This window comes from Callithrix jacchus, chromosome 12, assembly GCF_049354715.1.
Source record: "Callithrix jacchus isolate 240 chromosome 12, calJac240_pri, whole genome shotgun sequence".
Taxonomy (NCBI): Eukaryota; Metazoa; Chordata; class Mammalia; order Primates; family Cebidae; genus Callithrix; species Callithrix jacchus.
In genome coordinates this window covers 39,591,085-39,706,063 of record NC_133513.1, presented here as the reverse complement: position 1 = coordinate 39,706,063, position 114,979 = coordinate 39,591,085, and the positions used below count along the sequence as shown (strand labels likewise).

Here is a 114,979-nt window from a genome sequence, read left to right as displayed (position 1 = left end):
GGCCACACTACTATTAGAAAAAGATGCTAAGTCTTCCTTAGAGGTTAGAGAACAGAGTTGTAATTTTTTTCCCATCCAAGTTTACAGGCCCCATGTCCAGGTCCCTACCCTGGAGGAGGCTTGGTAGTCACCCAGGCTCAGCCAGCACACTCAGGGCCACATGCTCCTGTTCTCCGTTATACCTATACATTGCCACAATGCTTAGCTGTTCAGCCACCAACTCAGGCATGCAGGAAATGTGGCTTTTAAAATATAAATCAACTTAATGACAGGTCTTGAGCCCCCCACCCAACTGAGATGGCAGAAATTGAGCTCTTTTCATTCTTGGGCTCCCTCAGTCAAATCCCTAACAGTAGCAGCCAATACTGTGAGCACTTGCTACTGTGCCCGATGTCACCTTAGCAGGATTTCCTCGTAGGAATCACAAGTCTTTCCATCCACATTCCAGCTGTTACAGGTATCTCTAAATATCTATTCCACTTATCACCACGTCGAGATGGTGGTAGCTATTTCATCTGCTGCCAGATCTTGCTATTTGCTGTGTGGATAAAGAAGCATGTATATTTCTATATCGCAGGTTTAACAAAAATCTTGCCCCAGTTAATGGGAACAGGTGTAAGAAAAATATTTCACTTTTCTCTAAGAGTACAAGCTGTCCAAGTCCACACAGCAGTGACTTTGAGAGCCGGACTCAGAACCCAGGCCCTCAGCTGGCAGTCTACGCCCTTCTGGCTGCATCTGCCCTCCGTGCACAGGCACCACCCACTGCCAAGGTCCACCCAGAGCAGTCCAATTGCCCTGTGCCACAGGTGCCTCCTGGGTCTTTCTGCATGGCTGCTGTAGCCCCTTCTGAGTTTCTCATAAATAATGAACATGAGTGGAGAAGGCTGGTCATGAGAGAAGTAACTGGCTTCATTTGGGTGCCTTAAAGTTCCATCCATCCACACTTTACTTATTTCATGAAATTACAATCAGTCTCCACCTGCACCAAGAAACATACTCTCTTATTTATCCTGGAATATGTGGAGTTTCTTTCTAATTTTACACCAGTTTTAATGGGAACATGTATAACAAAAATATTTCACATTTCTCTAAGTGTACTGAAAGAAAATGCCAGTGCAGACTCCACAATCTGTAGACGGTGGCTGGGGACAGCCGAGCTACATTCAGGCCAGGCCCAGGGCTTCCAGCCACACCGGGCAGTTCCATTTTCATGTGAAATCACTAAGCTTCAAATGTCAGGAACTGATTTTAAAACACTTTTGCACGGGATGAGTCAACCTAAACACCAGCGTGAACTTCCGCTCCCTAACACCTGTTGAAACATTCTTGGAGGCTCAACCTGTGCCACATACTCTCAGGAGAGGAAGCGTCTGCAGCCACTTTCGCAGCCTCCGAGTGTGGAAAATGCAGTCTGCTCCCTGCTTAGACAGGCAGAGGCCCAAAACGCCCCGTAAGCTAGAATCTCATGAGATGCCCTGGCACCCAGCCTAGGCACCTCGGTGAGATGGTTGTGTGTCTTTTCAATGTGGCACAATGCACCCAGAAGAACGGGTGCCCCACCCTATGTTCCAGGAATGAACGCCCAGTTCTGACGGTGTGGCTGCTCCTCTCACTGGTGTGAGATGGCTTGTACTGGCTGGAGAGCTGTAAGGGCAAGGCCCAGAGCACCTGGCCTAGCACCTGACACAGCGCAGGCTCCGTGCTGGGTTTGTTGAATGAAGAAGTCAATTCACCCCATCTACTCTGGAGGCTGAGGCAGGAGAATTGCTTCAACATGGGAGGCAGACATTGCAGTGAACCAAGATCGTGACACTGCACTCCAGCCTGGGCGACAAGAGTGAAACTCTATCTCAAAAAAAAAAAAACAAAGAAGTCAATTCACTTTAATTCACTTTCTTATCTCATGCCCAGCCAGCCCAGCCTCCAGCCTACCTGGCAGGAATATTTTCCAGGTCATCTGGGTGAGGAGGGTCACTGCACTGCCAATCAGAAGAGAATGAGCCCCACTCCAGCAGCTCTCAGGTCCTGCCCCTCACTCAGGTACGCAGCCTCCTCCAAGGCCACCAAGCCTGGGACTCTTCTGTCCTTAATACTGCACCCTCAGGACCAGCCAGGAAGCTCACGGGACTCATGCCTCAGTGAATGCCTTTAGTGCAAGTCACAAGAAACTACCAAACTCCATCATTATGCAAGATTTTTTAAAATTTAAAGATAAGGAGGATTCAACACACATTTTGTTTATTGGCCTTACATAGAACCGTGCACCTACCAGTTAGAAAATGACCATTTTTTTCAACATGCATGCAATATTTAGTCCCCAAAATGGTCATACACTGGGCCATAATATAAGTCTCAAAAATTTCAAAGAAGAGGTGACATATAGACCGTATTTTCTTATCACAATGTAATTGAATCAAATGACAGTAACAAAAATACATAATATAAATTTCTATCAGTTTGGAAATTTAAAAACATTTCTAAGTAACTCATAGATCAAAGAAAAAATTATAGTGAAAAGTAAAAATAGCTGGAACTTAATAATGAAAATGCTGCACATCCGATTGTGTAGAATGCAAGCCAGGTAGTATTTAAAAGGAAATGTATATGTAAATACTTAGAAAAGAAGAACTGAAAAAGGAATGAGATAAACAACCAGTTTGAGAAGTTTAAAAAAGAGCCCAGAAAAAAGGCAGAAGAAAGGAAGCAATAAATATGAGAGCACAAATGAATGAACCAGAAAGCAAAGATACAATAGGGAGGATTAACGCATCTCAAATGTTTCTTCTGAAAAAACTAATAATATGAAAAACTCCTCACAGAATGGGTTAAGGTAAAAGAAGAGGAGACAAAAATAAATAATATTAAAAATAAATAAGTCCAAAAAGGTAGCAATGATGGCTTTATTAGCAATGTTATGCCAATTAATTTGAACACTTTGATGACATGAACACAATCTCAGGAAGATAGAACTTACTGGAATGAACTTGACAAAAACAGCAAGACAGAAGGGTCCTGATGCCTTTCAAAAAATTGAATCAAATAGTTAAAAATCTTGCCACAAAGAAAATATTCAAAACCATTTTACATATTTTTACAGACATTTTAGAAACTTTAAAGACTAGAAAATTACAATATTAACAAACTAGTTCAGATAACAGAAATAAAATGAATATTCTCTGATTCATTATGTGAGGCTAGCATAATCTTTTCACCAAAACCAGGCAAGAAGAGAGCGAGAAAGTAAGAGTATATTCCAATCTCACTCAAATATAGTCCAAAATCCTTTTAAACAAATCAAATGTGGCCCAAAACAGGATAAGCTATTATGACCAAGTCATTCACCACTTTAATGGATTAAAACAGAAAATAAGTTAAATTAGCTTAATAGATACAATAAAGGGTTTGATAAAATCCATCATCCATTCACGATAAAAACTCCTAATAAACTAGAAATAGATAAAAACTTCTTAATCTAATGAAAAGATGCCTGCCAAAATATAGCAGCAAGTGTCATGATTATGGTATACCACAGAGGCAGTGTCTTTACAATTAGGAATAAGATACCCTTTATCACTATTTCTATTCAAAATGGTCTAAGGTCTAGTTAGTGCAACTTTTTTAACAAAAGCAATACAAAGAATGAGCACTGGGAAGGAAGAAATATCTATATTCTTAGTTGATATGTTTGTCTACACAGAAAGCCTCTAAGACTCAGAGATTAATTGTTAAAAGAATAATATGGCTGAATACAAGGTCAATATTTTTAAAAATAAATTTAATTTCTATATATCAGTAATGAATAGAAAACATATGATTAAAAAATATAAAATTACACAACCACTATTCCACAATGTATACGTATTGCAAAATAACATGTACCTGAATAATACCTTCAATTTTGTTAATGAATAAGTAGTACATAAAAACTAATAATAATTAGACCAGAATCACCAAAAATTCTCTCTCTCTTTCTATATACATGCATTTTTAAGGAATATCATAAATATATAACACATTTATTTTATATGTATGAATAATGAATCTAACAAAACTTGCTCCAGACGCATGAAGAACACATTAGTGCACAGCACTAAAGAGGATCTAAGCAAACAAAAAGTGTGTCAGTGTGGACAGGAAAACTCAAAAATCCTTAAGTTGTGGACTTTTCTCAAACTAATCTGTGGTGTCAATACTGTCGTTTACTCAACTTCATTAGTAGTCAGAGAAGTGAAAATCAAGACTACAGTAAGACACCATTTTACACTTTCATGTTGGCAATAATAAAAATCTTGGATAATATTAAACTTAAGTGAGAATGTGAAAAAATATGGTATAACATCAGCAATTTTCTATTGTTTGGTAAAGTTGAGGATTTGTGTATCATGTGATTCAACAGTACCCCTTCTGAACATATGCCCAGGGACTCTCTCACACACGTACATTCAGAGACATAGAAAAGGACATTCATAGAGCATAATTGGTAACAGCCAACAGACCTTGGAGGAACCATGAAATCCATCAATAGGAAATGGATAAATAATTTGTGATACATTTTTATAGTAGAATAGTATAGAGCTATAAAATGAATAAGTGACAGCAACCTAAGACAATTTGGATAAGTCTTAGAAACATATTGTATGAAAAATCAAATTGTGAAAGAGGATAAACAGAATGATGTTAATTTCATAAAGCACAGAACCAAGCAAAGCTATACGATAAAGAACCTAGAGATACATATATATTCTTCATTAAACAGTATTTTTTAAAATCTAGAAAATGTTAAACACAACATTCAGGAGAGGTTTATCTCTCAGAGCAACGCAGAGGGAGGAGACAGGAAGGAACACACGGTAACTTGCAAAGGTAATAATCTGGTTCTTTAATCATGAGGTAAGTGTATGCGTACTTGTTTTGTTAGTAGGAAGGTCAGACTCTGAGTTTTTCCTGAAGTCCTCATTTATGTCCACTATCTTAGTACAATTATAATAGTATCCCCTTTCACTCTCAAAGGTTTGGCAAAGGTCCTTATTCAAAACCTACATATATTATGAAGAATTTGATGTTTATTAAAGATTGCATAATTAAGAAGTAAGTAAAACAAATATTAATGCCAGCAAGGTTGTGTTGACAGACATTTCAATGGTTTCATTCATTCTAGCAATTAGCAATTCTAGCTTTAAAAATTTACCCCAATTTTGACCCATTAATTCTACTTTAAGGGACATAGTTCAAGGAAATAATTGAACAAAAATATATGAATGGATATGTAAGGATGCTCACTACCAAATTATTTGAAATTGAAGTCAAAACAACAAGTAAAAGACAGGAAACAACCTAAATTGGCACACATCTGACACAATGGTAAGCAGGCAGGAGGGCGTTCACCAGGAAATGAGAGTTCCTCTCTCATCACCACCTCGCCTGACTTTCGATAAGCAAATGGGTGTGGATACCTGCTTCCAGGGAAAGAAGAAAGCTGGAGGTTGGAAGTAGATATGGTCAGTGGTTGCAGCCCATTTGTCCAAGAACTTTTGCAATTAAAGAACAGTGTGACCTTGTGTATTAGTTCATTCTCATGCTACTGATAAAGACATACCTGAGACTGGTTAATTTACAAAGGGAAGAGGTTTAATTGACTCACAGTTCAGTATGGCTGGGGAGGTCTCAGGAAACTTACAATCATGGCAGAAGGGGAAGCAAACATTCTTCTTCACATGGCAGCAGCAACGATAAATGCACAGTGAAGGTGGGGAAAACTTCTGATAAAAACATCAGATCTTATGAAAATTCACTATCACGAGAACAGCATGGAGGCAACTGACCCCATGATTCAATTGCCTCCCACTGGGTCCCTCCCATCACACCTGGGGATTATGGGAACTACAATTCAAGATGAGATTTGGGTGGGGACACAGCCAAACCGTATCACCTTGGTCCATAGTTAGCAGAAGATACGAGTTAAAATAAGAATATTTGTGAATTTAGAGGAAGTCTAGAGGGAATCTTACACATAAATATGACCCAATTTTACCATAAATATGTATACATGTGTTTTTAATACTCTTTCCTGATTATAAAAATTCTATCTTAGCTTTTACATACACATGCCTTCATTTCTTTTCCTATCTCTGTATGGCTAGACACACTTCTGTTGCTGACCCAAGAATGATTCTAAATTTTCCCAAATATACCTAGGTCATGGTAAAATGTATAAAGCCCATTAAGGTACTAATGTAAATCTCACTATTAATCAATCTTGAAACAATGAAACCACCAAAACCCAAGGGCAACTTTCCATTTTTTTCCAGTGCCCCATGGAGCCAAGGAGCTAGTGATCCACTGAATGGACTTTGGGGAAGTCATAGACCAAGGCCATGTTTGAAAATACAAAGGGTTAAAGCTCAGGAAACCTGTCCCAGGAGCTCCTGGCCAAGGAAACTGAGGCATGGCTTTTTGTGAGCCCAACTCAAAGGGAGGCTGGAGGACAGAGCAGCTCTTTCAGGCTGGGCATCCTATTTCATCATACTTGGCCACCTGAAGGCTCTGTGAAATTAGGAAACTGTGGTCCATACAGTATTTTCCTCACTGTTGAAAAAGACCATATCTCTTAGAACATTGTAAAAGTTTGCATTTATTGAATTTGAAGAACAGCAAAAAACCCAAGCTACCGAGGGCCTGATATCTGGGCATCTCACATAGTGCAGGAAACGTCTTTGAGAACACTACTAAATATTGGAGGTCACACACCTTCACCTCATTTTCTCAGGAGTAACTAACATGTTCCTTGGCTTCTCTGTCTAGGTAATGAGCCTCAAGTCAATGACAAATTCTCAATTTGTATGGGATTCATCTCTCAAATCATAAGAGTTAAGTATAGACAACAATTTCCTTTGTATTAAAATGTGTCATCTTGTGCTCGCTTCGGCAGCACATATACTAAAATTGGAACGATACAGAGAAGATTAGCATGGCCCCTGCACAAGGATGACATGCAAATTCGTGAAGCGTTCCATATTTTTTAAATGGCAAAAACAAAACATGATTTTGTGCAATTAACAAAGCTACTGCAAGAAAAATAAAACATTTCTTGGCAAGAAAAAAAATGTGTCATCTTATAGGTAAAAAGTCTGAAAATAAACTGACATGAAAAATCTTTTCTTACCTACACAATCTCAAAGACCTATCTACTCAGTTAAAAGTCACAGCAGGATATATTGTTTACTAAGTAGTAAGACTTGGGATGAAAAAGAAGAAACAAATTTTTGAGACAGAAACAGTCTTGGGTTAAGCAAAGCTTTTAAGAAAGAAATTCAGAGTCAGCTGTAAGGTGGTGATTAACAGCATAGACTTAGGGGCCAGATAATTTTGACCCTAGACCTAACCTATGTCTTTGTTTTTTTCATTTGTAAAACAGAAATGAAAATTTACTCATAGGGTTTTCATGAGAATGAAGTGAATTGATAGTCCTGAACACTGACTAACACATAGTAAATTTAAGTGTGTCTTGTCTATGCTATTGTTGTTTTTTGTAATATTGATTTACAAAAACAAGCTCAATTTTGAGTGACCTATACGATGAATGCTACAAATCTATAGTGGTAGATATAAGGGATGACTTAAATAAATGTATATTTATCTCAGGTTCCTAAATAGACAGGCATAGGGTCCCTGGTAGACCAACACAGAGCTTCTCTCTGAGAAGTGAGAAAAATGAATGAAGCCCTAAGATGTAAACTGAAAACCGTGAGAAACCCTAGAGGAGACAGAGGCAGCTGGGTTTCAGTGTGCACAGCAGGAATTGGCAGGCAGGAGCAGAAGAAGCCTGGGCACCCTGCACCAGGTTCAGGCTGGTGGGAAGCCCTTTACTTGGCCTACTCTCACCCCTCTTGCCTGGATGAAGCCAAAGAATAGTGGGGCAGCCCAATGCCAGGTGGAGGTGATGCATTCACAACAGGAAGACACCAGAGTGGAGGGGACCAATACCAACAGGTGAATGCTGACTGACCAGTCCCTGACCCTTTTCTGACACTGCCTCCACCTTACTACACTCTCAGGGAACGCATGTACACAGCATTGCTGCCAAGAAATAATAACTGAGGGCAGGGCCACATGGAGTTTCTGAGCAGCCCCATAAGAAGAGATAAACTTTAAGGCTTAGGGCGTGGGCTTAGGTGTCCAAATAAGGAGTGTCTGAACCCAGATCCTAAAACCAGAGGAATGTCATTTAACATGTTCTCAACTCCCTAAACAAGGCACCAGCGGAGCCAGGACAGTGCCGGTCCTCCAGCACGGGTCACCAACCAGCGTGGCCGACAGTCCTATAATAACGTGAGTTCACACAGAAGGGAATGGGGCGTCTGAATTGAAAAGTGAAAAACTAATGATTAGAGTTAATGGAACCGGGAGTAAAACAAATAATTTAACATAAGCCCACAAAAAATACGCAGGGATAAGAGAGTCTGTTGAAAACATTGAGCAGGAATGAGCAGTTATAAAAAGGAATTAAAATAGAGTCACTGAGTATGAATGTATGTAAATAAGGAATACAATGGAGGAGATAAAAGAAAGAATATAGCAGAAAATTCATTACTGAGTTCTTTAGGTTTTCCTGAAATCTCTCAGAAAATGACAGAAATAAGAATAAGAGAATGGAAAGAATAAAATAAATATGAAGAAGCTTGGAGTAAAAGTGTCAACATTGAAATACACGGAGAATTGGAAAAAGAGAAAAAAATTAAGACAGGGAAGGAACATTTTAAAAAATAATAAATTGGATTTCTCAGAAATAAAGATTAAAGATTTCAAATAGAAATGGCTCAAGAAATATTAAAAAGGATCTATAAGGAGAAAAACCATCTATGTGTCAAAATTTATTATTATTAAAATCTATTACTAAAATTTAATAACATCACAGAAAAAAATATTCTAAGACTTATAAGAGAGAAAATAAACATCACTGACAAATGAAAATAAATCAGACTACACCAAGTATCTCAACTGAAACAATGGATGTGTCCATAAAATGGAGAGTTGAAGTAAAAGAACTTAAAACCAAAAATTTTATATCCAGCCAAACTCTCATTTAAAATCAAAGGTAAAATAAAAATATTCTCAGTCATACAAAATGTCAGAGTTTCTTTGAAAGGACTCAGAAGAAATACTTTTGCAGAAAAGATAATTAAAGAAGGCAAAGAAAGATACTAAAAGTTAGTGTTAAAACAAAAACAAAAATTGCGAGTCTATTACCCAAATGTGGAATCATCAAACAAATGGACAAAGTTCATATTTCTTAATAAAATCCCTTTTTCTCCATTTTCGTTTCTCCACTGTTTTGACTTTTAAAATAATGATGGACATACATGTACACATATTTTAAGAATTAAAATTCTGTATGATATTAATATGGAGGCGGAGATAGGAGACTGGGAGAATGTCAGATGGAAGTTAACTTATGTTAACAAAATTACCTTATTCCAGGAAAGACATAGATATTGATAAACCCAAGAAATTAATGGGGAGAAAAACATCAGCGTGGATTATGATAGGCTGGGGATAAACATCAGAGTCATAAAAATGGGCTGCTTAAGTTTTAAATAAACAAAAGAAAACTCAGCCTGTCTAATGAAACCTAAGAACAGAGAAAAAGAACAAATGACAAAAAGCATAGTAAATGGAAAAAGTAAAAACACTACAAAAACAAATTATGAAATATCACAAAATAAGTAAAATAAATATGACTGAAAATAATATTTTGTGACTTTGGAGTAGATAAACAATTACTTAGTAAGATCTAAAATACATAACAAAGAAAACTGATAAATTGCACCTCATTAAAATTAAGAAATTTTGTGCATCAAAAACATTATTAAGAATAAAACTACAACCTAGAGTGGGAGAAGGCATTTATAATACATGTATTTAACCCAGGCCTCATTCTAGAATATATATATATATATATAGGGAGAATATAGCAAATATTCCCTGGAGTCAATAAAACAAGACAAGCAACTCAATAGAAAAATGAGCAGAAGACTTAAGAAGTCACTTCACACACGTCGTACACACACACACAAACACAAACACAAAGACATCCAAATGACCAAAAAACATATGAAGGTGAGCTCAATTCCATTTGTTAGCAGGGAAATGCAAATTAAAATTATAATCTGATGTGGCTGTACATCTACCAGAATAGCTAAAAGGATAAAAACCGAAAATTCCAAATGTTTGTGAAAATATCAAGCAAACAGATCCCTCATATACTGCTAGTAGGAGGGTAAATCGGTACAATCACTAAAATATTTTGCAATATCCATGAAGGTTAAATACACACACACACACACACACACACGCTCAGACCCACCAACTCCACTTCTATTTATATACCCAAGAGAAACACGTGCGTATGTATATTCACCAGAAGAAATGTACTAGAATGTTTATAGCCCAAACAGAAACAGCAAAAATCTGGAAATCATCACAATGCCCAATAATTAAGTAGGTAAACAAATTGTACATTTACACCATAGAATTCTATATAATAATAAATGGGCACAACCACATCTTAGATGGGTCTTACTAATATAATTCTGTATAAGCAAAATAAATCAGATATGTTATGTAAACTACAAAAGCAGTTTGAATTAATTTCTGCACTGAAAAGCCAGGATAGGGTTTCTGCTGGGATGGGAGTGACTGAGGGGAAGCACAGGGGGTCTGGGGTGCTGGTAATGAACTGGGAGCTCTACACACAGTGTACTCTTCTGTGAAAATTCTTCTGATATGTACATTCATATCAGAATGTATATATACATTCCCTGCATGGATATTGAATATACATCCCTGCGTGTGTACTGAACTTCAATAAATATTGAAGAATGTAAAGGGGGACACCTCACTAATCATAAAACTATTAAAAATGTATAAAACAACTTATATGAAAATTTGTAAAATGCCCCAGTCTGTTGTCCATGTGTTGTTAAACAAAGATATATTTTTTAAAGACGTTCAAAAAAGATGACAACAAGGGGCAAAAAATGTAACAGATACATATAAAAAGCAAAGTGGCAATTTTAATATGGAATAAAACACAATTTAAGGTGACATCACATGAGGAGGAAAGATGAATATTACACAAACTGAATATTATATATATGAATATTATGCATACATAAGTAAAGAAATATAATGATCAGGCACATGTAAGCACCTAAAAAATAGTCTCAAAATACATAAAGCAACAACTGAAAGAAGCACAGGGAGAAATAAACAGGACTACCTGGAGAATGTTATATATCTATTGTTGAAACTGAAAGATCAAGTAGACAAAATAAGCAGGAGTTAGACAATTTGAATAACACTAAAAATAAGGTCATACTAATGCATTTATACTCAGCAGAGAGAATACAAGTTTTATGACACATCATTTCCTCTTAGACCTCATTGGCAAGAACTTTGTCATATGACTGTACCTAACTGCAAAGAGGCTGGGAAATGTTATCTTTCATTCACATGTCCTACATACAGCTGAGAGATTTATTACTAAGGTAAAAGAGGAGAGGAGAAAGGAGACCCACAACAGAAATTATTAACAAAACATTGGTTATTTACAAAGACTAACACAATGGACATCTGGACATCTAGCAAGACTTACAAGGGGGAAAGAAAAAAATAATATATAAATCAATAAGATTCGTATGTAACAAACCTGCACATCCTGCACATGTACCCCAGAACTTCACATCTATATCTATATATAGATATAGATAAAGCAGCAAATCATTCTTACACAAACTTTTACAGTAAAAAAAATGAAACCAATTCAACTCATTTTAATAAAAGCTCATATCAGCTGGGTGTCAAAACCAGGTAAGAGAAGAACAAAGATACTCAAGTATGACTATATACATTTTATATAAAGTATTAAACAATAAAATTCTACCACATATTTAAGAAAACTAATAAACTATACCAAAGTAAGTTTTATTCAGAAAATTCAAGAATGGTTTTAAGCCAGAAAGTCAATCAATGTAATTCACTAAATCTGTAGATCAAAGGCAAAAAATTATATGATTATTTGAATAGATGCAGAAAGTACATTTAATAAAGTTCAAAACCTGCTTATTGCTTTCAAAAACAAAAAGAGTTCTTGATATTGAAAAAGAAGAAACAAAATTGCCATTACTTCCAGATGAAGCAATTCTCTAATAGAAATCTCGACAGTATTAATATACAATTATAAAAACTAATAAAGAAGCTAAGCCAGATATTTGAACACAAAGCAACCATATAAAGCAATAGCTTTCTTTTATAGCATCAAAAGTAAATTCAAAAATATTTCAAATATTAAGGCACCATGCTCAATAGTAACATAAATTTTATACCATCTGGAAATTTAATGAAGATTGCACAAGTTATTTATGGAGACATATATCTCCAACGAATAACATTAAAGAAGACCTAAATAAATGCAAAGAACATCACATTTATGTAAGGAACAATTTAACACTCTAAAGATAGAAATGCATAAATTCAATATAAGGACAATAAGAATTCCAGGTGAATTTTTAGGAGCTTCATAGGCTGATTTTAAACCTTATATAGATAAACACAAGTCAAAGAATAGCTAAGAAGATTTTTTTTAAAAAAAGGAGGCTGAGTGTGGAGTATAGATGAAGTTGTTGGCGGAGGGGACCTTGCCCTGCTAGATGCTAACCCCTACTAAGTGATGGTGAGAATAATGAGATGATGATGATGATGATGATTCTTTTGTACAGTCATGTATTCTTTTCAGTGCTCTTCATTCCTTCCCACATCTTGAAACTTCCATCTGCGATCATTTTCCTTCTTCTTCGAAGAGTACCTTTGTATATTTTTCAATGTGCATCTAAAGCAGACAAATTCTGTTTATTTCCAGAAAAGCCTATATCACTTCCATTTACATGGGAGTTTTTTGCTAGATATCACCAGAATTAAACAGAGGCAATAATTTCTCTTTATCACTTTTAAAATATTGCTTTATTGCCTTTTTTTGTTTAAAAGTCATCTATCTGCAGTAGAAGTCCCAGGTATTAAGTAGTCTAACTGCATATATATCCAAAGGATTATAAATTGTTCTATTATAAGGTCACATGCACACAAATGTTCATTGCAACACTGTTTACAATAGCAGACTTGGAACCAACACAAATGCCCATCAACGATAGACTGGACAGGGAAAATGTGGCACATACACACCATGGAATATTATGCAGCCATAAATATGATGAGCTACTCAGGAGGCTGAGGCAGGAGAATTGCCTGAACCCAGGAGGCCGAGGTTGCGGTGAGCCGAGATTGCGCCATTTCACTCCAGCCTGGGTAACGAGCGAAACTCCGTCTCAAAAAAATGATGAGTTCATGTCTTTCATAGGGACATGGATGAATCTGGAAACCATTATTCTCAGCAAACTGACACAAGAACAGAAAATCAAACACTGCATGTTCTCACTCATAGGTGGGTGTTGAACAATGAGAACACATGGACACAGGAGGGGAACATCACACACTGGGGTCTGTGGTGGGGGAACTAGGGGAGGGACAGCAGGGGCGGCAGAGTTGGGAAGGGATAACATGGAGAGAATGTCAGATATAGATGATGGGGAGGAAGGCAGCAAGCCACATTGCCATGTATGTACCTATGTAACAATCTTGCATGTTCTTCACATGTACCCCAAAAGCTAAAATGCAATAAAATATATATATTTTAAAAAATAGTAACCAGAGTAGAAGGGGTGTAGAGTACATATATATTTTTTAATTTAATGATTTTCATTAATATATGATATTTGCACATATTGATGGGGTACATGTAATGTTTTGTTACAAACACACACTGTGTAATGATCAAAAAAAGATTACAAAATGTAGAACTAATTTAAGAAAAGGAACATAGAATTTGGTTCAAAAATGAGTATTTATTTAGAATGAGAGAAGAAATCACAAAAAATCACAAATTTGTAAAAAGCTAAAAATAACACTAATATTTAAAAAAGACAAAATAATATTTATTAATTAACTGCCTGAAAAGACTAGAATACATTTTCCTCCATTTTCTTGTACATATTCTTTTGTGTGTCTTCATATAACTATCATTTATAAAGAGTTAGGAATTTATTTTTTGTTACTGATTCTGGAATTTATTTTATTATTTTATTTTGTTTTGTTTTGTTACTTTTTTTTTTTTTATTTATTATTTTATTTTATTTTGTTACTGTTCTTCTGGAATTAATTTTTTGTTAGTGCTTGTTTATAGAAGTTTCTTTAGTGCCAGTCTTACTGGCAACGTAGAAAAAAGTTTGATTGTTTCCAAAACTGGGGAAACCCTTACCAAGTTTCTCTCATATATTAGATATAAGATGTGGAAGAATTTTTTATTGAGTAGATTCTGCTTCTGTATGTACCAAATCTTGTGTGTGTTTGTTCTTTTGCTTGTTTTTCTCTACTATCCACATACTTCCACTGCCAACCACTACAAGGCACATGCAGACTTAGATGCAACCTTCGACCTTATACCTCTGGGTAGTGCTGAGAACCGTTTCTAAACCATGATGATATATGTAAAAGTAACCACGAACCACACAATTATATCCCATTGAACCAAAACTAAATAAATCCCCAGCTCACCTTCACCTCTGCCTGATTCCAAAACACCTAGAACTCCTCTAACACCACCCATCACACTGATTCGTACATGAAGGGAAACTTGGAATGGAAAAGGAATGGTCTTAACAGTTAAGAGTTAAAAGTTCTTGCTAGCAAATTTTATAATAGCTTTGACCATGTAAGCAAGTGCCCGAGAAGTTCCCATGTAAGTGAAGAACACTGAAGTTTAAGCCCCATTACCACCACCAAAATATATCTCTGGCACCCTGTCTTGCTTTTGCTCCTCAGTAGATTATTTTTCTTCTTTTTCTGTCTACCTTTAATCTCTTTCTTTGTCTTTCATTTTCACCAATTTTACTCTGAAGTGCCTAAGTATAATTTTTCTTTTGATTTATCCTGCTTGGAGTTTTCAGGACTTCTTAAATGTGTAACTTGAGTTTGTTTTCTTGTTGTTGTTGTTAGTTAAAGAAAATTCTCAGCCATTGTCTCCTAAAATATTGTTTGTGTTTGATTCTGTCCTCTCCTTTTGGTACTCTAGAATTTTCACTTGATGGAAACTTATCACTAAAATGATTTTCTTAATCCTTTTTTATGCCTTCCAATTCTCCATCAATGTTCACAATTTTATCTTTTATTTCCTTGAACAAAGTAAGCATAGTTCTTCCAAAGTATATATTATGGTAGCCCTATTTCCTGAATCAGCTATGGATCTGCTTTTATTGTCCATTGTTTCTCTTCTTTTTTGTGTGTTATGTTGTGTGTATGTGTGTTTGTGTGTTCTCAAACACACCATAGAAAATTCTGTGTCTTCTCTATGCCTGGTCATCATTTTTTAATGAATCTCTGGCATTATAAATAAAAAATTATAAAATTATTTTAACCCTGGGACAATGTTATCTTCCTTCAAATGGATTCATGTTGTTTTTGACAGTCTTTTATGCTAGGTTTCCCTAGCAAAACTGCAACCCCTAAATCCAGTTTCAGAGATTACAATGAATTAAAGCTGATTTCATACTTTGCAAGAACCAGTTTGCTTCTGGTTGACCATTCTGGGGCTTAGTCCTTCTGCCTCCTCACCCAAAGCTGGAAGGGTTTCCAGGGTTCCTCTTCCTTGGAGGGTTCTGAGTTCTAGCCCTCAAAGCTATTTGCAGCTTTAACCACTTCTCAGCTTCTCAGCCACCTCTTGTGGAATCGAAAGATGCCTCTAGAAGAAAAAAATGTTTAAAGTCCAGGTTCATTTTTCAGTTTTACCTCCTGACCTTATTCTCACCATTCTTCACTGCCTTGTTAATCTCTCTGCTGCCTTCAAACAGATGTTTTAAAATATATGTTTTGTCTATGTCTTCTAGGCATTCTTAACAGGAAGCATTAAGGTCTGAATTATGTAGCCTATACTCTTGGAAGTCCAAGTCCCCCAAAACCAAACTTGTTTCAGTATACTATGATACTTGTAACTATGGTGACACTTTCAAAGCCCTCTATTCAAAGAGATGAAATACCTCAAACAGATGGAATTACTAACCAGCTGCAGACTACTGAAAAAAAATCTGCTTCTCTATATTAGTGTGGAGTGATCACACATTCAACTTTTCTAGTACAGAAATACAGACAACATCCCTAAGCAATCTTCTGGTGGTAAGACCATCTCTAACACATAGAAAAATAAGCTAAGATTCTCAAAGCCAAGCAAAGTTCTAAATGCATATCCACAGCTAAGCTCCTCATCCAAGGCTTTGCCCCACTCCTCCTGTGTGCAATGCTTCTGCTCCCGAGATCCCAGACTCTGAGCATCTGCCCAGTGTCAGTCTGTCCCCACCCATCCTAGATGTGCTTACATAAGGGGATCTCAGTCCACGTGCTTTCTCTCTCTCCTTGAGCTTCCTCTCCACCTGTTGGTTGCAGCTAAGGATATATACATTTAATTAATTAAGCTTTACTTCCAACTGGTAAATAGTGGGAGAAGTGTCAGATTTACATGGTGGATAAATAACGTGGGATTTCCCAAGAGACTCCGTCCTGGTGAAAGAGGGTAACTGTAATTTTCAGCTGTGAGTAATTGTACATAATATAATCCTAAATGATTTTTCTTCTGTAATTTCATTAGAGTTTAGAAATTTAATTAGATTTTGAATCACTCTGAAATAAAGTAGCAAAACACCGAGAGACTGAGAGCAGTGGTTATTTTGTCCTTTGAGGCCACATTCTTGGTCTCAAATTGGCATGTCTTCATTAGGAGGAAGTTTGCAGAACTTCTTGATATATTATTGTCTTTCAGAATGGACTCTGAATAGGTCTTCGGAGAGCATTAGAAGAGTACACAATTATTATGCACGCTCTTCTTGAGGTTTAAGATCATCTGCCTTGCATATACTTAATAAAAATATGTCTCTAAAGTTGTTTAAGAAACTGTGGAGATAGGAAAGATGTTCCTTGAATGCCCCAATGCTGTTCCTGGATTATTAGCAACTACCTGTACATTATGATGCAGTGAGGGGCTGTTTGCTTAACTTTAATGATTATGTAAGGTTTATGGTTATTTTTATTGCTACAACATATGAACTGTCATGGTGGCTGTAATTAGAGGCAAGCTAAAGTGTTACTGTTACTGTCCTCTGGGACCAGAAGGGAACGACTTCCTTCTTATCAACTTTGCCTCTGTGCAAAAGTTGGCACCAAAAAAAAAAAACAGAATGAACTGTTCTTACCTCAAAATAGGTTATAACAGGAAAAATAAAAATAAAAAAAACATTAAAACTTCAGACCAACAGCTTGCACCTAATGGAGCTGCAAAACAAACAAACCAACAAAAAACAGTCTTCTGTCCTCTGAATACAGTCTTCTGTCCTCTGAATTGTTTGCCTTTGTTTAATTCTCTGAAGGGCTATTGCCCAGATCTTTTCCAAAGACCACCCAAGTGGCATGGGGATGGCAGAAATGTCATCCAGCACGGTGCTGCTGCCTCTACCAAGGCATCTCCCCTACATTCCAGGCAGGAGGCTAAGAAACTCAGGACTGATTGGGATGTATGGAGAAAAGAGCTCAGAGGCTCAGGCAGCCTGGACAGCAGATCCTGGGCTACAGAGAAAAAAGACAGAAGCAGCAGGAGATGAAATAGGTCAGACAATCCAACTACATGGTCCGTGGGGTGGATAGGAAGCTGAAGACACAGGTATAAACTCAGCAGAACTGAGTGTCCTGTGGCCTGGATATGAGGACCCATGCTGGGCAGCAGGCAAGAGGAGAGGGATTCTGGAAAAAGAAGTGTGGTGAGAGGTGCTCCTGGGAATACTGGGATTAGGGAATGGGAACCTGGCCTTAGGGGGAGCCCAACCACAGGAGACTCCACAACAAGAAAGACATGGCTCATGGCACATGTCTCCGCCCACCCCACACATCATGCTGTATTATCATCCACCTTCTCCTCTGGACCGAGAGTTCTCCAAGGAGCAGGAAGGTGTCTAATTCATTTTTGTTTCTGCTGCACACACAGCAGTACCTGGTATACAGCAGGGACTCAATAACTGTTGAATGAATGAATGAATCAGAAAATAGCAATGAGAAGCCAAAGCCTATGCTGCAAGATGGAATCTGAGGGAGGCTTGTGGACAGTCACACTGTAAACTGGAACTTTCCTTGGGAAGGCCAGATGGTAGTTTTCAACAAAAGTTTTAAAAACAACTGTGCTATTTGATATGTGAACTGTATTTCTGTAGGTCTTTTTTAAACAAATAATCTCAAATATGGAAAATAACCCTTCGTACAAACATCCTTACAAATAGTGAAAAATCAGAAATAATCCAGATGTTCAAAGAGGAGCATTCAAACTCACTTGACAGGATATAGAGCAACTAATAAAGTAATTTTTACAAAGTAATAACATGGAGAAGCCCATTTGGGGGGAAGACAGTATACAAAATTTGTTTACACAGCATGCTCACAAAAATACATGGGGAAGAAAAAGATTGTAATGAAATATAATAAAATGACAATAATAGCTGTATCTGGGCTATATGCCTAGGAGAGAATCAATGTCTCCTTCTCTCAATTTTTCAAACTTTTATTAACACCACAGCAGTGGTCTCACTTCCTCCTCCTCTTCTTTTTTTTTTTTTTTTGAGACAGAGTTTCGCTCTTGTTACCCAGGCTGGAGTGCAATGGCGCGATCTCGGCTCATTGCAACCTCTGCCTCCTGGGTTCAGGTGATTCTCCTGCCTCAGCCTCCTGAGTAGCTGGGATTACAGGCACGCGCCACCATGCCCAGCTAATATTTTGTATTTTTAGTAGAGACGGGGTTTAACCATGTGGACCAGGATGGTCTCGATCTCTTGATCTCGTGATTCACCCACCTCGGCCTCCCAAAGTGCTGGGATTACAGGCGTGAGCCACCACACCCGGCCCCCCCCCCCCTCCTCCTCCTCCTCCTCCTCCTCCTCTTCTTCTTCTTTTTAAATGGAGTATCACTCTTTTACCAGGCTGGAGTGCAAGTAGTATGATGTCGGCTCACTGCAACCTCCACCTCCCAGGTTCAAGTGATTCTCCTGCCTCAGCCTCCTGAGTAGCTAGGACAACAGGCACCCACAACCAAGTCCAGCTAATTTTTGTATTTTTAGTAGAGACAGGGTTTCACCATGTAGTCCAGAATGTTCTCCATCTCTTGACCTCATGATCTGCTCGCCTCTTGACCTTGTGATCTGGCCTCCCAAAGTGCTGGATTAAGTGGTCCCACTTCTAAAAGAGTCCTCAGCCCAGTCCAGCTCAGTCACCACTCACCTCCCCTGGCAGGATCTAACATCTGGTGGGTCAGATGGCCCAAGGTGGGGCTTTTCCAGGAGAACCATCCCTGGGTTCAGCCCTGTAGTGACTTCTGCCTATAGAAACCTAAATCCAGCCTGGGGGGAAATGTGCAGCAGCTCTAAGTCATGGAGCTGCACTAAGATCCATGTATTTGTCCCTTGCTTTCGAAATGTTATTTCATTTTATTTTATACAAATCACTGCAGCTCCCATTTGTGCCAAACTTCTGCCTTAGGTCCCAATCGGAACAATTATCTTCCACGTATCTGCATCCTCTGTCATTTCCAGCGGAATTTAGTCCTATTACATCCTGCTCTGAGCTTTGCCTGCTTCTGAGCAGTTGGAAAGAGCTTTCTCAAGGGTCAAACGTCGTCCCCTAGCACGGCCTTTGTGGTACGAGCATGGCTTTATCCTTTGCTCTCCCCAGATCACCTGCAATCTAAGCTGTGGGGCCCCTTCTCGGTCATCATCACTGCGAGGAGCCGAGAGACACAAGCAGCTCGTGCTGGGGGAGCTGATGCACAGAACAAGCTCTTGAGTCGATCATGAGCTCTAATTAAAGTTGGGGGTGGGAGGGATGCTAAGGGAGGATGCAGAGCCCAGGATCAAAAATAGACAGGCAGGAGAGAGCAAGCTGTGTTTGCTTAGTAGAGGAGCAGCTGTTGAAAGAAACAGAGGATGCTTAGCTCTGTCCTAAGCTAATGGGGCTGAGATTCTAGAGGGTTCCTGGGCTTTGGAGCAGAGAATTATGGCTTTAGGTCCTGGCTGTATTCCTTACCAGGTGTGCCTAGGAGCAGGACTCATGGTGGCCTTTGGCAGGGTTCTTAGTTCATGGTTAGGACCTCCATCCAGAAGCCTGCCTGCCTGGGTCTCAGACTGTGTGTCACCTTGGGCCTGTCACATGACTTCCCTTGCCCTCAGTTTCTTCATCTATAGATTCAGAATAATGAGAACAGTAAGATCTGCCTGGCAACAAGTGAGCAGGCACCTGTAAAGTGGCAGGGCCCGTGTGTGCCACTGGTGGAGTGTTTGCTATTGGATCCAGGACAGCATCTGGCACACACAGGACCACCTCACCCTGACCGTCTCAGCCTCAGTTCTTCCTGACTTCCTGGCTGCATCAGAAGCAGACTTTGTCTGTGGTTCTGTCCTACTGGGTCCTCCTGGCCCCAAATCCAGCTGCCCCTGCTCTCAGATTCTCATGTGGAGTGGCTCCAGCTCCATGCTGGCCCTCCTGGAGCTGTCTGGCCTAGTTCTCATCTCTTTTACTCCTAAGCCTCTCACCAGGCAAAAAAAAAAAAAAAAAAAAAAATGGGTTTCATGGACCCCGTGCACCAGGGCTGGCTAAGCCTGGGCACTAACAGCCTTCTCTCCAAACACAGACAACGGAATGCTGATGAGAGACCCTGAGTCCCAACAACTCGGCACCCTCACCTGGCCTTACCTCCCTGCCACCCCACTCCTCAGCCCTGCAGTCAGACAGCATACAGGGCTTACAGACTGCATGGGAGCAGAGCACCCTCAGTGGTCCTTCTTCTGTTCCCTCCATCTCTCCCATCCTTGCCCCCAGTGCTAGCACAGCAGGCACTCAGTGGGCAGGACACAACCCGCTACTCCACTGCATCCTGCCCCATGCAGCCGCTGAGCCAGGTAAGGTGTGGAATCCAGGATTATGGACCCCAAGAAAGAGCCATGATGAAGCCAGGGCCCTTCCTGCTAGAGCTGCTGGAGTGGAATCCAGCAGCCTCTGCCTCCTTCCCAATGCTTTCACAGGAACAAACAGGGAATTCCTCATTCTTCAGAACCTGGGTTCCATCTCAAAAAAAAAAAAAACAATAAAAAACCAAAAAAGGTGAATGCTGTCTAGTAAAAGCCCATTTTGTCTGCTGAGCCCCCAAATGGTTTGGATGTGAATTCTGGGGAGAAGAATTTGAAGTCCCTGTGTTATCTGTGCAGATGGGAGGTGGGAGGAGAAGAAAGAGAGAAGTGAGGAGCTAACGGGACATCAGTGGAGAAAGGCCAAGAATGAGCTTTGTGTAAGGCACATGGAGGAAACTGTTGAAAAAGAGGAATCAAATAAGCAATTTAAGTTGTTTGCACTGCGGCATTCCATCTGATCTCCTCAGACTCCCTCTCAACCATGTTTGCATGTGTTTTGTGGCTTTCAGAGTAGGGACTAAGTTTGACGCCTGCATCAGTGCAATGCACAGAGACACCTCCTTGCCCCTCATCCAGCCAAAAGAAATTAGGACCTCAAGGCAGAAGTGGTCAAGAAAATGCAAGCTCCTGGGAAATCAGAATCCGGAATCATGCAAGGTTTTCATGGCAGGGGGTTGGGGTGAGCCATCTGCACAGAACTCCTGGAGCAATGAGCTCCTCTTCCCTGCACAGCCCAGCTGAAGTCCTTCTAGTAATGCCAGGAGGCATCAGCTGAAGATATGAGGGATGGGGTTGGAAGGGCTGTGAAGTTGGTCTAGGTTAACACAACAGGACCTAGAATCCAAATCTGGGCACATCTTCCTCCAAAACCTGAGTTTTTCACACCACCACCATGCTCCAAAGCAAAAACATAATTAACAAAGTCAGTGAAGGGGTTAACCTATCAATAACACCTGTCTCCTGGATAGTTCAAGAAGGGCAATTGCCCTGGAATGGAGCATTATTACCATGTTGTATTTCCAAGCATGCTGGTAACAATTTGGCCACTTGGAGTGGCTCTTCAAGTTCCCTGAAATAGCTCTGGATGTCTCCTCTATTAATTGCTAGAGGGGAAAATGAGAGCTGTAGTGTCTGGTGAATGAAACTGAAGTCAAATGGCTGCCAAGACTATTAGTGCTGAGACAGTGAGGAGCACACACCTCTGCCCCCATGATCTTGTTTGGACTAAGCAGAATCCCCTTTCTTTTGAAGCGTGTCACCAACCTGCCCAAAAAGCTGGCTCAGAGGCTGCGTCTCTCCTCTTGTGCTGCACACACAGGCCAGAGCTAGGAGTCACTCGGCTGGCACCCAGACCCACAGAGACCCCAGCCGCTCCAGTGGGAACCATTTTCCCTTTAGGCTCCCTGCACGCTGCATGACCTGTCACTATCCACGTTCACCTGCCCCACTTACAGCCTGTGCTCTGCAGGCAGGGACAAGGCTGCTCACTTAGTCAACACAACAGATAACAGGTACAGAGAGCTGCCATTCCGGACACTGTTCTAGTGACTTTTAAATATTAACTCATTTGCTCCTCAAAGGAAAAAAAAAAAGAAAGAAAAAAAACTCAAGAAGTAGTGCCAAATATGAGCTGGCACTGTTAGTACTACCCATTTTAGAGGTGAGAAACAGAGGAATTGCTGCATGACCCTCCTTAGGTCACACAGCTCATAGGGGAGAGGATGGCAGAGCTGGGATGTAAACCCAGGTGATTTGATTTGGAAGGTAGATCTTAACCACTATTGTAGAATATCGTATCAATAGCAGTGGATGGCGCCAAGTCGGATACCTTCTCCAACACTCTGAGCATGGTGATGATCTGGAAAAACACTTCTCAACCCCAATCACCTATTCCGTTCAGGTTTTCAGGTTACTGTGACACCGTGCCATAGACTGGATGGCTTACAAGCAGACATTGATTCCTCACAGTTCTGGAGACTGGAAGGCTCAGATCAAGGCATCAGCAGGTTCAGTGTCTGATGAGGCTTTGCTCTCTGATTCATAGATGGCACCTTCTAGCTGTGTCTTCACATGGTAGAATTGAAGGGGGAAGAGGTCCCTCTGAGGCTTCTTCTATAAGGGCACTCATTCCATTCAGAAGGCTCCACCTTCATGACCTAGTCACCTTCTGAAGGTCCCACCTCCTAATACTATTACCTTGGGGGTAAGATTTCAACATATGAATTTGGAGAGACACACACATTCAGACCATAGCACCAAACCATTCCAATTCTGATGAACCTGTTTACAGTCTGAACTGGAACCCAAGAAGCAAGGGGGAAGGGAGTGGGGGGGACATGAGATCTAAGATCATTAGAGGGCCTGTCAGGACTGGTCAGCACTCATCCAAAAGATCCAGAGGCCTCAGGTGCCATTGTCCATCCTTCACCCTGACTCTAGCTCAAGTTTCCAATCTCTAACATAGGAAAGAAGGATGACTCAGAAGAAGGTTAACTGGAACAGAATAAATACTAAGAAAACCACAGCTATGCACATCAAAGTAAATCTGTGGTAAATCAAAGACAAATAGAAAAGATTTAAAGAAGCTAAAGAGGGGAAAATGTTAGATTACCTTAAGGGTCCAACAGTAAGATCAAACATAGACTTACCCATAAAAATAATGGAAGCCAGGGGGTAATGGAATCACATCTTCAAAGTCCTGAAGGAAAATCAACTACAGACCCAGAATTCCATATCCAGCAAAAATAACAGTAAAATAAAGGTATTTTCAGGCAAAGAGAATTTATAACCAGCAGGCTGACAACCAAGGGAAATACTGGAAGGTCTTCTTTTGACAGAGGAAAATGATTTCAGATAGGAGCAGAGAGACACACAAAAAAGAATAATGAGCATCAGTAAGAGGAAATATGTGAGTAAACATAAATAACTCTTGACTGTGTAAAGCAATGATAATGATGCCTTGTGGGATTTAAATAGGTGTAGAATTGAAAGGCATGAAAACAAAAGCACATAAGGCAGATGGGTAAATGAAATTGAAGAATAACATCCTTACATTGTATGGGAAGTGGTAAAAATATCAGTCTACATTACATGTTAATAAGTCAGTGGTGCCTTTTGCAATCTCCAGGATAACTATTAAAATTAGTAAAATAATACATAAGAAACTTGGGAATAAAGGGGAAAGAATGGAAGAATTAAAAATAATAATCATCCCAAGGAAGCAGGAAAGGAGAGAAAAACAATAACATGGAACAGGCAGAAATAGAAAAGAGTGACAAAGGGGTAATTATAAATGTAAACATCTGAATATTCAGTAAGTTTAAACATAATACATATTGCAACAAAAGACGTAGATTGTTAGACTAAGGGAAAAACTGCTTATAAAAGATGCACTTTGGATGGTTCAGAACAGTTTAAAATAAAATGATGAAAAAGACACAGAGGAACTCCAAATGCATAGTAAGTGAAAGAAGCCAGTCTGCAAATGCTACATACTGTATTATTCCAACTATATGACATCTGGGAAAGGAAAACTATGGAAACTGTAAAAAGACCAGTGATTTTCAGGGGTTAGGGAGAAGGAGGGATAAATAGGCAGAGCACAGAGAATTTCAAGAATTTTTAGGGCAGTGGAACTGTCCTTAGTGATACTATGATGGTGCATACATGACATTATATATTTATCAAAACCCACCAAAGGTAAAACACCAAGAGTGAACCCTAATGTAAACAATGGATGCAGGATAATAATAATGTATCGTTGTAGTCTGTCATTGGTAACAAATGTGTAATTTGTTTTTGACAATTATAACAAATGCACAATGTGTTGTTGATAATTGTAATAAATACACCACGGTGGCGATGTTGGAAATGCATGAGTGCAGGAAAGGGTGTGTGTGAAATCTCTGTATCTTCCTCTCAATTTTGCTTTGAACCTAAAATTGCTATAAAAATAAATAAATAAATAAATAAAGCTTATTTTTTTAATGGGAAATGATCTGTCAGGCAAACATGAAGTAAAATGAAAGTTGAAGTGATATTAATAAAAGACTTTGAGTCAAGAAGCATTATTAGAAACAAAAAGGGACATTTTATAACAAGAAAACTTACACCAGAAAGATAAAATAATACTAAAATTTTACATTTAACAACATGGCCTCAAAAAATGTACAAGATTAATTGACAAATCTAAAAGGGAAATAGGCAAATCCACCCTGGCTGGAGTGCAGGTGCGCGATGACGGCACACTTTGCAGCCTCTTGGCCTCCCTGGGCTCAGGTGACTCCTCCTGTCTCAGCGCCCCGCGGGTAACTAAGACAGAGGAGATACTGAGTTCTTACCTTTGTTCACTTCCACTTGTTTATTGCTATTATCATTTGTTATTTGTTATTATGTTTACTGTTGGTGTATTAGCTTATTTATTTTGAGATGGGGTCAACTTTTTGGGCTCAAGCCATCCTACTGTCCCCCACGAACCCTCCAGAAGCTGAGACTACAGGCATGTGCTACCATAATGGTTAACATTTGTATTTTTTAATGTTTTATGTGTTATGTGTTATGTGTGTGTGTGTGTGTGTGTGTGTGTGTGTGTGTGTCTGTGTCTGTGTAGTAGCAATGGGGTTCTGGGTTCCGCCATGTTGCTCAGGCTGGTCTTGAACCTCCTCTGTTGTTTTTCTAGCCCTATTTTCAGTTTGTTTCTACAGTACTTACTTAGAGGGAGTTTCTGTTGTTTTACTTCTTGGTTCTCTCTCTCTCTCTTATTTTCCTGCGCTCCTTTCTGCACCTGAAGTTTGAAACATCTTCCTCAGTAAGTGGCAAAACAAGCAGATCATGAAACTCAGTAAGAAAAGAGAAGATTGAACAACAAAGGTTTTGAAAAATGACCCAATTGGCTAATATAGAATATGTCACCCAGTATTTCAGGACTGTTACCAACGTAGGCTTGATGGGAGGAGAGAAGGGAGTGTTTATAAGAAGGACGTTTGTCTTGAGAAAGGCACCAAGCTCAGGGAAACTGCTAGGAGGGATCTGGGAGCTGACACCCAGACCTTACTCTCTCCCCTCCCAGGGCTCCCCATTGGCCAAGTCCAAATGAAAACCACTGATACATTCCCTACACTTCAGCCTCCCTGGGCAGAGAGTAGTGGAGAAGGGTGAGCAAGACACCTGGGGTGGGAGCAAAGGAAAGATACCCAGCACCGGTGTGCAAAAAGGAAACCTTTTCTACAACTCAATGTAATTTTTGATTCCCTACCCATCCTATCTTGGATACATACTTAATTGATTCATTTTCCTATAAACTTAGTATTTGTATGATTTCTCATCACTTAAGACTTAAAACTCATTCATATCAGGATTTTTCCCTTTTCAGGAATTCTTCCCTTTTCATGGTTTCTCATTGCTCCAGGGATTGATGCTAAACTCTGAAGTTTATAAGGCAACAGAGGAGAGAAAAGGAGGAAGATGCCCTTTTCTTAGTTTCCATCTCTATCAGGTCTCTATCAGAGACCTGATAGAGATGGCCTCATGCTTTAAATAGGACTCATCCCACTTGGTCCATGGCAAAGTGTATGGTGGCCTCATGCTTTAAATAGGACTCATTTCACTTGGTCCATGGCAAAGACAGTGTATGGTGGTGCTCCCTTTGGTGATGGCTTCTCTCATCTGTAGGCCCAGGTAGCCCCCTGGGGATATCAGACTACTGACTCATAGCCATATCTCCAGCCAGGTCCTAGTAGAAATTGTCCCCGCTGCAAGACTCTATGTGTATTCCCTCATCTCAGCCACTAGACCCTGTTTAGACCCATTGCAATGGGTCTCTACTAACTCCTTGGTCCCAGTAGGCATACCTTAAAAAATTGTGATGTCCTACAAAGCCTTGGGAAACTATGGGGTGTACTGGGAAAGGGGACTATCCCTAACTCTGTAATAGCTAGGTATGCCCCTCCACCCCTCCTCTCTGTGGTCCCAGGACACCACAGTAGCTGTCACTATCTTGCTGCTGGGCTACAATGCAGGAAGTGTGGTACAAGTCCTCTCTACTCTCCATCCTGAACTTTATCAGGGGATGCGGACAGTGGAGCGTCCCCAACATGCCCTGACTGATTCCACTCCAAACTCCTCCTCACCTCAGTTTGGAGGGTCTTTGCAGACCCATGTGGAGAGAAAGGGGAGAGCCAGAGACCGGATTGCATCTCCTTTCAAGGATTTCCCAGCATGCACTCATACAGTAGCACTTGGATCCAGAATCCGGCCTCTGTGTTCTCTGGTCCAATGCAGTAAGCCCCACTGCAGTTCAGGACAACCCCCTACCATGGACACAGTACAAAAGAAAAGGACACTGATAAGTATTTCATGAATCCCCTTCACAGTGCCTTGGCTCATGTGAACAGTCAGTCCCACCTCTTGCACCCTCAATCTCACCCCCACTCACCTTCTGACGGTTTCAATTTCTTCTGCCACCTTTTTCTCTCTTACCTCGTCAGCCTCTCCCCTATGCTGGATCACTCAGCAGCACACGTATTCTAGAGGCTCATCTGATAGCCAACCAGAACGCCCTTGGCTTTCCCTTCTCTCTGCTACTGTCCCATTTCTCAGCTCCTTATCAGCAAAACCTCTTGCAAAGGCCACCTACGCTGGCTCTCCACTGTTTCACCTGCTCTGCTCTCTTCAACTCACTCCAAGTGGGCATACATCCCTGTTGTTTTATTGAAATTCCTCTTGTGAATGTCACCATAAACATGCCTAGAGTCAAATCTTTTTATTGCCTCCTGAATGGCACAGTGCCTATAGCTCTTTCTTGGCCACAGCCTCTCCTGGTTTCTGTAAACGCCACCCTCTCCTTGTTTTTCTCTTCTCCCCACCAGCTCTCCTCTCAGCTACATGGCTGGCTTCCCTTGTTACACCCAAAGTATGAACATTAGCACCAAAGCGTATTTCTGGTTTTTCTTCTCCAAGTCTCAACTATGCTTTCTGCCAAATGCTGCTATTTCTCATATTTACTCACAAGCCAAGTCCCATTGCCGGCCTGCAAGACTCCTTACCCAACTGCCTTTCTGATCTCTCCACTTGCACCTCCAGCTGGCATCTGAAACCTAGCAGGATGAAAATAGAATTTCTGGCTGACCCCGTCCTTGCAGTCTGTCTCTTGGCCTCATTATCTACCCAGCTAGCTTCTCCCACCCCTAACCTGGAGGTGCACACATTGGTCCCCTCTTCTTAATGCACCATGCCTGAGCATCACAACAGACCCCACAGCTGGCATTGTTCTACAGTGACCTCCCTGCTCCAAGTCATCGCCCCCTCTCACTGGAGCTATTTCAATACCTTCAACTGCTCTCCTGGCTCCTCTCCTTCCCCCCATGACCTCTTCTCCACCCAGCAACCACAGTGATGCATAAACATATCAGAAACATGAAGCAGCTCATATTCCTCCCCTGAACAAACCCTTCAATACTGTCCACATAGTCTTAGTATAAAATTATAACTCTATGCCAGGTCTTTTTTATATACTTTTTTTCAGTGATGGCAAAACCTCGAACTTTTATTTCATATCTCAAAATCCAAAAATAAGCAAACAAATAAATAAATAATCGTAACACACTCATATTGAGTTTGAATTCTAAATGCTTCATTGATGGGCTTGAATGACGACCTCCCAATACATGTGACCAATGCAGTTAATTTATCATTTCAATTTTAGCCAGCCAAATCTTATCTAATATCAACATGAGCATCAAGTTTCACAACATTGAAGACAAAATAGATGTTTTAAACTGACCCAGTTGCAAGACTCTATGTGCATTCTCTCATCTCAAAATTTCTCCTAAGTAGCAGAATGCCTGTAGTGGGAAAGGTATTCGTGCGGTAACCATGAAATGGAAAGTTGAGGATGGGAGGGAAGATGACTTGACTAAGGGCAGGTGACTACCACATAGCAGAGTTGGGATGCAACCTCAGGTCTGCAGGATTCTAAAGCTCCATGGGTCTCTGAAGCTGGTTATGGTCACCACTGCAGCTGCTGAGCTCTGTACTCTGTAGCAGGCACAGTGCCATGGGCTTTGCACTCATGCCATTTAGTCCTCCTGACAGCTCCATGTGGTGTGGACTATCATTATCACCATTTGCACACAGGAGAATTGAGGGTAAGGACTATGCTAATTGCCCAAGTTAAACAGCAATAAATAGTGGGGCCAGGATTTGAACACACATGTACATGATGCTACCACCCACATTCAAAAGCACGCCCCTATCTGCTACCCCTGGGACCTCTGGGACTCAAAAGAAACAAGCTTTATTCCCTGGGAGTCCAGTACAGTGTTGGGCTGGCAGAAAGACTGGCACTTGGGACGGACTATGGCCAGGGCTGTGGGGGTTCAGGCAGCCTGAGGAACCCCACCAGAGCAGCTCTGGGGACACCCAGCTAAGGAGCCAGGACTGGAACCTTGATAGTTCAGCATTTTCCTTCCTGTCTTCTCCCCTAGCTTTGAGGCCCTGGGAGTTTTCTGAAGCATCTTTCTGTCTGGGGAGAGGCTTGGGGTCACTAGTCCTCAACACCCTGACCCTGAGGCAGTCATCTATTCTCACTTATGCTAGCCATCCAGAGTGGTGCTGCCATGAAACTTCTGCCACCTGGTGCGGGTGACTTCCTTCTGTCATGATACAAAACCCCACAGCTCTGTGCCTCTCCTGCAGCATAGGAATGTCTGTCTTCTCTCTCACTCAACACCATGACCCAGGAAGCTGATTGTGAGCCTCACAGTAGCCAGTGAGGGTAGCGCTTGAAAGTCAGATCATCACCACTGTCATGGGCAGCCAGATGGTTAGGTACGTGGGCTAAGGCAGAACCCCAGAGGAACCCAGACCTGGGGAGCTGGAGTAGATGCAAGAACAATTCAGAGATCCCTGGGAGGACACCATGACTGTGTTTGCAGGTTCCCATCATTCTTTCTAGCCCTGGTACCTGCTCCCATGCCCCAGGTTCTGTTTGTGGGAAGAGTTTCCTTTGGTCATAAGATTAATGCAATGACTCCCTAGCATGCTATGTGCCCCTGGAAGGTCACTGCATTCTCCTGCTTCCTTGTTTATAAAATGGGATGGGTAGCCAACAAACATACCTCTCCAGACCTTCTGGCCACATCTGACATTAAATGTTCTCCTGAAGCCCTGTCACTTCCTCCTTAGAAAGATGTGATGAACACCAGAATCATGGACTAACAGGGGTTTGCTGGGGTTGCTGCCTTACTAAGTGGCTCTGGGCAGGCTGATGTCTATCTCAGTGCCCCAGTGTGACAAGGTGATTTCTAAAGGAAGGCCCTTCCAGTCTTAAGATTAGGTGACTATGCTACTCCATTCTTGCATTGCTATAAAGAAATACCTTGATAGAATATATTGTTTGCTGGGAAGAAAAAGAAAGAAAGAAAGAAAGAAATACCTGAGACTAAATGATTTACAAAAAAAAGAGGTTTAATTGGCTCATGGTCCTGCAGCTTTACAGGAAGCGTGGCACCAGCATCTGCTCGGCTTCTGGTGGAGCCTCAGGACACTTGAATTCATGGTGGAAGCTGAAATGGAAGTAGGCACATCACATGATGAGAGAGAGAGCAAGGACCAGGGAGGTGCAATGCTCTTTTAACCAACCAGATCTCAATGAACTCAGAGTGAGAACTCATTCATTACCAACAACATGGCGCTAAGCTATGCATGAGGGATATGCCTCCAAAATTCAACACCTCCCACCAGGCCCCACCTCTAACACTGAGGATTACATTTCAATATGAGATGGGAAGGGAACAAACATCCAAATTATAACATTTCACCTCTAGCCCCCCAAATTTCATGTCCTTTTTATATTGTAAAATACAATCATTCCTTCCTAATTGTCCTTAAAATTCTTAACTTATCAAAACCCACCAAAAATCTTATCTGAGACTCATCTCCTTCCACCTATGAGCCTGTAAAATCAAAATAATTTATTTACTTTCAAGATACAATAGTGGTACAAGCATTGGGTAGACATTCCCACACCAAAAGGGAGAAACAGGCCTAAAGGAAGGGGCAAGAGGCCCTGTGAAAGTCCAAAATCCAGCAGGGCAAAAATAAAACCTTAAAGTCCCAAAGTAATCCTTGACTCCATGACCCATATCCTGGGCACACTGGTGCAAGGGATGGGCTCCCAAGGCCTTGGGAAGCCCTGACCCTAAAGCTTCCCTGGGCACAGGCCATGTGACTTCTCTCATGGGTTGGAGTTGAGTGCCTACAGCTTTTCCAGGCTTAGGGTACAAAATGCTGGTGGCTCTAACATTCTCAGCTCTGGAGAGCAGCAGCCCCCTCCCATAGCTCCAGTAGGCAGTGCCCCAGTGGGGACTTAGTCTCCAACCCCACATTTTCCCTTGGCATTGTCATAGTAGAGCATCGTTTTGGGGGCTCTGCCCCTGTGGCAGGCTTCTGCCTAGGCACCCAGGCTTTCCCTTAAGTACCCTGAAATCTAGGAAGAAGCTGCCAAGCCTCCTTCATTCTTGCTTCCTGCACATCTGCAGGCTTAACACCACATGAAAGCTGCCACAGTTTGTGGTTTGTGCCCTCTGGAGCAGCACTCAAGCTATACCTGGACCCCTTTGAACTGAGGCTGGAGCCAAGGTGGCTGGGATGTGGGGAACTCTGTTCCAAGACTGCTCACGGCACTGGGGCCCTGGGCCTGGCCCTTGAAACCATTCTTTCCCTCTAGGTCTCAGGGCCTGGGATTGGAGGTTGTTTCTAAGATCTTTGAATGCCTTCAAAGCCTTTTCCCATTGTCTTGTCTTGGATATTAGCACTTAGCTCCCTCTCAGTCATCAGCATCTCTCTAGTAAGTGGTTACTTCAAAGGTTGCTTGAATTCCTTCTCTACCACAGGGCCAAGTTTTTCAAACTTCAAATTTTCCAAACTTTCATACTCTGCTTCCCTTTTAAATATAAGTTCCAATTTTAAGGCATTCCTTTGCTCCTATATCTGATCATATGCTATTAGAAGCATCCAGGTCATATCTTGAATGCTTTGATGCTTAGAAATTTCTTCCACCAGATACCCTAAGTCATCACTCTTTTTTATTTTTTTTGAGACAGAGTCTCACTCTGTTCCTATGCTGGATTGCAGTGCCATGATCTCTGCTCACTACAACCTCTGCCTCCCAGGTTCAAGCAATTCTCCTGCCTCCACCTCCTGAGTAGCTGGGACTACAGGCACACACCACCACACCCAGCTAATTTTTGTACTTCTGGTAGAGACAGGGTTTCACCCTGTTGGCCAGGATGGTCTCAATCTCTTGACCTCATGATCCACCGATCTTGGCCTCCCAAAGTGCTGGGATTACAGGTGTGAAAGTCATCACTTTTAAGTTCAAACTCCCATGAATCCCTAGACAAGAACACAGTTAGCCAAGCTCTTTGCTAAAGCATAATAGGGGTGACATTTATTCCAGCTTCCTATAACGTTCTCATTTTCATCTGAGACCTCCTCAGCCTGAACTTCACCCTCCATATAACTATTAGTATTTTGGTCACAGCCATGTAGCCAGTTTCTAAGAAATTCCAAATTTCCCTCATCTTCCCAACTTCTTCTGAGCCTTCTAAATTCTTACAACCTCTGCTTGTTAACCAGTTTCAGAGCCACTTCCACATTCTCAGGTATCATTATAGCAATGTCCCATTCCTTGATACCAATTTTCTGTGTTAGTTCATTCTTGCATTGCTATAAATAAATACCTGAGGCTGGGTAATTTATAAACAAAAAAAATGTACTTGGTTCATGGTTCTATAGGTTGTACAAGAAGCATGGTGCAGGCATCTTTGGCCAAGAAAATATTACTGTAAAAATGTGACACAGATGTTCCTCCACTTATGATGGAGTTATATCTCAATAAAACCACCTGAATTGAAAAATATTTTAAGTCAAAAATGCATTTAGGCTGTGTGTGGCAGTGCATGTCTGTAATCCCAGCACTTTGAGAGGCCAAGGCAAGTAGGTCACTTGAGGCCAGGAGTTCAAGACCAGCCTGGCCAACATAGTGAAACTTCATCTCTACTAAAAGTACAAAAATTAGCCAGGAATGGTGGCACATGCTTATAATCCCAGCTACTTGGGAGGCTTAGGCACGAGAACCTCTTGAACCTGGTAGGTTAAGGCTGCAGTGAGTCACGATCACACCACCACTGCACTCCAGCGTGGGCAACACAGTGAGACTGTCTCAAAAAAAATGTATTTCATCCACCTAACCTACTGAACAACATGGCCTCGCCTAGCCTAGTTGAACATGCTCAGAACACTTACATTAGCCCATTGTTGGGCAAAATCATCTAATACAAAAAAACTTATTTTATAATAAAGTATTGAATCTCTCATGTAAAAGTATCATACTACATATCATTAGCCCAGGAAAAGATAAAAATTCAAAATTCAAGGTACTGTTTCTACTGAATACATATGGCTTTTGCACCATCATAAAGTAAAAAAAAAAAATCTTACATCAAACCATCTTAAGTCAGGGACCATCTGTATTTTATAGGGTTTCTCTAGCCAAAAATCTTTGAGCACCATATCTAAAAGTAGTGGCCTACTGACTCTGCAGCTTCCCATTCTGGGAGTTATGGTCTCATGGGACCATGAGATCATCAGCAGGAAGAGAGCCCCACTGATTGCTGAAACTCTCCCTAGGTGGGCTCCTATACAAACACCAGGGAAAAATTCCAGGCTGCTCTGCTATGTTATTGTCACTTCTTGATAACACCAGAGGGCTCCTAAAATAATTCTCAAGTAGATGTTATGACTGTCAGATATTTAAAGCAAAGGGTAACAAGCAGAATGAGCTGGGTGCTGAGAGGGTGGGCAAGGGGTGGTTGGTAAAGGCCACCCTGGAGCCAGCAGGAGTCAGCTCAGAGGAGCCTCCAGGAAATGAGCAAGGCAGCTTCCAACCAGGGCTCCTTCCATGCAGCCAAGACTGCGGGCCAGGCCACAAGGACTCATGTCACACAGTGACTCACACACAGTGGCCAAGACACAGCTCAGGCTATCTCTAGCTGACAGAGTCAGCATCACGTTAATCCATGTCCAATCCCTCCCAAAGAGAGCCCACTCTGTCTCCCACACCAGTGCTCCCAGGTCCACCAGGTCCTCCCTCTCCTAAAGTGGGGAAAGCCTGGGAGCTCTTCTTCTTTATCAGCCCTGCATCCTCTGCTGTCCTCCTGACCAAAACACTCTCTTCCTGCTGACTGTTACGTATTTGTGAAAATCCACTTGTTTCTGTTGTATCATGACATTCTATTCCTACCAAGCCAACATGACATGCAAAACATTTCCAAACATGCATAACCATACGCAGACCTTCTCACAAGATTTATCTTTTGGACATATTACTTAAACTAATTAGGCCTCCCTTTTTCTCCTTTTCAGTGCTGGCCATTGCCCGCCTGGTGGTTTTCTGCTTTCCCCCTGCAAGCTGCAAAAGAAAGTTGGTGGGGCTTGAACTTGAAGCCTACAGCTCCAGTGTGACCAGCTCCAATGGATCGGTAACATTAACAACAGAGTCCTGCAGCACTCTGTGGGTCAGGGAGATGCAAGAGCCACACTCTACAAGGGAAGACAACAGGGGCTCAGCAACTGGCCCAGATTGGCTGTGGGTCCAGGCCTTTCTATCAATCCCAGTCCTTTTCCGCTGCATGAGATTGCCCCACTCTTATTCTTAGAAGAGACCTTGCAGAGTATTTAGAGTGAAGTGCTTAGCATTGAAGTATTTATTTTCAAAAAATATGTAGAAAATATACATAGAGAGGGTGAATCCCAAGATGGCCAAATAAGAGGCAGCTCCAGAAAGCAGCTTCCAGTGAGAGAGATGCAGAAGCCAAGTGGTCTCCACAATTCCAAATGAGGTACCAGGTTCATTTTGTGGGTCTGGTTGGACAGTGGATATAAACCAATTAGGGCAAGTTGCGGCAAGGTGGCACACTGCCCCACCCAGGAGGAGCATGCAACTGACTGGAGTACCGGGGGATCTCCCCTGCTGGGACTTCAGTTCCGATACAGTACTCCACCCAAGCCCTCTACAACTCACAGAACAGGAGATCTTTGCCAGGCTGAAAAGCCTTAGCGAGCTGCCAGAACAGGGCAGAACAGCAACTTCAGCTGGCGTTGGCATGGATCTAGGCAGAAGCACTGGCTGACTTGGGAGCACTGGCTGATGCCAAGAAAGTGAAAAAGCTGGTGGGACAGAGCTACCTGCCCCACCAGTAAGAAGGGGAATGGAACACAGGGAAACAGCCCAAACTGCAGATGGGTCCCCCCACCACACAAAGCCCAAAAAACTCTCACTTCAGAGTTAAACACCCAGAACATCAGTTAGAGAGTGACCAGGAATGATCCAGCTCAGTGGGTGGAAGGGAAGCCGCCATTGCAGAAGCCGGCCTAATTTTCCTGAGTAAATAAAAGACACAGAAACTCCACGGAATCTGTGGCAGCCCAGCAGTGCCTCTGCAGGCAGACAAAGAAAAGGCCGCCTCCCCAAGCAGCAACCTGAGATCAAAACTATATAAATCCAAGAGATGGGGAGAAACAAGCACAAGAAGAATGAAACCATCAAAAACCAGAACATCACTCCCCCACCACAGGATCGTGACTCCTCACCAGCAAGGGAACAAAGCAGGATGGAGAATGAATTTGATTAATTTACAGAAGCAGGCTTCAGAAGGTGGGTAATAACGAACTTCTCTGAGTTAAAGGAACATGATCTATCCCAAAGCAAAGAAACTAAAAACCTTGAAAAAAGCTTAGACAAAATGCTACCTAGAATAACCAGCCTCAAGAAGAACATAAACAACTTGATGTAGCTGAAAAACACGGCACAAGAATTTCATGAAGCATACACAAGTTTCAATAGCCAAATAGATCAAGCAGAAAAAACGATATCGGAAATTGAAGATCAACTCAATAAAATAAAACAAGAAGGCAAGAAAAGAGAACAAAGATTGAAAAGAAATGAGCAAAGCCTTCAAGAAATATGGGATTACATGAAAAGACCTAATCCATGCCTGATTGGTGTACCAGAAGATGACGGGGAGAATGAATCCAAGCTGGAAAACAGTCTTCAGGATATTATGCAGGAGAACTTCCCCAACCTAGTAAGGTAGGCCAATATTCAAATACAGGAAACACAGAGAACACCACACCAATACTCCTTTGGAAGAGCAACCCCAATGTACATAATCATCAGGTTCACCAGGGTTGAAATGAAGGAAAAAATACTAAAGGTAGCTGGAGAGAAAGGTCAAGTCACCCACAAAGGGAAGCACATCAGACTCACAGTGGTTCTCTCATCAGAAACCCTTCAGGCCAGAAGAGAGTGAGGACCAATATTCAACATCCTTAAAGAAAAGAACTTTCAACCCAGAATTTCAGATCTAGCCAACCAAAGTTTCATAAGTGAAGGAGAAATGAAATCCTTTACAAACAAGCAATTGCTGAGAGATTTTGTCACTACCAGACTTGCCCTGCAAGAGCTCCTGAAGGAAGCTGTAAACAAAGAAAGGAAAAACCAGGACCAGCTACTGCAAAAAAGAACCCAATGGTAAAGACCAATGATGCAATGAAGAAATTACACCAACCAAAGGGCAAAACAACCAACCAGTAATAAAATGGCAGCATCAAATTCACACATAACAATATTAACATTAAATGTAAAGATAAATGCCCCAGTCAAAAGACACAGACTGGCAATTGGATAAAAAGCCAAGAACCATTGATGTGCTGCATTCAGGAGACCCACCTCACATGCAAAGACACACATAGACTCAAAATAAATGGATGGAAGAAGATTTACCAAGCAAATGGAGAGCAAAAAAAAAAAAGCAGGGGTGGCAATCCTAGTCTCTGATGGACTTTAAACCAACAAAAATCAAAAGGGACAAAGAAGGGCATTACATAAGGGTGAAAGAATCAATACTAGAAGAGCTAAAGATCCTAAATATATATGCATCCAATACAAGAGGACCTAGATACATAAAGCAAATCCTTAACAACCTACAAAGAGACTGAGACTCCCACACAATAATAGTGGGAGACTTTAACACTCCACTGTCAATATTAGACAGATCAATGAGAGAAAATCAACAATGATATCCAGGACTTGAAGCAGATCTGGACCAAGTGAACTTAATAGACATACACAGAACTCTTAACCCCAAATCCACAGAATATACATTCTTCTCAGCACTACATCACACTTACTCTAAAATCGACCATATAATTGGAAGTAAATAACTCCTCAGCAAATGCAAAAGAATGGAAATCAAAACAAACAGTCTCTCAGACCACAATGCAATCAAATTAGAACTCAGAATTAAGAAACTAACTTGAAACTGCACAACGTCATGGAAAATGAACAACTGGCTCCTGAATATAGACTGGATAAATGATGAAATGAAGGCAGAAATAAAGACGTTCTTCAAAACCAACAAGAAAGAAGACACAACATACCAGAATCTCTGGGACATATTTAAAGCAGTGTGTAGAGGGAAATTCAGTTCAATAAATGCCCACATGAGGAGAAAGGAAAGGTCTAAAATCAACACCCTATCATCAAAATTGAAAGAGTTAGAAGAGCAAGAGAAAAAAAACTCAAAAACTAGCAGAAGACAAGAAATAACTAAGATCATAGCAGAACTGAAGGAGATAGAGACACCAAAAACCCTTCAAAAAATCAACAAATCCAGGAGCTGGCTTTTTTAAAAGATCAACAAAATAGATAGACCGCTAGCCAGACTAATAAAAAAGAAAAGAGGGAAGAATCAAATAGATGCAATAAAAAATGATAAAGGGGACATTACCACCAATTCCACAGAAATACAAACTACCATCAAAGATTACTACAAACAACTTTATGCACACAAACCAGTAAATCTGGAAGAAATGGATAAATTCCTGGACACTTGCACTCTCCCAAGACTAAACCAGGAAGAAGTTGAATCCCTGAATAGACCAATAACAAGGGCTGCAGTTGAGGCAGCAATTAATAGCCTACCAACTAAAAGAAACCCAGGTCCAGACAGGTTTACAGCTGAATTCTACCAGACGTGCAAAGAGGAGTTGGTACCATTCCTTCTGAAACTATTTCAAACAATACAAAAAGAGAGAATCCTCCCCAACTCATTTTATGAGACCAACACCATCCTAATACCAAAACTGGGCAGAAACACAACCAGAAAAGAAAACTTCAGGCCAATATCCATGATGAACAACAAGACAAAAATCTTCAATAAAATACTGGCAAACAGAATTCAGCAGCAAATTAAAAAGCTTGTTCATCATGATAAAGTAGGCGTCATCCCAGGGATTCAAGGCTGGTTCAACATACACGAATCTATAAATGTAATCCATCACATAAACAGAACCAAAGACAAAAACCACATGATTATCTCAATAGATGCAGAGAAGGCCTTTGATAAAATTCAACAGCACTTGATGCTAAAAAAAACCCTCAATAAACTAGGTATCGATGGTATGTATCACAAACTAATAAAAGCTATTTATGACAAACCCACAGCCAATATCACACTAAATGGGCAAAAACTGAAAGCATTCCCTTTTTCTTTTTGGCACAAGACAATGATGCTCTCTCTTACCACTCCTATTCAATATAGTACTGGAAGTTCTAGCCAGAGCAATCAGGCAAGAAAAAGAAATAAAGGGTATTCAATTAGGAAAAGAGGAAGCCAAATTGTCTCTATTTGCAGACAACATGATTGTATATTTACAAGACCCCATTGACTCAGCCCCAAATCTCCTGAAACTGATAAGCAACTTCAGCAAAGTTTCAGGATACAAAATCAATGTGCAGAACTCACAAACATTTCTATACACCAGTAACAGACTAACAGAGGGCCAAATCATGAGCAAACTCCCATTCACAATTGCTACAAAGAGAATAAAATACCTAGGAATTCAACTAACAAAGGATGTAAAGGACCTTTTCAAGGAGAACTACAAACCACTGCTCAATGAAATCAGAGAGGACACAAACAGATGGAAAAACATCCCATGCTCATGGTTAGGAAGAATTAACATCGTGAAAATGGCAATACTGCCCAAGGTAATTTATAGATTCAGTGCTATCCCCATCAAGCTACCAATGACCTTCTTCACAGAACTGGGAAAAACCACTTCAAACTTCATATGGAACCAAAAGAGAGCCAAAATAGCCAAAACAATCCTAAGCAAAGAGAACAAAGCTGGAGGCATCATGCTGCCTGACTTCAAACTACACTACAAGGCCACAGTAATCAAAGCAGAATGGTACTGGTACCAAAACAGAGACATAGACCAATGAAACAGAACAGAGGCCTCAGAAGCAACATCACACATCTACAGTCATCTAATCTTTGACAAACTTGAGAAAAACAAGCAATGGGGAAAGGAGTCCCTGTTTAATAAGTTGGGAAAACTGGCCAGCCATGTGCAGAAAGCAGAAACTGGACCCCTTTCTGACACCTTCTACTAAAATTAACTCCAGATGGTTTAAAGATCTAAACATAAGACCTAACACCATAAAAACCCTAGAAGAAAAGCTAGGCAAAACCATTCAGGACATAAGCACAGGCAAGGACCTCATGGCTAAAACACCAAAACAATGGCAACAAAAGCCAAAATAGACAAATGGGATCTAATTAAACTCCAGAGCTTCTGTACAGCAAAGGAAACAATCATTAGAGTGAACCAGTAACCAACAGAATGGGAAAAAATGTTTGCAATCTACCCATCTGACAAAGGGCTAATATCCAGATTCTACAAAGAACTAAAACAGATTTACAGGAAAAAAACAAACAAACCCATTCAAAAGTGGGTGAGGGATATGAACAGACACTTTACAAAAGAAGACATCAATGAGGCCAACAAATATGAAAAAATGCTCATCATCACTGGTCATTAGAGAAATGCAAATCAAAACTACATTGAGATACCATCTCACACCAGTTAGAATGGTGATCATTAAAAAATCTTTAGACAACGGATGCTGAAGAGGACTTGGAAAAATAGGAACACTTTTACACTGTTGGTGGGAGTGTAAATTAGTTCAACCATTGTGGAAGACAGGGTGGCGATTCCTCAAGGACCTAGAAATAGAAATATCATTTGACCCAGCAATCCCATTATAATTCTTTTGGGTATATACCCAAAGAATTATAAATTGTTCTATTAGAAAGACACATGCACACATATGCTCATTGTGGCACTGTTTACAATAGCAAAGACTTGGAACCAACCCAAATGTCCATCATCAATAGACTGGATAAAGAAAATGTGGCACATATACACCATGGAATACTACACAGTCATAAAAAATGATGAGTTCGTGTCCTTCTTAGGAACATGGATGAAACTGGGATCCATCATTCTGGGCAAACTGACACAAGAACAGAAAACCAAACACTGCATGTTATCACTCATAGGTGGGTGTTGAACAATTAGAACATGTGGACACAGGGAGGGGAGCGTCACACACTGTGGTCAGTAGTAGGGTGGCTAGAGGATGGATAGTGGGGGGGCTGGGGGAGGGACACTGGGGGCTGGGGAGGGATAATAAGGGGAGAAATGCCAGATATAGGTGATGGGGGGATTAAGGCAGCAAGCCACCTTGCCATGAATGTACCTATGCAACAATCCTGCATGATCTGCACATGTACCCCAGAACCTAAAGTACGATTTTTAAAAAAAGAAAAACTATATATAGAGAGAGTTCTTATCCAACAGAGTGAGGCTACTTTGCAGATGATGAGGAGGTGCAGGTGCAGTTGAGAGGGTAAGGCCTGACCTATGGTGCAATAACAAGAAAGGTAAGGAAGGGGTTGAATGCAGGACACAAAGGAGAAGTGGGCACTGACCTGAGTGAGTGGAAGACAGTGAGGCCATTTATTTTGAATGGAAACAGGAAAAGAAGGAGGCATGGCCATTCTCTTTGTCCTGAGCCTCCACCCTCTGTGTTGTGGGAGCCCCAGGCAGAGCTTAGGAGAACGCTGTAGTTCCCCAGCAACAACTCCAGGGTTATCAGCCTGTCGGAGGAAAGCTGTTGGATGAGTTTCCTAAAAGCACACAAAGCAAAGATGGGGCAAGGGGGTGGTCTGAAGACCAACATTCAGAAATAAGGCCGGGAAGAGGCCAACAGAGGTGATTGAGATAGGATGGTCCAGTGGGTTGGAAGAGAGTTGGGAGGTTGCTTTGAAAGCAAGAAGCAGGGGCTGCCCAGTGAGTTGAGTAGAGCGGAAAAGTCAAGTAGCACAAGGTTGAAATGTGTCTCCTGACCGTTGAAGTGGTTCCCCCTGGGGGTTCCTTTCCTTGGTGAGAACAGGTTCAGTGGGGTGGGGGGATGGAAATAAGACTTCAGTGAGATGAGAGCAGGTGGAAGGAGAGCAGGGAGCATGGGGAAGTCCACCACCCTCACAGCTTCTTGAGAAGCTGTCTGTGAAACAGGAGAGAAGGGAATTTGCTAGAAGGGTCAATGCGGGAGCAGAAGGTCCTGTGATACTTCTGTTGAAAAACACATTGGTCCCTGAGTTCCTGAACCTGCTAGTGGAACAGGGCTGGGGGATGGCCCAGACCTCCTCAGGGGTAAGGGGAGGAGCCGGAACAGGACAGTGTTGGAATGCTGCATGTGAGGAGCTCACCCTCAGATGGGGCAGCCTTAAGGCTCTGATCTGATTGACTGTCCTGTGTCTGAGTGTCCCCCAGTGGGGTTAGAGCTCCTCAGGTCTCTGAGCATCCAGGTATATTTTCCTATGGCTCCCTGGTCATTTTCATGCTGTTGCTTTAACTTCGCCAGTTCAAGGAATATACACTTTGGCAAGAAAGGTTCTTGGTTTCTTCTGTGAGGACGGTCATGGTGGACTGGAGATCTGCCCTGTATGTCCCACAAGACAGCAGAAAAGTAGCCGACATTGTGGGGCTGTGGCATAAATCCTCAGAGCAGCCATCCTGAGCCAAGTGCTCAGTGTGCAAAGCACAGGTGCTGGGTTGGAGTGGAGGTCTAGGGCCCAGGGCTCTCCACGGAGTCCAAACCCTCCTGGGGGCACTGCTGCATCTCTAAGCTCTGTGGACATGCTCAGCCTTCATGAGCACATTCAACAAGGCAAAGAGAGAGCCCTGGTATGAAAGCTTTGACAAGAACCTGAGAAAGTTCTTGGCAAGCAAGCCTAGGTTAAGAACTCTGTATCTCAGGAGAATATTCTGGAATCCCAGCTGCTAAAGTCTAGGGTAAAAAAATAGGGCTTGCAGCTGATAGCTGCCAGTGAAGACAGCAAGGTGGAAGGGGACAGGACTGCCACCTGCAGAGCCAGCTTGGACATCTGCTGTCCAGCGAGTGCTGGGCCCCTCTCCTCAGCTTGGGGATCCAGGCCCTCAATGGCCTTCCCACCTTCCTCTCAGGAATGCCTTGCAGGAGGCCAAGGAGGCATTTTCCAAAAAGTATGAAGTACCAGGTAGTCTGGAGCCACCTGCTGTGTTTCTGAGGGCGAGAAGCTCCTTCCACTACAGGAGCAAAGCCATTTGGTTTAAAATCCTCATAAAAGCAACAATGCTCATTTCCTATATTGGGTTGTATTTCCTAATTACCATCCCAGAGGGAGACCTAGGGAGAAGAAAGGCAGAGAAGCCAGCATCACAGCCTTCAATTGTCCATTTAAATAAAATGTGATTAAAAAGCACACCCTGCACATTTCCTGAAACACACCTACCTTTGGCGGATGCTTCTGATCCACACAAAGTGGAATCACTTGAAAAAAGTATTACTTCAGCTTGAAAGTAATTGCCACTTATTTTGTTTATAAGGCAAGCTCTGCTGGTGACATCAGATTAGACTTAACTGCATCCTGTTTTGATGCTAACTAATATTTGCCCTAATACTAAGCATAAATAAGTAGGAATTTCTCTTGAGACACCACAGATATTACATCTTTAATGGGACCTAATAGTCGGAGGCAAGCCAATGGCTCTGCTGTGGGATTATAATTATGTGCGCTCCTTCCCCCCTTTTAAATTTCATGAACAGAGAGGACCACTCGAAGCCATTAGGCTTTCTCCAGAAACGTGGGGTAAAAATAAAACCAGCCACGTGCAAACTCCGCCGTCATTCATCCCGGAAGATGACGGCATTCCAATGCCCCCTCAAATGCACTGCCTTTCCCAAAGCTTCCCGATAAGTGGCTGACACCACCAGCTGCCGGCAGGAGGCTGGGCAGTTGGAGGGAGCCACACCCTCACTGAGCCAGGGAGTCTGATCTTCAGGTGACCCCTGTCCTCCAGGCATGCTCCTGCAGCCTTCTGGGGAATCCCTGCCTATGACCCACTGGTGTATGCAGGGAAAGCAATCTCCAGCCTTGTTGGGGAGTTTTGCTCTTGGTGTGTGTGTGTGTGTGTGTGTGTGTGTGTGTGTGTGTGTGTGTGTTTTGCAAGCATGTTTGCTGTTGCTGTTTTTTTGCATGTGTGAGCTCAAAGGACACCTGACACACTTAGACAAATAGGCAGAACTCTAGACAGGAGCTTATGCAGACCCTAGGGCCTGAATCCAACCCTGCTTACCTGTCCCTCAGCCCTGCCCCACAAGCTGCTGAGAATCTGGGGCCTTGAAACAAGAAATATGGTGAACACTCTGAGAGATGAACCAGGACTTAAAGGAGAAAGAGACCTATTGTAATCTCTAGGCACAGGAAGTAGAAGACAGGATGTAGATGGTATAAAAGAAGGATGTTGGAGCATAGACCCTGGGGAACCTCGCCCACCCAGGCTTGGACGGCAGGCTGAGAAGCAGCATGTCTGCTGGACAGAAAGCTGCATGGTGGCCCACTTGGGCTGGAGGCAGGAGGGACGTGGTGACCAGACAGCCAGGCTTTCCAGGTCTGCTCCCCAAAGGGATGGCCAGCGGGCTACAGGTGACCCTGGGGTGAGCCAGTGGAGTCACACAGGCAGGGGAGTAGGATTGGGCTGGACAGAAGGAGTTCAGGATGATACTGGGGTCCAGTCCTTTCTCCCTATTGCTAGAGTCCTGGGCCCGCCATGGGTTGGCATGGAAGTGGACCTCAACAGGACAATTTTTCCAGCCAATGGGCATGTCCTAAACCAGCCCCTTCTGGACATCTGAAAATGAATTTCTCCCATATTCCCCAAAGTGATTCCCCAGGTGATCTCAAATAGACCCTCTGCTGTTTGGCTTTCTTGGACCTGTGGAATTCCACAGCAGAGGAAGCTCACCCTATCCAAGGCCTGTGGACTAGGACTGTGCCAACTCTCTGGTTTCTCCTCTCTCTGGCCCTCCATCAAACTAATGGCCTGGTTAATAACTCCACCTGCACCTGACATCGAGGTTCTCAATAAGCAGTAGCTATTACTTTATTATTATTTTATAATAGACATAGAAGAGATGCATAGAGGCATGGCTGATACCTGGCATAGCAACTCAGAGGGGAGGCTCACGGAGGAGCTGATTCGAATCAGGAGAGTGGGAAGGGCCTTCCAGATGAGCGATCTCTGAGAACAAAGAATCATCGATGGGAAGGTATGCCGATGATTATGCAAACACTGCATGAACTATTGGACTTTAACAAGGGGTCCTTGTTAGGAGAGCAGGGGCCTGGGAGGAAAGAGGGAGAGGGACAGGAGCAGTACACAGGTGTAGGGTGAAGATGCTGAGATTCCGTTCCACCTGCCATGTATAATTCCCAAACATCTTTACAGTTGAAAGTAGCAGACAACCAGCCTTCATGCTATAGTGAGAGCCGCCCTCTCTCAAGGGACCTGCTGCACATGTTTTTTTTTGAATAAGTTTGTTTGCTGCAATCAAGCAAGTTTCTGCCCTTCTTTTTAATTTTTTTAGAAATTTTAAAAAACACAAACAAAAAAATGACTTGTGTTTCAAATCCTAGAACCTACCATTGTAACTATTTTGGTATATTTTTCCATTTGTTTCTGTGCTTATATATATATTTTAAATTATATATGAACAGGTACTATATTAATTCACTCTACTAAACAATGTTAGGACATTTTAGCTAAAATTAAGTCCCATTACCCTCCCCTCCACCAGCGGCTATCTCTATTATAATTTCCTTATTGCCGCCAACTTATTTTTAGTCATATATACTACCTAAAGAGGAATTGTTGGATGATGGGTGTGTGCGTTTTAATTCATTTCTCTTCTATGAAGGGATTTAACTAACCACACATGGTCCCAAAATAAACCTCTCAGAGTTTGGAGACATCAGTGTACTCTCAGGAGGAATTAGTCAAGAGGCTTTCTGGGAAACTAGATTAAAAATCTTTCACATGGACAATGCTATTTGGCCCTAGCTTACTACTGATATTGGTATGACTTTCAATCTTATGTATTTACATTTTTAATTACAAGTACATTACAATGTTATATAAAATGTAGAAAGAGATGGAATGCCATTCTTGTGGAACTGGAAAATCACAGTTTTGCAATCTGAAGACAGTGTGTCTTGATAGCAGTCATCACTGCTGCACATCCATTAGCTGATCAGGCATCACTCAGAATTGGAGCACCGGACACCATGCTCCCTATGATACAATGCATCAGAAAAGACATAACACCATCTGCCAAGGGCTCTTTCCAAAGTGAAGCTGAACCTGAGCATGAGCAAGCATCTAGGTCCAGCTGCCAGGTAAAGAAAGCCTGGGAGCCAGAGAAACAAGCTCAGTGATGCCTGCTCAACAAAGTTAGATGAATCCAGAATCCACAGGACAAATGATATAGTTCTCCCACAAATACACAGCATGAAAAAGGGGCACTACCATAATTATTGTAATAGCTTTTATAGACTTGATGCCAAACAAAACATGTAAGATTTGTTTGGATTCTGGTAGAGCAAGTCAACTATAAAAAGACTCTTTATATAAAAAGAAGGAAAATTGAGCACAGGGTATTAATATAGTGTTAAAAAATTATTGCTGGTAGCCAATATGACAGTGGTGACTAAATCCAAATCTCCTAACACAATCTCCAAAGGAAAGACAGAGACGGAAGAAAACACAAACACATAAAAGTATACAAAACTGATACCTGCCGCATAAAATGTCCAAACTTCAAAATGAGAAGGATAAATGAGATGTTGGATTGAAATTAGAGTTCCATATGATGAATTAAAGACTTACATTTAAGACCTGAAACAATAAAAATACTAGAAGAAAACCTGGGCAAACTATCCTGGACATTGGCCTAGGCAAATAATTTATTAACAAGACCCCATAAGTAAATGTAACTAAAACAGAAATAAGTAAATGATTAAGCCAAAAAGCTGCACAGCAAAAGAAATAACAGAATAAACAGACAACCTACAGAATGGGAGAAAATATTTTCAATCTATGTATCTGACAAAGACTAACATTGAGAATTTACAAGGAATTCAAATCAACAAGAAAACAATCCCTTAAAAAGTGGGTAAATGTCATGAACAGACATTTTTCCAAAGAAGACGCAAATGGCCAAAAAACATGAAAAAAATGCTCAACATCACTGATCATCAGAAAAATGCAAATTAAAACCACAATGAGATACTGTCTTACCCCAGCAAGAATAGCCATTATTAAAAAGTCAAAAAACAGTAACTGTTGGCACAGAGGTAATAAAAAGGGAATGCTGCTGGTGGGAATGCAAATTAGTACAACCTCTATGGAAAAGAGTATGAAGATTTTTCAAAGAACTTAACATAGATCCACCTTTGGATCCAGAAATCCCACTGGGTATTTACCCAAAGGAAAAGAAGTCATATCAAAAAGACATCTGTGCATGTATGTTTATTGCAGCACAATTCACAATTGCAAAGATATGGAATCAACCTAAGTGTCCAAAAATCAATAGTAGATAAAGAAAATGTGGTACATATATACCATGGAATACTACTCAGCCATAAAAAAGAACAAAATGATGCCTTTTGCAGCAACTTGGATGAAACTGGAGCCATTATCTTTAATGTAATAACTCGGGAGGAAGTGCAAATACCACATGTTCTCAGTTATAAGTGGGAGCTAGGTGATGGGTTCTCAGAGACATATGGAGTGGCATAATTGACACAGAAGACTCAGAACAGAAAAGGGTGGGAGGATATGAGGGGCGAAAAATTACCCATTGGATACAAAAATGTATGCTGTTCAGGTGAGAAGTACACTCAAAGCCCAGACTTCACCACTATATAATTTATCCACGTAACCAAAAGTCATTTGTATCCCTAAAGCTATTGAAATTATAAAAAAAAACAGGTAAGGCACAAACACTTGAAAGCAATTACACTTTTAGTATCTGCTAATTGAGAACACAGAAAACAGATTATTAAAGTTTGGAAATTAGAGTTTCCAGTGTAAGGATGGAGATATGGATACAGGTAGACACACACGCACACACTTAAAATAGCTAAGTAGATATGGAGACATGTATATGTGTGGTGGATGTGTGGATATAGGTGTTTGTGCAGAGGTCTGTTTCCTAGCAGGGACCACTGGAAACAGTGATGCTTCCATAGCAATGAGTACACTTAACATTCAGATCTTCGTTTCTAAACACCATCTCTACCAAAAGAAGCCAGCACTCCTTGGTACAATAGCTGTTTCCAGGGCTGGAGTATAGAATGTATGAGATGAGACTGGAACATATTGTGTGCTGGAAATTTAGAAAGTGCTCAAAAAATTTTAATGACATGTCTAAAGGACACCAGATTCAGCATGAAGGGCTCTCAGTGGCCAAACCTGAGACAAATAGATCATCAAAATAAATAATAGTTGTAAAGGTTGATAATGTATTGAATAATACAAGGATCCAGGAGTCCATGCTGATGTCAATCAATGAATCAACCAATTAGAAGAAAAGCCTCTTCCTTACAGTAGAAAACAACTAATAAAAGTGGAAGAAATTTTGAAATTAGAAATGTCATCACTTGGCAATCTTTATAAAAATAATTTCGTTCAGACAGGAATCATCAACTAATTCTAAAATAAGTGGATAAAATGTGAGATGGAACAAGATATTTACATCAACTCATAGTGTTTCCCCACAAGATATTTAGTCATTTCAAAAAGGAAAAATAGTAACTTCACACTTTCCTCCTAACTGATCAAGTTAACATCACCAAGAATGGTACAACCTAAAATCACATGCCTCCCTATATGATATGTTGAGAAGGACACAACATCATTTTTGCAATATTCCTGCCAAAAATCCATAATCTAAGTCTAATTATAAGGAAATATCAGGAATCCAAAACTGAGGGACATTCTATGATCTTCAAAAATTTCAATGTCATGGAAGACTAAGGAATTATTCCAGATAAAAAGTAACTAACCAGACTTAGCAACTGAGTGCAATTCAGGATTTTTTGCTATAAAGAATGCTAGCCAGTGAAATTTAATTAAAGCCTGTATATCTAGAAAATAGTATTGCAGCTGGGAATAGCTACATAATTTGTGGGTCCCAGTGCAAAATGAAAATGTGGGTCCCTTGTTCAAAAATTAAGAATATCAAAATGGCAACAGAAAAACAGTAAACCAAACACAGAATCCTTCTGAGTACAGGCCCATGTGCACAGGCAGCATGCCCATGATTGTATGTTAATGTCAATAATGTACACTGCACATTAATACACTAAAAAACCATAACATTAATTTCCTGGTTATAATCATTGGACTTGAGTTAAACAGGAAAAATGCCTTTGTTTTTAAGAAATACACACTGCCATATTTAGAGGTAAAGGGACATCATGTCTACACTTTATTCTCAAATGGTTTAGACAAAAATAACTTGTGTGTGTACATGGGAGGAAAGGATGAATAGAGCAGATGAGGTATAACATTAATATTTGGACACTCTAGACTTAAGGTATATGGGAATTCTCTGTACTAGTCTTCCAATTTTTCTATAAATCTAAAATTATGTCAAAATGTTTAAACACGCACACACACACAGAAGACATTATCTTGCTGGTTGTGATGATGCCATGTTGGTTATGCCTTTAAAAAATAATTGTCTGAGAGAGGATTCAAGATGGCTCAGTAAGAACAACTCAGGATTGCAGCTCTCAGTGAGTGCTCAGAGGGTGAGTCAAAGCCACATTTCCAGATGGATCTTTGTTGCCCACAGAACGGGGAAATTCCCAGGTGTAGGAAAGACACAGGATGCAAGCGCAGTTGTTTCGGCTGTTGCAGCTGCTTCGGCCGGCGCCGCAGTGCAGCGGCACTCTGCAACAATCTGCACAAAACACACTGGCCCGGGTGCCCTGCTAAACTGGCAATCTGAGATTTGGGAAGGCAGATTAGCATATGCATCTGATTAAACGGGACTTGGACAGTGAGCCAGACCAGGAGATTCCTGGGAAGTGGCGTTTGAGCCAGCGCAGTGGCTAGCTGCACAGGAAATCACACAGATCCAGGTGCTCTAACAGTGGGCAACCAAAACACCTGGGAGAGAGCCATCCGTTCAACTTAAAAAAAAAAGAAAGGCACTCTGAGGCAGGGAGCCAGGCGAGCAGGCTCGGTGGGTTTCACCCCCACAGGGACAAACAAAGTGGCAATTCGAAATGCTCTGGATGGAGAGTTTCACTGCAGGCACAGCTGAACCCAGGATGGTGCAGCTCAGTGGGGGAGGGGCGTCTGCCATTACCGAGGCAATCCACCCCTACTGAGGTACACTCCCATTGCTGACACAGCCTGCCGTTGCCGAGGCAACACACCGTAACAGAGAGACTCCGCTGCAGGGCAGAGCCAGTGGCAGCAGGGAGGAGCCTGCGGTGGAGCCCGTGGCTGCAGGGCAGAGCCCGCAGCAACAGGGCAGACACCACATCAGCAGGGCGGAGCCTCGGCAGGCAAAGAGTGACTAGACTGCTTCCTAGCTGGGCAAGATAGTGCAACAGACACTCATAAAGAAAGCCCCAACTCCCCGAGACAGAGCATCTGAGGAAAAAAGGGGGTTTTAAGAGTTCTGCTGCAGCAGACTTAAACGCACCGGCCTAACAGCCCTGAATGAACAACGGAGCTCACAGCTCAGCACATGAGCTCCTGTAAAGTACAGACAGTCTCCTCAAGCAGCTCCCTGACCCCTGTATATCCAGAGTCACCTCAAAAAGGACTGATCAGACTGACATTAGGCAGGCGTCATTCTGGGACAAAGATAGCAGAAGAAGAAACTGGTAGAATCCCTCACCATTCTGCAGCTGCTACAGGTGTACCCCAGACAAGCAGGGTCTGGAGTGGACCTCAGCAGTCATACAGAAGAGGGGCTAGACTGGTAGAAGGAAAACCAAGTGACAGAAATACCTCATCATCAACAATCTGGGCGTCCACTCAGAGACCCAATCAAAAAGTCAGCAACTACTCAGACGACAGGTGGATAAATCCACAAAGATGGGAAGAAACCAGTGCAAAAAGGAGGAAAACACCCGAAACCAGAACACATTGCCTCCTATGAAGGACCAAAACTCCTTACCAGCAAGGGAACAAAGCTGGATGGAGAATGACTGTGAAGAAATGACAGAATCAGACTTCAGAAAGTGGGTAATGAGAAACTTCTGTGAGCTAAAAGAACATGTTCTAAATCAATGCAAAGAAACTAAGAACCTTGAAAAAACATTTGAAAAAAAATTCAAGGAAATGATAACAAGAATGGATAACTTAGAGAGGAATATGAATGAATTGAAAGAGCTGAAAAACACAACACGAAAACTTCGCAAAGCATGCACAAGTTTCAACAGCTGAATTGACCAAGCAGAAGAAAGAATATCAGAAGTCGAAGATCAACTCAATGAAATAAAACGAGAAACCAAGATTAGAGAAAAAAACGCAAAAAGGAATGAACAAAGTCTCCAAGAAATGTGGGACTATGTGAAGAGACCTAACCTACGTTTGATAGGTGTACCAGAAGGGGACGAAGAAAATGAATTCAAGCTGGAAAATACTCTTCAGGATATTATCCAGGAAAATTTCCCCAACCTAGCAAGGCAGGCCAACACTCAAATCCAGGAAATACAGAGAACACCACAAAGATACTCTGCAAGAAGAGCAACCCCAAGGCACATAATCGTAAGATTCACCAAGATCGAAATGAAGCAGAAAAATACTAAGGGCAGCCAGAGAGAAAGGTCAGGTCACCCACAAAGGGAAGCCCATCAGACTTACAGCGGATCTCTTGGCAGAAACTGTACAAGCCAGAAGAGAGTGGGGGGCAATATTTGACATCCTTAAAGAAAAGAACTTTCAACCCAGAATTTCATATCCAGCCAAACTGAGCTTTGTAAGTGAAGGAAAAATAAAATCCTTTGCGAACAAGCAAGTACTCAGAGATTCTGTCACCACCAGGCCTGCTTTACAAGAGCTCCTGAAAGAGGCACTACACATAGAAAGGAACAACCAGTACCAGCCATTACAAAAACATACCAAATGCTAAATAGCATCAACAAAATGAAGAATCTTCATCAACTAATGGGCAAAACACCCAGCTAGCATCAAAATGGCAGTATCAAATTCATACATAACAATATTAACCCTAAATGTAAATGGGCTAAATGAACCAATCAAAAGACACAGACTGGATAAAAAATCAAAACCCATCAGTGTGCTGTATCCAGGAAACCCATCTCATATGCAAGGATACACAAAGGCTCAAAATAAAAGGATGGAGGAAGATTTACCAAGCAAATGGAGAGCAAAAAAAAAAGCAGGAATTGCAATTCTCATCTCTGATAAAATAGACTTTAAAGCAACAAAGATCAAAAGAGACAAAGAAGGTCATTACATAATGGTAAAAGGATCAATACAACAAGAAGAGCTAACGATCCTAAATATATATGGACCCAATACAGGAGCACCCAGATATATAAGGCAAGTTCTTCATGACTTACAAAGAGAGACTCCCACACAATAATAGTGGGAGACTTTAACACTCCATTGTCAATATTAGACAGATCACCAGACAGAAAATTAATAAGGATATCCAGGACTTGAACTCAGACCTAGAACAAGCAAAGCTGACAGACATTTACAGAACTCTCTACCCCAAATCCATAGAATATACATTCTTCTCAGCACCACATCACACCTACTCTAAAATTGACCACATAATTGGAAGTAAATCACTCCTCAGCAAATGCAAAACAACTGAAATCATAAAAATCAGTCTCTCAGACCATAGTGCAATCAAGTTAGAACTCAGAATTCAGAAACTAACCCAAAATCACACAGCTTCATGAAAACTGAGCAACTGGCTCTTGAATGTTGACTGGATAAACAATGAAATGAAGGCAGAAATAAAGAAGTTCTTTGAAACCAATGAGAACGAAGACACAACATACCAGAATCTCTGGGACACATTTATAGCTGTCTCTAGAGGAAAATATATAGCAATAAGTGCCCATATGAGAAGAGTGGAGAAATCTAAAATTGACACCCTATCGTCAAAATTGAAAGAGCTAGAGGAGAAAGATCAAAAAAACTCAAAACCTAGCAGAAGACAAGAAATAACTAAGATCAGAGCAGAACTGAAAAAGATAGAGACACGAAAAACCCTTCAAAAACTCAATAAATCCAAGAGCTGGTTTTTTGAAAAGATCAACAAAATAGACAGACCACTAGCCAGACTGATAAAAAAGAGAAGAGAGAACAACCAAATAGATGCAATAAAAAATGATAAAGGGGAAATCACCACAGACTCCACAGAAATTCAAACCATCATCAGAGAATATTACAAACAACTCTATGCACATAAACTAGTAAACCTGGAAGAAATGAATAAATTCCTGGGCACCTGTGTCCTCCCAAGCCTAAACCAGGAAGAAGCCAAAACTATGAATAGACCAATAACAAGGTCTGAAGTAGAGGCAGCATTTAAGAGCCTACCACACAACAAAAAGCCCAGGTCCAGATGGGTTCACAGCCGAAGTCTACCAGACACACAAAGAGGAGCTAGTACCATTCCTTCTGAAACTATTCCAAGTAATCGAAAAAGAGGGAATCCTTCCCAAATCATTTTATGAGACCAACATCATCCTGTTACCAAAATCTAGCAGAGACCCAACAAGAAAAAAAACCTTCAGGCCAATATCCATGATGAACCTATAGATGCAAAAATCTTCAACAAAATACTGGCAAGCCGATTGCAACAGCACATCAAAAAACGTATCCATCATGATCAAGTAGGATTCATCCCGGGGATGCAAGCCTGGTTCAACATACGCAAGTCTATAAACGTAATTCGCCACATAAACAGAACCAAAAAAAAAAAAAAAAAAAAAACCACATGATTATCTCAATTGATGCACAGAAGGCATTCGACAAAATACAACAGCCCTTTATGTTAAAAACCCTCAATAAACTCGGTATCGGTGGAACGTATTTCAAAGTAATAAAAGCTATTTACGACAAACCAACAGCCAATATCATACTGAATGGGCAAAAACTGGAAGCATTCCCTTTGAAATCCGGCACTAGACAAGGATGCCCTCTTTCACCACTCCTATTCAATATAGTACTGGAAGTTCTAGCCAGAGCAATCAGGCAAGAAAAAGAAATAAAGGGTATTCAAATAGGAAAGGTGGAAGCCAAATTGTCACTATTTGCAGACGACATGATAGTATACCTAGAAGACCCCATCGTCTCAGCCCAAAAACTCCTGAAACTGATAAGCAACTTCAGCAAAGTCTCAGGATATAAAATCAATGTGCAAAAATCACAAGCATTCCTATACAGCAATAACAGGCTTAAAGAGAGCCAAATCAAGAACGAACTGCCATTCACAATTGCTACAAAAAGAATAAAATACCTAGGAATACAACTTACAAGGAACATAAGGGACCTCTTCAAGGAAAACTACAAACCACTGCTCAATGAAATAAGAGAGGACACAAACAGATGGAGAAGCATTCCATGTTCATGGTTAGGAAGAATTAATATTGTGAAAATGGCTATACTGCCCAAAGTAATTTACAGAACCAATGCTATCCCCATCAAGCTACCATTGACTTTCTTCACAGAACTGGAAAAAACCACCATGAACTTCATATGGAACCAAAAGAGCGCCTGCATAGCCAAGTCAATTCTAAGCAAAAAGAACACAGCGGGGGGCATCACACTACCGGATTTCAAACTATACTACAAGGCTACCATAATCAAAACAGCATGGTGCTGGGACCAAAACAGAGATATAGACCAATGGAACAAAACAGAGGCATCGGAGGCAACACAACATATCTACAACCATACAATCTTTGATAAACCTGACAAAAACAAGCAATGGGGAAAGGATTCCCTGTTTAATAAATGGTGTTGGGATAACTGGCTAGCCATGTGCAGAAAGCAGAAACTGTACCCCTTCCTGACACCTTACACTAAAATTAACTCCAGATGGATTAAAGACTTAAACATAAGACCTAACACCATAAAAACCCTAGAAGAAAATCTAGGCAAAACCATTCAGGACATAGGAGTAGGCAAGGACTTCATGACCAAAACACCAAAAGCATTGGCAACAAAAGCCAAAATAGACAATTGGGAACTAACCAAACTCCACAGCTTCTGCACGGCAAAAGAAACAGTCACTAGAGTGGATCGACAACCAACAGAATGGGAAAAAATTTTTGCAGTCTACCCATCTGACAAAGGGCTGATATCCAGAATTTACAAAGAACTCAAACAGATTTACAGGAAAAAAACAAACAAGCCCATTCAAAAATGGGCAAAGGATATGAACAGACACTTTACAAAAGAAGACATACACCAGGTCAACAAACATATGAAAAAATGCTTGTCATCACTGGTCATTAGAGATATGCAAATCAAAACCACATTGAGATACCATCTCACGCCAATTAGAATGGCCATCATTAAAAAATCTGGAGACAATGGATGCTGGAGAGGATGTGGAGAAATAGGAACACTTTTACCCTGTTGGTGGGAGTGTAAACTAGTTCAGCCATTGTGGAAGACAGTGTGGCGATTCCTCAAGGCCTTAGAAATAGAAATCCCATTTGACCCAGCAATCCCATTACTGGGTATATATCCAAAGGACTATAAATCGTTCTACTATAAGGACACATGCACACGAAAGTTCATTGCAGCACTGTTTACAATAGCAAAGACCTGGAATCAACCCAAATGCCCATCGATGATAGACTGGATTGGGAAAATGTGGCACATATACACCATGGAATATTATGCAGCAATCAAAAATGATGAGTTCGTGTCATTTGTAGGGACATGGATGAATCTGGAGAACATCATTCTCAGCAAACTGACACAAGAACAGAAAATGAAATACCACATATTCTCACTCATAGGTGGGTGATGAAAAATGAGAACACATGGACACAGGTAAGGGAGTACCAAACACTGGGGTCTATTGGGGGGAAGAGGGGATGGACAGCGCAGGGGGGGAGCTGGGGAGGGATAGTCTGGGGAGAAATGCCAAATGTGGGTGAAGGGGAGGAAGGCAGCAAATCACACTGCCATGTGTGTACCTATGCAAATGTCTTGCATGTTCCGCACATGTACCCCAAAACCTAAAATGCAATAAAAAAAATAAAAAATCAATAATTGTCTATTTAAATTAGGTATTTTAAATATATATATGAAAGATACACAGAAACTCCTTGATTTAAAATGAAGTTACATCCTGATAAACACATTGTATCTTGAAAATATCATAAATCAAATTGCATTTAATCCACCTAAACTACTAAACATCATAACTTAGCGTCGCCTACCTTAAATGTGTTCAGAACCAACTTACATTAGCCTACAGTTGGGCAAAATCATCTAACACAAGCTCTCTTTTATAATAAAGTGTTGGATATCTCATGCAATTTATTGAATATGTTACTGAAAGTGAGAATAGAATAGTTGTATTAGTACTTAAAGTACAGTTTCTACTCATTGTGTACTGTTTTTGCACTACGAAGTCAAAAAATTGCGAGTGAAACCATCGTAAGTTAGGGACCATCTGTATTGCAAAATGTAATTATGCAATCAAGATGATGGGTGAGAGTTTATTACCTTCTCTGCCTCTGTGTATGTTTGACATTTTTTATAATAAAAAGATATTTTTTAAGTCATTCTAAATTCCATATACTTAATGTAATCACTTTTGTATATTTTCTTCTGGTCTTTAGAGTGATGCATACATTTTATGTACACACCATTTAAATCCTGCCCATTTTGCTTTTCTTGCTGCCAGAGTCTTCATAATTGGCTCTTAAATGGCTGCATATTAGCTCATAAAACTGATAGTATAAGAAATCATTCCTTTGTTGTTGAGGTTGTAGCTTGCTTATACAGTGTACTCAAATATATATTGCTTTTTCCTATTTGTGATCTTTTCTTAGGAAAGAGTTCCAGGAGTGGGATTTCTGGATCACAGACAGGATCATGTTGATGAACCTTAAAGCATTTTGCCAAATTGCTTTCCAAAAAGTAGTTCCAATTTACACCATATGAGACTAACCATTGGGAATCAGCATTAATTTTTTAAATGGTGCTGGGGTTGTGTTACATGCATCTTTCTGATTCCCATTTTGTGAGTTGTTCTGTCTCCATGCCTCTGTTTGGGGGTTAATGTTCTTCCAAATCTGCATGAGCTCTTCAAGTAATAAAGATATTATCTTTCATATCATGTTTGCCTTAAGTATTTTTCCGAGAAACTCACTTTAAATGGGAGAAGAATACATCACTATGTTTTAAAAGTAGACAGCCATTATGCACACTGCCTCTCAAATTTCCCCTATAAATATCTTGGTGAGATGATCATTTGTTTAGAAAACAAAATAGTTATATATGTAGAAATCAACGGTTACAAAAGGACTTTCTCTTGAGATAATTTACCAAAGACTACAAAACAGACCAAAGATCTAGGCTATGTCTTCATGATCAAAATAATTAGCTTTTAAAATGGCTGATGTGATCTTTGTACTGCTTTCCTAACCATCAAATCAGACAATCTCATGATTAGTAACAGCAGATCATTATGGCAGCCAAATAAAGCCAGCCCATAGGAAAAACGAAGTTACAGCTTCCATTTCTACAGGAAAAGACATAGGTCTGCTTCCCCAGGGTGGATTTCTGAATAACTCTACCTAAGACTGATAGAAAAGAGTGTCCGGGTGGGGTTGGACACCCTACTTCATCCCAATAAGCAGTCAATGTTAGGTGGTGCAGTCCAGTAGGTGGTGCATGGTTTGGCCAGACCACCATCCAGTGGATGGCCCTCCCTCCCCAGCACCTAGGTCTTCTGCTCCAGAGCTCACCTGCCCAGGCCTCCCCCTTCCTCCCCAATTCTTATCTACTGGACACTAACCGGGTAATGAATAACCAAATGAGTGCTGATTGGGGAGCACAGCTGTCAGCTAAAGGGTGTCTCCAAAGGGGTTCCTCAATGGGCAGAGCAGGGAGCCTTATGAAGTCAAGCAATCCCTTGACCTTCCCCAATTCCTCTACCAAAAAACAAGGCCTTCTGGAGACAGAGGCAAACTTCTGCCATTTGAACCGCAATATTGATTCTGGTCAGAGTCAGCCAAACATTCTACTAAGAACATTTTACTTGTGCTGTTTCCTGATCCCTTAGAATCTAGTATCCTCCCACCAAGGTACACAAAACTTCTGGATCCTAACCCTGCATTCATTTCCCTCCTGGACACACAGCCCTACTACATTTCTCAGCCCCCCTGCAATTAGGTGAAGCCATGTCATTCAGTTCTGGCCAAGGACGATGGTAGAAGTGGTGCATACCAGCATCCGCCAGGCCCCTGAAAGCCCTCATGTGACCCTCCATGGGCTTTCTGTCCCTTGTTATTCTCTTGCTTGGCTGGTCAGATAGAGAGGATACAGCAGAGAACTCAAAGATAAGGGGACAGCAGGGCCATTGGATGGAAGAGCCTGGATCCCCGAATGACTGAATGGAACCCAAGTGCACCCACTGCGTGTTGTACATTATTGCCTCACCGTGGGTTAACTATCGTGATAATTGACACCTGTCTCTGCCAAGGTCTGTAGTGCCCTGGGATAGCATGCAAGAAAGTGAGCCAAGAATCGCTGACATTCTGGGAGTTGGGAAATATTTTAAGTACCCCTTCCCTACCAAGTCATTCTGGAGGAAGATGATGACCCTGATTTTATGGATTTGTTCTTCTCTTTTTACAGACTCCAGGATGGAAGGGATTGGCTTTTGCTGCCTTTTCCTGTGTAGTAGAGACTAATCATATTACATCAGGAGTTTCTCTGCCCTATGTCTTTGTATAACTTTGATGCTCATGTTGGCTGGGCCTGGCTGCTACCACGTTCACAGGAGCTTCAAGAACTTATAAGAAACTTTCTCTCTCTACAAATCTTGGCCCTCAAGACTATTGTCCTGCTAGAGACACAAGAACACGTTAAGCCAAAAAGTCAGAGGTAAGTAGTGGCGTGGTGTTCCAGCTAACCACCATGGGTGGTTTTCTCCTACCATGAGTGCAATTGGTCCCTCAGCCAACTTCCTTCTCACTGGATTTTCCAGGAGGCTAGAAACTACATTTCCCAGGCTCCATTGCAGACAGAGTTCCACATGTGACCTAGTGGCCACCAAGCTGACACATTGGAAAATGAAGTGAAAAGCAAGAGGCCCTGGCCAAGCCATGGGACATGATACCTTCCAGAAAGCTTGACTAAAGAAGCAACTGACTCTTCTCAGCAGCTGCGATGGAATTCTGAGTGCCCTGATGCCATGGGTGCCAAGCAGTGGGTGGTGGCAGCAGTGATATTTTACTAGAACAGTTCTGTGTATGCTTGGGCAATTTTCCTGGCTGTGTGGCAGCCAAGTTCATTCCCTGGTTTCCCTGGAGATCCTGTAAGGAAACTACTATGATTTTTAAATTCCCTTTCTGATTATTCTAACTAGTATGGATTTTGTTGCCTGCTAGCAAAAACTCTGTCCCACACAGGTGGGGAGCCCATGGCGTGAAGAGTTCCTGGAGATGAAAATACATCAAAACTATGATCCTCTTTAAACTGTTCTCTCAGCAAGCCAAGGGAATTTACAAGCATCTTGCTGAAATTGTGAGGAAGCGATATCAAAAGTTTCTAGAGAGGAAGGGATGGTAAATGGAAATTAATTATAAACTTCCTATTACTACAAATGTATGATGTATAAGAGGCCAATGCTTTCATCTTTATTTAGTATGCTGTCTTTGTTTTATTGTATCAAAGATTTTTAAAAATATATGTATAAGTGCTTCATGTGTTCATTTATGACCTCGGTCTTCAACCCCATTTTTCTCATAAGCTTCTCAACAATGGGTTCCCAACCACTGGGGTTTCAAAGAAATCACCATCAGGCTAGGCACAGATTTCTGGCCATGCATTGTCAGGATGATGCATCTACCAATTAACTAAGTATGGCCTGGTAATTGTAGCCATTATCTTGAGCAAGCATGAAGGAGGTGGACCAGAAAATCTTAAGGTTTCTTTCCAGCCATAGCGTTTACCATTTTATAAATATAATTTCTAAGACATTGAAGTCTTCTTTCTCCAACATACTCCAAGCTCCCAGCTGTCCAGGAAGCCCTTCTTTGACAGCTCCAGTACTCCCCAGCAACTGTCTTTCACTCAAAGTCCATGTAAGGGCCCCAGGAAAGGGATCTGGGAGCCAAGGGGATTGGTCTGAGTGCTGAGATAAAGGTGCCCAGCATGGTTTCCCAGCCACAAGGAAGAAAAAGAAGGCAGGCAGGCCCTCCACAGCCAGTCTATGCATCAACCTCATGAAGGGTGAGAGAAAAAGATAACTGGCTGCAGTTGGGAGGAGCCCATGGCTTTGCTGGATCCTCGTTCTCAGGGTCCACAGTCAGCTCCCACCACCAGCTTTGCAGCTGAGAACCCACTTGAGTCACTGCATCTTCCTGAGTATGTTGGGTTTTCCTGAGAATTAACAGGAGTCAGGGGACATGAGGGCTCTGAAGAGGCCAGTCCTGAGTGAGAGCTCTTGCTGGTGGCCAAGGACTTGGCAATAAACAGCCCATCGGCAGGGCTCTCCTGAGTGCCCTTGCTGGCCTCTGTGTGCTTGGATATATTTGAAGGAAATGGACTGTAGGTTTTGTGGAGTCAAGAAACCATCCATCCAACAGATCCAGGGCTCAGATTCTCAGCTGCTGAAGATTTGAGGATCCATGCAGCAACCGAAGCCATCACATGGGGATGGGCCTTCCTTTACAGGCCCTCAGTGGTGTTGCCTGGGGATTAAATCCCTGCCCCCTCGTCCTGGTGTTCCAGGCTCCAAGCTGCTCAGGGTGTCCTCATTCAGCTTACCCTCCTTGCCACGTTTTCCCTTACTCCAGCCACAGTCTTCTCTCAGGTCCTCTTGCATTCGGAAGGCTTCCCTTCCCCAGGGCAGGGCATCTGCACACACCATCCCTCCCTCCAGCACACACTTCCCCCAAATTGCTCCCCATTTGTGTTCCTACATTCTTTAGGTCTCTGCTCAATGAAGGCAAAGATTTTGTCTCTCTTGTTCACTGCCAATTCCTTTACTCCTTAAACTGTTTGGTTCAAAGTAGGTGCTTAGCAAATAGGAATTAAGTACTAAAAAATATTGAAGAACAGTGCAGATTTCAACCAGTTTGATTCATGAGCATATAATGAAAATAGAGACAGTTTCCATTTTGCCTTTTCCTTACCTGTCTACTTCTAGGTTCCTATGCTAAAGGTAGAAAATATGTAGAGTCCCACTGGATTACTTTGATCAAAAATTTTGCTTAATATCATTTCCCATAGGCTTACTTGTGTCACCTTTGGAGGGAAAGTCTGCCTGTGTCAGGGCAGTAATCAAAACCTTAGCGCTAAGAAGTATTAAGCTTTATTTTATTCCAAGTTCTCTCCATTTAATATTTCTGATCCTTACAACAGCCTGGCTGGTTTTTCTATCCTTAATTGATCACTGAGGACTGGAACTTCAGGAGCATTAAGAATTTTGCTTAGGATCACAATTCTTAGAAGTTACGCAACAGATTTTGACTTCAAAGCCAATGTTCAGTCCTACATGATCCAGTAGGTCGTAAATTGAAGGTGTTCCTGGGAATGTCATGAGGTCATAAATTATCCCAATCCCTTGAGGGATGCCTTACTGGGGGATTGAGTGAGTTGATGACAAGGTTCTAAGAAATGACACCTCCAGTGGCTCCATCCTGCACCAAGTGTGGTCTGAGCCCCAAGCCACCGTGTTAGGTAACCCTGGGCAAGACTGCTACCCTCTCCTGACCTCCCCATCCTCATTTCCAGCAGGGAAAGCATAGCAACCAAAGGCGGCTGATAGCTCTGGAGTGCTGGGAGAATTAACTAATAAATGATTGGGATGCACTTGGCCAATGTAGAGTGCTATATAAATGCTTCATAGTCACAACCACCTTGTCAGGCATCCAGGGCTGTTTCTCAGCTTGTGGTCCCTGTGTAATGATCCTGAACCCTACAAAGTGCTTTACAAATAGTAAATAATTCATTCTCAGGGCACCCCAGGGAAGCAAGAAAGTATTCCTCTTACTTTAGACAAGTTGAGATACAACATTGGCTGGGGATGCTCAGCCAGGAGTCCTTGCAAAGCCAAGTTTAGATCCCTGTGACTCCCTGGGTTGGGAGAGGCTGGGCCCAGCTGCTCCAACCTAGGAGGGCTGGGCTCAGGGCTGAAAGCAAGGCTGTGCTCTCATGGACTCTGGTCAGATGTTTGTCTGTAAGACTCTGGAACTGAAGATTGTGGTTTGCATGAGTGAGAAGCATAGAAAATTTTTTAAAAAAAATTAAAGCCTGGAAGTGGAAAATGCACAGTGATCTCTTGCTGTCAAGATTCTTGGCCTTGAAGTAGGTTAGACACTTCCAGGAGATGGACCAGCAGCCATAGAATGAAGATGTAGTGGGGCAGGAGGAAGGAGAAGACACTGAATTCAGCCATGTCCATGTAAGGTCCAGGGATGTCCTACTCTTCCAGGGCAGTCCCAAGTATGCCAGGCCTAGAAGGGAGCCCCTTCTCAGTCGAGGTTCAAACCTGACTTTGGCCAGGGTAGCAGATCTCAGGACAGCAAAAAAGGCTTTTCTTGTCCAGAGTGAGGAAAGAAACCCTTTTCAGAGAGACTGCTGCACAGGGTCAGATCTAGGCGCCTGAGGATGAGGGTGGTTTGGCTGGGAAAGGTTGGATATTAGAGTGCTTCATACTATAGGGGCCTGAGACTCCTGGTCCTTCATCTCAGTTCTGACACTGTCTCCCCTCTCTGGTACCCAAGAGAAGTCCAGAACCCACCTGGGTTTTTTCTTCCTAAGAGTGGAAATCAGAAGGCCTGTCCACTGTTTTCCCAAAAAGCAAGGAGATGCCTGCAGCCTCTGTGTGTTAGACATGACCTGGGTTCTCCACTGGGTGTGATTTGCAGATGCAAGCCAGAAATCAGGAGAGAGGAGAGGATGTGGAGCTTTTCCAAAGCAGAGCCCTGAGTTAATTGAAGATTTTAATAACCAGCTCCCCTACCAACTCACTGCGTGACATAGGACACACTTCTTAACCTCATCCCCAACGATAAAACAAGGATAAGCATTGCTATCACTTTGCCACCTATGTGGAGGGCAGATGTCCTGACATGCTAATGGGGGCACATGAGTTACATATCCCAGTGTCGGTCCCTGGTGCTAGGGTGACACTTATGTCCTCTGTGGGGGCCCAGGAGTGGCATTTGGTGGATCTAATGGCCAACAATCTCAAGACCTCAGACCCACTCACAGTCAGTTAACAAGCGTCTGGCAGGTGGCATTTTTATTGTTGTTTTCCCCTAAAGGCCAGGGATGGTGGCCAGAGCTCTGTCCCTGGACTCAGCATCTTACATGCATTATCTCATGTGTCCTCACTGCAGAGTAGTTGCTGAGGGTCAACAAGCTGGCTGGTATCCTGGGGCCAGCTTCACGACCTGGCCTCCTTCTCCCAGCCCAGCACTGCTACGTTCTGTCTGGCAGCCCACCGGGACCAGAGAAGCAATGGCAGAGCTAGCAGGCAGGAGGAGTGGACGGAACAGAAGGTGGAGGAGCCATGAAGACAGGATGGGCACACACTCTCCTACCCGGCAAGGGGAGGGGAAGGAAAGCAAATGCTGAGGCATCAGATTCTTTTCAGATGAAACAAAGCTTCAGGTGAGAAAACTATTTAATAAGACCAAAAGGACCATTCCTGTCCATTTCTGAACTGCACATGCATTGAATGTCTTGTGTGCTTCAGGGAGAAAGTGGTGAGCGAGCAGACAGGACCTGCCTTCAGGACGCTTAAGGGGACCGGGAGATGGACAGTGAGGAGCTAAGCCAGAGACAAAAGAGTGGGCAAGTAGATGGTAAATGTGGGGAGCACGCTGAAGAACACGGAGGATGCCTAGCATTAGGGAAAACCACTGTAGAGGGGGGACATCGCAGCTAACAAAAGAAGCCATTCCTAGTAAAAATGTAGCAGTCATAAGACTTCACAGTCAGACTCAGATAGCATTAGAAGATAGAGAGCTGTGCAACAGTGTGGGAGAAAGGACTGGAAAGGAAAATCTTGACCGTAATAGGTTTTAACACGTCTTCTCACTGCCGAAAACCAAGTAGTTAAAAAAGGGGGGTGGGCAGGAACGGTGGCTCATGCCTGTAATCCTAGCATTTCGGGAGACTGAGGTGGATGGATCAGGAGGTCAGGAGTTTGAGACCAGCCTGACCAACATGGTGAAACCCTGTCTCTACTAAAAATACAAAAGTCAGCTAGGCGTGGTGCCAGGCATTTGTAATCCCAGCTACTCGGAGGCTGAGTCAGGAGAATCACTTAAACCCGGGAGGCGGAGGTTGCAGTGAGCCAAGATCATGCCAGTACGCTTCAGCCTGGGTGACAGAATGAAACTCCATCTCAAACAAAAAGGACCTAGAAATTATGAGAATTATAATTAATAAGATCGGATCAACAGGTAGAATTTAGACTCTGTGCCCTAAAGACAATACTCCTGGCTTTTGAGCATCCCAGGACATTATAAAAGAAGAAACCAAAACCTAGAAACCAGAAATTCTGCATGCAATAGTCTAAAACAGAAGCATAATAATAAAAGTTGATAACAAAGTTTAAGAGAACAAACGAGATCTTCCACTCCCTCTAGACATTAAATGGAAAAGGGGAGAGGGCTCTTAACAACTCTTGAATCATAGAGGTCACAGTTGTGATTACAGACTCTTGGGAAAAACCGTAGAAACAAAAACTGGATTTAAGGAATATAGTGTGGCTCAAAGTGGAAGCAGAAACAAGTTCGTAGTCTGAAGAGCTTTCATTATATTAAAAAGTATGAGTCAAGAGCATGAGAAGTTAGCAGGGGAGGAAAACAAAAACAAGGCTAAGTAGGACAGGTAGAGGGAAACAATACAGATAAAAGCAAAAATCAATTCCAAGAACAAATCAAATAGAATAGTCAGAAAACGCCCCATGCTCAGAGGAAGTCGTCAATAAATCCTCCTCAAACTGGCTTTCTTGTGTGTGTGGGTGGGGGAGGGGCAGACCGTGGGGCTGGAGGAGAATCACTGCAAAATAAGGAAATATCTGGTAAAGCTAACCAAAAGAAGGGAGAGTTATTCAAATAAAAATAACTAGTCACGTGATGTGGGATGGAACCCATGTAAGGGAATTGTAGATATTATTGTGAAATCTTGCATTGAAATTTATCACAAAAGTGCAAACATACAGATAAATGGCTTAATTTTCTGGAAAAAAAAGCAAATAGTTAAAATTGGCTTTAGGAAATTAGGGACCTGGGAGTCAGGGGGTAGACAATATTCCTGTCAAATATTTTTTTTTATTTACTTTAATCGTAAAGTATCTCCACAAAGATGTCCCACGGCCACAGAGCTGTTCCTGCATGTCCCCTCTCACATTTCCAAGCCACAGTCAGTTCTTACGCCAAATAAGCTGTCCCAGAGGATGAAAAATATAGTAAATCATCCTATTTATTTTCGGAAATGAACGTAAACCAGATATCAAAAGTTGACCCAGATAGCACAAAAAAGCTACAGTGGACCAATTTCAACTTCAGGTTGAATGTGAACGCAAGACTCAGGGACAGCTTCATGCACGCACCGTCCGTGCAGTGACACAAGAGGGGCTGGGGCTCTGTGTTTGGTCTAATATACTGCCGTCACCATCTTGAAATTTTTAACTTTTGAACAAGGAGTTTCACATTTTTGTTTTGCTCAGGGATTTGCAAACTACATAGCCAATTCTGGAAGAAAAAAAAAATACCAGTAAATCAAATATGATAGTACAATAAAATAATTTTCTACTTTGATCAAGGTGATTTTATCTGCTGAAAAATTAGGATATCTAGTAATACATATTTGACATGGATGATAAAATGAAGTTAACAGATACTGAAAAGACATTTCATGAAACCACACAGGAAGATAACATTCTTGTCACTAAAAAAAAATTGAATGGTAAATTCTGGAAGGACCAAAGAACACCTTCCAAAGGAATATTTCATTCATTATACGCTTTATTTCAAAGCATTAATTGATTTAATTCCTTTAAACAATTAAAGCTTCATTAACTTTGAAATAAAGCATATAAAAAGAGACCCAGTACCATCATCAGCGTTAGCAAACAGTGAATCAGTAGTTGTGGCTGGTACAGTAAGGTGTGGGGCAAGAGACGTGGAATGATTCTAGGAAGGGAGAGACAGCATTGTGTTATTTACAGACAATATGGTTATAAACAAGGAAGACTCAGGAGGGTTGACCAAAAAGCTGTTCAAATCAATAAATTGGTGGGTGCAAGAGGAATAAACATAAATCAAGAATATCACTAAACACCAGCAATAATTACTAAAAAGGCCTAATAAAAAATGACTTCTTCAAAATGGATTTTTAAAGTGTAAAATAATCAGAAATAATATTACATGTGTGTAATCAACATAAAGAAGTGACAAATGTTTATTGAAATATATAAAGTAGTATTTTAATAACTGGAGAAAAGAAATTGCAAGTATATTGCAAAGTTGCTGTAGGGTCTCATAAATAGGAACAAATAAATGAATGTCCATTGGTCTATTGCTTTCCCATTAGTTAATACAATTACTATCAATATGCCAGTGGAATTTTTTTAATGACATAAATAGTTATAAAATAATTCTAAACAAAAAGAAAAACAAGTAAGAAAGGGTGGAAGCATTTTTTTAATGAGGAATTATTCTGCCAAATTTTAAAGCGTATTCTAAAGTTCCAACAATTAAGTGTTTTATTGGCAGAAGAATTTGCAAACAGATCAATACAACAAACTAGGCACAGAAAGAAATCTCAAAAATGTAAGAACTAAGAAGATGACGATAAAGGGACATGACACCCAAGAGGACAGGAATGGATTAGTCATCAAACGGAGTTTTTATTTACAAAGGAAACCTTAGATAAAAGAAGTAAGTACAATTCAATAATTACTGACACTGGGACAGAGGAGGCACTTCTAAGATTAGCAAAGAAAATTACCACGAAGGAAAAAACTGATAAGCCACATAATCTATGTGTGTGTGTGTGTGTGTATATATATATATATATATATATATATATATATATATAAAATATATCGATTGGATCAAAAATGCTGCATTTAAAAATAAAAAGCTAGGACAAACTGGAAAGAAATATTTTTAACAATTATAACAAAAGATTAATAGTCTTATTATTTTGACTATTAAAATTAAAAGAAAATTAATTACAAACTAAGGAAAAACTTATTGCGAATCAAGACATCAATAGAAATGTGGGCTAAATACAAAAGCAGAATGTCCAATAAGCCATAAATATGTTCTTTTTAATGTTCAGCCACACCTGTTATCAGTGAGATGGGAATTAAAGCAATGAGATATTGTCCAGCTCATATGAAACTGGCAAGGAGAAAGGGAGTGATTTTTGTTCTTGTTTTTAATACTGAATGTGATGATTCAATACTGCTGGTAGCAGGATACACTAATTCTGAGGGATGCAAATACACTGAGCAAATTTTCTGAAAACAATTTGATGCGTTAGGAGCCTTAAAGTTTATACTTGTCGATTCAATAATTCCATTTCTACAAATGTATCTTAAAAAAATTTACAGCAGCACCCAGATGTAAATACAGCAACAATCAAAACAGTATTATCTTTGTCCCAAGTACCTTTACCTCATTATCTAATACATGCTTTGCACTGATTCACATTTTCTAGTTAGACAAATTTATTGCTTTAACTTTTTATTTAGAGAAGGTTAAGTTTCACGTGTGGTTATAAGATACAGCATAGAGATCCCTGTACCCTTCACCCAGCTTCCCCCAATAGGAACATCTTGTGTAACTATAGCACAGAATCACAACCAGGAAACAGGCACTGGCACCTCCATGTTACTCACATTTCCCCTGCTTTATATGTGTGTGTGTGTGTGTGTGTGTGTGTGTGTGTGTGTGTGTGTGTGTAATTCAGAGCCATTTCATCATGTGTAGATAAAAGAGACCAGCACCACAGCAAAGAAACCATAAGGATCCCTCATGGTTCACAGCCTCCCTCCCCCTCCACTCTGATCCCTGGCAACCACTAGTCTGTTCTCCATCCCTATCATTATGTCATTGCAAGAATGTCATATAAATGGAATCAGACAGGACATAACCCTTGGGACTGGCTTATTTCATTCAGCAAAATCCCCTGAAGATCACTCCAGCTATGCATGGACAGTTTATTCCCTCTTGCTGCTGAGGAGGATGATGGGGGATGGAGGTACCACTGCTTTTTAATGTTCACCCGCTGAAGGACGCTCGAGTCGTTTCTAGTCTTTGGCTGCCATGAACATGTGTGTGTACAGCCTTTACAGTATTAGTTTTAAGAGCAAAAAATAAATAAAAATGAACACAATTTAGATTTCAAATATCATCCAACTATAGGGAAATAATTAAATAAATTAAGGCAAACCAGATATTTTAGTGTCATTAAAAGTTGTCTAATTGTTATATTAAATAAGGTAGACTCCACGGTACAAACAAAAAAATGACTTTCTGTTTTTCCCTTCAGCCACCAGCTTCAGGAATGGAATTTCTGACCTCCCTTATTGCTCCTGAACAACATTTGGACAGAAACCAACTTTTTCGGTTCCTTTCAGGGATCTGACCATGCATTTTTGAAGTATTGAAAAGTCTTATGTGCTCTGAATCAAAATCTCCATTTTTCATTCAGTTGCAATCTTTTTCCCTTCACCAGAGGCCTTCTACCATTGGACTAGGTTGGTCTCTTGACGCTGTCCCCTCATGTTGGCTGTGTGGTTTTCTCTCTCTCGCTCTTTCTCTGTGTGTGTGTATTTGTATGAGTGTATGTGTGTGTCTGCATGTGAGTATATATACGGGTATATATGTCTCTGTGTGTGTATGTATGTGTGTGCCTGTCTTTCTGTGTGTATGCATGTTTGTGAGACTAAGTATATATGTGCATGTATGTGTTTCTCAGTCTCTGTGTGTCTCTCTGTATGAGTGTATGACTTTGTGTGTGTATATATGTGCATGTATGTGTGTCTGTCTTTGGCTCTCTGTATGTCACTGTGTGTGTGTCTTTCTCTGTGTATGTACGTGTGTGAGTATATACCTGTATGTTTATGTCTTTCTGTCTCTGTGTGAATCTCTCTGTGCATCTCTGTGTGTGCCTCTACATGTGTCTGTGTGTGTCTCTATGTGTCTGTATGTCTCTGTGTGCCTCTGTGTCTGTGTGTCTCTGTGTCTGTGTGTGTCTCTGTGTCTCTGTATGTCTCTTTGTATATGTCTCTGTATCTCTGAGTGTCTCTGTGTGTCCGTATGTCTCTGTGTGCCTGCATGTGTGTCTGTGTGTCTCTTTGTGCATGTCTCTGTGTCTCTGCATGTTTGTCTCTGTGTGCCTATGTGTGTGTCTCTGTGTGTTTCTGTGTGTTTCTCTTGTGTATCTGTGTCTGTGTGTGTGTGTCTTTGTGCATGTCTCTGTGTCCGTGTGTGTGTGTGTGTGTGTGTGTGTGTGTGTGTGTCACTGTCTCTCTGCATGTCTTCCTTTATGCCCTGCCCTTGGGCATGCAGTCTTGGGAGTCCCCTTCCCTGGCAGGAGGCCCCACCCTGCCTCTTCCAGAGGCCCCCACTGCCCTCCACCTGCGCCACCCCCTACTCCAGCAGATGCTGTGTGGTGAGAGGCCTCATCCAGACCCAGGGTCCTTTCAGACTGCAGGAAAGCTCCAGTCTGCCAACACGGGAAGTGCCTTGCTCCCCACTGCACCCCCTCTATGCTCTTAGAGGACACAGCCTCCAGAGCCTTCTACGGAGTCTGAGCTCTGGCAGACTTTGCCTGAAATCCTTCCTTGTTCTCTTTCCTCCATCGCCACCAGTTTCTCCTGCGAGCACTTTCTTAACAAACCCTCACCTCAAAGGCTACTCCTGGAGAACTTGACCCAAGAAGTTCTGAAGGTGAGGATGGAAGCCCACGTTTTGGGGATGTCAAGTACCACATCCTTGTCTTGGACATGAGCTTGAAATAAAGGGGACCAGGTGTGGATCACCTGTTAGATGAGGCTCTTTTCACACATTTTCCCATTTGATCTGGGCAAAAGCCCTGTGATTAAGGAATTGTTTTTCAATTTTACAGATAAAGTGGGACTCACTTTGAGGTTAAGGATTTTTTCCTAAACCTAGGGTCCCAGGTTAGCAGAATCTGTGTCACCTGGGACAGTGTTGGAAATGCAGATGCTCAGCCCTGCCCTGGAAGAGCTGAGGCACTGGGTTTTCAGAACCTCTGCTCCAGATCCTATTCCAAGCCTGTGTAGGGGCCTGAGTCAAAACCCGAGCCTAATGCCTGGTTATGTCCACTGAGAAGGAAATGCACAATGCAAAATTAACTAGAACATATAATCCCAATTAAAGTAGATCTAAGAAAGAAAGGCAGATAAACGTGAAATAGCCATTACACTGTCTCCAATATCCCTTCAGTTCTAAGATTCTATGACAATTTAAATATGTATAACACATGACTACCTATGTTGCAGAGATCCAAGAACCTTGGAAAGAAATAATGGATAATGCTAAGTGAAGCTGAGCACTTTACCAAGCCCTTGAATGAATTAGCTAAAATTGTTGAGTGTAGGCTAAGGGGCGTCATGTTCCTCCAACATCAGAAAAAGTCATCCAGAAATAGGAGCCATTGCAAAGGATGAGGGTTTTCTGAAGACAGTGAGTCAAAGGGGTTGCCTGGGGCACACTTAAAGAGGCACTCATTCTGAGGTGTGAAACCTGTCCTTGCACGTGCAAGAGAGTGGTACCCCCTTAAGAGCGAGTGCTTTCTCAGTTTTGCAGCCCAGGTACTCTTACCCTAGTCCTGTCCTGGGGCAATTACACAAGGCTGTCAATGACAAGGAGATTTTAGAAGTATGTAGAGGCTAATAGTGAGTGAGAGAGAGAGTAGCCACATGCAGTGGATCCCTAGTGGAATATTTCACATCAGGTCTTTCTATAGGACCTCAGCTAATGCAGAATGAAAAAGGTTGGAAACCAACTCAAACATTAGTGTGCAGAAGAAGGGAAGTCATTAAAACACAGAATTCCAAGCTTGGCCCCAGAGATTCTGGTTCCCCCATCAGGAGTGGGGCTCCTGCCTTTGCTCCAGGTGGGTCTGTGGGAGATGGTCTCGTGACCACACTCTGAGAAACACTGCTCCTGAGCTGGAGAGGAGACCCTCAGCACCTGTCCCAAATTAGGCACACTCCATTGCAGATAAGAAGTTTTAGATGAAATGAGTCATCTCAGAAAAATTATGAACTCATTCATTGAAAAAGTAAAGCTCTGAGTGTTTTGAATACCCCGATGTAGGTGCTTTCCTGGGAGCACAAAGTCTCCTGGGTGCTCCAGCTCAGAGGCCGTTCCAACCCAACCTGCCCCCACTCCCATGGAGGAAGCAGTCGCCTGCAGCTTTGTCCTTTTTCTTGTCTAAAGGGCTCCTGCTTCACCTAGTGGGAGTTTCACCCACAAACCCAGAATCTTGCACTCCTGGAAATAAGCCAGCTTTGGCCAAATTACAGAAATCAAGTACTGGGAGACCAATGGGACCTTGAAGATTCCTTTTGTCCATTAGCTTTACCTAGGATTTGGTGGGAGTTTTTTGGTATTAGTGTCAAAAGACAAAATGACAACAAATTTAGTTTGAAAATCTAATCGGCTTTTTCTTGCAATTCTAGAATTGAACAACATTTCATTCTATAAATTAGGATGAGTGCCCTACGGGGAATGACAGAACAGAATGGTTAGTTTGTGGAAGGTGGGAAAAAGGAAATGGAACCATCAAAAAAGCAGATTGGTTACCAGCAGGTCACTACACTTTTGGGTTAACAGCAGATCACTTTTCTCTTGAAGAGGAACTTCATTATGACACTGATTCAGTCAGACTGGGCTCTTTCTGATTGGTTGCTATGAATCTACTGTTTTTAGGGAAAACTGGTCTGTTTGAGACTCTACCTGCTTCCTCAAAGTTTGGTGTGATTTTGTGGCACTTTACATGAGTGACCTCATTTTGGTTTGGTTTGGTCTGCTGGGGACTAGTCCAAAGCAATGGGTTCCCATAAACTTTGTTCAATATTAGTATTGAGTGGTAAGGAATTTATTATTGAACAGCACTATTATATTGCTCTTCTTAATAAGGCATTGAACAAATTGATTTCTGTGTGAAGGTGAAAGAGTGAAGATAGGGCTGTCCTGACCCTTTGTCTTTTTCCTTGCCTACAGTAAATCTGACCAAGGGGCCTGCCATGGTCTTGAAGTGGCCCAGTCCTGCTGGCCCTGCCAGACTTCATACCAGCATCCAGACAAGAGCTATGCTGGGCACTAGTTCTCAAAATGGTCCTGCAAAGTAAATGTCCTCATCCACACATGGCAGACTGGGAACTCAGGCTTACCATGGGAAAGGCTGACAACAGCATCACTGCAGGGGTTGAACCCAGGGCTCTCTGGGTCTCAGCCTGCACTGTTCCCTTCACTGCTCATCATGAGACTCCTCTATCAGCAGCCCCCAATGCTTTCTCATGACAACAGGACACACCCAGAACCCTGGCTGGCTGACTCTGTAGCTCCATGCTTTAAAACCACAAGGCCACCATGGATCAGAAGTAGATCTGCCTAGAGATGCTTTGTCCACCCAGCAGAATGTCCCCAACTCTATGTGCTGGCTGAGCACTGGATCAAGGGTGCACTGAGAAGAGGGACAACCCTCCCTCAACAGCCTTGGCCCTAACCACTGTAGGCACTCCATAAGCAATCATTAAGCACACGAGAACCTAATCATGTGCCAGGAGTTCCTCTAAAGGTTTACTGCATTATCTCCTGGAATCGTGTGGCAGAGACAGTGATTGTCTATACCATTCATTATTCTTCTTCCTTCCTTAGTGATAGAGCTCCAGAATTTTCAGCTAGGAGAAATGGCACAGGTCAAAATCTTTATTCACCTCTCCCTCTGCTGGCAAAGGTAGTCATGTGACTGATTCTGTTTGATGGAATGGAAATGAATTATTCTGTGAGAATATTGGAAATCCCTTCAACTAAGAAGAGCAGCCTTCGGTCCCCACCATCTGCCTTGTTCCTGCTGCCAGTCTGGAATGCTGACATGATGGTTGGAGCTTTGTCAGCCATCTTGGACCATGAGGCGACCTTGAGATTGAGAGCTACATGAGGAGGCCAAGAAGAAAGAGGAGGGCCTGCTGCACCATGATACCATAAGGTTACCTTTCTGCTGGTCTGCCAGGCTCTAGACATTTTTAAACTACTGAGATTTGGGATTTCTCTATTCTACTACAATTAAGCCTAACCCAAAACATTCAATAAATGATCTCAATAATCTTGAAAGGTTTAGAGTTGATTGTGGAATTTTCTGCAACCATGGCATTTAGGAGACTATACTAAAGTTAGATCGAGTCTTCAGGCACTGCAGAGCACCCTGAAATGTTCTGGCGATGTGTTATTCTCCCGAGCAAGAGGAAATGATGGCTGGCTGGTAAGTCGTGTCCACAAGCCTGTTTTTCACACTCTGTCTGCTGCCTGTGAGTGAACAGAAAGGCAAAAGACTTCCTAGACTTAATCTTGAAGTAAAAAAAGAAAATATATTGAAATACCCCCTTCCATTGACGGACTTCAGGCAGAAGAATTAACAACCATTAATCATTCTGGTTATAATTGTACAATATATAAAATATACTATGTAAAGTATGAAGTTAAATAATTGCCATTTTCCATAAGCTCTTATAGGATTATTTTGAGGTAATGACAGGGTTAATAATGTTGTCGAATTAAACCGACCTCATTTCTATGTCCATTGCCAAGGTATTTACCTCCCTAGGCCTCGCGTCCTCATCTACAAAATGAGGAATGTGAGCAAGATGCTCTCAGGAACCTTGGATCTGTGGGTTGGGCAGGTGAAGTGCTGCAGTTCCGGCACTGGCAGAAATGGCACTATTTCCTGTGCCACCTGGGATTTGACTTGGACAGCTGAGAAAAATCTTGACCACATGGGAAAGTGATTTGGTCTCCTTCTTGGAGATACACAGCACTTTTTGCTTCAACATTCAAGTAAGCCCCCTACAGCAAAGGGAGTAGAATGGCATGCCCCAATCTTGCCCGGGTTATGACATGTGTATGGCACAGGGATAAGCAGCCAAGGTTGCCTGTGGTTGGAGGGGACCAGCTGCCCTCCCCACACCTGCCTGCCTGTCCCTGGGGCCAAGGAGAACTATATGTGGCACATCTGTAACGCACTCATGGCACACTGGAAATTGCTGGATTCAAGTACCAGGAAATCAAGAAAAGTTTGTCTTATTTGTCTGGTTATTAGATTTACTTGTTTGTTTTGGTTTTGCCTGAGATACAAGAACAAGGGATGGGACCTTGCAACAAACTATGCAAAGGTGTCTCGGAGCAACTTCGCCAAACCCTAGGCCTGTCTCTCCACGGGGTCTTGTCCTCTTTGTCCAGGCCCTGGCTGTCAGAAGCCCCTTGTCTGGCCACAGCTACCAAGCCGTAGTGTGGACAGCAGGCCCATCCTTCCCTCTAGTGTTCTCAAACTCAAGCCCCAGTTTATTCTGCCTTGTGGACAAGCCCCACTCCCTCCTCATGTGACCAACACCAATCCTCCACCAAATGATGGGCTGAGGATTCAGGAAAAAATCTTGAAAGAGCGAAAAGTGCTGAAAATCCCTTTACCTAGGAAAAGCAACCTTCAGTCCCAACCATCTGCCTCCTTCCTGCTGCCAGCCTGAAGTGCTGACATGGTGACTGGAGCTTTGTCATCTATCTTGAACATGACATGACCTTGAGGATGAGAGCTATATGAAGGTGCCAAGAAAGAGAGGGGAGCCCGCTCCACAACAACACCATGGGGTGGCCTTTCTAGTGCTGGACTACCTGGCCCCAATCATCTTCTTTGGATGTGAAAATATGCATTTGATTTTGTCTGCATCAGGGCCAGGTGACCATCATCCAGTTGTCCCTCTTCATTGTTTATGAGCACAGATGAGGCACAGTGGCAAGGGCTGGGATACTGGAGTTAGGAGTCTTCCTTCCAATTCTACTTCCTTCACATTCCTAATGTTGCTTTTCTTTGTGTGAATGGGAATGTGCTACTGACATTAATGAATATCTATTAAAAACCTACTACATGCCAGGTGTTATGCTGGGGTGGAGGGAGATTATGGTTAGCAAGTCTGCTGTGGTGTGATGGGCAATGTGCTGCCCAGAACCTCTGAAAGGAGGGCTTGCTGCTCAGAGGCTGGCATGGGGTGTGGGTGGGCAGTCTCCAGCTGTTGGCCCCTTTAGGGTTCCCTCAGCACAGAGCCACCTGCCCAAAGGCCCACCCTTCCCAAGGCAGCCCCCATCCAATGACAGATCAAAGAAGCAGGATGTCAAACTGGCCGTATCAACCCAACTCAAGACGCTTCTGAAGGGCCACGCTAGCCCCGGATCTCCCTGTGGTTTAGCTGAGTCCCCATTGGGCCTCCAGGAATCCAGGAATCACAGCTTGATTTTTCCCTCTGTCCACACTTGATTCAAGCCCCTCTCTGCTATGGGGGTTGGTTCCAAGGGCCCTCCTTAACAAACCTTCTGCCCACCAAACTCTATCTGAGTCTGCTTCCCATGAAATCCAGCCTGAGATAAAGCAAGCAGAGAGAAATGATAAAGCAGTTTTGTGAGGACTGTGTAGAGGAGCGAATGAGATGATCTGCATGAAACACTTCAGCGACACAAAACTACTGTTGAAGCTGTGGATTCCCTTTATTTCTAGTGGTTCAGAGTGAGTCAAGTTGCTTGGGGGGAAAAGAAAAAAATCCTGCTAATTTTCCTTCTTCCCCGTCTTCAAAGCCTGCAAGGCCTGCCAGATCCAGGCAGGGGTGGCAATGCCCAGGGCCTCTCCAGGAGAGGAGCTGAGAGGATTTCAGGTGCGCCAAGGAAATCTCATGGCTCATGTCTGCCAAACACCTGTCGTTAGTGCAAGCCCAATTCCAGAGGTTGCAAAAAAGAGAGAGCTGCGTGACCCCCAAGCCCAGCTGACAACTTTCCAAGTTCCATTGTGCTATAACCAACACTGCAGAAGCACAATCCTTGGCTCCAAACCACTAATGAACTCCTTCTAGCTCCAGGTTTAATTAGTTTTCATTGCAATATTAATGATCCTAACAAACCATTTCAACTTTCTTGTTGCACAGCTGGATTTCTTTATTTGGCATTTGGTCTCTTTATAAGAAAATCCCACATGCATCCTCCTCCCCACTTGCCCCATCAAGAGGGAAAAAGATCACATTCTTATTTCGCTTATCACTTTGGCCAGCCCAGGGACAGTAGCTTTAATAATTTTGAAATTGGGAGCATTAAACACATCACAAACTGCCATACAAATAACATATAATATAACTCCAGGATTTTAATTACAGTGACTAATATATGTACCAATCCTAAAATCTCTACAGTACCATTAGGCCACATGCATGGACATTATTGGGAGGTTTAAAATTTGCACAAGGTGTGTCATTAGTTGATCCAAGACCTTCGAGTTCTAGTTCTCACCTGGGACTCAGAATTCATTTGTTGGGCACTTTGAACTACCCAGCCACAGGCAGTGCTGTTTTCATTAGTGACAATGAAAAATGATTAAACACTGCCACCAGTTCAGGTCCGTTTTTGTTGAGGGCAGGTTTGGCTGCATGGCAGAGCAAATAAGCATTTGCTGGGGGATTTCGCTGTTTCTTTATTTTCCTTGCCTTTTCAATGGAAGGGAGAAGGAATAGTAAACGAGAGCTACGCCCTGCCTGCTTGCAGAAATTCTCTGACCTGGCCTCAAGAGCATGTGATCTGGGTTTATGTCAGAATTCAGTAGATTTTAGGTGCAGTGTCTTTCCAGGAAGAGACTGGAATGTGGGCGAGCTATTGGATGGTGACTGCTGAACACTGAGTTGCATCTCCCATGGGCCTCTCCAAAGAAAGGCAAGAAGCCTGGGCTCAAGGTCCAAGGAAGTGCAATGAACTCACACTCAACAGGACCAGCAGCACACAGCAGCCAAGCCACACAGGGCAGCCGAGCTGAGTTTGCAGTGAGTGACCAAGCTCAGAGATACAGTCCATGACCAAGCTCAGAGATACAGTCCATGACCAAGCTCAGAGATACAGACCCAGCAGGCAGCCTGGAGAGGGACTCAGGACCATGGAAGGCAAACTGGACACACAGATGGGGTAAGGAAATGGGCCATCAATGAGGATGAAGAGCAAACCACTCCAGAGACCACATGCTAGTGAGGAAGGAGTTCCTTGCATTCTTCCAGCACTTAGAAAGGGAAGGCTTTTACTGCCCACAGCTCGGGGAAGCAGCTTCAGTCAGGACCCTTGACATGGCCTCCTGAGTGACAGACCTCACTACAAAGTCATCCAGCCCAGGACCACTCTTGGGACAACATCCCCAAACCAGTGGCCCTGCCCCAGGCCTGGCTTTACCAATCCCTGTGACCCTGGACACACACACCATAGCCAGAAGATACTTCCTTGAGCTTGTCCTGTTCATGCTTACGACCTCTCAAAACACATGAAGTGCTATCTGCCACACAGACTAAGAGGTCCCCAGTGGTCCTCATAGGACCTATTTATATCACCGCCCAGGACTTCACAGGGCCCCAGAGCTCCTGGCAAGATCTCAGTAACTGTCAGAAAATGGAAGAGGACAAGAGGACCAACGTGCAACCACAACTGTGAATTATTTTATAAATAAACTTAACAGGAAATCTGCACAATCTATATATTTTAATTACCAAATATTAGTGAAAAAATAAAAGACAACCTGAGAAATAAAGGGACATACCTTACTACTGGATGGAAAGTCTCAATCTCTTTAATATATTAATCTCTCCAAATTGATCTATACATTTATTTCAATTACAAGTGAAATCCCAGGATATTTTATGTTTGTGGAAAAGAAAAATAATTCTTAATTTACATGGAAATGTGAGGACCTAGAGTAGGCAAGTCAACCTTGGGGAAAAAAAGGAACAAGTTTTAAGGACTTGTACAACCAGATTTGAAGACTTACTAGAAAGCTATAGTAATAATAGTTGAGGTTTTGGCATAAGAATAAACAAGGATACCTTAAAAGTTTTCAGAAAGGGAAAATAAAAATGGATCTCACCATGGGCAACATGGTGAAACCCTGTCTCTACAAAAAAAAATTAACCAAGCATGGTGACATGTGCCTGTAGTCCCAGTTACTTGTGGGGGGTGGGGGTGGGGGGCTGTGGGGGGAGGATCACTTGAGCCCAGGAGGTCAAGTCTGCAGTGAACCAAGATGGTGCTACTACACTCCAGCCTGAGCAACAGAGGTATACCCTGTCTCAAAAAAAAGGTGGGTCCCCAATTCTCCTCCTCTATTAAAGGATCTGTGATTACATTGGGCCCACCAGGGTAATTTCCCTATTTTAAGGTCAATTGATTAATAATCTCAATTCCATCTGCAACCTTATAACCCTTTTGCCATGCAACATCACATATTCACAGCTCCCAAATGTTAGGATATAGGCAACTTTGAGGAGCCATTATTCTTTTTATTACACCTACCTACAGTGGCAGGCCTATCTCCTCCCATCAGCTATGTCAGCAGAGAAGGGATGACTGCCAAAACCTACTTGCTAAACCTAAATGAGAAAAATAGCCTGCTAAAATTGAAGATTCAAATAAAATCAAGAGTGTCCTAATATAATATCCAGAATATAACTGAAAACTACTCATTATACCAGAACCAGGAAAATCATAACTTCAGAAGACAATAAATCGATATCAATAGAGAGATGAATCAGATACTGGAGCTATCTGACAAACATTATAAGGCAGCCATCATAAAACTGATTTAATTAATAATTATGAATTCTCTTGAAACAAATGAAAAAATATAAAAGTTTAGCAAGGAATTTCAAGTTACAAAAGAAAACCCATAAAACTGAAAAATACAAAAAAATTAAAAACTTACTGGAAGGGCTCAATAATAGGTTAGAAATGAGAGAAGACAAGATAAATGAACCTGAGGATAGATAAATAAAATTTATTTAACATAAAGGACAGAAAGCAAAAACCTAACAGAGCCTCTAACAAAAGATCTAACATTCACATCATTAGAGTACCCCCAAAAATGGAGAAAGAATATGTGGCTTAAAAGTATTTGAAGAAAGAATGGCTGAAATCTTACCAAATATGGTGAAAAACATAAACTTAAAGATTCAAGAAGCTAAGCAAACTTCAAATAGGACAAATCAAAAGAGAGCCACATCAAGATACACATAATTAAATTTCTGAAAATTAAAGACAAATATCAAAATCTTAAAAGAATCCAGAGAGAAATGACATTTTACTTAATTATGGTAGATTTCTTATTTGAAACTTGGAGTCTAAAAGGAAATGGAACATTTTCCATTTGCTAACAGAAAAGGACTGTCAATCTTAAATTCTACATCCAATGACACTATCATTTAGGAGAATTTATAGCACTAAATGCTTACCTTAGAAAAAAAGAAAAAATTTCAAATAAATAATCTAAGTTCCTACCTGAAGAAGCTAATAAAGAAAAACAAAATAAGCCTAAAACAAGCAAAAGGAATAGAATAATAAAAACAAGAGCATAAATCAATAAAATTGAACAGGAAAACAATAGAGAAAATCAATAAAACCAAAAACCTACTTCCTAAAAAAAGTCAATAAAATTGATAAACCTCTAGCAGGACTGGTAAAGATAAGAAGAGAGAAGACACAAATTATCAGCATCAGGTAAAAAAGAAGAGATTTCACTACAGATCCTGCAGCCATTGAAGAGAAATTTGTAAGTGCTACAAATAACCTGACACTCATAGATTCAACAACTTAGAAGAAATTGGTCTACTCCTTAAAAACCACAATTATAAAATTCAACCAAGATGAAATAAATAACCTGAATAGTCCTATAACCATTAAATAAATTGAATTTGTAATTCAAAAGTTCCCAATAAATAAATCTCCAAGCCCAATGTCTTCACTGGATAATTTTACCAAACAGAATTATATTAATTTTATACAATTCTAATAAGACAATAACTCATTTTATGAAACCAGTATATACCAAAACCAGACAAAGATATCACAAGAAACTATAGACGAGTAGCCTTATGGAATTAGATGCAAAAACCTTCAACAAAATAATAATTCTAATTCAGTGACATATAAGAAAAATTATATGCCATGACCAAATGGGATTTAATTTAGTTGTGTGAGACTTATTCAGAATTTGAAAATGAATCAATGTAATCCACCATATCAACAGGCTAAAGAAGAAAAATCACGTGATCATATCAATTGATACAGGAAAAATATTTGACAAAATGCAACATTCATTTATGATATTAACAATTAGAGGAGAGGAAGCAAGATGGTCGTTTAGGAACAGCTCAGGATAGCAGCACCCAGTGAAAGTGCAGAGGGTAAGTTGATGCCACATTTCCAGATGAATTTTTGTTGCCCACAGACCAGGAGATTCCCAGGCAGAGGAGCCCCATGGGTCACCAGCGTGGCTGTTTTGGCTGGCACCCAGCATGGCAGTTCTCCATACAAAACACACTGGTCTGGTTGCCCTTTTAAGCTGGCAATTGGAAGGCAGATTAGCCCATTCATCTGATTAAACAGGGGTCTGAAACAGGGAGCAAGGCCAGGAGATTCCCGGGGAAAAAAAAGCACCACGAATCTCAGTGCCATTGCTTCAGCTGGTGCTGTGGGTCACCACATGGGAAATCACACAGATCCCAGCGCCCTTTCAGCAGGCGACTGGAACACTTGGGAGAGAATCAACCATTCAACTTAAAAAAAAAAAAAGGCTCTGAGGCAGGGAGCCAGGTGATCACGCTCTGCAGATCCCACCCCCACAAAAACAAAAACAAAAACAAAAAAACAGCAATTGGAAAAGCTTGGGGTTGAGAGTTTCACAACAAGCACAGCTGAACCCGGGATGGTCCTGCTCTGTGGGGAAGGGGCATCCACCATTACCGAGGCACTCCACCCCTACGGAGGTTGTCCACCACTGCTGAGGCAGCCTGACATTGCGGTGGCAACCCACTGTTGCTGAGGCAACCCGCCATAACAGAGAGAGTTCACCATTGAGGAGGCAGGCCACCATTGCTGAGGCAGTTCTAACCACACCCATATAAACAGGACTGCAGGGAAGTGCACACATCAGCAGGGCAGAGCCCACAGCAGCTCAGCAAAGCCTCTGCAGGCAGACAGTGACTAGGCTGCCTCCTTGCTGGGCAGGGCAGCCCTGAAAAAAGAAGGCAGCAGCACAAGGGAAACTCATAAATAAAGACCTAACTCCCCAGGACAGAGCACCTGGAGGGAAAAAAGGGGGGGTTTATCAGTTCTGCTGCAGCAGACCTAAATGTACTTGCCTAGCAGCTCTGAATGAACAATGGAGCTCACAGCTCAGCACTTGAGCTCCTATAAAGGACAGACTGTCTCCTCAAGGAGCACCCGGACCCCCGTATATCCAAAGAGTCACCTCACAAAGGACTGGTCAGACTGACATTAGGCAGGCATCATTCTGGGACAAAGATAGCAGAAGAAGTAACTGGTTGCAATGCTTACAGTTCTGCAGCTACTGTAGGTAGTCGCCAGGCAAGCAGGGCCTGGAGTGGACCTCAGCAGTCCTACAGCAGAGGGGCCAGACTGTTAGAAGGAAAACTAAGAAACCAAAATAACTTCATCATCAACAAACTGGACGTCCACTCAGAGACCCAATCTGAAAATCAGCAACTACAAAGATGACAGGTGAATAAATCCACAAAGATGGGAAGAAACCAGCACAAAAAGGAGGAAAGCACCCGAAAACAGAACAGCTCTCCTCCTACAAGGGATCACAACTCCTCACCAGCAAGGGAACAAAGCTGGATGGAGAATGAGTGTGACGAAATGACAGAATCAGACTTCAGAAGGTGGGTAATGAGAAACTTCTGCAAGCTAAAAGAACATGTTCTAACTCAATGCAAAGAAACTAAGAGCCTTGAAAAAAATCTGATGAAATGATAACAAGAATGGACAACTTAGAGAAGAATATGAGTAAATTGATGGAGCTGAAAAACACAACATGAGAACTTCGTGAAGCATGCACAAGTTTCAACAGCAGAATTGACCAAGCAGAAGAAAGGATATCAGAGGTCGAAGATCAACTCAATGAAATAAAACGAGAAGACAACATGAGAGAAAAAAGCACAAAAAGGAATGAACAAGGTTTTCAAGAAATATGAGACTATGTGAAGAGACCTAACCTACATTTGATAGGTGTACCAGAATGTGATGAAGATAATGAATTCAAGCTAGAAAATACTCCTAAGGATATTATCCAGGAAAATTTCCCCAACCTAGCAAGGCAGGCCAATATTCAAGTCCTGGAAATACAGAGAACACCAGAAAGATATTCTGTAAGAAGAGCAACCCCAAGGCACATAATCGTAAGATTCACCAGGATTGAAATGAAGGAGAAAATGCTAAGGGCAGCCAGAGAAAAAGGTTGGGTCACCCACAAAGGGAAGCCCATCAGACTCACAGCAGATCTCACGGCAGAAACCCTACAAGCCAGAAGAGAGTGGGGGCCAATATTTGACATCCTTAAAGAAAAGAACTTTCAACCCAGAATTTCATATCCAGCCAAACTAAGCTTCGTAAGTGAAGGAAAAATAAAATCCTTTGCGAACAAGCAAGTACTCAGAGATTTTGTCACCACCAGGCCTGCTTTACAAGAGCTCCTGAAAGAGGCACTACACATAAAAAGGAACAACCAGTACCAGCCATTCCAAAAACATACCAAATGCTAAAGAGCATCAACAAAATGAAGAATCTGCATCAACTAATGGGCAAAACAGCCAGCTAGCATCAAAATGGCAGTATCAAATTCACACATAACAATATTAACCCTAAATGTAAATGGGCTAAATGCACCAATCAAAAGACACAGACTGGCAAATTAAATAAAAAGCCAAAATCCATCAGTGTGCTGCACCCAGAAAACCCATCTCACATGCAAGGATACAGAAAGGCTCAAAATAAAGGGATGAAGGAAGATTTACCAAGCAAATGGAGAGCAAAAAAAAGTAGGAGTTGCAATTCTCATCTCTGATAAAATAGACCTTAAGGCAATGAAGATCAAAAGAGACAAAGAAGGCCATTACATAATGGTAAAAGGATCGATACAACAAGAAGAGCTAATGATCCAAAACATATATGGATCCAATACAGAAGCACCCAGATATATAAGGCAAGTTCTTAATGACTTACAAAGAGACTTAGACTCCCACACAATAATAGTGGGAGACTTTAACACTCCATTGTCAATATTAGACAGATCAACCAGACAGAAAATTAACAAGGATATCCAGCACTTGAACTCAGACTTGGAACAAGCAAACCTGATAGACACTTACAGAACCCTCCACCCCAAATCCACATAATATACATTCTTCTCAGCACCACATGGCACCTACTCTAAAATTGACCACATAATTGGAAGTAAATCACTCCTCAGAAATGAAAAAGAATGAAAATCATAAGAAACAGTCTCTCAGACCATAGTGCAATCAAGTTAGAACTCAGAATTCAGAAACTAACTCAGAACTGCACAGCTTCATGGAAACTGAACAACTGGCTCTTGAATGTTCACTGGATAAACAATGAAATGAAGGCAGAAATAAAGATGTTCTTCAAAACCAATGAGAATGAAGACACATCTTACCAGAATCTCTGGTACACATTTAAAGCACTCTCTAGAGGAAAATATATAGCAATAAGTGCCCATATGAGAAGAGTGGAGAGATCCAAAATTGACACCCTATTGTCAAAATTAAAAGAGCTAGAGAGCAAGATCCAAAAAACTCAAAACCTAGCAGGAGACAAGAAATAACTAAGATCAGAGCAGAACTGAAGGAGATAGATACATTCAAAAAACCCTTCAAAAAATCAATAAATCCAGGAGCTGGTTCTTTGAAAAGATCAACAAAATAGACAGACCACTAGCCAGATTAATAAAAAATAAAAGAGAGAATAACCAAATAGATGCAATAAAAAACAATAAGGGGGAAATCACCACAGATTCCACAGGAATTCAAACCATCATCAGAGAATATTACAAATGACTCTATGCACATAAACTAGTAAACCTGGAAGAAATGGATAAATTCCTGGACACTTGCCTCCTCCCAAGCCTAAACCAGGAAGAAGTCGAAACCATGAATAGACCAATAACAAGATCTGAAGTTGAGGCAGCAATTAAGAGCATACCACACAAAAAAAAGCCCAGGTCCAGATGGGTTCACAGCCGAACTCTACCAGACACACAAAGAGGAACTGTTACCATTCCTTCTGAAACTATTCCAAATAATCCAAAAAGAGGGAATCCTTCCCAAATCATTTTATGAGACCAACATCATCCTGATACAAAAACCTGGCAGAGACTTAACAAGAAAAGAAAACCAATAGCCATGATGAACATAGATGCAAAAATCTTCAGTAAAATACTGGCAAGCCAACTGCAACAGCACATCAGAAAGCTTACCCACCATGATCAAGTAGGATTCATCCTGGGGATGCAAAGCTGGCTCAACATACACAAGTCTATAAACTTAATTCACCACATAAACAGAACCAAAAACAAAAACCACATGATTATCTCAATTGATGCAGAGAAGGCCTTTGACAAAACTCAACAATGCTTTATGCTAAAAACCCTCAATAAACTCGGTATTGACAGAGCGTATCTCAAAATAATAAAAGCTATTTATGACAGACCAACAGCCAATAACATATTGAATGGGAAAAAACAGGAAGCATTCCCTTTAAAATCTGGCACTAGACAAGGATGCCCTCTCTCACCACTCCTATTCAATATAGCCAGAGCAATCAGGCAAGAAAAAGAAAAAAAGGGTATTCAAAAAGGAAAGGAGGAAGCCAAATTGTCTCTAATTGCAGATGACATGGTAGTATATCTAGAAGACCCCATCATCTCAGCCCAAAATCTCCTGAAACTGATAAACAACTTCAGCAAAGTCTCAGGATACAAAACCAATGTGCAAATATCACAAGCATTCCTATACACCAATAACAGACTTAAAGAGAGCCAAATCAAGAACAAACTGCCATTCATAATTTCTACAAAGAGAATAAAATACCTAGGAATACAACTAACAAGGAACGTAAAGAAACTCTTCAAGGAGAACTACAAACCACTGCTCAACGAAATAAGAGAGAACACAAAGAGATGGAGAAACATTCCATGCTCATGGTTAGGAAGAATCAATATCGTAAAAATGGCCATACTGCCCAAAGTAATTTACAGATTCAACGCCATCCCCATCAAGCTACCAATGACCTTCTTCACAGAACTGGGGAAAAACCACCTTAAATTTCATATAGAACCAAAAGAGAGCCCGAATAGCCAAGTCAATTCTAAGCAAAAAGAACACAGCAGGAGGCATCACACTGCTGGACTTCAAACTATACTACAAGGCTACAGTAATCAAAACAGCATGGTACTGGGACCAAAACAGAGATATAGACCAATGGAACAGAACAGAGGCCTCGGACACAACACAACCTATCTACAACCATCTGATCTTTGACAAATCTGACAAAAACAAGCAGTGGGGAATGGATTCTCTGTTTAATAAATTATGTTGGGAAAACTGGCTATGTGCAGAAAGCAGAATCTGGACCCCTTCCTGACACCTTACACTAAAATTAACTCCAGATGGATTAAAGGCTTAAACATAAGACCTAACACTATAAAAACCCTAGAAGAAAATCTAGGCAAAACCATTCAGGATATAGGAGTAGGCAAGGACTTCATGACCAAAACACCAAAAGCATTGGCAACAAAAGCCAAAATAGACAAATGGGACCTAATCAAACTCCACTGCTTCTGCACGGCAAAAGAAACAGTCATTAGAGTGAATCGGCAACCAACAGAATGGGAAAAAATTTTTGCAGTCTACCCATCTGACAAAGGGCTGATATCCAGAATTTACAAAGAACTCAAACAGATTTACAGGAAAAAAACAAACAAGCCTATTCAAAAGTGGGCAAAGGATATGAACAGACACTTTACAAAAGAAGATATACATGAGGCCAACAAACATATGAAAAAATGTTCATCATCACTGGTCATTAGAGAAATGCAAATCAAAACTACATTGAGATACCATCTCACACCAGTTAGAATGGCAACCATTAAAAAAATGGAGACAACAGATGCTGGAGAGGATGTGGAGAAATAGGAATACTTTTACACTGCTGGTGGGAGTGTAAATTAGTTCAACCATTGTGGAAGACAGAGTGGCAATTCCTCAAGGACCTAGAAATTGAAATTCCATTTGACCCAGCAATCCCATTACTGGGTATATATCCAAAGGACTATAAATCATTCGACTATAAGGACACATGCACACGAATGTTCCTTGCAGCACTGTTTACAATAGCAAAGACCTGGAACCAATCAAATGCCCATAGATGATAGACTGGACAGGGAAAATGTGGCACATATACACCATGGAATATTATGCAGCAATCAAAAACGATGACTTCGTGTCCTTTGTAGGGACATGGATGAACCTGGAGAACATCATTCTCAGCAAACTGACACAAGAACAGAAAATGAAATATTGCATGTTCTCACTCATAGGCAGGTGTTGAACAATGAGAACACATGGACACAGGGAAGGGAGCACTACAGACAGGGGTCGGTTGGGGGGAATAGGGGAGGGACAGCGGGAGATGGGGAGTTGGGAAGAGATAGCATGGGGAGAAATGCCAGATGTCGGTGAAGGGGAGGAAGGCAGCAAATCACACTGCCATGTGTGTACCTATGCAACTATCTTGCATGTTCTTCACATATGTCCCAAAACCTAAAATGCAATTAAAAAAAAAGAATAAAGAAAAAGAAAAAAACAATTAGAAAAAACTCTCAGCAATTTAGGAATAGAAAGGAATCATCTTAAGATGATAAAGAGCCTTTACAAAAATATATATACATCTAATCTTATACTAAATAGTGAAAAAAAATTGAACCCTCTCTCACCAAGATCAAGAACAAGGTAAAGGTGTCTGTTTTCATCACTCTTATTTGATGTAGTATAAGAAGTTCTAGCCCCTGCAATAAGGTAAGAAAACTAAATAAAATGCATACAGATTGGAAATGAAGAAATAAAACTGTCCCTATTTGCAGATGCATAACTGACTATATAGAAAATACCAAGGAAACAACAAAAAAATCTAAAACTGGTAAGTGAGTTCATGAAGGCTGCGGAATACAGACCAACACACAAAAATAAATTGCGTTGCTACATACCACAAATGGATATTCTGAAACTAAGATTAAACATGATGTCATTAACTATCACTCCAAAGACAATGAAACACTTGGGTGTAAAATTGACAGTGTCTATAAGATCCGTATGCTGATAATCATAAAACGCTGAGGAAAGAAATCAAAAAATACCTGGATAAGGGAACCACATCATGTTTATGGATTGGAAGACTCACCATAGTAAAGGTGCCAATTCTTCCCAAATTAATCTATAAGGTTAATGCAATTACTATCAAAATTCCAGCAAAGTTTTTGTAGACATAGACAAAGTATTCTAAAATTTATATTGGAAGGCATGAACCTCAAATAACTTAGACAATCAAGAAAAAAACAGAATAAAGGAGTAATCACTTTCTTCAATATTAAGTCTTACTCTAAAGTGACAAAATTTGGTCATTGTGGTATTGGCGGGGAATTAATGCACAAATCAATGGAACAGAATAGAGAACATAGAAGTGGGCCACACAAAATATTTGTATCCATTTTTTAGAAGTGCCATAACGAAGCACCACAACAAGATGGCTTAAACCACGGGAATTTGTTTTCTCACAATTGTGGAGTCTGGATATCCAAGATCAAGGCGTCCACAGGATTGGTTTCTTTGGAGGACACTTCTTGGCCTATAGGTGGCTGTCTTCTCCTTGTGTGTCTGTTCTCAACCTTATTTACGATGACACCAGTCATATCAGATTAGGACCCACTCTAATGACCTCATATAACCTTAATTACCACCTTAAAGACGCTACCACCAAATATCACATTCTGAGATACTAGGGGTTAGGACTTTCAAAGGGGACACAATTAACAAGCCCAGCTGATTTTTGACAAAGGTACAAAAGCCACTCAGTGGAAGAAACAGAGCCTTTACGACAAACACTGCTGGAGAAATTAGACATCCAAATGAACATCTAAGTCTCACATCTTTTACAAAGCCAAACACAAAATAATAGATTGCAGACTTCATTGTTAAGCACAAAACCATGAACCTCTTAGAGAAAAACTGGAGTAAATCACTGGGATCTAGAGCTGGACAAAGAATTCTTAGATTTGACCCCAAAAGCACCAACTACAAAAAGAAAATTGATACAATGAGCCACATTGAAATTAAAAACTTACTCTTTACAAAAGACCCTGTTGGGAGGATGAAAAGACCTGGAGAATATATTTGCAAATCACATATCTTACAAAGGACTTATATCGAAATATAAAGAGCTTCAAAACTCGAGGAGGAAGAAGCAAATAATCAAATTAGAAAACGGACAAAAGACATGATCAAATATTTTACCAAAGAGGATGCACAGATGGAAAATAAACACACAAAAAGATGTTCAACATCAGAAATCACTAGGGACTTCGCAAATTAAAACTACCAAGAGCTATCACTACAAACCTATCAGATTGGCCTTTTACAATCTTTTAAAATGTGATGCAGAGAAATGGATCACTCATATATTGCTGACAGAAATACAAAATAGTACAGCCACTCTGGAAAACAGTTTGGCGGTTTCTTAACCAAGTTGATATGCAATTATCATATGATCTGTCATTGCACTCTTGGCTATTTACCACAGAGGAATGGAAACTTATCTTCACACAAAATCCTGTGCCTATGACTGCCCAAGTCCAAAGCCTGGGAGGTGGTTGGGTAATGTAGAAACTGACCAGTTCCAAAGGCAAGTGACAATGGATGACCAATGGAGAACCCCGTTTAGCAGGGAAGTGTGGGCATGACATTCATAGCATTTGTTTTCACGGACACCCCTCATTTCACAACACTGGACACCTTCTGAGCACCACTGCCTATCTGTATGTCTGGACCTCTTGGTCTAGTCACCGCTGCCTCAGCCTGTGACAAACTAGCAGGTTTCAATCTGCTTCAGGGATGTCACCTTCCTCTCCTGGACTCCACACCTCAGGCCTCTCTCACTTTCTGCCTCAGACCTTCCCTGATGCTAAGGAAGATGGGGACTCCTGCGGGGATCCACTGAACATTCACACAGGCACCGTTCCAAAGTGCAGGGGTGTTTATGCCCAGGGTCACCCTTGGCCTGTGGGAGGAGAGGAGCCAAAAGAGGAAAGACTCCCCACCTGAGCCCTGGGAGACAGTTCCAAAAGGCATTCCAAAAGGCTCTTCAGAAGATTCCAGCCAGTGGAGTACTGGTCCTCCCCCTTAGCTGTGAGCAACCCTGTCTTGCATCCTGAAAATGCCTCTCACTTTTTCTCTGCCCATTCCCCCAGTCCTACATTTGGCATCCCTGGAACACTTCCCAAATACACTGCCTTTTTTTCTTTTTTGTCCCTGCTGGGCTGACCCAAGATAAGACGGCTTACAAAGATTTAACAGTGGCTGCTGAGTACCACAGCCAAAGAAGTCTGCCCTGTTCCTCACTGCCTCTGAGTTGTGTGGGTCCCCTTTAAGCCGCTGATGCCAAAGTTAAGAAGTAACAAGGAGCAGGTCAGGCAGGGAGAGAGAGACTGGGTACTGAGTCCAGCCCAGGTGGAGCTAGTTCAGGCCAGAAACCAGGTCAGTGACCTGAGACATCAAGCCTAGATGGGGGAGGATGGGACACCACCTCCAAGGGGCCAGTTCAAGATCAGAGCCAGCAGGTGGGTGACAGGCAAGGCAACAGAATCAGGGGACTCACAGAGCACATTGCACAAGGCATAATCCAGGTGTAGCCAGTCCCTTCTCAAAGGTCTCTGACCCACCTGGCCCCACGCAAAAGCCTCCACTTGTTTTAAACGACTAGTGTCAGAAAAAAACCAGCATCTGGCATCCAGGGGATCTTAGGACAAAGGTAAAAAAATGCAGCCTTGAGAGCGCAGATGGCATTTTTGTCTTGCTGAAATACCTGGCTTTAAAAGAAGAGTATCCTCTGGGAGGTGACCAGCTGGCCTATAGGGGAGGTTGTGAACTGGCCTGAAGGTTCTGAGTTATTGGTGGTCACTCTAGAAACAGTGAGGCTCCTCACAAGGGCAGGAAGTTTAGTAGGGTGTGGTCCTTCTGATCCAAAAGGCTGAAAACTGATATTGGATGAGGGAGACACTTGTCCAGAAACTGCAGATATCTTGAAGGACAAGATGTCATACCAATTGAAGTAAGAGACTTGACAACGTGCTAGCAAATTTTAAAAAACAACGACCTAAGAAAAGCATAGGGTCAGGAATCTACATCACACAGCCTCGTACATCTACTTGTAACAGTGAGAGTGAGTTAAGTCCGAGATCATAATGCTATCCATCTGTCCATTCATCCACACTTACGTTCATCCATCCATCCACCTGTCCATAAGTCCAGGATCATAATGCTATCCATCTGTCCATCCATCCATACTTACGTTCATCCATCCATCCACCCATCCATTTGTCCATGCATTCATTCATTCATCTGCCTGTCCACACCCTCATTCATCCATCTATTCACCTACCCACTTATCCATTTATCCATATGTCCAACCACTTATCCATCCATCAGCCCATCCATCTGCCCATCCACCCATTTATCCATCTATCTATTCATTAATCCATCTACCCATTCACCTGTCCATCCACTCATTTATCCACCTATCTATCCATCCATTCATTCATCCATTCATCTGTCCATCCATCCATTAATTCATCTGTTCATTCATTTATCCATCTGTCTGTTGATCTACCTGTCCGTCCTTTCATTCATCTATCCATTCATTCATCCATCTGTCCATCCATTCATTCATTCATCTGTCCCTCCATTCCCTCAGTCACTCATTCATCCATCTGTTCATCCATCCACCTATTTGTCCATCTACCTGTTCTTTATTTCATTCATCTATTCATCTATCCGTCCATCCATCCATTCATGTATCCATCCACCTTTCCATCCGTTCCTTCATTTAGCAGACCTTTGCTGCATTCTGGGAGCCCACATGATGCCATACCCTGGAAGGTATCAATGACTATGACACAGTCCTTGCCCTTGAGCAGCTCATGGCCTCTCAAGGGAAGTGGGTGCCACATCCAGTGCCCCTGGCTAAGGAGGTACTCTTCCTTCTCCTCATATTGCACCCCATGCTTCCCCCATCAGAGTGTCACACCCCGCTGGGCTGTGAGCGGCATGATGAAAAAAGCTCACACTCACCCAGATGAACACCCATAGCACCATCCTCAGCGCTCTTCATAGATAACTCTCAGCAACTCGAAGAAGCAAGAACTGCACAGCTGAGGAAAATGAGATCCAGAGTGGCAGAGTGATTAGCCCAAAGTCACACAGGTAGTTCGATCCAGACACTCTGGCTCCAGAGCCTGTGCCCTGGCCTGTGACCTTCAATGTCTGGGAGGAAAGCTGGCTGGGATGCTGTGTTCACTGCAAAATCCCAGAAACTAGTGCAGTGCCCAGCTCCTCAAAAGGCTCAGCAGAGCAGTAAGCACAAGGTGCACAGCAGCACAGGGAAGGCTGTCCTGTGGGGTACCAGAAGGGAGGGGAGGGAAGGGAGAGAGGAGGGGGGAGAGAGAAAAGAGGAGGGGAAGAATGTATGACTTGAACAGAGGATCAGTGACATGAGATGCCACATGAGCAGGGCTGATTCTGAGGGGCTCCTATCCAGCAGGGGTGAGAAATCATTAACGCACTTGGGCAGTGAATGTGACAAAACCAGAGCAGGGCTCTGTGTGACACCGGCCGACATCACGGAGCCCAAGGCAGGGAGAGTGGTGAGGATGCTGCTTTAGGATCTGGGTGAGGCTGCGGGAGCAGGACGGAAGTGGGTGGCATCTGGGGAGAGGGGAGGGGAAGGAAGGCAGGGGAAATGTCCAGGCTTGTGATAATGAGTGTGTGATGGTACCCCCCAGCCCCCAAAATCGAAACAATCATTTCCTGAATGCGTACTATGTGGCAGGCCCAGGGCAGGGCCTGACATGGCATCTGGCTTTGCAATGGGAACAGCACTGCAAGTAGGGTTTTTCCTTCTCATTTTACTGAGGAGAAAACTGCCTGAGCTTCTGGAAGGTCCCATGGGCAGTGCACAATGTGGAGGATGGGGTGAAGGGTCTGTGTGACTCCAGGGCACCATGCCCCAGGAGACTATACTCAGGTCATCGGCACTCAGCAAAGAGCATGACATGGGGACAGCTGACCAGGCTTTGTGAGTGGCGTGGTGGCCAAGAGCCAAGCTACAAATCATGCCACATTGCCACGAATCTATGTGTGGTCTGCTTGCTCCAGCTGTCTCAGCTCAACCGGATCTATTGACGATTCACTAATCCAGCCAATAGCTGGGCAGCTGACCCACAAACTCATGCTGCCGAGCCCAAGGCGACACCCAGCCTGCTCCCAAGCCCTTGGATTAGTGGGTGTTAGTTCATCATTAAAGAGTCGCCTTCAGCATGATTTGCTTCGCCTGGGGGTGCCCTGGACAGCACAGCAGCAGGGACCCCGAATGTCTGCTTTTCTCTGTGGCATATCTCTTTCCTCGAGCTTCCTGGTTTAACCCACCTGTCCATGGCCATCTCAGCAAATTTTATTCTTTCAGTGTCCTGAATGGTAGCCCCAAAAAAGATTATGTCCAAATTGAAACCCCAAAAATCTGTGGAGGTGCCTTTACTGGGAAAAGAGGTCCCTGTAGGTGTGATGAAGGATCTTGAGATGAGGAGATCTTCCAGTGAGCTCTACATGCAATGACAGGTGTCTGTGTCTAAGAGAAAGAGGGTGTACAAGACAGACAGAACAGGTGGAGGCAACACCACCACAGAGGCAATGATTGGAGTGATACAGCCACAAACTGAGGAACAAGTGGGGCCAGCAGAAGCTGGAAGAGGCTAGGAAGGATGGCGCCTCCAGTGCCTTCAGAGGGTACCTGCTTCCACCTCAGTCTTGGACTTCTGGCCTCCAGAACCATGAGAGAATAAAGTTCTGTTGTTTTCAGCTGTGCAGCATGTGGGTAATTGGTGACAGGGAAGTAACTCACACACAGGCTGACTTTTTCTGACTGGAGCGTGAGTTGCTATTTGCAGGAGAATTTGTGATCTCATCCCTCAGGCCCACGAGCTGGTCGGGTCCTGTTCTGCCCTTGGCTGGAAAGGGAATCCCGAGGTTGCATCTGCTGCTTGGGTGTGGAGCTCAGGTCTGGAGCAAGATGAGAAATGGGCCTATTTATAAACGAGCAGAGCCAGAGGGCAGGCACAGGGTCGGCCGAGGGCTTCACCAAGGTCAGAGGCCCAGTCCCAGGGGTCAGGAGCCTTACAGAGAAAAGCAGTGCCCTGAGAGGAAGGCAGGGGCAGCACCGGAGCACTTGGGGCCTCTCTGGGCAGCGGGGCTGTGGTCTCTTTCTGAAAGGCCTAACGTAGGAATGTCCAGCTGGCTTCCAAGTCCTATCGGGTGTCTCGGGTGAAGTGCAGGCCCCAGTGGGTGGGAGTGGATTCTTTCCTGCTGCCTCACTGTGGCTCCGAGAAAGGAAGTGTGAGTGTCCAGGGTGGGCGCCCTGCACACAACCCTCAGCCCTTCCGTGGGAAGTTGAGCCTGCCGTCTTGGGGGCACGCTGTCACAGTGAGTGGGCCTCTGTGTGCCTGTGTTTCCTGCTATTTTGGCCAGGCCAGGTTGGAGGGACTTAGTGGGTGTTGTCTCAGCCTCAGGCCATCACACAGAGTGCAGGCAGGAAGCTGTGCACAATGCAAGGGGTGCCGGGGGACAGGGATCCTACTGATGAGCAGCTGAGTTGGACCAGGTCCATCTTCAGCCTGTCCAGTGCTGGGCACAGCTGGGTGAGAGGAAATCTGGCACATGGGATGGCTTACTCAGTGCCTCCCACAGCTCGGTGCCAGGAGGCGCCTGTCCTCTGCACCAGGGGCCTGGGAGCTGGCAGAAGCCTTTCTGCAGGGCAGGAGTGGCAGCTGGCCCAGCTACCAGCGAGGAGCCCTGGACTCCTTCACATCAGTGAAAATATCACATGCGTGCTTCTGAGTCTTATGGGCCTTCAAGCGCCTCTACCTGAAGGAGTACATCTCTGACTGAGTAGCTTTAGCAGGAAGAAGAATGGTTGTAATCTTTTACCTGCTCAGGCCTAGAAGGGACAGCTTTAGTAAGTCTGGAATCCCAGCTCCATGCCCTCCTTAGCTGCGTGACCTTGGGCAAGTCACTCAACCTCATTCAGTCTTGTTTCTCATCTGTAAAATGGGGATGACAGGCCTACTTAGTTGAGCTGCTAGGAAGGTTAGAGACAATAAAGGTGACTGCAGCTCTCATCCCCAATGAAGAATGTCTTTGAACATCTTTCCTTTCCAATTTTTCTCCTTGAGGAAGTCTACCATGGCTGCAGGAGCCCAGTTCACACTAGCCATGGGCCTGGTCCCAAGGATTGCTCAGCCCCGGCACCGTGTGCTCCACAGCAGTGCTGGGCCCTGTCTGCCAGAGAGGCTCATGGGGACGTTCATGCAGCCCATGTGGAGCTCGCAGAGCTGGGCACCTGCAGCCCACAGATGCCCCTCCTGACTCTGGGCTCTGGCCCAGCTGGTCATGGTCAGGGGGCTGGAATTCCAAGCCGGAAACCAAACCTTTGTCTTCTTGCCAAGCCTTATCTTTCCTGCAGAATTCGGGTCATGAGCTTCTCAAGGTTAAACTTCTGGCCCAAGCAGGCACAGAACTTGCACTTGGTAGGGAGATGGAGGAAAAAGGACTGACCAGCCCCACAGAGCTGCAGGTGCTGCCACATGCTTCTTACGTGACCTTCGACAACTCATTTATTCCTCTCAGTTTCTTCATCATTCAAAAGGCTATAATTATATCCAAGTTTTGAGTGACTGTTGGTTGATCTGTAATCCCTTGGCCTGGTTCCCACCATGCAGTAGGTCCCCAGTTAACCTTCAGCTTCTCCCTCCTCTCACCCCCAGCCCCACTAGGCATAAGCACAGGAGTGTGGCTCAGGGTCCAGACCAGGGAGCCACCTTAGGGAGGGCTGGAGACCCAGAGCTCCAAGGAAGCATGAGGGGCTTTACCTTCCTTCCTGGGGACTCGCATCTCAGCAGGGGCTCCCCTGAGGGTCTCACCCACAGAGGGAGAGGAAGGAGGGCATCGGAGTGAGTCAGATGCCAACTTGGTCTCCCTGGGGCCCAGGGCAGATGCCATCTCCTCTGCCAGGACTGCACTTTGCATCCCACTGAGCAGAACTGAACTTGATTCTCCTTCTGAACATGCTTCCACCTGCACACACATGCACACGCACATGCACACACATTTACACACACGCACAACCCATCCACCTCCCCACTTCTCCCAGGCATCCAGGCCAGCCGTCCTCTGCCTGCATCATATCCACTTGATTCCCTCTGAGGTCTCTGTCTCTGCTACTTCAGGGAAGGCCCTCTCTGTACCCACCACGCTCTTACAACAGTGTCCCCCAACTCTGCCCATGGTCCCCCTAGACCTACCTCCCACTTGGCAGTGAGTCTCCTTGATGGGAAGCTCTGAGAACTGCTGCTCCCGACCTCAGAGCCAGGGCACCTGTGCAGACTTGAACACTGACCCTCAGCCTGCAGGAAAGGAGGGGCCCCGAGAATGTTGAAGGGTCCTCATACAACCTGGAGACTGGAGACACAGACACCACTCCCTCACGCTCAAACACGAGGCATTCCTCCACTGCCAGCCTGGTGGATGCCTATCCCAGGACCAGCTCCCTCTAGGAACTAGGAGGTCAGCATTCCACACACCCATCACCAACACTGGGCCAGGAATAAAATCCCCCAACACACACATACTTACCTACTCAAGTGTGCACTCAGCCCCTCCCACAGGTCTATGCTGAGAGGTGTTTGTCTACTGCACCAGGGGCCTCACGGACTCACACACACACACTCACACATATGTGCACACACTCACACTCTAACATGCTCAGATACAGCTCCACAGTAGGACAGGCGAAAGGTAGAAGGGAGGGCACATGTCCCCCAGGTGTCAGCCCAGAGGGAGACCCTCCACCTTCATGAATGGCTGGCCACAGAGCTTCCCATGCACATATGTGAATAGCCACCACCTTCAGCCTAATCTCCACTGACTTTTCAAGATGTTCTTAGGACATGCTCTTCCCAGGCCCTCCACAGGCACGACCCTGCCAGGCAGCCAGGAAAGAGAGAGTGGAAGAAAACCCTGCAGGAGGGTTTAAGCAGCCTGTGTGCCCATTCTGTCTCATCCAACTGAGGCAGAGTGCACAGCCAGGGCCATACCAGATGGCTGAGACATGGGCAAGGCGCTGCAGCTTGGCACTGGCCTTGAGGCATTGCCATCCTCCCCAGCCAATCCATAGGCCTGAATGCTGCTCAGCCCAGGTAGGAACCTGTGCCAGGCCATCCTTGAGGTCCATGGTGGCTTCCAGAATGCTCTCAGCCCCTGATAACTGGGGATGTACACAGGCATGAGACTGGACAGGAAGGGAGTGTTCTGGCACTTCCAGAACACCCACTCTGAGCTAGTCCCTTGTCCCCACCAGCAGTTCTCCCAGGAGAACCAGCATCAACCAGCACCTGGCTAGAGATGCAAATTTTCAGGCCCTGTCCCAGAACCTGATCCATCACACACTGGGGTGTGGCCAGCAACGGGTGATTCAACAAGCCCCTTCCCTCATGACTCTGACGCTGAGCAAGGTTGAGAGCTGGAGCCTGTCCACACTATCACCCCAGGCCCTCCGCCCAGCGTTTATATTCATAACTGAACTTTCCCACCTTCTGTGGGCTCCAGGGCCCCACGGTGCTGCTGCTGGGGTGCCGAGCTCCTGGGGTCAAGCTGGCTCCCGTGTCGTATTCATATTCCTGACTATGACACTTGGAAGGGGTAGAGGCCAGACCTGGGTACTGGTGTGCACAGCCAAACATCAAAGTGAGCTGAGAAGAACCTGGGGGTTACAGCATGAATACTCGGACCCATGGTAGGAAATTGGAGCAAAGCAGCCAGCCAGACCCTCTTGTATCTACCCTGGGAAATCCCACAAACTGTCCATCAAATGTACAGAACAGTGGACATAGCACAGAGAAGCTGGCAGGCTACTCCAGCGCTGCTGTTCCCTGGTCTTCCCTGGAGCCTCTCAGCACCTCTGGCCACAGAGTGGGGCCAAGTGCCCAGGTCAGGGTGCTGTGGAAGTTGTATCCATGAACTCTGTGAGGAGGCAGGGAAGATCTGCCCAGGCATCTCCTGGGGAAAGGAGAGAGGCTCAGAAGCGGGCAAGGTGAGGCTGGAGGATGTGGTCTGGATCCAGGCTGCGCCATTGATACCTCAGCGTCTGCTGGGGTGAGTGCTGGGTTGGGAAGGCAGGAATCCTGGAGGAGCTCATCCCTGCTGTACTGTGAGTGCCTCCACCCTGTTAGAATTGAGGCTAAAGCCAGGGCACCCACAGGAAGATGGGGAGATGGCAGCTGACTGGGCAAGTGGACAGGCAGGCCCAGCTTTCCTGGCACAAATGGCTCTGAGGCTGAGGTCTGTAGGCCCTGCCTCCAAGGGTGACCAGGACTGGGAAGTAGAGGTGGGACACAGCCAGTGCTATCTAAGAAGGAGTGCCTTAAACAAAAATGTTAAACATGACTCCCATGCGTGTCAGATGTTCAGACAAATTAAATGTGCTTAAATCCTTGGGATGCTGCACTAAGAGCGGCACTCTCCTGGCAATGATGGGTTGAACTACGACCCCCAAGTACCTGGCACCTGTGCACTTGAACTTACCTGGGAAAAGGGTGTTTGCAGACATCATTCCACCAAGAATCTTGAGATGAGGAGATCATAATTATCCAGGAGGGCAGTAAATGCAATGGCAACACACCCTTATAAGAACAGGCATGCAAAAAAGAGAGGGAGGCCTGGAGAGATGAAGTCAGGTGAAGATGGGGACAGAGATTGGGGCAATGAAGCAGCAGCCGAGGAAGCCACTAGAAGCTGGAAGAGGCAGGAAAGGACCCTCCCCTGGAGCCTTAAAGGGAGCACGGTCCTGCCAACACCTTGAGTTCAGACTTCTGGCCTCAGAACCACGAGGAGTAAGCTTCTGTTGTTCTGAGCCACCTGACTTGTGGTAATTTGTTACAGAAGCCACGGGAAACTCATACAACAGCCTGCAAAGTGGGCTATTAATACGCACCTCTTACTGTTGTGGGAGGAGTTTTTAAGTGTTCATAAAAGAAAAACCCTAAAGATCCGATCACCAGAGACAGGTATAGATCATCTGCACGTTGACACAAAGGAGTAGCATCCAGCCATACAGGGAAAAAGTCTGTGGACGGTAGTCAGTGACCAGGCAAGTGTGCACGTTCTAGTATCACGTGGGAAAACAGAATATCAGAATATAAAATTGCAAATGTCTCAGAACCGAATTTTGTTTTTTAAAAGTATGTGAAAAAGGGAATAAATAACACCGACTACCACTGGGCAATATGATACCATGTTCTTTACTTTGTTGTTATTTTTTCCCAAATTCTTCTCAGTGAATATGTCACTTCTATTTTGGGGAAAAAAAAAAAAGGAGCTGTTCTAAAATGATTTCTTCCTGCAAATATCACATAATCATGCAAGAGTCACTGCAAGCCCACCTTCTTTCCACGTGCAATCTCATGACAGCCTTAAAACAGCCCCACGAGGAGGCCCTGCCGTTATTCCATTCTGTAGGTGAGAAGCCCAGGCTTTGTGAGGAACTTGTCCAAATACAGAGCCAGCCTGTGGCCCAGCCTGGGGGCAAATGCAGCCCATGTGAGGGAAGCCACATCCCTCATCCCAAAGACAGGGGCTGCTGCTCAAGCCAGACACTGGCTGCCACCACCAGCCTCCCTCTTCCCTGACCACACCCAGGGCCTGGCTGTGCCCATCAAGTCAGACAGCAGGTAAAAGTCTCAAGGGCCCTCTAGGCAGAGATAAATTATGGAGAGCAAGATCCAGAGATTCTGATTTCCTGTGTTTAAATGGAAAGAAGGATAAATCACTTCTGCTAACTGTTTTTACCTGGCTGTGGGAAATGATGCATCGCCATCTTTTAAAAGAAAATTAAGCCTTTAATTCCATGGCACATGTAATAAAATGGCACTTCAGCTCTCTGCACTGAATATATGGCCCATCCTGTCCTAATTTACTATTTCGAAGCAGCCTGAAATGTTCTGAAGTTATTAATGTGGCAATATATTCAAGTACAAAACCCAGTCTTCAAAGGCTGTTGAAGCACTCAATTAACACAATGGGCTGCTGTGTGGGAGCCAAGGGGGGCAAATGGCAGGAGGCACCATCCTGGGAGCTGGGTGTATGGCTCACCCTGCCACTGAGTGGCAGCCCTCCTGTCCTGCAGAAACTTCCAAATGGGCTCAAAGATACCCCTGGGGTCTCCAGGGTCAGGGACTCCAGCTCTGCTGTGGGTCTCCTCAGAAGAGGGGGCCGTGCAATGCCGTCCACCCACCCCATGCCTTCTCCAGGGCAAATCTCACCTCCTGTTTAAGGGACAGGATTTAGGGTAGTTAATTTAGCTTCTAGCAACTCACAGGGGAATTACAAACCTATGTTTGAGGGGGAAAGCACGTGTCAAATTCTCAATTATGGACCTGATCCCATAGTAATGGAAGTGAGCAAAGACCCTGAAGCTGGTGACCTGAGGTGAGGACAATGGCCACTGCTGAGACTGATTTTCCAAAGGAGCCAGGATGCCCAGGCTACTGGCCAGGTGAACTCAAGCAAATTATTAGACAATAATAGTACCTCGCTCATAGGATTACCGTGATGAATAAAAAGGGTCAGAACGTGACAATCACTCGGGCTGTACCTGGCACATGAGCCCAGTCACTGCATGTTAGCTGTGGAATGCACCAGCTTCTCAAAATTTCACCAGACCATAAGTGACACCCCCACATTCACAGAGAAAGTTAGGGTTCAGCACTAGGCAGCTCACTCAAGCTCCTCTTCCTTATGTCTCACAGGCGAGCCTTCAGCAATAATACATCCTCATTGAGAAGAACTGGAAAAACAGTTATAACAACAAATTCTAGCCCAAATGACCACTTCTCTGCCCTCCCTGAGCCTCGGGGGCACCTTTCCTTTCATCAGGCCCCTTCAGTGGCTTACTTTCTGACTGACTATCCTGCCAAGTCTCATCCTACAACAGCTTGCTTTCCATCCAGGGAAGTCTCTAAAATGTGTAGTAGGTCATATTGGCCCCTGATTGGAGCCACCATTGGCATCCTGTAACTGAATGAAATGCACATCCCATGCCCTTGCCTTTGAGGCTTCACGTGGCCTGGCCCTGTCTGCTCTCTACTCTCCTCTGGAATTCCCTGCTTCAGCCTCCAGCATAAATGCAAGAAAGCAAGGACCCTGTCTGTCTTGTGCACTGCTGTATCATCTCTCATTGCCTGGCTCATGGTGATTACAAAACAAATGCTTCTAGAATAAATGGATAATTCAAATCCATGTGAACTAACTGCACTGCACTCCACCACTGGATGGAGGGAATGAATGCCAATAAAAATAAATCACTTCGACTCTACTCCTTTTAGTCCCTCCCTCTAACCTGGGAGCCAGTGTGCCCAGAAGAGTGAAGAAGTTTGCAAACAGCCAGGCTGTATCTCCAAGGCCCAGGGTGGCCTGAGAGGGTCCACTGCATCAGCTGCACAGACTGTGGGCTACACAAATCCAGGGGGTGCGATTGGCCCAGAACATTCCTGGAGTTTCAGATGGAGCAGTAAAGTACAGTAGTCCTGGATCCCCCAACCTGCTCTATCCGGGAACGCCCCAGCTAAGCCCCCTTCCTCAGCCATGCCCAGACTCAGCTGTGCATCTCTGCCTTGACTGGTTTCTTCCCTGAGAATTCTCAACCAATAAACCAAGGAACACCACAAGCAATCATCACTTAGAGAGGACATAGATGGAAAGAGGGAGGCTGCGATACCATTAAACATGCTTTCAGTCCCATCTACATTGGCTGTGCGCCCCAAACTCACCATTTTTCTGAGCCGCGAGCTCCGAGAACATAGAGATCTCAGCATATTTGGCTGCACTGAACCGGATCTCCGCATGGCAGGGCTGATCATAAAGTGCATGCCTTGTGTCAGGCTCGACACACACAGATTCCACCAGCATGGGGCTCTGCAGTTCACCCAGAGTGGGCATGGCCTCACTTCCCTTTATGTACTATAACGGCCAGCGTGAAGCTACCACTACTCCTTCCTGCAGATGAGGCCGCCGGTGGCCCAGAGAGTTTCAGTGGCTGCCCAAGATCCCATGCTGCTGGTGGTAAGACAATGACAATGCTGGCCCTGCTGATGGGCCGGACAGCTCCCAGTGGCCGCAGGGTGACCCTGAGGCTCGTGAGGCAAGGGAGTCAGAGACTTTGATCTTCAGGACTCAGCCACCTGCCAGTCTCAGAAACCAGCACTCTCTTCATCACCACTCCACTCCCCATCTGCCTTCCAGGCACTCTGTGGAGTCTATCCCTGAGCCTAAAACTGGAGTGGAGAGGAGGTGGGATTCCTCTAGAAAACAAAAGCCCCATCCCATAACTGAGGTTGGCTGTCAAGCTGAAGCCTGAAACTAAGTCCAAAAACCTGGGACAGTGTTGCTGACAGCCCCGATGACAGCCGAGCTGGGAGCCTGGCTATATTTACCCACTTGCTTGACCTAAGATGCTATCTATCAGCAGCAGAACCACAGCACTAGGGAGCAGGAGGGGGTGGCAGAGAGCCACTGCCCTCACCCCCATGCCGCCCCAGCTGTGCAGCCTCCGCTGGCTGCTCTGGGCACGTTTCCATTTTCTGAACACATTCTTGCTTCCAGTGTTGGGGGAGAGGGTTGTAATTTGCTTCGTGTTTTTGACCTGAAATAGGCAGCACAGCAACCTTCTTAGGAGGCAGAAGCTAAAATCAATCAGCTTTGCTTGCAGCAGGAGGAATTTGAGCACAAGGGGATTAAGAAACACACTGGCTGTGGGTGGCAAAGCCGGTTTTCCTTCAGCATCGCTCAGTAATTACAGCACTACCAGGGAGTCTGTGCGCATTGGCATTTACAGAGTTCTTTTTTGGCAAGGGAACTTGGGCTGTTCAGCAGGATGGACCCAATTTCTAGATAATGATGTCTCCCGCCTCAGGATTTTGGGAGAAATTAAATGAAACAGAACAGAAGCATGCAGCACAATAAACACCATGACTTTTTCCTACACTTCCCTCCATCCTCCTAATCCTATGGGTTATTAGTTTTTGTCAATTTATCCCCATTCTACAGAAGAAACTAAAAGCAACACTCCAAGAAGGAGTTTCCTAAGTTCTTAGCCAGGACTGCAGTAATATTTATTACAGACTCATCAGTGTTTCCCATCTCTGGGGTTGACTTGTGCTAAGTGATTCAAGAAGATCAAGGTGGGGAGGCCCTAATTTTCCAGAAGCAATCTTACCTCTGCTGTTGGAAGTGTTACGAAATTGGCCTGAGACTGCTCCTGTCAGCAGCCCCGCATGAGGCTGCTGAAAGCACTTTTAGCACCTGATTAAAAAGGATGCTTTATTTTCCTGAGCGACTACCAGACTGCATCTCATGATCTCATCCCAAAGACAAGAAGGAAGAATGATGGAAGGCTCAGTGCCTGTCACTTTCCCAGATTTGGGGCCCCATCCGAGCTGGAAAGGAAGACACAGCTGTCCCCCAGCCCCCACCATGACAACTCCTGCTTGCTGCAGAGCTTCCAACACACAGAGACCTCAGGACGTGGCACATGCAGGCGGGCCACCCAGTGCTTTTTAGCTCAAGCATCTGTGTGTAGACTGTGACCTGGCTGCTGGGGGACTTGGAAACAAAGCAAAGGAACGAAAAGAGCTAGCCTGACTTGCAGTGCTCCTGTGGGGATGTCATCCTTTCATTTCCCCAAACAGCTCTGCTTGGGAGCTTTTTAGCCTCACAGTATATCAAAGAAACAGAGACTTAGAAGATAACCTCTTGCCCACAGCCATATGGCCAGGAGTGCAGCAGAGAAGGGATTCAAACCTAGGACTATGACCCAAGCAGCACCCCGCATTACACATGGCAGCCACAGAGCACCCTATGCTGCCTTCTAAGAGAAGCTCAGCGTCTGTGTCCACCCGGCCTTCTTCCCTTTGGTCTCCCTATCAGCAACCAAGAACCCAGGAAGGGCGCTGTGCCCTGACAGTGACTAAAAAGACCACTGCCCCCAATCCACATGCTAGGTGCTCACCAGGCACCCGACTCGGCTCTCCACATCTGGCCTCTGACATCACCAGGGGTGTCTCTGTGGGCATGAGGCTCTGTACTAGCAAGGACTGGTAACATGAAAATACCTAATGCTGCCAAAGGTGTGCTCAGACAGGAGGACTTACTCATGGCTGGTAGTGGAAAGCGATTTTGCAATATGTATGCATAGAGAGCTTAATAATGTGCATCTCTTTGACTCACTAATTACATATCTACAAATACATCTGAAGGTAATAAGGCTAAATAAGTTTTACCTACAAACATCTTCATCATGACATCTTGTAAGGAGTCACATAACATCAAAATCCCATCATATAAATATTAAGCCATTTAAAAATAGCATTTCAGAGGAATTCATAGTAACATGATCATGCTTTTATTGCAAAGTTTCATGAAAAAAAAAGGTTATGAAATTATCCAGATCATAACTATAAGAGAAAAGGAGTAAAAAAAATAAATGAACTGCATTTGAATGGCCTACAGGACTCTGTGTGGAGTTTTTGTTTGGTTTTTTTTTTTTTATCAGTAAACTTTATTTTTAGAGTAGTTTTAGGTTCACAGAAAAATTGAGCAGAGGGTTCAGGGATATCCCCATCACACCCCTGCCCCACACACATGCATAGCCTTCCCCATTAGCAACATCCCTGGGTGTGGTTTTTTCCCCCACTTTCCTGTTTTCCCCCAAAATTGCCTATGATGAGAAAAATACATTTTATCAGGAAAGAAGGAAGAACAGAAGGGAGAACGGAAATGCAAGAAGAGGACTCTTTCAACTCAGAGTAAGACATAGACAGGTTCCCGGCCCATTTAACTTGCCAGTACACGTTTTTATTTCACCAGCTGTTGGAATTCCTCACCATTTTAAGTGTGTGACCCAAGTACATTCCCCCAGTGAGGGCAGGCCATGGCAATGCTTTCCCAACACCCCAAACCTCCTGAAACCGCCAAATTCCAGCCCACCTCCTAGGGAAACCTCCTGGCTCCCTCTCTGGCTCCTTGTACCTTAGGCAAGCTCTCCCTTAGATGCAGAACCCCTCCCACCTGCAGCCGCAGCCACAGAAGAGGGCCTTGCCTCAGTGCCCAGGCCGGCAGGGTCCCTGGTAATGGGGACAACACAACCTGCAGGGTCAGCCAGGGCCAGCAGGGGGCAGTGTGCTGAGCCTGGTTGGGGGCCACCTGTGCCTATGCCTCTCAGGCTGCCCAATACCCAGAATCCAGGGGGTGTAGGAACACTGTCAGGATGAGTGGCTGGGTCCGCAGGCTATGTTCAGCACTCTTAGGAGCTTTAAACTAGAGAATGAGTTTTTCTGGGCAGCGATGGTGGAGTTCGCATGCATTAGAACACCCCAGAGGAAGAGTGGCCGACATCCACCAGCTTTGGTCTCTTGTAGGTCATTCTAAGGGCCAGTCCCACCCAACTGTGCTGCAGAGAAAAGACACCAGGCTTGCCCTCCCCCTCCAGGTCTCCTTGGATGGTACTCCTTCCCCTCAGGGCCTCGGTCTCCCTGGGTATGGAGTCACAAGTTGTGATGACCTCCCAGAGGCATCCATGAACCTGCCTATGACACCATCTGAGTCCCTTGCGTATATGATGAACTCTCAGTACTGAAGCATTTTCAAAATACGGGACATTTTAGTGGACATATTTATTTTTTATGGCATGCATAATGACATCTACAGAGAATTCAGGGTAAAGGCCTTAGAAAATTAAGCCCCGAAAGAAGAAATCAGCTTTATATCTTTTTGGTAAGATGACAATGAAAAGTGTAACCCACAAAACTGCCCATACCACGCACGTGCACACACATACTCTGTCAGACACACATGCACACTCACATTCACACATGCACACACTCACACACACCTGTGAGCATTTCCCTTATCACCACTGCTGCTCAATGACTGAATTGTAAGGGCACATGGAAAATTTTTAAGAATGGGATGACCCAACAGAATTTTAAAAGGACAAGACGATGGTTGGGTCTGAATTAGGAGGAAATGACCCTGGGAAAATGGAGACAACAAGCTTTGTGTTGTGACTTAAACTAGATCTAAGACAGAGCCATCTTCACCCTTCTGTGGAGGACACACTGAGAGGTAGTAGTGATGACTTTGGGTCCAGTGGGCTCACTGGAGGCAAAGAAGCCTCCTGCCACTGCTGTGCATCGCTTAACCTTCTGCCTAGACCCAGAGAGGCAGGATATGTGCAAAAAAAAAAAAAAAAAAAACCCTCTTTCAAGGATCACAAACAACAAATCACTCTCTTAACTGAGCCACCAACCTCAGATCAAGTATGGAGCTAAAGGTTCCCTACACATTGTCAATGCTTAATATAACACAAAAATGCCAGGGCCATGTGATGCCTACTTCCTAGACAAGACAACTGAGGTGCAGGGTGGATAAATAACTTGCCCACACCCACACAGCTAGTAAGAGACCCAACTGGAATGCAAAGCCAGATGCCAGCTCTCTTCTCTGACTGCCTCTCTGTCCCGCCATCTGGAAGGGTGGGGAGGGAGTGCGGGGTGGCCAGCATTCCTTGGAGGAGGTGGAAAACATTCCCTGAGGTCACAGCTCTGCTTTAAGTCTTGCTCTCTTTCAAGCCCAGCCGCTCTGGAGGTTTCTTCTCTACTCCAGGCAGGTCCGGCATTTCAACAGCAATGGCTATTAAAATAGTTCCTCAAGGGTGTGGCCTGGGTTTAGTGGCTTTATCTTGCTCTAAATTACAACAATGGTCAATGGCAGTCTTGTTTTCTGGTAGGTGTCGTTCTACCTGATACCCATCGTGGTGGTGACATGACATCTATGTCTGGCCTGCCTAGGGAGGCCATCCTTTAAGAATTCTCCCTCTTTGGTGTAATTGAGACTCTTACACCCTAGTTAATGGGGGTTTTGTTTGAGGGGGAGGGATGTTCTAGGTTGGGGGTTGTTGATGTTTATTGGCCAAATTTCATTTATGTGAAAGGTATACCTGTAAGGTATATGTGTCATTACTTCCATTCTTGGCTCCTCACATCCTTGTGGTGAAGTTAGAACGAGGGATCAGACCCTTCTAGACCCCCTGGCTCCAGGCCCTTATTTTTACAGACCCTTGTGATATCCAGGGAAGGGGCTCATGAGGCATCTGATCTGGGGTCTGGACTCAGGCCTGGGTTCCAGCTCTGTCTCCCATTGGCTGTCTGACTCTGGACAAGCCATGGGGTGCCCTGGACCCAGTCTCCCCACCTGTGGAGTGTGAGGGTGGCAGGAGGCAATGTGTGGAAATGTTCTGTGAAGACCAAAGGTTGTAGAGAACCCTCTGGCTGGTAAAAGCAGAGCTTTCCGGGCCCTCCCCCAGAGTCACTGATGCAGTAGAGCCCAAGAATCTGCATTTCTAAAAGCTGCAAGACATTGATGCTGTCAGCCTGGGGCCCACACTGAGAGAACCTCTTGGAACATCTTAGAACGTAGAACTTAGAGAACTTCTGGGGAAGAGTGAAGTCCCATGCGGTGAGAGGCACTTGTTACGGGGATGCAGGGCAGTGGGTCACCACCCAAGGGAAGCCGAGCCCACACTGCCATTCTGCACACTTCAGGGTAGTCTTTCCTGACTCCAGATAAGTGGGTGCTTGTCTAAAAACAAATTAACACACTGTTGGGCCCCAACCCAGAATTCCCAAACCAGATGTTCCTGGGAGAGACCTGGTCACGTGTTTTGTACCAAGCCTCCAGGCGAGTCCTATCTTCAGAGGCATTTGTGAGATGCTGCATGTTTACAACTGGTTCCAATCGAAAAAATAGTATGGGAAAGCCAATGTCCTGACCCCTCCAAATGGGGACATGGATAATGGTGACAGCTCAGTTTCCATGAGGAAGAGGCACCCTGCCACCTGGCAATGGAAACCTTGTAAGGCCTGGAAGTGGGGCCTCTGTGGAGGGTTTCTGGTGGCATCAGGAAGCAGGATCTGAAGTGGAGTGCACAGAGTAGCCTCATCACCAGCACCAGGAGAAACCTTCCCACAGCACGACATTCACCCGCCTCTCCACGGGGGCCTGTGTCTCCTCTCTGACCCCAAGGATCCCTCACGGTGGAAAACACGGCATGCCTGGAAGTGCTGATCCCTGCCTGGCTGCATCTCAGACTCCCGTGGGAGAGTTTGGAACCTTCTCCCCATATGGCTGAGCACCACTCCAGCCCCATTCAGGCAGAAACGTCAGGGGTGAGCACAGCCTCTGCAATGCCAGATGTTCCATGGGTGACAGAGCACAGCCCAAAGCCAGAAAGCTCGGTGCTGTGTAAAAGGGAAGAGGCTACACAGTGGGGCAACCAGGCTCTCACCCTTGGTCATCCGTACCCATCTTATCTACAACACAGAGCAAGACAAGGACAATTCCTGACCACACAGCATATCCAACATGAGAATTCTCTTTTAAGTCATGTTTAGATGCTTGTTAAAACTATTTTTTAAAAGATGCTCCACATTACTAATCATCAGGGAAATGCAAAGCAAAACCACCATGAGATACCACCTGCCACCCATTAGGATGGCCATTATCAAAAGAACAGAAAATAACAAGGGTTGGTGAGATGTGGAGAAATTGGAAGCCTTGTGTACTGCTGGTAAGGATGTAAAACGGGGCAGTCACTGTGGAAAATAGTATGGCAGTTCCTAAAACAATTAAACACAGAATTACCATCTGACCTAGCAATCCCACTTCTGGGTATTTCACCAAAGAAACAAAATCAGAGCCTTGAACAGATATTTGTACACAGGCGCTTATAGCAGCATTATTCACAATAGCCAAAAGTGGGAGGCAACCTCAGTGTCCATCAACAGATGAATGGAGAAACAAAACGTGGTCTGCCCACGCAATCGAATACTACGCAGTCTATAAAAGGAAGGAAGTTCTGACACATGCTACCACATGGGTGAACTTTGAGCCTGTTATGCAAAGTGTAATAAGCCAACCACAAGGAGACAAATACTGTGTAATTCCACCAATGTGAGGAACATAGAGTCATCAAAATCACAGACAGAAAGTAGAATGTGGTTGCAGGAGTTGGGGGAAGGGGGACGGGGATGGGGAGTTTCAGTTTTGCAAGGTGAGAAGAGTTCTGCACAGCTGTGGGAATGTATCTAACACTGCAGAAATGTATACTTAAAAATGATAAAGGGCCAGTCGCCATGGCTCACATCTGTAATCCTAGTACTTTGAAAGGCCTGGACGGGGGCAGACCACCTGAGCTCAGGAGTTTGAAACCAGCCTGGCCAACAGGGAAAAACTCTGTCTCTACTAAAAATACAAAATTTAGCCAGGCATGGTGGCGAATGTCTGTAGTCCCAGCTACTCAGGAGGCTGAGGCAGGAGAATCGTTTGAACCTGAGGGGCAGAGGTTGCAGGGAGCTTAGATCACACCACTTCACTCCAGCCTGGGTGACAGAGCAAGATTCTGTCTCAAAAAATAAAACTAAAATAAATAAAAATGGTTAAGATGGTAGATTTTATGTTGCATGTATTTTACCACAATTAAAAAAGAAAATCATAACATTTTTTACAAAACAGATATTTTGTGGAAATGACTAAGACACCTTTCAGGATAAAGTAGATTTTTTTTTTTTTTTTTTTTTTGAGACAGAGTTTCGCTCTTGTTACTCAGGCTGGAGTGTAATGGCGCGATCTCGGCTCACTGCAACCTCCACCTTCTGAGTTCAGGCAATTCTCCTGCCTCAGCCTCCTGTGTAGCTGGGATTACAGGCACGTGCCACCGTGCCCAGCTAATTTTTTGTATTTTTAGTAGAGACGGGGTTTCACCATGTTGACCAGGATGGTCTCGATCCCTTGACCTCGTGATCCACCCTCCTTGGCCTCCCAAAGTGCTGGGATTACAGGCGTGAGTCACCGCGCCCTGCCCGATGAAGTAGATTTTATCAGGCGTGGTACAATGGCTCACACCTGTAATCCCGACATTTAGGGAGGCCCAAGAGAGAGGATCACTTGAAGCCAGCAGTTTAAGACCCTCCTGGGCAACAAAGGGAAACCCTCCCTCTACAAAAAATAAAAATAATAAAAATAAATGAGCCAGGCGTGATGATGTACACCTGTAATCCCAACTATCCAGGAAGCCAAGACGGGAGGATCCCTTGAGTCCAGGACTTTGAGGCTGCATTGAGCTATGGTCATGCTACTGCACTTCAGCCTGGGCAACACAGTGAGATCCTGTCTCTAAAAAAAAAACTAGATTTTATCTGAATCAAATGCTGGAGTCAGGGCCGGTGCTAAGGGAAGCATGGCATGTCTGCATCAGTTTTCAAAACATCTTCCAAAGCCACCCACGAACAGAAGGGACATTCCACTCTCTTCCCAAACACAGAAATAATCTAGGGAACAATTGTCAGTGAAGAACCTTGGTCACGCAAGTTCATGGATTAATGCTGGGTACACATTTATGATTGTGCCTGTTCTTAACTCCTTCATGCTTCATTACTCTTCACTCTACAAAGCATCGCCAAGCAAAGCAGAGACAGACAGAGCAGGGTGCAGGCTGTAACCAGCACGTCCCTTTAAGGAGAAGTGGCTCAGTGCAGAGGAAGAAGCAAGAGGATAGAGAAAGAGACCAGAGAGAGGAGAGGCCAAGGAAGCCGCCATGGGGAGCACTGAAGGCCTGGAAGGAACCTGCAGAGCCTCTGGCGGGGAGCTGGTTTCAGGAGGCCCTGGGCTGTGCCTGGCTCTCCTCTGTAGCCCCAGCCTCTGGCACACAGTAGGGACCCAGCAAGTGTTAGCTTGAGACATGTCAGAACACGGCTAAGTTTATAAGAAGTACAAAAGAGCAGCCCAGTCTCAGCCTGAGGATAAATTTAAAGCTCAGACCTTCACCCAGCTGCCGCCCACCTGCGTCTTGGAGGCCTCCATCTTTGGCTGGGGCATTTTGGGGAGAGCCCCTCCACACACCCAGGCCTTTCCTAAGCCAGCGATGGATCGTTTTCATTTCATTCAAATTGAACAGTGAGACTAAACTCGACCAATTTCTGATCAGCTCATTTCTCAGGCTTGCTCAGGGAAGACGAATCCATTAAACACCCCCCTGCTCCCCTCCACCAGGCGCTGAGCTCCCTGTGGCATCAAGACAAGAGCTCTTGAGGGTAAAGACTCATTTTATGTGGATCAGTGGCTGGCTTATTGTAGATGCTTAATAAATATTCAATCATAACAATCTTAATTACTGGATTACATCATGTCTGTCTTAGGGTAAGATATAAATAAATAATGCTATAATAATAATGAGACCCTCACAGAGGGCTGCTCAGTTTGAGTTCCCGCTACTTGCTACACAGGCAGTCTTAATAAATTTGGGTGGATTTCATATTTCATGAAGACATATCTGCTCACAGCAGGTAAATGTTTCTGAAGATAAGCCTTATGTAGTATTAATGTGAGCAGAAGTGTTCCTGGTTTCCTGGTCTATGTCCTGTTGGAACTTAATTCAAGTTGAGGTGGCATCCAGTGCTCCCAGTTTTCAGGGACAGCCATAGGCAGTGTCGGAAGGAGAGGGGGCTAGGTGTCAGGGCCTGTGGCACTGCGGTTGGCTCGAGGTGAGACCCAGAGGCAGGTTAGCTTTCTTGTGATTGTCTCCAACACAGCCAAAGCCTGAGAATAGGGCCACAAACACAGAAGTCTTCTGGCCCCACAGGTTCTGTAAATGAGTGAAGGTAGCAGGTGGTTTGCAGGAAGGCACAGGTCCTATCTGAAGGGCAGCCCTTCTCTGCTCAGCCCCTGCCCCTAATGTGAGAATGCCACCTGGTGCCTGATCTCCCAGGAAAAGAAGTCAGAAATGAAGAAATCCACACAAAAAGCTCTTGATTTTTAAATGCTGCTTATCAATCCAAATTGTTTTAGGATAAAACACAACTGTGGCATTTGGGGCTTCCTCTGGTCCTGGGCTACACTAGGCATGTCTGCAGCTCAGAACCAGGTGTGTGCACCAAAGGCACTTGCAGGGCCCTTCTCAAAGGCCAGGAGAGGGAAACGGAGGGAAAAGTCCCTGGTCAAGGCGCCGGGCACTCAGCTCTGGGCTCTGGCACTAGCTGTTATTCACTGGACTTGCCTTGTGACTTCCCATAAGTCTCCAAGCCCGTGTTCCCAAGGCTGGAAAATGGAGGGTGATGAGGCTGCTGGGGCTGTGCCAGGAACCAGTGCAAAAGAGACAGTGACAGGAAGCCTCTGCAGACCTGACAACACCACACCAAGGAACAGCAACGAGTGGACGCCCAGAAACTTACATGGAAGCCTCAGAGATCCCTGAATTCTGGCCTCTGGAAGCCTCTCAAAGCTTCAAGAAGCAGAGCTAGTCTGGAGTACTTGAGGCCAGAATGTCAGATAGTGACCCCAGAGAGGAGACTGTGGCCTGCAAACCTGCACATCGGAGGATGCACAGTCCAGCTCTGCCCTGACCTCGTGCAGCATGGGAGCCAGGCCCATCCCACTGTGAGTATCTGTGCTCTAAAACTTGCCAGAAGAATGCAAAGGAACCTCTTCTAGTGTGTGAAGGCGGGGGTATTGCCATACATCCTTTCCCAGAAGGCAGACCCCAGCTCTAATGAAGTAGAAGAGCTGCAGAGGGAGAAAGGAGCTGGGCAGCCCATCTGTGGACACAAGCACCTCCACCTCCCTGCCTAGCCGAGGTGACCCTTTGAAGCAAAGACAATGCCCTAAAGGAAACTTGGGACCGGCAAGGCTCCAAGAAACAACTCCCTGCCCCAGACACAGGTCACCAGGCCACAGCACTGGCCCATGGGGAGAAACCAGTGACCTGCCCTTGGGAGAAAATAGATAGCTTTGGACTTTCCAGAGAAACTCCACCTGCACTGGGGTATTTTTATCCCCACCATCCCAGACATCCATTCTAGGGGCGTTTACATCACAGGTGAAATTAGCCACTCACCTTCATGTGAGTCCACCAGGAAAACCCTCAGGGACTCTTATGGGGTGGGGAAATGAAAAGTGTCCCTCATCCAAAGTAAGACCAGGTGCTCACCCTGCTACAAGTCACCTAGATGCATTTTTTGAAGGAGAAATCAACACACACACATATTTTTCTTCATTGTTTGTTGTTTTAGGCATTTTTTCTCTGATGCCTGGTGATGTGGTATTTGAGACTACCTTAATATATAAATACATTCTTGCGTGAATATACATAATTTACATTAATTATGACCTCCTTTTTTTTACTTGGTTACTTAACAATCTACTATAAATATTTTCTCCTATTTTAGGTTTTTAATTTATAAGGGCAGCCTCAGGCAACCAACCTCTAAAGCTGGACGTTTATTGTTTCTCATGTTTTGTGTACTTGCCAATATTTGTAGGGTTGTTGGCCTCCCTGAAGCCACTTTATATCAAATAACCCTAAGTGAGGTGACCAGACAGACTGGAGTCTGTGGGACGGGCCACCTCCTCTGCCACGTGGCCTGAGGGATAGTCTCGAATCTCACCCTGGCTCTCGCAGAGCCCCACCCACATTCTCTGATTCCCTGGCTGCGTCTCCTTCCCGGGAGCTCCCACCTCCTCACCAGCTCCCTCTGACCCTGTCTGTCTTCCCTGCCCCAGGGAGTTTTCCATTTTTAAAATTATGGAACATTTCAGATGTATATTAAAATATAGAAGATGATACAACAAATGCCCAACTTCAGCAATATTGCTTCAACTGTACCTCAAACCACTTCTCCATATACTGCATTACTTTGAAGGAGGTCCCAGCTGTTGTCTTTCATTCATAAGTATTAGTGTAGGTCTCTATACAGTAAAGCCTCTTTTATCAACATAATGCTATTATCACTTCTAAACAATTAGCAGTAATTCCTTAATATCATTGAATACCTAGGAAGCATTTACATGTCCCTGGTTGTCTTATAAATGTTTGCTGGAATTAGGACACAGACAGAGTCTATATATGGCATTTGGTCAATGTTTCTATAGTGTCTTTTAATCAATAGCTCTCACCTGCCTTATATTCAACAACATGTTTGTATAGACATTGGCTCCTGTCCTGCAGAATTTTCCACAGATCTTTCCAATTTCCCTGGAACCTGCCAGTTACTCCCTTATGATGTCATGTTTCGGTTTCCTCTGTTCCTGTTCTGCCTGTCATCTGAGAGTTAGATCAAGGTTTAGAGGCTTGTTCTAACTGAAATTCTTCCTGTGTATTTTCACAGGTAACCTAGTAGCAATTATTGTATTAAGCTGTGATTTCATCAGGGCCTTGAAAAATTATCATATTCTAGTTTACCTTCCATCTTCGTCTTTGCTTATCAGAGAGACACTCCTTCATCCATCATTTGGTGGCTTGGACTAATTGGTACAGTTTATACAGCAGAGTCAGGCTAAGTTCCCAACCCTGGCCCACTTCTCCAGAGAATGAAGCTGCTCCCTGAGTCTTGCCAAGGGACTGTGGAACGTTGTTGAGCTATTATTTTTCTCAGCAGTGTTACGAACTCATGAGTTGAACACATTCGATATGTTTTCTACTCCTTGCGGTTTTCATCCCTACTGTTCCGTCATCTTTCCTAGTGGGAGCCTCCCAAAGTCACCTGCTTGGCTCTCATCACATGATTCCAGGAGTTTTTCACAGCCTGCTTGATTTTCTGGTGGGGCCAAAGTCCCAGACTCTTCTTACACATTTTCTGTTCTTTTTAATGAGAAATGGTATTTAGAGACAAAAATCTAGGTACAAAGGATGCTCGTTGCTATTGTGTTGATTATGGCTTCAGATCTTATCAGTTAAGTATTTTTTAGAAGAAAGTAATCAAGAGTTCCTACTGATATTCAAATAGCATGCATAACGTTTTACTTAATATTTCGGTTTTATATTTGCATCTCCTTTTTCTGACACTAAAAATCTTGCTTTGAGTGACATGAACGTACTTAACCAATTTCAGCTAATTCACCACATTGGCTTCTGATGAGCCCTGTTACAGGAAGGTTTTTAAGATTTCCCATTTATCTGTTATTCCTTGAGTTAGAGCGGGAGCTGACTATAAATCCTGCCCTTAGGTCAAATAACCTTGATGTTGTCACACTTCAATTGTCTTACACATCCCTCCTGAGCCACCCCTCCCCTCTGGAATATGAGCCCTGGGTCTGGGGAATAGTGGCACAGGGATCCACCATCCTGTCTTGTCACCACCCAAAACTCAGACATACCTTCTGTTTGTAAGTCCCTATTAAATATTTCTAAGAAAAAAAAACAAGGCCATACTTACCTATTTGCTCTATCTGTTATCTATCAATATTTCTAAGAACATTTTAAGATCTTATTTAACAGTTAATAATTTTGTGTTCAGATATATTCCCATTATGGATTAAATCAAATTACTTATTTGAAAAGCATTTGATGTAATTACCTTTTGTGAAATCATGCCACCTATACATTAAGTTCATTTGTTTCATTTTGCTCTCAGTTTTTAGGTGGTTTTTTAAATTTTTGATTTAATTTATAAAATACTGGAAGATATGTCATGGGTACAAGTCAAATCTACCCAAAAAGGGCTAAATCTAACCTTTCCTTATCCCGCCAGCCTGTTTTTTCTCTTCCCCACAATCATTTTCTAATTTATTCTATGGGTTTCTTTTAATATCAGCAAATCCATATAAATAGGCATTAATTTATTCTACGGTTTTCTTTTAATGTCAGCAAATCCATGTAAATAGCCTCTCCTTCTTCAGTGAATGGTTAACACACTGTACCCATGTTTCTTCTCCTTGTCCTGGGAATTACTTCCTGTGAGGATGGAGA

At 43.2% G+C, this 114,979-nt stretch overlaps 1 long non-coding RNA gene and 1 other non-coding gene across 3 annotated transcripts; one reads left to right on the top strand and one right to left on the bottom strand.

The window, feature by feature from the left end:
- The first annotated feature begins 6,915 nt into the window (after positions 1 to 6,915).
- Positions 6,916 to 7,022, top strand: LOC118146466 (U6 spliceosomal RNA). The gene has a single exon (XR_004732328.1). It is a non-coding gene; the product is annotated as a U6 spliceosomal RNA (small nuclear RNA).
- Positions 7,023 to 11,053: 4,031 nt separating this feature from the next.
- Positions 11,054 to 101,668, bottom strand: LOC128929268 (uncharacterized). Of its 2 annotated transcripts, XR_008475446.2 has the most exons (6): positions 100,956 to 101,668; positions 91,156 to 91,235; positions 30,532 to 30,661; positions 27,227 to 27,406; positions 25,809 to 25,881; positions 11,054 to 15,850 (listed from the first exon to the last, which is right to left on the bottom strand). It is a non-coding gene; the product is annotated as an uncharacterized LOC128929268 (long non-coding RNA). The 2 variants fall into 2 exon arrangements; XR_008475445.2 differs by lacking the exon at positions 91,156 to 91,235.
- Between the last annotated feature and the right edge of the window lie 13,311 nt (positions 101,669 to 114,979).